The sequence below is a fragment of the Triticum aestivum genome, chromosome 6A, assembly GCF_018294505.1.
Source record: "Triticum aestivum cultivar Chinese Spring chromosome 6A, IWGSC CS RefSeq v2.1, whole genome shotgun sequence".
Lineage (NCBI taxonomy): Eukaryota > Viridiplantae > Streptophyta > Magnoliopsida > Poales > Poaceae > Triticum > Triticum aestivum.
The window spans coordinates 274,072,286-274,216,464 of NC_057809.1; positions in this window are offsets into that span (position 1 = coordinate 274,072,286).

A 144,179-nucleotide genomic window follows, 5' to 3' on the forward strand; every position below is an offset into this window, starting at 1 on the left:
GCTACTTGGTTCTCCTACTGGTTCGATAACCTTGGTCTCATCACCAAGGGAAATACCTACCTTCTATGTGCTGCATCATCCCTTCCTCTTTGGGGAAATACCGACGTAGTCCTAGCCAACATCAGGCCTCTGTTGGGCCCTGCTATGTGTCAACGTATCATAGTCATGTCTGCTCCATTGGACGGACGACATTTGTCCCACCGAGGAGCAGACACGTCTTTCCTCCAGCCAATGATGATTTTACATGTGGAAAATACCCATTGGTCCGGGCTGTTAATGGGTTATCGGATCGAAACCGGAACCCGATAGCTTAATGGCGACCCGTTACGGTGGATGCCATGTGTCGGTTACCATTGACGAAAGCACATCCATGACGCGCCATTTATCATCATGGAAGTGGACACTTCCATGATGATAATTTTTGTATTTTCATGGAACACTTCTACGACAGCACAGGTATAACTATCTTGATTCTATCATGAAATCGTCATGGATGTACATGCATGACAAAAAACGCGACCTAGTGTGACAAACATGTATCATCACGGATGTGTATTTTTTTGTAGTGCCATCTCTTGCATAAGGATTAGTTAGCAGTTTCTCTATCATACCCAAAGGAATTTCATAATAAATATTTTCAGTAGGTTGAGGAGCAACTCTTTTGCTCTTCCGGTCAAGGTGAAGATACCCAAAACAAGCTCCTCAAAGGATTATTTTCCATAGGAACAAGTGATAGTAAATTTTAGCACACTATATAAATGTTTCCTTACCAAATTCCACTTACCAAAGGCGCTTCACTCCTCGGCAACTGCGCCAGAAAAGAGTCTTGATGACCCACAAGTGTAGGGGATCTATCGTAGTCATTTCGATAAGTAAGAGTGTCGAACCCAACGAGGAGCAGAAGGAAATGACAAGCGGGTTTCAGCAAGGTATTCTCTGCAAGCACTTAAATTATCGGTAACAGATAGTTGTGTGATAAGATAATTCGTAACGGGTAACAAGTAACAAAAGTAACTAAGGTGCAGCAAGGGGCCCAATCCTTTTTGTAGCAAAGGTGATGTAGGGTAGAACCCTAATCGGCCGATCATTCATGAAAGGAGCGGAATCCCGCGAAGAACACGAGGAACACAAAGGGGAAAGCGAGAGAAACACAAGGGGAAATGAAGAGGAACACTCAAACCAACATGAATAAGTCATACATGTGCTAGATCCTCGGGTACATAAAGTAAGATACATGATCCACAATCAACTAGGGACGATACACGGTAACCGGTCTTCTCCGTGAGGAGGTCTTGATGTTCTTCCCTAAAGAGGGGTCTTGAATCCGCTTGGGGGATCTTCTCCGGTGGAGGCTCGAATCTCCGTGGAGAAGGTATCCAAGTGGATGAGAAAAGCGCTCACACAAATATGAGCTAATCCTTTTCTAACCCTAGAAAGTTGGGCGAGGTGGAGTATATATAGTCTAGGGGGAAGAAGGGATACACGGGCCTCGGCCCTTCACTGTGCGCATACAGGAGAGGCCGGATGTTCGGGCTGGTCGGGCCGGATGTCTGGGCTTTCAGGCGACGCCGAATGTTCGGGCTAGGGAGGCTGGATGTCCGGGCTGGAGTGGTGGCGTTTGTTGTTCTCGGGTTCGGAGGAGCCAGATTTCCGGGCTGGTGGCCGGATGTCCGGGGGCTCGGGAGAGGCCGGATGTCCGGGCTGTCGGGGCCGGATGTCTGGGGCCTGTAGCTTCTGGCGGCTATGCTGCTGTAGTGGATGACGCTCCAGGGGCCGGATGTCCGGGGCCTAGGAGATGTTCTTGGCTCCTTCTGTTGGTTCTCCTCATCCGTGGACTTGGGGACTTGTACATCTTCATGCGCATCTTCGGGAGGGTCCTCTTGGTGCCTAATCATGCACAACACCTCGGACTTAGGTAGTAGCTATGTCTCATGCATAGAAAGTGGACATTCGGAGAGGAGTGGGTTCACTTTATCTTCGATAGCCTTAGCTCGGACTCGTGTCATTGGTCCAAGTGGTGTCGTTGGAGGTGTAGGTGCGTCCATGGGGATGATCTTGGGATGCTCCGCATCATCTCCCCTCCCTTGGGGAAGATGCGTCCTCGGATCGAAATCCTCATCACCATGGTAGGGCGAGAGATCTTTGATGTTGAAGATGTCGCTCATGGAGTACTTGTCAAGAGGGAGGTCTATCTTGTATGCGTTGTTGTTGTAGCATGCAAGCACCTTGAATGGTCCATCCACGCGTGGTCGAAGTTTGGACTTGCGTTCTTGGGGAAAGCGGTCCTTGCAAAGGTGTAGCCACACGAGGTCTCCAATTTTGAATATCATAGGGTGTTTGTGGACATTGAGCTTGGTCGCAAGGCGTTGTACTAGGCACTCGATGGTGTTTCTTGTATCTTCATGCACCTTCTTGACATGGGTCGCTCGTGCACTTGCGTCCAAATTGATGCGCTCTTGGAGTGGTAGAGGGAGAATATCCAATGGTGACAAAGGGTTGAATCCGTAGACGACCTCAAAGGGGGACTTGCCGGTTGTTGAGTGTCTTGCTCGGTTGTAGGCGAACTCGGCGATAGGTAGGCACTCCTCCCACTCCATGATGTTCTTTTTGATGAGTACTCGAAGTAGAGCAGAGAGTGTGCGGTTTGTCACCTCCGTTTGGCCGTAGGTTTGAGGATGGTAAGCCGTGGAGAAGAGTAGCTTGATTCCGAGCTTGGCGCATAGGGTCTTCCAAAAGTAGCTAAGGAACTTGACGTCTCGGTCTGAGATGATAGTCTTTGGCACACCATGTAGACGCAATATTTCCCTACAAAAGAGATTAGCAACATGTGAAGCATCGTCTATCTTGTTGCAAGGAATGAAATGTGCCATTTTTGAGAAACAGTCCACGACGACAAATAATGAATCTTTCCCATTTCTGGTCCTAGGCAAACCAAGTACAAAGTCCATGCTAATGTCTTCCCATGGTTGGCATGGAATTGGTAGAGGCATATAGAGGCCATGAGATTGAGCTTTGGACTTAGCTTTGCGACATGTAGAGCATCGATTGGTGAAACGATTGACGTCCCGAAACATCTTGGGCCAAAAGTAGTTCTTTGAGAGCGTGGCGAACATCTTGTCACGTCCGAAATGTCCCATTAAGCCTCCTCCATGAGATTCCTGCAAAATCACACACGAAGAGAAGAGTCGGGGATGCAAAGTTTGTTAGCTCGCATAATATATCCATCTTTGATGTAATAGCGTTCCCAAGATGTATGCGACATACACTTGGCATAAGGAGTAGCAAAAGTTGCATCATGCTCATACAAGTCTTTGATATGCTCGAAGCCAATGACATCTAACTCAAGTTGTGTAACAAGCATGCATATGCGGGAAAGAGCATCCGCTATGATGTTTTCTTTACCCTTGATGTACTTGATGACATAAGGAAAAGACTCAATAAATTCACTCCATTTAGCATGACGCTTCTTCAACTTGGTTTGACCCTTAAGATACTTGAGAGTCTCATGATCGGTATGAATGATAAACTCATGGGGACAAAGGTAATGTTCTCATTCATGCAAAATGCGGACTAAAGCATATAGCTCTTTGTCATAGATGGGGTAATTGAGTTGCGCTCCGAAAAGTTTCTCACTAAAGTAAGCTATGGGGCGCTTCTCTTGCGTTAACACACCTCCTATGCCATTACCACTAGCATCGCAATGAATCTCAAAAGGCTTGTCAAAGTTGGGTAAAGCAAGCACGGGAGCATGAGTACGCAAATTCTTAAGCTCATTGAATGTGGTATCTTGGGATGGTCCCCATACAAAAGGCGCATTCTTCTTGCTCAAAGCATGTAAAGGAGATGCAATGGTGCTAACATCCTTCACAAATCGACAATAGAAACCCGAAAGGCGAAGAAAACTACGCACTTGATGCAAGTTGGTTGGTTGCGGCCAAGTCTTAATAGCATTGATCTTGGACTCATCAACATGAACACCCTTGGAAGAAACAACAAAACCCAAGAAAACGAGCTTATCAACACCAAAAAGGCATTTCTCCATATTAGCATAGAGGCGCTCTTTTCTAAGAGTTTGCAAAACGGTGCGGGCATGGGTGACATACTCTTTGATAGATTTGCTAAACACAAGAATGTCATCGAAGTAAACCACAACAAATATACCAATGTAAGGGCGAAAGACATGATTCATAAGGCGCATAAAAGTGCCCCGTGCCTCTGAGAGACCCATAGGCATGACTAACCACTCATACAAACCAAACTTGGTTTTGAAGGCGGTTTTTCATTCATCACCCTCTTGTATGCGGATTTGATAGTAACCACTCTTAAGATCAATTTTGGAAAAGATAGTGGCACAGATAAGCTCATCAAGCATATCATCTAGGCATGGAATGGGATACCTATAGAGAATGGTGATAGTGTTGATAGGTCTACAATCGGAGCACATGCGAAAGCTACCGTCACGTTTTGGCACAAGAATGACCGGGACGGCACATGGGCTCAAACTTTCACGCACATGTCCATGGTCTATGAGATGATTTACTTGCCTTTGTATTTCTTTGGTTTCTTCGGGGTTGATGCGGTATGGAGCTTTGTTCGGAAGAGGTGCTCCGGGGATGAGGTCGATTCGGTGCTCAATGCCTCGTAGAGGAGGTAGACCCGGAGGTAGCTCATCGGGGAAAACATCTTGAAATTCCTGCAGAAGAGAAGATAACACTAGGGGAAGAGTGTGAGAAGTGTTAATTTGTGGTGCATTGTCCTTGCACACGAGGATTTAGTGTAGGACACTAGATGGGTTCTCACACACTTCTCTTATCTCACGTTTGGTGGCAAATAGAACTAGGTTCTTGTTTTCGCTCATCGTGGAGGCACTCGATTTGGGCTTGTGGCGCTCACTCTCTTTTTGGTGGCTCGCTCTCTCACTATGATATCCATGATGGGTGGCTTGCTTGTCGGCGATCACTTGACTTGGCGACATTGGACGGAGGACGTACTCCTTGCCCTTCATCTTGAAGAAGTAGTGGTTCGTTCGGCTGTTATGGACGACTCCTCTATCGAATTGCCATGGCCGTCCAAGGAGAAGATGACAAACGGTCATTGGAACGACGTCGCACTCCAAGGTGTCTTCGTAGGCGCCGATTTTGAAGGAAACTTGTACTCGGTGCTCGACTTGGATGGTACCGGAGTCGCTAAGCCATTGCACTTTGTATGGATGTGGATGCTTCGTCTTGGGCAATTGGAGCTTGGAGCAAAGTTCTTCACTTGCGAGATTATGACAACTCCCTCCATCGATGGTGACCTTGATGGATCGTCCATTGATGTCGGCCTTGGTGTGGAATATGTGGCATCTTTGGTCTTCTTCTTGGTGATGTTGGAGAGTCAACACCTTGGAAACAACAAGGGCGGGACTTGACTCTTCATCGCAAAAGACTTGTTCTTCTTCATTGTTCACTTGGCGGTGCATGGAGACTTGCTCAAGGGCTTCCATTTCGCCGTCACTCATGGAGTCATAAGTGCCATCATCGTTGAGGACCATGGTCCGCTTGTTGGTGCACTCATAGGACTTGTGGCCTCGGCCTCCGCAAGTGAAACACTTGAAGGAACTCGTCTTAACGGTCTCATCGGTTGGGGTTGATGATGATGAAGCTCTCGGCTTGAAGTTGCTCGTAGTAGGATGGCTTGTAGTGGATGAAGCTTTCTTGGAACTCGACTTGTCGATGTTGGTAGTAGAAAGCTTTGCAGTCGGTGTTGGAGTCGTTGAAGCTTGGTTGTTGGAGAAGCCGTAGGACTTGGATGAGAACTTGGCATACTTGAAATCATCTTGCACTTGGCGTTCCGCTTTGGTAGCTTGGTGCACTAGCTCGATGAGATTTGAGTATGGTTGGAAGTCGGCGATCTTCTTGATGGGATGATTGAGTCCATTCAAGAAATGTGCCATTGTTTGCTCATCATCTTCCGTGACATTGGCTCGTATCATTGCAATCTCCATCTCCTTATAGTAATCTTCAACGCTCTTTGTTCCTTGCTTGAGTAGTTGGAGTTTCTTGAAGAGGTCGCGGTTGTAGTAGGTAGGTACGAAGCGTGCTCTCATGACATCCTTCATTTGCACCCAAGTAGTGATGGGTGGTTCACCTCTTTCCTCTCGGCGCTCTATGATTTGTTCCCACCAAATGAGGACATAGTCTTGGAACTCAAGGGATGCCATCGCGATCTTCTTCTCTTCTTCATAATTGTGCAAATGGAAGATCTTGTCAACTTTCAATGCCCATGAAAGGTACTCTTCAGGATCGTTGCTCCCGTTGATCTTGGGCATGGTAAACTTGAGCTTGCCATAGTGTTGCTCTTCATTGTGTTGGGGTCGAGGATGATGACGCCCATGTTGTTGATGATTGTTCAACTCGTGCTGCTCTTGGCGCGGAGGGTTGTCATCCTCATGTTGCTCTTATCGTGGAGGATCTCCATTGTCTTCATGCTCTGGATTAACTTGTTGTTCTTGGCGAGCTTGTGGAGGAGCTTGTCGAGCTCGAGGAGGAACTTGACGATGTACGCGAGCTTGAAATCTTCTTTCTTGAATTTCTTCACGAAATGCTTCCTCTTGTTCACGGGCTTGTCGGCCTTGGTCGGCTACGGCTCGACTTGAATCACGTAGAGCTTGTTGCGCCGCAAGTTCTTGAGCGTCACGGAGTTGTTGTTCTTGATGTTGTGCCTCGGCATCTTGAGCATTTTGGTGTAAACGCGTTCTCGTGGCGTTGTCATTGCCGTTCTCGTGCTAGCGCAAAGGCCTCTTGGGTTTGATGTTGTCGGTGCTCTAGCGAGTCGGTGTCGCATAGAGGATTGAGGCTTGCTTGACGCTCGTTGTGCGCGGCACGACGAAGAGTGTTCGATGTTGGTGTACTTGAGCTTAAGAGGGTGAAGTCAGAGCGGCGGCTTGAGCGGCTCCTTCTTGAAGTGGAAGAAGAGCGGTTGAGCAACAAAGCGTGAATCTCGTCCATCCTTTCGTCATTCTCTTGCTTGTGATCGTCGAGCTTGTGGTCAAAGTAGTCCCTTGTACGTTGTTCGGAAAGTCGCAAGTCGGTGGCAAGGTTGTTGATGCGTTCACTCATAGCTTGTTGCTCTTGATGCAAAGCACGTTGTGCACCAAAGAGGTGACTCTTGGTGACGAAGGAGTTCATGTCATCGTCTTTCTCCATGAAGAGTGGGTTGGTAGAAGTACTTGGCCTATCCATCATTTCAAGACAAATGTGAGTGGTAGAAAGAGAAGAACGAGTACCAAATGTACCTTGACCGAAGTTGAAAGTGGACCGAGGATCACTCCAATGTAGGACAAGGAAATAGCACAATTGGTACTAGCTCTTGTCGGTTTCTCACACCTACACAAGTAAGAGCTTTTGGTGGAGCTTGGTTAGGATGGTGGCACAAAATTTGATGCAATTGTAAGTGAGCTTCAATAATGTTGGAAAAGATTCGCAGGATGCAATGTAACAAGTAGACCAAGCATATAAGGTACACGGAAACACACACGCAAAAATATAAGTGGGTTCATGCAACCAAGGGTGAGCCAAAATGTGGAATCCACAAAATGCTCTTGTTGCACAACACTAGAGAGACGCTAGCACGATTGCACAATAGGCGGATACAAGAACTTGTGCACAACCTACTTAGCAAAAATGCAACGACTTCTATCCCAAGTATGCTCTATGCAAGGTGTTGCTATGGTATGATCCAAGATGACCGAGTATGACAATCTTAATGTTGTATGATGCTATGGTTCTTGCTTAAAAGCTCTTTGCTTATCTTTCCTCTTTGCTTAAAAGCTTGTTTGGCTCTTTGATGTTGGAGCTCTTTTCTCATGCAATGCTTGACAAACCGATATAGCAAGTGAGTATGCGATGACAACTTTGTGACACAAGAGATGATACCAATATATGCACCAATGATATATGGATGATATGAGGAGTATGATCACTAATGTGCACAAGTCTCGTTGCCGGCAATACTCAATGGCTAGTCTCGATGGGTAAGCAACACAAAGGAGTAAGGCTACGATGGCTATCAATGTAATGGCAAGAGTGATATGTCCAATACCAAGATGAGGTTACCGGTCTTGCTTCCGATATGGTGTCAAAATGGTGGCACGAATACCAAGGTGTAGTCGAGGTGGTCGTTGTTGATGACGACGTAAGATGGCGTCTGTGGGAAAGATGAGCGGCGGTGCTGTCGATGTCGAACCATACCTAGATGGCCGAAACACAAAAGGATACGGTACCGCAAGTCAAATTCTCAAACCTCGAAGTAGAAAATGTGTCGGAGAGCGAAACAGTCCAAAATGGTTGGGTTATGCGGAAGTGGTTGAGGTATGCGGAAGTATATGTGGGATATGGTGGGCACCGGAACAAAAGTTGGTCAAAAAAATGGACGGAAAACGGGGCAGTGGATGGAGATGTTGCTGCCAAGGGTCGGAAATCCGGGTGGAAGGCCGGATGTCCAGGCTTGACGGGACGGATGTCCGGGCTCTGGATCCGGGGATGAACGGGATGAACACCGCATGGAGAGGTCAAATCCGGGCGAAATTTGGAGGAATTTGTGGATGGAAATTGGGGGGGAATGGATGGGAAGCTAGATCCACTCAAAACAAAGCAAATCCACGGATCCAAACCAACAAAATCTCAACACACCATCAAATCAAAAAAAATTGGGGCTATTTTTGGTGGGGAATTTTCGAATTAGGACGAAAAACAACAAAACAAGGCTAGAAACACAACGGGGAGGCTCCGAAATCGTGATCAACGTGGCTCTGATAACAAGATGATGTAGGGTAGAATCCTAATCGGCCGATCATTCACGAATGGAGCGGAATCCCGCGAAGAACGCGAGGAACACAAAGGGGAAAACGAGAGAAACACAAGGGGAAACGAAGAGGAAGACTCAAACCAACATGAATAAGTCACACATGTGCTAGATCCTCGAGTACATAAAGTAAGATACATGATCCATGATCAACTAGGGACGATGGACGGTAACCGGTCTTCTCCGTGAGGAGGTCTTGATGTTCTTCCCTAAAGAGGGGTCTTGAATCCGCTTGGGGGATCTTCTCCGGTGGACGCTCGAATCTCTGTGGAGAAGGTATCCAAGTGGATGAGCAAAGCTCTCACACAAATATGAGCTAATCCTTTGCTAACCCTAGAAAGTTGGACGAGGTGGAGTATATATAGTCTAGGGGGAAGAAGGGATACACGGGCCTCAGCCCTTCACTGTGCGCAGACAGGGGAGGCCGGATGTCCGGGCTAGTCGGGCCGGATGTCCAGGCTTTCAGGCGACGCCGGATGTCCAGACTGGGGAGGCCAGATGTCCAGGATGGAGTGGTGGCGTTTGTTGCTCTCGGGTTCGGAGGAGCAGGATTTCTGGGCTGGTGGCCGGATGTCCAGGGGCTCGGGAGAGGACGGATGTCCGGACTATCGGGGCCGGATGTCCGGGGCCTGTAGCTTCTGGCGGCTGTGCTGCTGTTGTGGATGACGCTCCAGGGGCCGGATGTCCGGGGTCTTGGCCGGATGTCCGAGGCCTAGGAGATGTTCTTGGCTCCTTGTGGGGACCCTGACTCATAAGTTGTGATCAACGAATGCACGTGTACAGTGATCCCAGAGATCAATGCGCACTGAACACACAGAAGCTGAATAACAAGAGTCTTACATCCATACATACCGTCTTACATAAATTATGACCATTATGGTCCAGTCTTGAGTATAACTTTGCAGCGGAAATCTTCATCGATAACTTGGACCCATGCCATCTGCCTTAACCCTACAGGCATTCTGACTGGGAAGCGTCCTAGCTCGTATGTTCATCACCAAGGTACTCTTCATTATATCCTATTCTTTCATGCCTGGCCAATAAAATAACCAGTGGCAAGCCAATGAGTACTTTGAATGTACTCGCAAGCAACCCATGTTTTTGTTAAAGATACAACAATGCATGATATAGGTAAATTTTTGCGGAAAGCTAGTTTTTAGTGCAATGACATGTTCAACAACTTGTAAGACATGCATCAGGAGAATTCAATTAACCATGAGGACAGGTTACAGATATCAACATAAATAGAGTGGGCATCAACCCAACTCAATCATGTCAAGTCCTTTGACTTGACCCAAGTAGTTCTTCCCACACAGACACACTGGTTTGTAAACAAGTGGACGTAGCCCAAGAGCGGTTACCCATCTGTCCTTGACCATGGACACGGCTATTCGAATAGTTTTAGACTCTGCAGAGGTTGCACACTTTACCCACAAGATCCGGGGAACTTCTGTGTCATCCACGACCCGCGGTACCTCAAGTACCCGGGGTAAGCACCCGATCACTATCTTTCCCTAGACGAGACTAACATAGAGTCCACTCGATTGGCAGTAACCCCCGTGCCCAACATTTCACATCTTAAAATTGTGGAGCCTTGCTCCCATTTTCATCACATACCACAAGCACGGGGTACCAACGGTGTGTCCGGTGCCCTGTGAAGACAGTCATGTCCGCCCTACCTGGCATGACCCCGTCCCGAGAGAGAGCACCAACTCTCCCCCGTCACTAGTAATGCGGGCTCCAAGCTAGTATCGGCCTAGGTAATCAATAATGCCCTTTCCCATACAAGGGTAGAGTGGTTGCGCATGTAAGGTTGGAATAACGGTCGCAACTTAAACCAATCCGTTTTTTAAAACAACACACACACTTGCCTCAGTACACCACTTTGTCATCAAGTGGCTACCCAACTCATCATCTCCCTCGGGCATAAGTGGCACCCGACGGGGCTTTCGAAAAGTCCTTTGAAAATACTTTGCCTCCATCACCATGCATATACCCGTCCCTTTTTGCGTAGCACTACTTAGCATCCTATCTACTCCCACCGGCATAACCCTCATAAGGAGGTAGGGTCATGCACAATGCAAGTATCAACGAGGAAGTAATAGAGGCAACCCATTAAAGTGGTTACCATCTCATCATGATTCCGATGCAACACTAATAAAGTGCTATATGACATGCATAAAAAGGGTTTCATAGACATGGTCAAAGGGCTGCTTTCCTGTTTTAACAAAGTCTTCGAGGTCTTCAAATATCTCTGGTCCAATTCCGAGCATTTCGTCTACTTCGTCAACTATCGTCGAAAGCAACCATAATAAGCAACAACAAGGTAGAAAATAAAAGTGCTCTAAAAATGTGACTTGGACTTTTTGAGGATACCTCTAGTCATATGAGGAATGACCAAAGTGATTTCAATGGAATTGGATAAGTGAATATTTCTAAACGTTTTGATATGATGGAATCAAGGGGTTTATGGATTTGCAAGAAGTGTATAGAAACATATTTTTGAAAAATGAGCAAAGGCACCCATTTAACAAATCATGATTTTAGAAGCATCTGGGAGTTGGTTTCACTGGATTTGGAGTTCAAATGAATTTCCTATGAATTTGCAAAGTTGACAAATATGAAGAAATGGCTCATTATTTTATGTGGGATAGAAAGTATTAATAAAAATGTTCATAAGCTAAGTTATGAACTTAGAAGCATCTAGGAATTTTAATCATGGCATTTGGATCAAATTTGAGCCCTCTGTGATTTTCTAAAGTTTATCATAGAAATGGAAAATGGGATTTTATTTAATTTGTGTGAGGAAAATTGTTCTAGAAAAATGTGCATGCTGCACCAACAGGTATATCATTATTTATGGAGTCACCAGAAATTTGAATCATTCAATTTGGAGTTAATATGAATATTTGGGAGATTTTACAAATTTCTGGAAAAGGAAAAGCCAAAGGAAGTGGGGGGGGGAGTATACCTATACCGCGCACCGAGCACAGCATAGCGCCTCAGCGCACTGGGACGACCCAGTGGCTCGGCCATGCGGACGACAGGGTGACGCCGAAGGCGTATTAGGGGAGTACGCTTCCCTGCCGGGAAGGCGGTTCCCGCAGATCCCGCCTCCACTTAACCCGAGTGGGTCCGGCTGGACATGTCGGCAGAGGTTGACCGGTGGGGTCGCCGGTCCACCGGCCGGCCTTCTTCTTCCTCGCGCGGCCTACCGTGCCGCAGGAACAGAGGGGCGAGGCCGAGCTCGTCCCCGGCGACCAGGGGCGCTGCTGCGGGTGCCCGGCGCACCAGCGATCTCGGGGGACTCCGCCGCGCCCGCTCCCCCCTGTCAGCACGTCCAACGGAGGACGAAGGCGAGTGGGGCCACGGCCACGGCGGAGGGTGGTGTCGGCTATTGCCAGCTTCGAGCGTAGGGGCATCCCGATGAAGGATGGAGGCGATGGGGTTTCGTGGTGGTGGTGAGGGAGTACTGGACTGGGTAGGGAGAAGAGAGAGGGGCTGTGGTGCCCGAATCCGAGCGGCGGTCGGCGGCGGCACTCCGGCCATGGAGAGGGCAGGAGAGCACTAGGGGGAGAGGGATGTTGTCTAGGAGATTGCTTGGGAAGAGGGAGAGCGGGAAGAAGCCGTAGGAGAGCTCGGGAGGGCCTCTAAATAGAGGGGCCGTGGTGCACCGTGGACGCGGCCTACGGTGCACTCGGGCGGGCTCCATGGAGGAGAGAGGGGAGAGGTCTAGGAGGGGGCCGGCAGCTTGTCGTGTCCCATACGTCGAGGCGGCCTCGTGAGACATGGTGGGAAGGCCTGAGGTGGCCAGAGGCGGTTGGCAGGGGGCGGCTACAGTGCGGGAGCGCACTATAGCGCGCTCTAGAGCGTGCAAATGGCCGGCATGCCATTTTTTGGCAAAGTGGGCACGGAAAAGCATGTCTGGTAGCTCTAGGGAGGAGTAAAGAATGTGGGTAAAGCCTTGGATGCCTTGGGTGGCCACTGGAGTGAGGAGGGAGGTGAGGAAGAGGGGTGCAGGGGCTGTCCAGAGGGGTAAATGAGGTGGTTTCACCCCTCAATCATTGAGCTGAGATGCAACCATTGTTACTGGAGGTAGAGGAGGACTAGGAGGAGATGTGGTAAAAAGTTGAGCTCAAGGAGAATAGTGTAAGTGTTCAAAATGGTGATTTTTGAAAAGTGACAGCAGGTGTTTGATGCAAATTTGGGCAAGCAAATTAACTCCACTTGACATGAGAATTAACAGGATCAAGTGTCACACATAATTGAGGTTGACCACCAAGTTTGAGTCCATTTGGAGAAAGTTGCCCATGTAACTTTGGTAAACCCTAGAAATCAATAGAAATGGCTTTACCAAGATTTAGTCATTCAAATCTATTCTCCTTGATGCACCACTTTGTGTAGTGTCATCATTTGAGGTTATGAACATGTCCACAAAAGTTGAGATCAAAAGGAGAAAGTTGCCAATGTAGAGTTGTTCAAATTTGGTTCTGAACAGGAAGGGTTTTGGGGTACTTTGATCAAGATAACATTCTCTCCAACTTGTGCCATTTGGTCTAGATGAATAATTAGACCATTTGAGCATGTTCACAAGGTTTGAGAACATTTGGACATGTTTGGCAATGTAAAGTTGCTCAAACTTCAAAATGGACAGAAATGGATTTGAGGAGATTTCATGGGGTTATACTATTCTCCATGACATGATACTTGGCAAGATCATGAAACATGTCATATGTGACATGTTAGAATTTTCTTGGAATTGCTGGGGAATATTTCCTGTAGAAATATTTCAAATCCTTGGAATGGGCAGAAATGGTTTTTGAGGGATTTGACCAATATTTTGAACATGACCATGTGTTGGAACTCTTATATATGGACAATATATGTCCATTGAGTTTCCCTGATTTTTGTTAAATATTTTTGAAACAATAAAATAATTTTTCCCTATTAAAGACCATTTCTGGCCTTAAGAAAAGGCTTTTAAATAAAATAGGAAAATAACTTTTAAAATTATATTTTTGTGGTTTCTGGGTATCCTATATCTAATAGGAGTCAAATATATTTTTGGAAAGATTTTTACTGCCCTTAATTAAGTACTTGCAGTGCAAGCCTTAACTCAGGGGTTTTTGGAAAACCAATTTTTGAAAATACTGTTGGGCCAAATTATTTTGCAAGAAATTATTTTTATGTCCTATACACATGGCATGATCATTGCTTCAAGAGTTTGGAGCAAGGAGATGAAGTATAGGAGTTGAAGGATTTATTTGATTTTTAGAGCACTTGCAAACAATAGAAAAAAATCCAATCAAGGCAAGGTCCAAAACACTCAAAAGTTTTTGTCAAACCACATTTTATCATGATTGTTAGCTTAAGTGTTGTGGCATGAAAATCAGGGTGTGACACTCCTTCCGTTGGTTCTCCTCATCCGTGGACTTGGGGACTTGTACATCTTCATGCGCATCTTCGGGAGGGTCCTCTTGGTGCCTAATCATGTAGAACACCTCGGACTTAGGTAGTAGCCATGTCTCATGCATAGAAAGTGGAAGTTCGAAGAGGAGCGAGTTCACCTTATCTTCGATAGCCTTGGCTCGAGCTCGTGTCATTGGTCCAAGTGGTGTCGTTGGAGGTGTAGGTGCGTCCATGGGGATGATCTTGGGATGCTCCGCATCAAAAGGACAAGCCTGGACGAACTCTTATATAAAGCAAAGCGCTCCCGAGGACACATGGGAATTGTTGTGAAGCTAGTTTTCATCAGGCTCATATGATTTACGTTCGTTACTTTGGTAACTTGATATGTGGGCGGACCGGTGCTTGGGTGCTGCCCTTCCTTGGACAAGCCTCCCACTTATGATTAAACCCTCTCGCAAGCATCCGCAACTATGAAAGAAGAATTAATATAAATCTAACCATAGCATGAAACATATGGATCCAAATCAGCCCCTTGTGAAGCAACACATAAACTTGGGTTTAAGCTTCTGTCAGTCTAGCAACCCATCATGTACTTATTACTTCCCAATGCCTCCCCCTAGGACCAAATCATGGTGAAGTGTCATGTAGTCGATGTTCACAGTACACCACTAGAGGAGAGACAACATACATCTCATCAAAATATTGAACGAATACCAAATTCAAATGATTACTTATAACAAGACTTCTACCATGTCCCCAGGAACAAACGTAACTACTCACAAAGCATATTCATGTTCATAATCAGAGGAGTATAAATTATAATTAAGGATCTTAACATATGATCTTCCACCGAATAAACCAACTAGCATCAACTACAAGGAGTAATCAACACTACTAGCAACCCATAGGTACCAATATGAGGTTTTGAGACAATGATCGGATACAAGAGATGAACTAGGGTTAGAGACGAGATGGTGCTGGTGAATATGTTGATGGAGATTGACCCCCTCTTGATGTGAGGATCGTTGGTGATGACGATGGCTCTGATTTCCCCCTCCAGGAGGGAAGTTTCCCTGGCATAACATCTCCGTCGGAGCCATAGAATGGTTCTGGCCAAGTTCCGTCTCAAGACGGCGGCACTTCGTCCCGAAAGCTTCCATCTGATTTTTTTCCTGGTCAAACACACCATATAGCAGAAGATGGGCATCGAGGGCCTGCCAGGTGGCCCACGAGGTAGGAGGGCGTGCCCAGGGGGGTAGGGCACGCCCTCCACCCTTGTGGATGGCAGGTGGCCCCTCGCTGGTGCTTTCTTCACCCAATATTTTTTATATTCCAAAATAATTCTCCGTGAAGTTTCAGGACTTTTGGAATTTTGCAGAATAGGTCTCTAATATTTGCTCCTTTCTAGTCCAGAATTCCAGCTGCCGGCATTCTCCCTCTTCATGTAAACCTTATAAAATAAGAGAGAAAAGGCATAAGTATTGTGATATAATGTGTAATAACAGCCCATAATACAATAAATATCTATATAAAAGAATGATGCAAAATGGACGTATGACGAAGCTGTCAGTCTTTTTTAGCATCTAATACAGAGGGATTGCCTTCTCACCAAGGTGGCTTACGAACCGGCTCAAAGCAGCTATATGATCCGCCATACGCTGAACATCGTTGATGTTGGCCCAGCTTGGAAAGGGAGGTCACCGCGTTGATTTTCTCTGGATTAGCTTTGATTCCTTGTTCAGACACCAGAAAAGCCAACAATTTGCCTACTGGAACAACAAAGACACACTTGGTCAGATTAAGCATCAACTTGTACCACCGAAGGTTGTCAAAGGTCTCCTTGAGATCATCCAGCAAAGTCTCCTTCTTCTGAGACTTGATGACGATATCCTCAACATAAGCATGAACATTGCGCCCAATCTGATTGTGAAAACAACTCTGCACGCAGCGCTGATAAGTCACCCCGGCACTCTTAAGCCCAAAAGGCATCGAAACATAACAGAAAGCCCCAAAAGGTGTGACGAAGGTCGTCTACTCCTAGTACTCAATAGCCATCTTAATTTGGCGATAGCCGGAGTAAGCATCCAGAAAGCATAAACTCTCACACCTGGCGGTGGAATCGATGATCTGATTAATGCGGGGAGGGTGAACGGGTCTTTGGGACAAGCATTGTTGAGATGTGTGTAATTAACACACATACGCCAAGTATCGTTCTTGTTTAGAACATGTACTGCATTGGCCAACAACTCAGGATGGAATACTTCCATGATGAACCCGGGAGCTAGGAGCCGGGCCATTTCTCCCTCAACAGCCTTGTGTCTCTCCTCGTTAAAACGATGGAGGTATTGCTGGACTGGTTTCATCTTTGGATCAACATTAAGGTGGTGCTCAACGAGTTATCTCGATACACCAGTCATGTCAGGACGTTCCATGCAAAGATGTCCCAATTCTCATGGATGAACTCGATGAGCGCGCTTTCCTATCTGGGATCCTTTCCAGTCCCAATAGTGAACTGCTGAGATCAGTCGCCCGGGGTGAAGTCAACCTATTTCATGTCCTTGGCTAACTGGAACTTGAGGGGCGGGTCAGATTCTGTGGTAGGCTTCTTCATATACATCATATCGGCTGGGTCAACATTAGATGTGTAAAATTTCAACTCCTCTGCTACGCAGGCCGACTCGGCATAAGCCACGTCCCCTCCTTCACACTCACGAGCAATATTTCTTTCCCCATTGACTGTGATAGTACCCTTAGGCCCAGGCATCTTAAGTTTGAGATACACATATCAGGGCCGAGCCATGAAGTAAGCATAAGCCGGCCGCTCTAACAAGGAATGATAAGTACTCTTGATCTTGACCACTTTAAATATTAGAAACTCTGTTCTATAGTTGTACTCTTGCTGAACGCAACCTCTAGCTTGATCCGCCTGAAGGTGAGAGTTGCTTTTCTGACAATTCATACACCTAAACGTGTCATAGTACAGGATGTTGATACTGCTTCTTCCATCCATCAGTACCTTTCTGAGCTTATATCCATCAACTTGAGGCACCGCTACCAAAGCCAGGCCATTGGAACTTTCGACCTGTGGTGGGTGATCAGCCCAACTCCAAGTGACTGGTTACTCTGACCAATTTATTTACTGAGGAATTGTCGGCTCAACCATATTAACAACATGTTTCTTAACCTTGTTGTCCCACTTGTAGGTACTAGTGGTAAAGACGTGATACTGCCCATTGTTTAACTACTTAGGATTTCTCTGAAAACCTGTCTGATTGTTCTGATGTTGATAGCCACCATGATTGCCCGACCCCTGATATCCAGATCTTGAGTCGCCCGAGCCCTAATAACCTTGGTTTTGATAGTTACCCGATGAGCCATCTCCTCGGAAATTTGAGCCGCCAATCCCTGATTGTCCAGGGATGCCACCACCACCACTTTGATGGTTCTGGTGGACTTGATTGTGATAAGCCTAGCCTGCATGATATGGCAGTTTTCTCAAGAGTGACTTGTCAATTTATCCGGGGTACTATGCTTAGGACAAGGCCCTTTGAGGGCTTCCTAGAAATTGCAAGCTTTATTTGCATTGAATGGCCTCCTAGAATTATTCCGGCTCTGGACCTTGAAACCAGTGTTGGTGTTAGCAACAAAAGCTAAGCCGCCCTCTGGATTTTTGCGCTTGCCATCATTTTCTTGACCACCATGGTTGCCCTTGAACCCCAGGCTACCCTGCTCCTGACGTTGTTGCCACCATTCTTCTTTCCTTTGCTGGTCTGATCATCGTCTGGGTTAGGATCCTTTCTGGTGTCTGACTGTCCATACCAGGTCAAGACATCCATGAGCTCACCCATGTCCGCAACTGTCCGCTTGAGTCAGTCGAGCTTCTGAACAAGGGGGTCAAAATGGAAGTTTTTCTCCAGGATCAAAATGGCTTGAGCTGGCAATATACCATCGGAGGACTGGATGATGTGTGCAACCCAGCGAGACCAATGATGAGCTGACTCGCCTTCACATTGGACATAGTGATGTAGATCAACAATGGTCATAGGACGCTTGCAAGTTCCCTGGAAGTGTTTGATTAAGCGCGCCTTCAACTCTTCCCAAGTGTTAATGGAGTTAGGTGGCAAGCTTTTCAACCAGGTACGAGCATGATGGTCAAATAGTTGGCACATACCGTGTCGCTGACATCCAGCATGTCCATAGCAATTTCATAACTCTCAATCCAAGCTGCCGGCTCAAGGTCGGGTGTGTAGTTGGAAACCTTTGAAGGGCCCTTGAAATCCTTGGGCATATGCTCGTTACGCAGAGCCAGCACCAGGCATGGAATCTCGATGGTTCGGGTGTTTGATCCGACACCTTGCGAAGCCAAGGGGGTCACAGGAGGCGATTGATAAGCCACAACATTGGCCGCCTATGCTTCCTGTCGTGCCCGGTTTGAGTCGACGATCTCCTGGGCATCCAAAGCCCCCTGCCGGGGCCGGTCATGTTGTTGCTCACATAGCCACCGGGAATTGTTAGAAACGGATGGCGACTCAGCGTGGCGACTCCGGCTGTGGCTTGGTGCCGAGTAGAGTGGAGTCGTTGCCCGACTATCAGAATAGTTTGCCTGTTGAGCAACCGAAATTTTTAATGGATCGATGGCATGCAAAGCCTCTCTCCCCATAGGGGTAGCGCACATGATTGGAAGTGCAACGAGGTTAGTAACTGCTACCACCAGGTTATCAACAGGGTTGGAAAAGTGACCCCCTGGCGTCACGAAGCGATATGGAGTCGTTCGAACAGGCGGCGGGTTCGGGGTTGGCTGGTGAGGCTAAGCCGGAGATGATCCGCATTGCCGTTTTGTGGCACGACCTGTCGTGGGTAACCACGACCACCTATGGGGCCAAAAAGGCCCTTTTGGTTTGGTGGGGGGATGGGCACGTTGCAAAAAGAGCGGAGAAGCGAAACACAACACGACAGAGATCACACGGGTAATTTTACCCAGGTTTAGGCCGCCGCAAGGCATAAAACCCTACTCCTGCTTTGGTGGATTAATGGTGGAAAAGCGCAGCGCTCTCGCCGCCTTAGGGCGAGAGTGGCTACGCGCATATGAGTGTGAGGGGGTCCGAATCCTTTCTACGGTTGCCATGGGCCTCCTTTTATAGATCAATGGGTCACCACAATGGCAAATCAGTCTTTACGTACTGATTAGATAGCAAACAGTGCTATCATACCTAAATCTGCAGGCTGATAGAGCGCATTAAATGCGTCGCTCAGTGTCACAACACAGCTCTCCTAGCAAGCCCTGCCGAGCTATTTCGCTAGCTTCGCGCCTGCTTGCTTAACACGTCTCAGGACGGGTGTTGCTTGGAGGTATTTTTTGTAGGAAGTGGCTGCCATGAGGCAGAGAGTAGCCACTTAGTCACTTAGGAGCTTGACACCACACTGATCGACGATGTGCGTCACTGTGGGGTGGTGGGGTGGAGTGGTTTGCCTCTTTGAGCCCCGACAGGCCTGCAGGGGCGATCTTTGGAGGCTCGCTTCCTAGGTAACCCCTGCCTTGCTAGGCTCGCCTGCCTGACAAGGGAGGTCTTTCTCGTAGTGGAATCTTGCCTCTCTAGCTAGTCTTGGTCTTCTTGATCTACACGATGGTCCTTCAAAGAACTGGTCTGTAACATCCCAAATTTTCAATTTGGATGTTATACATAGATCATTATATGCATATCGTATTTTATTTGCATTTTGGTTGTGATCCTAGAAATCTTAAGCAACTCAAGGACCCAAGGAGAGAGTTGGAGTTTTCGTTTATTTTCATATTTGAATTTTCTCAAATTTCAAAAGAGGATCATTTTGATTTTAATAATTTTTTTCTCTCCAAAATATTTCCAATATTAAAATAAATGAGTGGAGATGATATGACTTCTCCAAATCAGAGGGGGATATTGGAGGAAAGATTTGAAAATCAAATTAATATTTTATTTGGATTTTATTCGAGAGTTTATTTGACTTAGAAAAAATATGCATTTTTCAAAATTGCATTCTTAGGCCAGAAAAATGTTCACCTCGTTCTAAATATTTTATTTAGACAGTGAAAATTGTTTTTGGAATTTTTAGAATTTTTTATATTTTATTAGGATTTTTGTTTACGGTGGAATTAAAAGAAACGTTTCGCCCAACTCGGCCAAAGGCCTAGCCGAGCCGGGCCGCCGCCGTCCTTCCCGAGCGAGAACCGCCCCGTCACCGCTAGCCGTGTCCGGCTCGGGCACGCCTCCTGAGGCCGGTGCCCCCTCGCCCGAGCCACCGCGCCGCCGCCTCGCCCCCTCTTTATAAGGCCTCGCCCCGGCCCCCTCTCCTCCCCACATCGCCAGCCGCCCCCGCTGCCCGAAGCAGCAGCAGCAAGCGTTGCCGCCGTCCGAAGCAGCAGCAGTGCCGCCGCTGTCCGCTGGCCTCGCCCAACGCCCCGCCTCGCCGTTTCCGCGATGGAGCCGCCGCCCGCCGCCATTGGGATCAGCCGACGCAACCGGTTCTTTCGTCCGGTTTTCTTCGGTTTATTTCGGTAAACCCTAGATCTAACTAGGTTTTTTACGTAGATCGTTTTCTCGGTTTTTCTTCGGTTTAGCTAATTAGTGGACGTTCGCCCGAACGCCTCTGTTCGCGAACGCGTTCTTTCGTTTGTCCGAGCGGAAGAAAAATAAAAAGAAATACTAACCGGACTCCAAAAATTCTGAAATAAATTTTCATGGGCTTCTAAAATCAAGCCGCACAAGGTGAACATTTATTTGGGCCCTAAATGCAATTTTGAAAAACACACTTTTTTCCTAAATTCAAATAAAACACCGAAAAACTCCAAAATAAAATATTATTTGATTTTATTATTAAATCCTCAATATTTCTTTATTTCGGGAAAGTCATTTTATTCCCTCTCTCATATTTTTGTAATAGAAATAATTGACGATAAGATAATTAAAATCAAATGATCCTATTCTCAAAATTTGAGAAAACTCAAATATGAAAATAACGAAATCCCCAACTCTCTCCGTGGGTCATTGAGTTGCGTAGAATTTCTAGGATCAATCAAAATGCAAAAATAAAAAATGATATGCATTGATGATCTAATGTATAATATTCGAAATTGAAAATTTGGGATGTTACATTTCTGCTGAGCAATTCATAGAAAAGCGCAAAGTTATGATGATATCTAAGGCAATGATCACGAATATAGGTATCACGTCCGTGTCAAGTAGACCGAAACAATTTTGCATCTACTACTATTACTCCAAACATCGATCGACTCCTTCCTGCATCTAGAGTATTAAGTTCATGAAGAACAGAGTAACACATTAAGTAAGATGACATGATGTAGCGGGATTACCTCAAGCAATATGATGAAAACCCCATCTTGTTATCCTCGATGGCAACAATACAATACGTGTCGGTTCCACTTCTATCACTAGGATCGAGCACCGCAAGATTGAACCCAAACCTAAGCACTTCTCCCATTGCAAGAAAAACCAATCTAGTTGGCCAAACCAAATCAATAGTTCGAAGAGACTTACAAAGATAATAAATAATGCATAAAAGAATTCAGAGGATATTCAAATAATATTCGCAGATAAGATGATCATAAATCCACAATTCATCGGATCTCGGCAAACACACTGCGAAAGAGTATTACATCGAAAAGATCTCCAAGAACATCGAGGAGAACATGGTATTGAGTATGAAAAGAGAGAAAAAGCCATCTAGCTACTAGCGATGGACCCGTAGGTCCGCGGTAAACTACTCACGCTTCATCGGAGAGGCAATGGTGTTGATTTAGAAGCCCTCCGTGATCGAATCCCCCTCTGGCAGGATGTCGGAAAAGGCCCCAAGATGGGATCTGACGGGTACAGAAGGTTGCGGCGGTGGAAAAGTGGTTTTCTGGCTCCCCTGGAAGTTTTGGGGGTATAAGAGTATATATAGGAGGAAGATCTAGGTTAGGAGGCCACAGAGGGGGCCACAAGGTTGGGGGCGCGCCCCGCCACCATGGGCGCGCCCTCCACCCTTGTGGCTGCCTCATGGCTCTTCTGATGCGGAGCATCCTACGGACATCACCATGTCAAGAGTCCATTCGGCAAGTGACACGTGCGACATCTACTTCACATACACAAAGGTGAATCATCTCCTTTACACATGCACACTTGACCCCTTCGAGGATGGTATACTACGTGACACTCCACTCGTGTGCATGCATAGGTATTTTCGGAACACTACAGACAATGAGGAGGAGTGCAAGCGCCAAGGAACAACTACACCATCCACGAGGGAAGCATGGAAGCGGGGACGGAAGAAGATGGAGATAGCTCCCAGGACCCGGACATCCGGCCCCTGGACGTGTCACCAGCAGCAAGGAGCCAGCGGCCAAGTCTACACGGCCCGGACATCCGGCGCGTCCCGAGCCCCCGGACATCCGGCCTCCAGCCCGGAAATCCGGACCTCGCCATTCTAGAGAGCAACAAGGCTGGACCCTGCCAGCCCGGATATCTGGCCCTAGCGCTCGCACATCCGGCGTCTCGGGAAGGCCCGGACATCCGGCCCCCTACCCGCGTGCAGCGCATCTAGGCCGTGGCCCATGTACCCCTTCGCCCCTTAGACTATATATACTCCCCCTCCACCTACGTTTTAGGGCTAGCGTTGTGATAGCTCATTTGAGAGATAGAGCTACGTTCATCCATATCGGATCTACTCCTCGAGAGAGACTGCGGCCTCTACGGAGAAGATCCCTTTGGATTCAAGCCCCCATCTAAGGGAAGATCCCCTCGTGGATTCAAGACCTCCTCACGGAGAAGACCGGTTACCGTGTATCGTCCATTGTTGACTTTGGGTCGTGTATCGTTCCTATGTATCCGAGGATCTAGCATATGTGTGATCTATTCATGTTTGTTTGAGTGTTCCTCTTTGTCTCCCTTTGTGTTTCCCTCGTTTTCCCCTTTGAGTTCTTCATGTTCTTCGCGGGATTCTGCTCCTTCCGTGAAAGATGGGGCGATTAGGGTCTCTACCCTACATCATCTTGGTATCAAGAGCCACATTGATCATGATTTTGGAGCCCCCCTCTTTGTTTTCTAGCCTAATTTTGTTGTGTTCTTCCCCAATTTCGAAAATCCCCACCAAAAATAGCCCCAATTTTTTTTGTGATTTGTTGGTTTGACGAAGTTTTGTTGATTTTGATCCATGGATTTGCTTGGTTTTGAGTGTTTCTAGCATATCCCCAATTTTCCACACTTTCCATCCACGAAATCCATCAAATTTTACCCTTGGAATCATCAATTTCCGCCCCCAATTCAAAAATTTCCACCCCAAACGAGATCTGGTATCGTCGGGCCGGACATCCGGGCCTCAGGCTGGACATCCGGGCCATCGAGCCGGACATCCGGCTCCTGGAGCACAAATTCCGCACGGTTTTGGACATCAGGTCCTAGATTTCTGGCCCCGAGCCCAGATGTCCGGCCCCTGACATCTCAGCCATCCCCGTTTCACCGTTTTGTCCATAACTAATTCATCCGGAGTCCGATTTTCGCGTTTTTAGCTCGTTGAAAATCTCTTGACATGCCCTTTCCCACAAAAATACTACCATCACAATTTAACTCCATCAAATTTTTGGAACTTTGGCATCTTTGCCTGGGGCTTCCACCACAACCTCCGCATAACTACCACCGACCTCCGCAACCTAACCAATTTTGTTCCTTATAGCATTAGTGGTAGTTTAAGTTGTGATTTGAGTCTCCTAAGGTGTTTAGGCTACTTAGGGATGATTGCTTCTTCATCAACCACCACCACCACCATAACTCCCGCATAGGATTCATCACCATACACTTCCACCACCCCAACTTAACCCAATTTTATTCATGTTGTCAGTTGTGTCTCCTAAGGTGTTTCGGCTACTTAGGGACCGTTCTTCCAACTCCGACACCGTGTATAGTACACCACCTTACCCTCCATTCTGCATTGCGTACTCCGCAAACCATCATTGACATTTCATAGATACATTGAGCTTCCGCCACCACCACATCCCGCTACCACCATTTTTGACATTTGACGTTTGAGATTTTGAGTTCCTGGTTTTTCCGTTTCCTAATGTGTTTCGGGTACTTAGGAATGAGTCTCCATCATCTTGGTATCCCCATCAAGACACCGCCACTCATCATCGCCAAGGATGGTAACCTCTATATCAACTTGGTATCGTGGTATCCCTCCATTGTATATTCCCTTGCCATTGCATTGTTAACCCCTAGCCCATTTTGCATCACTTGCCTATCGAGACTAGCCATTTGAGTATTGCCGGCAACATTACTTGTGCACATTAGTGATCTACACCATACATTGCATACATACCATATCATATTGGTATCATATCATCTCGTGTGCCTCAAGTTTGTTCCCTCTTATACACAATTGCTATCTTGGTTTGTGAATTTCGCAAAGTGGCCATGTACAAAAAAAAGCTTTTAAGCAAAAGAAAAAGAGGAAGAGCAAAGAAGCTTGTAAGTAAGTGCCATAGCATCATATCACATTGCATATAAAATCATCTCGGATCATAACACCTGGAGCCATACATACATAGCATACTTGGGATAGAAAGTTCATACATTTTGCATCTTATAGGTTGTGCACAAGTGTCATATCCTCCTATAGAGAAATCGTGCTAGCGTCTCTCTTGAGTTGTGAAACACGAGCGTTTTCCGTGGATTCCACATTTTGTGCTCATCCTTGGTTGCACAACCCCATTTATCTATCCGTGTGTGCGTTTCCGTGTGCCATTCATTGCTATTGGTCTACTTGTTTCACTTGCGAATTTGTGAATCTCTTTCAACATTATTGAATCTTGCTAACATTTTGCATTAAATTTTTGTGCCACTATCCTCACCGAGCTCCACCATAAGCCTTATTTGTGTAGGTGTGAGAAACCGACAAGAATTGGTACCAATTGTGCTATTTCCTTGTCCACATTGGAGTGATCATTGATCCACTTTCAACTTCGGTCAAGGTACATTTGGTATTCATTCTTATATTTTCCCACTCATATTTGCTCGAGTCTTGTGATGGATAGGCAAGGCATTTCATCTTCGGTCTACAACAACAACGATGAGTTCGATGCCACACAAAACTCCACCGATGCCAAGATGCATGCTCAAATGGAGGAGATCAAAGCCCTCATCAAGTCCTTCAAGTGATCTTCCTCATCTTCGAGAAGACGCTCAAGTACACATGCTTCCAAGCTACCATCTCCAGCAAGGTCACATCGGCATCGACACCATCACCACCACGAACGTGAAGGTCAAGAGCTCAACACCAACAACCGCTCAACGACTTCACCATCTCCCTTGGCATCTTCACCAAGCGACTTCAAGGCATCTTCGCCTACGGACATACAGCATCTTCGCCCACAAGCACTTCAAGAGAAGCTCCCCAAGCTCAACTCCGTGACTTCCACGAGCTACTACAACCTCGACATCGACTATGAGATTCCTTTCTATGGGACTCTAGAACCCGAGGAGTATCTTGAGTGGGAGCATTTGATGGACGACTACCTCAAGCTACATCAAGTTCCTCCCGAAGATCAAGTGAAGTGATCCACAAGAAACTTCCACAACTATGCGTCCACATGGTGGCTTCATGCACCTTCGGAGACCTACGACATGAGTTGTCCCAAGAAGAGGAGAGCTTTGCGGCAAGAGTTCGTGCCTCCAACCTACATGTAACAACTTCTATGCCAATTGGAGAACACCACCCAAGGATCCAAGTCCATCGACGAGTACTTCAAGGAGATGAAGATGGCCTTGCGACGAGCCAGCGTGGACGACCCCATTTCAATGAAGTTCCACTTCATGATGGGAATGACATCTCCAAGACGATCTTCCTTGAGAACTACAAGTCCCTCGACGACAACTACATTGGTGCTCTCAAAGCGAAACAAGAACTCATGAAGGCCAAAGCTTCTCCACCCCAAGATCACTTCGCGACGACCAAGCTCCATGAGAACGAGCATGAGGCTAGTACCACCATGATGCCGAAGCCTGACGAGCTCCAAGACGATGCTCCCAAGTTCGAATTCACCGCAATCCCTCTTTGTGGCATTGATGATGCCAAGTCCTCCATGACTCTTTTTCAAGACGGTGCGGCGATGAGTACGACTACGGAGACCCTCAAGGAATAAGCTTTGGAGGCGAGAGACATGGTGACGAGCAAGGATGATGCTTCCATCTTAGGAGGTGAGAGTGATGATGTGCCATCTTCGGCCTTCACCCACAATGACGACAACGAGATGGTTGAGCATGGGATTTTCCCTTCGACCATGACGATGCATGATGACTTGAGTGACTTTTGCCACCATATTGAGAGTGAGAGTGACTTCACCACTAGCCCCATATATGATGTGTTGCCCCAATTCCCATGTGAGGAGAGCCACAACCCCCATCACCTTAGTGAGATGAGTGACTCCACCATACGTGAGATTGAGTGCACCTATTTTGTGGGAGTGAGTGAACCACCACATAGAGAGAGTGAGATAGTTGATAGGTCATGTGAGGCCACTTTCAACACTAACGACTTGACCTCTACCTCTATTGTGTCTTCTCATTTGGTGCTAGGTCCCATCTATGATGACGCGCCGATTCGCGATGACTTCGTCCTCCCTTTGGACAAGACGATGGCCATGGTGGAATATGATGCACCCCCACATGGTTCCATCAAGATGAAGATGACCACTATTTGGTCTTTCCCACCTCACCTACACCACTTGAGTGGAATCACAAAGGTAACATAGGTGAAGGTGATGCTCTAGTCCCACTAGTGGACATTCATGACATTGATTGCTTGCATGATGTTGATCCCCCTATTGACATGCTTCATGCTAGTATGATTTCCCCATGCGATGATTTACCCATTTATGATGATCGACCACATGTCATATTTGCGATCTCTTCATAGTGACTATGCATTTGCCATTAAGATTAACCCAATTTGCACTTATGGCATAGATGACAAGCCCATGGTTATTGGCATTTGTTTTTCTTGTGATGATATTGATACGCTCCCTTTGCATCATTCATCTCATATGCCATACCATGACCACCTAGCTTCGGATATGCATTGTTTTGGATGTTGTCCATTTTCTCCATATGATGTTTCCAATATTGTTCATGAGGAGACCCCCATAGTTTCCACATACATTTTAGGAGATTTTGATTCATCCCATTCATTGCATGATCCCGATACTTATGTGCACCATATGCTCCCCATGAATAATAATGATATTGTTGTGCCATATACTACTATGCTCAATTTGTGTCCCCATCGTGTTATACACAATAACTATTCTTTCATGATGGATGACATGTTCTTATACCATGCATCAAATTTCTTTAAGCGATGCTTATCTTGTGCTAAGTCTCACGTGCACATACACATCATGATGGATGATGTGTACATTTACCACACACACAATCTCTTTCATTTGTATCTCCTTTGTGTAGCTACCCACGAATTCTTGTCCACCTCGCAATCTCACGAGTTGACAAAACGAGCTCTAGAGAGCAATGATGACTTGGGATCCCATGGAGTGTCTTTCCCACCGCTCTCTTCGCGCAAAGACTTCACGCATTTCTTCTACATGACCCTCACTTGGCTATGGTTTATTGTCCACTACATATTCTATGCCCATCTTGCCATGTTCACTTTGCATGATATGCTCATTACTATGATTTTGCCATGCATTCGTGACCCATGCTTTGCATTACACATGATGATTGATTCTCATACTTGTATGTGTATTTGCAAGCTTGGTGGAGATATCACTTGTTAATGTCATATTTGCTTTGTGCCTCATGCCTATGATGATACTATGATCTTGCTTTGTGTTCGTGCTTGCGATATGTCATGTGCATTGCCTATGCCTATTATTTACTCACATGAAATCATTGCCATGATTTCCTCTAGTGTGTTGCATCTTTGCTCCACTAGTTGGCACGACATGATTGTTATTGCTTATTGTCATATATCTCCATATGTTGCCTCTCTCATGCTAGATGATTTACCATGTATTGTGAAGCATCCTTGTCCTCCTTCTTTTCACCATATATCTCGTGCCATGAATATTGCCATTGTTGCATCATATTGTTCATGCACTTGTGCTTCTAATGGTTATGTGCAAGAGAAGAGAACCATCATGATGGATGATGTGTTTATCTACCACGCGCATACGTTCTTTGTTTTTTTGTGTGCATGTGTAGGATACTTGGACTTCGTGTCAACTTCCATGTCACATGAGTTAACAATCCGAGCTCTTTAGAGCGAACCACTTTCTACCACGACGATTCTACATCGCACTTGCTTGTACTTCGGCATTGTGACAGACGCGCAAGAACATGCTTTCAAGGTGATATCCTTCTCTTTTGAGAACCCCCAAACCATGAGCATGCATATTGTGGATCACTACTTTTGTTGCTTGCACCATGAGACTTATTTGTCATCTTGGACCCCTTGCTTGCGCACATGATAGAGATCTTGCTTCAACTTGTCATTTTCACAATTCCATGCATCATGATATATACGCCTTGTGTGTTGCATCCAATTCTTGGATTACTTGCTCCTATCACATGTTTGGTTGCAACAATGTCATCACTTCACATATGCCATGTCCCATTGATTGCTACATGCTTGCCTTGATTGCCTCACACATGATGAACAATTGATCTTTCTTTTGTGTTGAGTGCCACACTATCTTCACTACACCCTATGCACGTATTGCTTGGATGGTCTTGCACTTGATCCATGTGTTTAGACATCTCACCTTCTTTGGTACTGTGAATGATTCATATGCCTACCATAGACCTTTCATTGAGCAATTTTCCCATGCTTTCTATGAACTTGAGGTAGATGCTTCTTCTCTTGTCACACATATGTGCATCACTACCTCACATTCACACGATTGTCCCCACGATTTCTTTGCTTGTGCTCGATTGATATGCTTACATGCCATGTCACAATCCTTTGTCACACCATACGCTTTGCATGATGACGACACTTGTTTGGTGAATCACCTCTTGTATGCTTGGTTTTGCACTAACGCTAACCACATTTGTTTTTCCAAGTGTTTGTTGTCTTTGCTCCATTTGAAGGAATCCCAAGATTGTGCGACATTGGAGAGTGCCCATTTTGAGCTTCAAGATGACGAGAACTTGGTGATTGACCACTCCTACACGGCGACACCATCTCTTTCCCATGGTGATTTGGATTTCGATCCGAGGTTGGATATTTTCCAAGGGAGGGGAGATGATGCGGAGCATCCTACGGACATCACCACGTCAAGAGTCCATTCGGCAAGTGACACATGTGACATCTACTTCACATACACAAAGGTGAATCATCTCCTTTACATGTGCTCACTTGACCCCTTCGAGGATGGTATACTACGTGACACTCCACTCGTGTGCATGCATAGGTATTTTCGGAACACTAAGAAGAGGAGGAGTGCGAACGCCAATGAACAACTACACCATCCGCAAGGGAAGCATGGAAGCGACAATGGAAGAAGATGGAGACAGCTCCCAGGACCCGGACATCCGGCCCCTGGACGAATCACCAGTAGCAAGGAGCCAACGGCCAAGTCTACAGGGCCTGGACATCCGGCGACCAGCCCGGACATCCGGCGCGTCCCGAGCACCCGGACATCCGGCCTCCAGCCCGGAAATCCGGACCTCGCCATTCCAGAGAGCAACAAGGCTAGACCTGCCAGCCTGGACATCCGGCCCCAGCGCTCGGACATCCGGCGTCTCGGGAAGGCCCGGACATCCGGCCCCCCTGCCTGCGTGCAGCGCATCTGGGCCGTGGCGCATGTACCCCTTCGACCCTTAGACTATATATACTCCCCCTCCACCTACGCTTTAGGGTTAGCGTTGTGATAGCTCATTTGAGAGATAGAGCTACGCTCATCCATATCGGATCTACTCCACGAGAGAGACCGCAGCCTCTACGGAGAAGATCCCTTTGGATTCAAGCCCCCTTCTAAGGGAAGATCCCCTCGTGGATTCAAGACCTCCTCACGGAGAAGACCGGTTACCGTGTATCGTCCGTTGTTGACTTTGGGTCGTGTATCGTTCCTATGTATCCGAGGATCTAGCACATGTGTGATCTATTCATGTTGGTTTGAGTGTTCCTCTTTGTGTTTCCCTCGTTTTCCCCTTTGTATTCTTCGTGTTCTTCGCGGGATTCCGCTCCTTTCGTGAAAGATCGGGCGATTAGGGTCCCTACCCTACGTCATCTTCCAACTTGCACTCCAAGTCTCCTGGGTGTCTTCTAGTCCAAGAAAGATCACCGCGAAAGTTTTATTCCATTTGGACTCTGTTTGGTATTCCTTTTCTATGAAACTATAAAACAAGGAAAAAACAAAAACTAGCACTAGGCTCTAGGTTAATAGGTTAGTCCCAAAAATCATATAAAATAGCATATTAATACATACAAAACATCCAAAACAGATAATATAATAGCATGGAACAATCACAAATAATAGATACGTTGGAGACATATCAAGCATCCCCAAGCTTAATTCCTGCTCGTCCTCGAGTAGGTAAATGATAAAAATGGAATTTTTATGTGGAATGCTACCTAACATATTTATCCATGTAATTCTCTTTATTGTGGCATGAATGTTCAGATCTGTAAGATTCAAAACAAAAGTTTAATATTGACATAAAAACTATAATACTTCAAGCATACTATCAAAATAATTATGTCTTCCCGAAATAACATGGACAAAGAAAGCTTATACCTACAAAATCATATAGTCTGGCTATGCTCCATCTTCATCACACAAATTATTTAAATCATGCAAAACCCTGATGTCAAGCCAAGCAATTGTTTCATCCTTTTGATGTTCTCAAACTTTTTCAACTTTCACGCAATACATGAGCATGAGCTATGGATGTAGCACTATAGGTGGAATAGATGGTAGTTGTGGAGAAGACAAAAAGAAGGAGATAGTCTCACATCAACTATGCATATCAACGGGCTATGGAGATGCCCATTAATAGATATCAATGTGAGTGAGTAAGGATTTGCATGCAACGGATGCACTAGATCTATAAGTTTATGAAAGCTCAAAAAAGAAAACTAAGTGGGTGTTCATCCAACTCGCTTGCTCACGAAGACCTAGGGCATTCTGAGGAAGCCCATCATTGGAATATACAATCCAAGTTCTATGATGAAAATTCCCACTAGTATTTGAAAGTGATATCATAGGAGACTCTCTATCCTGAAGATCATGGTGCTACTTTGAAGCACAAGTGTGGTAAAAAGGATAGTAACATTGCCTCTTCTCTCTTTTCTCTCATTTTTTGGCCTCTTTTTTTCGTATGGAGTCTCATCCCGACTTGTGGGGGAATCATAGTCTCCATCATCCTTTCCTTACATGGGACAATGCTCTAATAATGACGATCGTCACACTTTTGTTTACTTCCAACTCCATACTTCGAACAAAATATGACTCTATGTGAATGCCTCCGGCGGTGTACCGGGATGTGCAATGAATCAAGAGCAACATGTATAAAAAAATGATGAACAGTGGCTTTGCCACAAATACGATGTCAACTACATGATCATGAAAAGCAATATGACAAAGATGGAGAGTGTCATAATAAACAGAACGGTGGAAAGTTGCATGGAAATATATCTTGGAATGGCTATGGAAATGCCATAATAGGTAGGTGCATTGGCTGTGTTGAGGAAGGTACGTGGTGGTTTTATGGTAAAGGTGAAAGTTGTGCGGTACTAGAGAGGCTAGAAATGGCGGAAAGGTGAGAGTGCGTAGAATCCATGGACTTAACATTAGTCATAAAGAACTCACATACTTATTGCAAAAATCTATTAGTCATCGAAACAAAGTACTATGCGCATGCTCCTAGGGGGATAGACTAGTTGGAAAAGACCATCGCTTGTCCCCGACCGCCACTCATAAGGAAGAAAATCAATAAATAAATCATGCTCCGACTTCATCACATAACGGTTCACAATACGTGCATGCTACGGGACTCACAAACTTTAACACAAGTATTTCTCAAATTCACAACTACTTACTAGCATTAATCTAATATCACCATATTCATATCTCAAAACAATCATAAGGAATCAAACTTCTCATAGTATTCAATGCACTTTATATGAATGTTTTTATTATATCCCTCTTGGATGCCTATCATATTAGGACTAATTTTATAACCAAAGAAAATTACTATGCTGTTCTAAAGACTCTCAAAATAATATAAGTGAAGTATGAGAGTTCATCAATTTCAATAAAATAAAACCACCGCCGTGCTCTAAAAAGATATAAGTGAAGCACTAGAGCAAAATTGCCTAGCTCAAAAGATATAAGTGAAGCACATGGAGTATTCTAATAAATCACGATTCATGCGTGTCTCTCCCAAAAGGTGTGTACAACAAGGATGATTGTGGCAAACTACAAAGCAAAGACTCAAATCATACAAGACGCTCCAAGCAAAACACATATCATGTGGTGAATAAAAATATAGCCTCAAGTAAAGTTACCGATAGACGAAGACGAAAGAGGGGATGCCTTCCCGGGGCATCCCCAAGCTTAGGCTTTTGACATCCTTGAATATTACCTTGGGGTGCCTTGGGCATCCCCAAGATTAGACTCTTGCCACTCCTTATTCCATAGTCCATCAAATCCTTACCCAAAACTTGAAAACTTCACAACACAAAACTCCAACAGAAAATCTCGTAAGCTCCGTTAGTATAAGAAAATAAATCACCACTTTTGGTACTATTGTGAACTCTTTCTTTATTTATATTGGTGTAATATCTACTGTATTCCAAAATTTCCATGGTTCATACCCCCTTATACTAGTCATAGATGCATCAAAATAAGGAAACAACACGCGAATAACATAATCTGTCAAAAACAGAATAGTTTGAAGCAATCTGGGTATTTCGAATACTTCTATAACTCCCAAAATCCTGATATATTAGGAAGTCCTAGACAATTTGTTTATAAATCCTCTTAAAAATATTCAGTATTTTATCGCGCTTATGTATAAAATGAAAACTAATCTCCTGGGCGCAAAAGTTTCTGTTTTTCAGCAGGATCAAATCAACTATCCCATAAGCTATCCCAAAGGTCTTACTTGGCACAAACACTAATTAAAACATAAAACCACATCTAACAAGAGGCTAGAAGAAATATTCATTGCAAAACAGGACCGAAAAAGCGAGAACAAAAATAAAATTGGGTTGCCTCCCAACAAGCGCTATTGTTTAACGCCCCTAGCTAGGAAAAACATGAATAGTTCTAGGTATAATTGTAATAATGATAAGGCAAATCTCGGAAACTCATCTCATACTCCCTTCTTTCAGCAGCAAGTTTTCTTTGAGGCAAGCAAAATTAATCAAAAGGGCTAAACTTAATGGGATAAGAATCCCCAAGATCGATCTCAGGAGGAATTTATTCCTCCTTCGGCCCCTCATATTGTATGATCAACTCATCATTATAAGCATTCTTTTGGGAAAAAGTCATGAGCTTGTGTCCAAGAGAGAAACCCAATCCATTGCTTTAGCAAAATCATCGTTAAGCTCAGAAATTTTACTGACGAAAACATCGGTAGGATCCCAAACCATTGCTTTGAATAACAAAATCATCATTAAGCTCAGACATCGTAAATGCATTATATCCTCTTGATTAAAGAGGATTCCCTCTAAGGGAGGACGACCACCATCTACTTTATAATGAGCGAAAATTTCACTAGCTTCTTTCATAATAAATCTAAACTCATGAGCTAGGAATATAGTGGTGGCGTGCTTAACAGAAGAATGCTCAATATTAGAAAACTCTAGAAAAATCCTTTGTATGGATGGATGCATGTGAACAAATTGTCTTTCAAGTTCAACAATTAGCAAAGATATAGCATCCGCAAGGATACTAGTTATATGGAGGATAGATCCACCCATAGTGGGGAATGCACGGGCACAAGTAAAGAAATCTTGAATAACCCCTTTTCCAATAATATTTTCGCTACCTATGCGGAATTTGTTAGCATGCAAGATAGTATTTCTTCATGAGGTTTAGAATTAAAAAAGTATAAAAGTTTCCCTCATCCTTACTACTATCCTTTTCAGCGATAACCTCCCCAGTTTTAGACATGGTGGTGAAAAAACGAGCAACGAAAGAGGGGCGAAGAAAAAGGCGAATCTTTTTGAAAATCGTTTTAGATGCGGGGGAGAGGAAAATGAGAGGCGAATGCCAAATAATGTGATGTGAGGGATGAGAGTTTATGATGGGTACTTGGTCTATCCTGGCTTGGCATAGATCTCCCCGGCAATGGCGCCAGAAATCCTTCTTGCTACCTCTTGAGCTTGCGTTGGTTTTTCCCTTGAAGAGGAAAGGGTGATGCAGCAAAGTAGCGTAAATATTTTCCTCAGTTTTGAGAACCAAGGTATCAATCCAGTAGGAGACAATGTGACAAGCCACCGAATACTTGCACAAGCAAATACCAACTTGCAACCAACGCGACAAAGGGGTTGTCAATCCCTCATGTTTATTCGCAAAGTGAGATCTGATAGAGATGGATAAACGGTAAAGTAATATTTTGGGTACTTTTGGTTTATGGAACAGAAAGGAAAAGATTGCAAAAGAAAGTAAAGAGGAAACTAGAATTGTAGATCGGAAACTTATATGATTTAACATAGACCCGGGGGCCATAGGTTTCACTGGAGGCATCTCTCAAGAAAGGAATTATTACGGTGGGTGAACAAATTACTGCCAAGCAATTGATAGAAAAGCGCAAAGTTCTGACGATCTCTAAGGCAATGATCATGAATGTAGCCATCACGTCTGTGTCAAGTAGATCGAAATGATTCTACATCTACTACTATTACTCCACACATCGACCGACTCCTGCCTGCATGTAGAGTATTAAGTTCATGAAGAACATAGTAACACATTAAGTAAGATGACATGAAGTAGCGGGATTAACTCAAGCAATATGATGAAAACTCCATCTTGTTATCCTCGATGGCAACAATACAATATGTGTCGGTTCCCTTTCTGTCACTAGGATCGAGCACCACAATATTGAACCCAAAGCTAAGCACTTCTCCCATTGCAAGAAAAACCAATCTAGTTGACCAGACCAAATCGATAGTTCGAAGAGACTTGCAAAGATATCAAATAATGGATAAAAGAATTCAGAGGAGATTCAAATAATATTCATAGATAAGCTGATCATAAATTCACAATTCATCGGCTCTCAGCAAACACACTGAAAACAGTATTAGATCGAATAGATCTCCAAGAACATCCAGGAGAACATGGTATTGAAAATCAAAGAGAGAGAAAAAGCCATCTAGCTACTAGCTATGGACCCATAGGTCTGTGGTAAACTACTCATGCTTCATCGGAGAGGCAATGGTGTTGATGTAGAAGCCCTCCGTGATCAAATCCCGCTCTGGTAGGATACCGAAAAAGGCCCTAAGATGGGATCTCATGGGTACAGAAGGTTGCGATGGTGGAAAAGTGGTTTTGTGGCTCCCATGGAAGTTTTTGGGTATAAGAGTATATATAGGAGGAAGATCTAGGTGAGGAGGCCCCGGGTCAACTTGCCCCTTGTGGTCTTTTTGCTTCTTCATTAACTTGACCCCGTGCCAGTTTACAACTTTCCCACACATCATGAAACGCCAATCGTGGTGGGGCCACTCTTGTAATGGCCCGTGAATGACTTTAACGCACAGGCGAGTAACTGCCAATTCACTCTTCCCACCATGCCCTTATCCTTAGCCACGTATGCTGCATGCACCAATTGTGGTAGGTAACGGAGGCGCGTGGTGCGGGAGAGCATCACGGTAGGGGCCCGATCTTCTCGGATTGGTGGAGGAGGGCAGTGGTTACTTGTCATGGGATTGGCTCCCTTCCCCGGCATGCCTATAAAAGGAGGGGCGGGGAGGAGCGGAGGCATTCATCCTCACATCCCTTCTCCTCCATCCTCTGCTTTCTGCTGGTCATCTCGAAGGGGAGAGCCCGGGGCTAGGCCCCGGGCCATACCTTGAATTCGGCAATGTCAAATGCTCATGCTGATGCTCGGGGAGTGGGTCTGGTCCAGGCCCAGAGGAGGCACGGCGGACAAGCCATACGTGGTGTGGGAGATACCAAGCTTTCCCATTGTGGTGAAATACTTGTCTCCTCTGCCTTGGTCGGCCGTCCGTTGGGGAGCGTGGCATCTTGCCATGATCCGATGCCGCTTGTTGGCCTAGCGACCATGTTCTTGGAGCCTTCGACGCCCGTCCGGGATGCGGGGCTAGGGGTTGCTGGTAATCCTAGCAATGCTCCTTCCAGCGGAACCGAGGCCGATGCTGAATAGAGGGGCGCCTTCTAGCCTGCCAAGGTGGGGAGCGGTGCGCCCCGAGCCCCCTGGCCGGCTTGGCCCTCGGTTGCTTCTCCGGGGAAGGTGCCAGACCGAGAGGTCAGCGCTTCCCTGGAGTCGTGTTGATGGAGATGAAGCCAGGGAAGACGGAGAAGGTGGGAGGCAGGCCACCAGGTCGGAGTACGATAGCACCAACGCGTTTGTCTCGTACCGGCAACCTGCCGCCTAGTCTTTCTGTCCTTCCCCTCCCTTCCCCGGCACCGTCATGACCGGCCTCCCGGTCGCCGGGGAGGGGGTTGCTCTCTTGGTGCCTTCGCCTCCTCCAATAGTCTTCCAGCTGTGCTCCGACAGCCTTCCCAGCGAGTGCTTGTGCTAGGGCTTCTGACTGGCCTTGGAGGTGGTGACCAGGGCACCGCTGAGCCGCTCCTTCAGCCCCTTCCTTAGCAGCCTTGCCACTCCCAATCTTGTCAGGCTGTGCCCGGTAGACCCTGACAAGATTGGGGTGGCGTCTGCTTAGGTACCCCTTTTGCCCCTTCTCTTCCCACCGCAATACTGGGATAAGAGGGACAGGGAGAGGAGTTTACGGGGCACTTATCTTTTTTCAATCTTAAATCTGTGGGCACTTGCCAAATTTTAGTTCAAATAATGTAATCTCTTGAATCCAAGTTCGTGTTCTGTAAGGTCTGTACTTGTTTGATCAGCATATTAATGAAAAAGATAAACCTTGTCGGGGACTCGTGCATGTATACGTCCATGCAGAGGTGGGGTGCCTCCATACTTTTAACTAAACAAGTTTCTGCCAATAGGATATCCTACCGGTACCCTCTATTTTGTTGTCGTCGAGTTAGGCCTATCGGGCACAAATCATGAAGAGGGACCAGACCCCCGCCAATATTTTTTCACCAAAGGCCACTACAACCATCCTGACCAGAGAAACGTTTGAGTCAAGGGATGGGAGCACCTAAGTTTCAAAAAGTGGCGAGGTTTCCTTATGCACAAGTCTCTACTTACAGAACACGTATGGATAATAGAAAGAACTTATCTGTTTGGCCTGCCGAAGATCACAGTATAAGCTCACCTTTCCATTTCCTTTTCGATAGCAAGTCTTCGGTAGGAGCCTGCAATTTATGCAGATGAAAATGATGACAGCTGGGATCTAATCTACGTGAACATGCGATGCTCATGAAATGCTAATGCATGCATGCAACTTGTCAGGGCCCCCTCAGTGCTTAGTTTATTTCTCTGTTGCTCAGGGTCAGTGTGACGACTCGATACCGACTCTCCAGATGCCTTTTATGTTTTGCGTGTCAGCTGTATTAGTTAATTGTTTGTTGCATTCATCATGTCATCATCTGCATTGCATCGGCACTCCATTGTCGACATTATTTTCAAAACTTGCATCCGCTCATAGTTGCCGCTGCTACCTTGTTTTGGTTGACCTCCTCTCAGGTCAACCGGACCGCTCTCTTCTCTCTCTTCTCTGAGCCCGTCAAACCCCCTTATCTTCATGGCCTTTTATCATACCACCTCGCGTGCGTGTCTGAAACTTCTCCCGAACCTGACCCGCTCAGTGATCACCGTGGGGTCTAGATCATCCCCAAACATCCCTAAAGTATCTTTAGTTTTTCATTTGGACTCCCTAGCCTATATTTTCTTCGTCCGTCTGATTTAGATCAAAGGGCTTCCATTAGTCTGCATTTAGATCCACCTGCTATATAAACCAACCTACCCTAATCGTAGTCTACACAGTCCCATCCGCGTCGCCGCCGCTATCTTTCTTCCCCTCAGGATCCATCCCCACCAACCGCAACCTCCAACCAGATCCCTGGTTTTCCACGCAGCCGCCCGAGCATCTCGATCCCGAGTGGATCGAGCGCTTCACCTCCAAGTCCAGCCTCCCCTGCTCATGCCCCGAGCCTCTCGTCGTCCAGGAGCATGAGCTCCCTCGCCTCACTGCCATGCCAACCGGAGAAGCAGCTCAGCCGACCATCCCCATCATTGCCGAACCTCGCCACCTCGCCGTAGCCCCAAGACCTCGCGTCAAGCCCCTCTATTGTGTCGCCCGCCTACGACCTCCTCTGCTTCGAGCTCGACCTCGCCCTGCCTCGACCTCCACAGCCACTTTGCTGGGCCTCCACATCTTCTCCCGTGCTCCCTCCGGTGAGATCCATGCCGCTGACCCTTCCCTTTCTTTCTCTGTCTCCCTCTCATCACACATGCCCCTCCCTCTCTCTCTTTCAAATGCATCCATGGCCACCCGTCCATGGAGCTCCACTTCCGAGAGAGATGAAGCTGCAGCCCTGGCCTGAGCAGGCCAGCGTCTCCACCAGCGACCACGCCACCCGGACCTCGCGGCCTCAGCCCCTCGCCGCCTCGCACCGGCCTCGCGTTGCCCTACCCGCAGCCAAGCTACCGCCGCTGGTGATGCCTCTGCTTTCCGCCTCTGCATCGAGCAGTACTGGAGCCAGTCGCGCCCGTTGACCGCATCGCCCTGCCTCTGCATCTCGTCGCGAGGAGGAGGATGAGCGCTAACCTCGCCGACTTGATCTCCTCCCTCCTTCACCCGCGCGTCGCCAAGGCCCAGTGCAGGCCGCCTCCGTCATCCTCTGTTCGGGAACGAACTCAGCCCATGCGTCCTCTGCATCGCAGCTGCGCCAAGGCCTCTGCTTCTTCTGTGTTGACTGTGTCTTCCCCCATGTGCCCGCTCAATCCTGCCAGCACCCTAACAGCCAGCCTCCTCCACCAACGGTCTGAATCCCATGGGTGAGCTACCCCTATTCCTATTCGGCCTGACGCATTTTTTCCCCTCTGGACGATTTTAGCTACTTATCCAGAGAGTGCAGTTTTACAGAAAAAACCCTAGTGTTCATGCATCTAATAACTAATTAACCGTGCATCATATGTAAATAATTAATATATGTAAAATGCTTAGAATTTCATCTAGTTTCATATATGCAACTTTCATCCATGTAAAAATGTTTAAACTTACTGTTTGCATTCTTTTGCATTAAAGTCATGTTAAAATGGTTTATTTGATAACTAATTAACTGTAGCTCCGAATTACATAAACTTTATATGTAAATGGGGTAGAAAAATGCGTAGATTAACATGGTGTCTTTAGTTTGCATGTTTAACAATTCTAAAATATGATTTAGGGAAGAACAGTACCAAATTCAAAATATGCATATGAGGTTTCCCCGGAATTGTTGTTCGTTGTTCCGGCCTCATTCAAACTTGCCTAGATAGGTAGTTTTATTATGCTCACCCTCTTGCCATGTTTGTTGGGTACATAAATGGGAGTGAACTAAATGATTGAATGTGGTGTTTCATCAATATGCAACTCATTGCATATTGAGCTCCACTTCATTTATAGTATTGTTTGTTTCACTTTGTCATGCCATGCCTCGTTAAACCTGACATGCATCATACTTGATTATGCATCATGCCATGTTTATGTGATGCGTGTTTACCATGTTGTTTGCTTCTTTCCGGTTGTGCTTCTTCTCCATAGTTCCAGTTTTGTTGCGATTGTGAGGATCCGTTCGACTACGCCCGTTCGTCTTCTTCACAGATTTGGTCTTCTTCCTAGCAGGATTCCAGGCAAGATGCTCGTTACCCTGGATACCACTACTATCTTTGTTTTGCTAGTTGTCTCGATGCTATCGCTATGTCGTGCTACGCACCACTTTTTTTATCAAGCCTCCCAAATTGTCATGATAGGCCTCTAACATTTCCACCATCCCAGCAAACCATTGTTTGGCTATGTTACCGCTTTGCTCAACCCCTCTTATAGCATTGCTAGTTGCAGGTTGTTCCATGTTGGGACATGGATATCATGGGATATCACAATATCTCTTATTTAATTAATGCACATATATACTTGGTAAAGGGTGGAAGGCTCGACCTTTGGCCTGGTGATTTGCTCCACTCTTGCTACCCTAGTTTCTGTCATACCGGTGTTATCTTCCTTGATTTTGCGTTCCTAACACGGTTGGGGTTTATGGGCCCCCTCAATAGTTCGCTTTGAATAAAACACTTCCAGCAAGGCCCAGCTTTGGTTTTACCATTTTCCCAATAACAACTAAAACTTGCATAGGGACTTCCCGGGCCCCGAGGATAATTAATCAACAACCCGGGCCAGTGCTCCTCATGAGTGTTTGCCCACCTACCTAGCAGTTGGTAGTGCCGCCTCGGGGCAACTCGATGGTATTTTGGCTATTGTACCTTGTCCTAAGAATGACATACGAGCGGCTCTTATATGGGTGTCGACACACCGAGTGGTCTTGCTGGACTTGTTTTACCATTGTTAAAATGTCTTGTGAGTCGGGATTCCGAGCTTGATCGGGCTGTTTCGGGAGGAGGATTTTCCTCCATTGATCATGAGAGCTTGTCGTGGGCTAAGTTGGGACACCCCTGCAGGGTTTAATTTTTCAAAGTCGTGCCTGCGGTTATGTGGCAGATGGGAGTTTTTAATATTCGGTTGTAGAGAACTTGACACCAGATCTGAATTAAAATACACCAACTGCGTGTATAACCATGATCATCTATTTTTGACGAAGTTTGGGAAGAGAACACGGTTGGGTTATGTTTGAACATAAGTAGTTCAGGATCACTTCTTGATCATTACTAGTTTGCGACCGTTTGCGTAGTTTCTCATCTTACTCTTGTACTCGTATGTTAGCCACCATACAATGCTTAGTCGCTTGTTGCAACCTCACCACTCATCCATTCCATACCCATTAAGTTTTTCTAGTCTTGATACTCATGGTAATCGGATTGCTGAGTCCTCGTGGCTCATAGATTACTACAATAACAGTTGCAGGTATAGGTAATGCGATGATCGATCTGACGTGAGAGCGATGCTTGATTGTTTTTGGAGTTCTCTGCTTCTTCTTCTTTGATCAAGGGATAGGTTCCGGGTTGGGAGCCTGGGATTAGCAGGGTGGATCTCGTTCTCCTTTTTTGTTTGATTTCATCCGTAGTCGGATCCTCTCTTCTGTATGATGATTGCTATGTATTGATGAACTATTGTACTCATGTTGTAGCTCGTGGCGAGTGTAAGCCTCTATCTTGTGTTCTCATCTATTCATTTCATGGTATGTTGTAATGATATCCACCTTGCTATGCGCTCAAAATGCGATTGTTCCCCGATCATGAATTCATCACGTGATTAGGATAGAATCGCATCTTGGGCGCTACAAGTTGGTATCAGAGCCTTACCGACCTTAGGAGCCCCTTGATTGATCGTACCACTGCCGTTGTTGAGTCTAAAAAAACAATTTGAGTTTAGTTATATATCGGAGAGTAGGATTTCTTTTTACTCCTCATCCCCTTCGTTGCTCTAGTGAGGACTCTTAACGTAGATGTTTTAACTTTACTCTCCTCTTTTTCACTCAATTTTTTTAGGATCACGCGGGTATCTTGGAATCGGTTCGATATCATTGTGACAGGAATTCTGTCTTGGTGCCTCCTGACATTTAGGGGTTATGGCAGTGTCCCGGGGAGTTGAGCTCCAAGGTGTTTTCATCACAGTGCTTATCGTTTCAATTCTGGAATACCAGAGGTCGCCGACATCGAAAACACTTCTATACTCTTTGTGGTGAGAGTAGTTTGGTGCCACCCAGTACTCGGAGCGCGATCAGATGTATTGCCACAGCTAGTATATCAGATATTTTCAAAGGTCTGAGGTACATGATTTCCGAGGTTTTCTTGGTTATGTGTTGACGAATGGATACAGTTGGATTGTATTATTTGTTAATTGTGTGAGATATTTGTGCCTCCCTATATCCCCAACACCAGATTGCATAACTAGAAAGTTTCAGGAGTTAATAGGTGGGAATTCAAGTAGTTACCCAGGATTTGTTTTTGACAGATGTATGATTTGAGATTGGGGTTCAATGTCTAGTGGTTCGTTTTTCACGATCGATTTACAGTGGTCGCGAGGCATCTTAAAGAATCCTTGGCTATGCTGATTCGGGGACGTCTCGTTTGTCATTTATGATGTCCGCTGTACGTCGTGCCCGCGGGGCCTCATCACGAACACTTTTGGTGAAATCTCTATCATATGTTTGTTTCCGGCTTATTTCCCAAGCCAAGGCAATCCTTTGTTTTGTTTTGAGTTATGGTATTCGAGTTGCTTCAAAGTCAAGCAAGAGCTTCAAGTTCATCATTCTTCGTTCTTTTTCTTCTCCCGGTGGATTCAATTCAAGCTTTCGGTGTTGACCGTATTCCTTTCCTTGTTTAAAATGCTTTCTCATGCCGGTGCACCTCTTAATCATTTACTTCTCGCTATTCATTTGCTCTGGAGTGTTGAAGATATCTTAGAAGGTTCACATTTCCATTCTCAATCTGTTCAAGCTATTCCGAGGGTGCAATCTTTCCTTAAATTTGTTTCAACGGTGTTTGTTTGAGTGGGCCCTAACCAACAAGACTTTTCCCAGCATCTTACCTGACTCTTCTAATTTTTCTGGAGTTATTCTCAACTCCTTTCAAGGTGTGATGTAAGAATGAATTTTCATCAGTTAGATGCCTTCTTGAGGACCGCTTTCAAATTATTTTCATCCTTCGCTCAACCTTTCTTTACTTATTATTCCGGAGTGCCTCAACAAGTCATGGTGGTGCTTCTCGTCGTCATTCTAGGATTTTGAAGACCGAAGAAGAGTTCGTCTTAAATCCTTACCTGTTCTTCCGAAGATTCATGGTTCTAGCTTCATGCCATCCTCATAATTACTCCGATCATCAAGGATTCTTTTCATACCCATCCGGAGCATTTTAGGAGTTGTTTCATTTCTTGATCATCCAAAGGCTATCATTTCAGAAGATTTACTCATTCTCATCTTTCAACTTCATTCCCGCAATTCTTCTCAATTCATGCCTCTTCATTCATCTCCATATTGTTTCGGTGCTTTGCTCAATATTCTCTAGTCAGCTTGTGGTCTCTTCGTGCTCTTGTATCTAAATTCCCTCAAGTTTCTTCGTTCGTTCTCTAATTCTTCCCGGTGTTTTGTTCTCTTTTCTTCATTCGTTTCAGATGCTTATGGTGGTTGGTTGAAGAGTTCTCTTCCTTGGTTATCATATCAATTCATTCGTCCTTCCCAAATCATACCGGTGGTTAGTTGAAGATTTTCCCAAGTCTGCGCTATATCTCCCCTTAACCCCTTTCAACGAGAATAAGTAGTATGGCAAATCCGTTGCTTGTCATAAATTTAAATTGATGAAGGATAGGCATGACATAATTCTTATTCTTGTTTCTTCGAGATGATTTAATTCTTTCTACCGGATTTCGTTCGTGATATCAATTTCAAATCGTTACAAGGCTTCTACCGGAATTCTTTTCAACTTTCCTTTCGTTTGATCATTCTTTTATTACTGGAGTTCTCATGAGGGCTCAACATGGTGGTTCGTCAAGGATTCCTTTCATTCTACAATTGTTCTTCAAGATTTCTCTCGAAGTTATGATCCGCCAAGCTATACTCTACAATAAACATGGTGCTAAACACATGTTTTGTTTTGAGGAGTTCACGCATTCTTCATCTTGCATCTGAAGTGCACTTCCTTCTATCTCATCTTTTGAGGTGGTGTTATGTCATTCTTGATAATTTTCCCTTCGTGTTTCATGATTCACAAGTTTTCAAGAGTGACATATTTTAAACCATCATTTTCAATTCGTTCATGAGATCTTTGCAACCCAACAATTTCTTTGTTGGTGTCATCTTGGTATAGATTTCACTTAAAGCCTTCCCTAAGGAATGTTGCTAATTGTGGTGTCTATTGATAATCCAAGTTTCCTCCTATTCTCACGATGAAAGAATGTTTTCATCTCTTTGGTGCTCTCAATAAAATCAATGGTTTCCATTAGTGACCATTTGTCACCTCATAATGTTCAGATGTTTCCATAAGCCCACTACAAGCTTATTCTTTGCGTTGTTGGTTTTCCAACAACTCTGTTCTAACCTTCTTTGAAGGATGCTTTCCAAATAAATTATGGTAGAAGTTTTCATTTCCTTTTCCGTTCTCTTATTACGACGATCTAACTTCTATTCGTTCGTTCTGAAGGCATTGTGATGTTTTTCTCTCCATCCCATCATGTCATTTTGCCAAGATCATGTTCTTTTCTTTTCTTTGCTTATCCATTTAACGAGAGTGTTGTGTTCTCATTTAAGTTCCTTTCATCTTATCAAGTCTTGCCTCTCTTTTCAATCAGAGTGTTACCCAAATTCTATCCTTCCCATTCGTTGTCTACCTCGTTTAAACCTGAGTGGTTCTCAAATTCTTTCTTGTCCCTTCTGTTCTTTTCATGCCCTTGCAAACTTTAAGGTTCTTTGGTTTCACTCGTTTGTCAAAGAAGCAACTTTGTTTTACCTCTTCCTCTTCCGATTCTCTCCGGTGTCATCCTTAGATCTCGGGACAAGATCTCTTGTAAGTGGGGGAGTGTTGTGACGACTCGAGATCGACGCTCTAGATGCCTTTCATGTTTTGTGTGTCAGCTATGTTAATTAATTATTTGTCGCATTCATCATGTCATCATCTGCATTGCATCGGCACTCCGTTCCATCATTGTTTTCAAAACTTGCATCCACTCATAGTTGCCGCTTCTTCCTTGTCTTGGTTGACCTCCTCTAGGTCAATTGGACTGCTCTCTTCTCTCTCTTCTCTGAGCCCATCAAACCCCCCCTTATCTCCATGGCTTTCTCTTGGACCACCTCGCGTGCGCATCCAAAACTTCTCTCGAACCCTACCCACTCAGTGATCACCGTTGGGTCCGGATCATCCCCAAACATCCCTAAAGTATCTTCAGTTTTTCATTTGGACTCCCTAGACTATATTTTCTTCGTCCGTCCGATTTAGATCAAAGGGATTCCATTAGTCTAGATTTAGATCCACTTGCAATATAAACCAACCTACCCTAACCCTAGTCTACCCAGTTCCATCCACACTTCCATCGCTCTCTTTCTTCCCCTCAGGATCCATCCCCACCAACCGCAGCCTCCGACCAGATCCCTGGTTTTCCATGCAGCCGCCCGAGCATCTCGATCCCGTGTGGATCGAGCGCTTCAACTCTAAGCCCAACCTCCCCTGCTCATGCCCCGAGCCTCCCGTCATCCAAGAGCACGAGCTCCCTCGCCTCGCAGCCACGCCAACCGGAGCAACAACTCAGCCGGTCATCCCCGTCATTGCTGAACCTCGCCACCTCGCCGGAGCCCCATGACCCCACGTCAAGCCTCTCTACTGCATCACCCGCCTGCGACCTCCTCTGCTTCAAGCTCGACCTCGCCCCTGCCTCGACCTCCACAGCCACTTTGTCGGGCCTCCACCTCTCCTATCGTGTGCCCTCCGGTGAGATCCATGAAGCTAATCCTTCCCTTTCTTTCTCTATCTCTCTCTCCTCACACATGTCCCTCCTCTCTCTCTTTCAAATGCGGCCATTGCCGCCCGTCCATGGAGCTCCCCTTTCTAGAGAGTGGAAGGCGCAGCCCAGGCCTGAGCGGGCCAGTGCCTCCACCATCGCCAGCGACCACGCCACCCGGACCCCGCTGCCTCAGCCCCTCGTCGTCTCGCGATGGCCTTGCGTTGCCCTGCCCGCCGCCAAGCCGCCGTTGGTGATGCCTCTGCTTCTGGCCTCTGCATCGAGCAGTGCTCAAATCGATCACGCCCGTTGACAGCATTGCCCTTCCTCTGCATCACGTCGTGAAGAGGAGGATGAGCGCTGACCTCGCCAGCTCGATCTCCTGCCTCCTTCACCTGCGTGTCGCCATGGCCCAGTGCAGGCCGCCTCCGCTCCTCCTCACCTCATCCGCGTCGCCGGGATCACGTCAAGTCTGCCACCGTCATCCTCTGTTTTGGAACGAGCTCGACCCTTACATACTCTGCATCGCAGCCGCGCTAAGGCCTCTGCTTCTTCTGCATTGACTGTGCCTTCCCCCACGCGCCCGCTCGATCCAGCCAGCGCCCCGACAGCTAGCCTCCTCCACCAACAGGCTAAAGCCCATGGGTGAGCTGCCCCCTGTTCTTGTTGGGCCCGTGTTCAGATTCGACCAGATGCATTTTTTCCTCTGGACGATTTTAGCTATTTATCTAGAGAGTGCGGTTTTACAGAAAAACCCCTAGTGTTCATGCATCTAATAACTAATTAACCGTGCATCATATGTAAATAGTTTATATATGTAAAATGCTTAGAATTTCATTTAGTTTCATAATATGCAACTTTCTTCCATGTTAAAAATGTTTAAACTTGCTGTTTGCATTCTTTTGCATTAATGTCATGTTAAAATGATATATTTCACAACTAATTAACCATAGCTCCGAATTAAATAAACTTTATATGTAAATGGGGTAGAAAAATGTATAGATTAACATGGTGGCTTTAGTTTGCATGTTTAACTACTCTAAAATATGATTTAGGGCAGAACAGTACCAAATTCAAAATATGCATATGAGGTTTTCCTCGAATTGTTGTTCGTTGTTCCGGCATCATTTAAACTTGTCTAGATAGGTAGTTTTGTTATGCTCACTCTCTTGCCATGTTTAAAAACATTTAATTATTGTTGGGTACATAAACGGGAGTGAACTAAATGATTGAATGTGGTGTTTCATCAATATGAAACTCACTGCATATTGAGCTCCACTTAATTTGTAGTATTGTTTGTTTCACTTTTCCATGCCATGCCTCATTAAACCGGACATGCATCATACTTGATTGGGCATCATGCCATGTTTATCTGATGTGTGTTTACCATGTTGTTTACTTCTTTCGGTTGTGCTTCTTCTCCATAGTTTTGGTTTAGTTGCTTTTGTGAGGATCCGTTCGACTACGCCCATTCATGTTCTTCACAGATTTGGTCTTCTTCCTAGCGGGATTCCAGGCAAGATGACCGTTACCCTGGATACCACTACTATCTTTGCTTTGCTAGTTGTCTCGATGCCATCGCTATGTCTTGCTACCCACCACTTGTTTATCAAGCCTCCCAAATTGCCATGATAGGTCTCTAACATTTCCACCATCCAAGCAAACCATTGTTTGGCTATGTTACAACTTTGCTCAGCCCCTCTTATAGCATTGCTAGATGCAGGTGCAGTTTCAGGTTGTTCCGTTTTGGGACATGGATATCATGGGATATCACAATATCTCTTATTTAATTAATGCACATATATACTTGGTAAGGGGTCGAATGCTCGGCCTTTTGCCAGCTGATTTGTTCCACTCTTGCTGCCCTAGTTTCCGTCATACTGGTGTTATGTTCCTTGATTTTGCGTTCCTAACACGGTCGGGGTTTATGGGCCCCCTCGATAGTTCGCTTTGAACAAAACACTTCCAGCAAGGCCCAACATTGGTTTTACCATTTTCCTAATAACAACTAAAACATGCATAGGGACTTCCCGGGCCCCGAGGATAATTAATCAACAACCCGGGCCAGTGCTCCTCATGAGTGTTGGTCCACCTACCTAGCAGTCAGTGGTGCCGCCTCGGGGCAACTCGATGGTATTTTTGCTATCGTCCACTTTGCATAGATGGTGTTGTCCTGAGAACGAGATACGCGCGGCTCTTGTCGGGGTGTCGACACACCAGGTGGTCTTGCTGGACTTGTTTTACCATTATCGAAATGTCTTGTGAACCGGGATTCCAAGCTTGATTGGGCGGTTCCGGGAGGAGGATTTTCCTCCGTTGATCGTGAGATCTTGTCGTGGGATAAGTTGGGACACTCCTACAGGTTTTATTCTTTCAAAAGTCGTGCCTATGATTACGTGGCAGATGGGAGTTTTTAATATCTAGTTGTAGAGAACTTGACACCAGATCTGAATTAAAAAACACCAACCGATGTGTAACCGTGATCGTCTCTTTTTGACGAAGTTCGAGAAGAGAACACGGTTGGGTTATGCTTGAACATAAGTAGTTCAGGATCACTTCTTGATCATTACTAGTTTGCGACCGTTTGCGTAGTTTCTCATCTTACTCTTGTACTCGTAAGTTAGACACAATACAATGCTTAGTCGCTTGCTGCAACCTCACTACTTATAAATTCCATACCCATTAAGCTTAGCTAGTCTTGATACCCATGGTAATGTGATTGCTGAGTCCTCGTCGCTCACAGGTTACTATAACAACAGTTGCAGGTACAGGTAATGCGATGATCTGGCGTAAGAGCGATGCTTGATTGTTTTTGGATTTCTCTGCTTCTTCTTCTTCTTCTTCGATCAAGGGATAGGTTGATGAGGACATGACTACCTTGGATACGACCAAAAATATTGCATACATGCATATTTGTCAGGTGCTTTCTAGTGCAAACTATTTAATAATCTATTTATGTTATCCAAAACAAAAATACTTCACACACTTTTGTGTTTTGTGTAATTGCAGGTGTATGGGACAATGGTACAATCCACATATGAAGATAAGGGAAAAGGAGAAGTTTAGGTTCTGTTGAAAAAGTCCTCTCACGTCACTTTTGGAACAAAGAGAAGATAGAGTCCAAGTCTCTCATGTTCTGGATTCAGATTCGGACTGCACGGACATACCTGACTCAAAACGTCAACAACTTTTTCATACGGACTCGGAATTGGGTGATTTTTTTGTTGGAAAGTAGATTTCGTGCTCTTTCCAACACAATTGGAATCACCTTCAAATTCGTCCGGAGCATTGAGATATTGACCAAACAATCTGACGCTGCAGCAGAATCCGAGTCAAACAACAAGTCCAAAGGTGTTGCACCACCTCCACTTGGGCCCATGAGGCTTGTACGACCTAGGGTTAGTTTTAGGCTTCCTTGGGACGTCCTTCCACCTCCTTGGCCGCCACCCATTGCTCCTATATAAGTAGATCCATCTAGTAGCTTTTTCCTGGGGATTTGTTTAGTTAAAATTTAGCCTTTGCAACTTCGTGTACTTCCTTTGTGTCCAACAACTAGACCAAGACCGCTTACAGATCCCCACCATTATCAATACTTCATATATATCTGCAATGTTCAGATTGCTTTATCATATTCTTGCTCATTCTTCGATTGCTTGCAGGAATAGACCTTCGTGGTCAGGCTGACCGTGCTTCCGGCATCGTCAGTAACCTCAGGAGATTGGTTTAGCGATTGCTAAGGCGCAACGTCTTGCATGTTTGTAGTCAGATTGTCAAAGTCGACTCCACCAAATCGATGGTTATCATCTCATCGAAAAATCGGGACCCTCGCCTCTAATTCGAGTTCTGTTCTATCAAGTGGTATAAGTTTTCAGGTTGCTCGGTGAGAATTTCCAGTTTTTCCGAGATTAGATTTATTTTCCTACCTATTGTCCAAGAAAAAGTTAGATCTATTCATCCTTTGTCCAAGCCAGTCCGAGCCTTTGCAATTTTCTTTTCATTGCTTACATAGTTGAATTATCGGTTGCATCGTCGTGTTGAGTTGCTGGTCTTAGTGTCTAGTTCGTTTAGAGTTTCGAGTTCTGTTCACATTAGTCATGCCGCCGATGCATCGTTATCCCTTCCGTTTTCCACCACCCATCCATCAATTTCCTCCACATGCTACCCACCGTTCATTTTCATAATCATAGTTGAGATCATTCCCATCTTCGCTTGATCCAATCTACATCTTATCTAGTTTGTTTTGGGAAGAGGGAGACGGAGAAAAAAAGACAGAGAAAAAAACAAGAGAAAAAAAAGTAAAAAAAGTCAGAAAAAAAGAGGAAGAAAAAGAAAAAAAGTGTGAGGAAAAAAAGAGAGAAGAAAAAAACCGAAATTCGGATCTATCTAGACTCAATCTCGTAGTTGAATTCGGATTGGAATCTGTTTTGTGCACTGTTCAGTAAAACATTCATAACTTCCTCATATGAAGTTCATTTTGGCTCCGCAAGTACTCAAATGAAAGCTAGCGACGAGCCTCACCTAAATAGTTGCAGAAGCTAGTTAAATATTTGGCATGTAACATCCCAAATTTTCAATTTGGAATGTTATACATTAGATCATCAATGCATATCATATTTCTTTTGCATTTTGGTTGATCCTAGAAATTCTACGCAACTCAATGACCCACGGAGAGAGTTGGGGATTTCCATATTTTTATATTTGAGTTCTGTCAAATTTTGAGAATAGGATCATTTGATTTTATTTATTTTATCATCAATTATTTCTAATACAAAAATATGAGAGAGGGAATAAAATGACTTTCCCAAAATAAAGAAATATTGAGGAATTAATAATAAAATCAAATAAGATTTTATTTCGGAGTTTTTCGGTGTTTTATTTGAAATTAGGAAGAAAAAAATGTGTTTTTCAAAATTGCATTTAGGTCCCCAATAAATGTTCACCTTGTGAGGCTTGATTTTAGAAGCCCGTGAAAATTTATTTCGGAAATTTTGGAGTCCGTTTAGTATTTTTTTTTCTTTTCTTCCGAGTGGAATACATATATATAAAAAAACGCGTCGCGCGCCGACTGGGCCATGGCCCAGCCGACGGCCCACCCCGCCGCCTGCTTCTCCCTCCAAGAGACCGGAGCCGCGCCGCCGCCCGAGTCCGGCTCGGGGCCGCCGCCGTGCCCCCTCCCCCAAGGCAGCACCCCCTCCCTCTCTTAAATACCGAGCCGCCCCGCCGCCCTCACCTCACCCCGCCCCGCTGCCTGCGCTGCTGCCGCCGCCGCCGCGCGCCGCACGCCGCCGCCGCCGCTGCCGCTGCTGCGCCGCCCCGCCGCCCCGCATAGCCGCCGCCGCCGCCGGAGCCCCGCCCCGCCCACCGGAGTACCTCGCCGGAGGTATAGCCGCCGCAGTTCGCCGTTCGGGTTTTTTTTTTAAATAAATAATAATGACCGCCTTGGTTTTTTTCGAAACCCTAGATCGGTTTATTTCTCTGGTTTATTTAATTAGTGAACGTTCACTGACTCGTTCGTTTTAACGAACGCGTTCATCGTTTAGTTTCAGATAACGAACGTTCGTTCGTTAATCTGTTCTTCGTTTTTCTTTTCTCGGATTAAATCCGTGATTTTTCTGATCGCGATTCCTGATCCGATTTTCGTTTTAGTTTAACTTTTTGCTCATTTATCGGAATCAGGCGATTCAAGCACCTAGGGATTCGTCTCGAAACCCTCTATCCGTTTAACCAACCTAAACAAGATTTTGCTACTGTAAAATTTGCCCTAGATCCAGATTGCTAGAACGAAGTTGTTTTCTTTCGCCGTTTGTCTTTCGTTGCTTCGTTCGATTTGATTCTTTTGCCAACCGGAGTTCTTTAGTTGAACCTTCTGGTTAGATCTCTTATTTGAGTTTTACCTGTGCATTAGATGAGAACTTATTGTATGCTCGTTTGTTTGTTTGCGATAGAGTATCCAGAGTGCGCCGCCTGTTACTTCGAATCGCTAGGTTTCCCGGATCATCAGCAAGGCAAGTAACACTTTGATCATACCTTCTCTACTACCCAGTTTTATTGCATTAGATCAATCCACACACATTGCATGATTAGGATCTAATTAAATTGTGGGATGGGAAGTAGATGAGGTAGTACCTATTACCAGTTTATTTTTTAAACCTTTGGGAGTTACTTCTACGTTTGCTTATCATGCCATGCTATGCTAGTAGACGTGGATTGGGTGAGTGAAAGCCATTGACAGATGTGAGATTGTTAATTAATGGTTTATCTAAGGTGGCAACTTAAACACACATCTGGGTGGATTGAGGCACCTGGGTATTCCAGGACTTGCCTGTTTTCTTTTGGACCGCCACCCAGGCTCAAAGGGATCATAAGACTATTCATACTAGAAACTTCCGTGTGCAGCCACAAGCTATTATGGGCTCTAGCATAGTTGACTAAGTTGTGCGAACTCTTACAGTGGTAGACTAGCAGATGTAGGGGATGTAGGTGGTACGGTCTACCCGATCGTAAGGTGCTAGTGCTTCTGAAATACTATGTCTCGGTCATCCGTCTTCTCAAACACCCTGTAGTGCGAGGAACCAAATGGTGGCGATCGAGTCTTGTGGGGAAAAGTGCGCAAACCTCTACAGAGTGTAACAAACTAATCATGATTAGCCGTGTCCCCGGTTATGGACATCTTGAGTATCTAGTACTTGGATTATCATGTGAATCTCAACATGTTACTCTAAATTAATTTTGCTGGGTTATGTTTAATGATGATGCTTAATTGGGATTGAGAATGCTGTCAACCATTCTCAATGTTTAACAACTACCATGATAGTTAAATAGAATTATTCCTTTGAAGTAGGGAAAATTTGGCTTTACGCAAAAACTGTAACCATAGAGCTTTCCACCAGCCAAATATGCATATAGTATAGCTGTTTCATTCCATTACTCTCTATGTGTTACCTTGCTAGCATATTCCATGTGCTGACCCGTTTTCGGGCTGCAACGTTAATGTTGCAGACTTTCCAGACGACGATTAAGGAGTTTTTAGGTCGTGGTTCTATGCTCAGTGATGCTGTTGGAGTTGATGGACTCACTTATCTTCCAAGCCATCCGCTGTTATCGTTATTAGATGGCCTTAAGCCATATTTATTGTAATAAGTTCTCTTCTGAGACACTCGATGTAATAAGTGTGTGATTGCTACTCTGCTATAAATCCCCCGAGTACTGTGTGGTGTCAGCATTACTGATCCAGGGATGACACCGGAGCACAGAGATCAGACTGTTTGAGGTCTGGTCGCTACAGAGATGGTATCAGAGCACACGCTAACTATAGGACACGGCCACTAAGCTAAAAGACCTAGACCACTATTCACTCTCTTCTCTTCTGACTCCTCATCTTTTCTACTCTTTAGGATGGCGGATGCAAGGAACAAGTTCACACAGCCGGATGAAGATACACCCTTTGGATGACACTTGAAGGAAGTCACTAGATACCTGAACATACGAGTACCAAGCTTCACGGGAACCTACAACGCCACTTTACCTGAAGAAGAGAGCTGGATGATTCAAGTTCAACTTCCAGGAAGCACGTTCATGCCAGTCACTGAGCCCATAGAGTTTTCTTTTGATGCACCAACTTGGAGTCTAGGAAAGAGCATGGCAGCTCACATCGCCATGGGACGCATTGGAGAAGTCTACCGCAAGGATCTCAAGGATACTATCTACCAGATTTGTGGGCGCCGAGATGAACACCGGGAGATGATCAGCACCAGGAAGGATAGATCAATCGCAGCTTTCATCCAGGAATTAAACCAGCACATTCGATGCCAGGAGAACCAGATGTGTGCTAACATGATAGATCTGAAGAAGGCTAAGACTAGAATCAAGGAACTGGAGGAAGAACTCAAGGCTACACGTGAAGATTATGAAGAAGAAATTGAAGTATTGGTGGAGAAAAATGACGACCTGATCAAGAAGATTGGGATATTTATGGGAGGCCCGACACCAGTAGCTGAAGACGAAGAACCCAAGGAAATTAACCCAGAAGACTACATCATCATCGACGGCACCGACTCGGAACCAGACAGTAGCGATGATGACTATGTTGAGGAAGCTGGAGCAGATATCATGGAGTCAACGACCGAAGAATATTTCTAGTAGACCACCTCCTCAGTAGTAGTAGTCCACCATGTAAATATAGTAGCCCGAGCACTTTTGCGATAGTTAGATCAATTGTATGCCCTTGTTTGATTGAATAAAGTGAATTGTTTGCTTTTGCCTCATGTGCATATGGGTAGTGTTTTCTCTTTAGACCCCCTCTATTCTTATATCTCATCTTTTCTAAACCCTCAGATGCCTCCAAGACGTGACCCCGGATTTGCCTTCCCACCGGAGCTCACCCAGTTGATCCAGCAGCAGAACACATTGATGCAGTTGCTAGTCCAGAATCAGAATCAGGGGAACAACAACAACAACCCACCACCACCACCACCACCTGTTGACCACTTAGCCCGTTTTCTTTGGCTGAATCCGCCGGTGTTTTCCAGTAGCACCGAGCCGATAGTAGCAGATGATTGGCTCCGCAAGACAGCTAGGGAGTTGACCACAGCAGGATGCACAGATGCGGAGAAGGTGAAGTTTGCCGCACGTCAGTTAGAAGGACCCGCAGCATCATGGTGGGAGAATTTCACAGCCACTTTCCCAGTAGACACTGTCACATGGGACCAGTTTCAGCAGGCTTTCCGTACTGCCCATGTTTCAACAGGAGCTATGGCCATGAAGAAGCGTGAGTTTCGTAACTTGCACCAAGGAGGACGGACAGTTGGCCAGTATGTGGAGGAATTTAGTAAGTTAGCACGTTATGCCCCAGATGACGTCGCTACGGATGCAGCTAAGCAAGAGAAATTTCTGGAAGGACTGAATGATGAGTTGAGCATGCAATTGATAGTAGCCACCTCCAACAACTACCAGGAGTTGGTAGATCGTGCTCTTATGATTGAAGGGAAGCAGCAGCAAATTGAGAATCGCAAGAGGAAGTATGGACAAGGAAAGTACAATTCAGGAGCTCAGCAGAAGCCACGTTTTACCCCTAGACCAGGAGGACATTTTCAGCATACCCATGGAGGAGGTAGCTCACACAATCACAATGGCACCAAGAATGGTAATGGCAATGGAGGAAGCAACGGCCAGAACCGCACCAACCCCTCAACCCCAGCCAAGAAGGACTTGAGCCAAGTCACTTGCTATAAGTGTTCGAAGACCGGACATTATGCCAATGAATGTCCTAAAGGCCAAAATGGCAATGGAAGTTCTGGGACGAAGCCGAACCCTTTCAACAGGGGACAAGTGAACCACGTTAGCGTGGAGGAGGTTGAAGCTCAGCCCGATGTAGTAATAGGTAAGTTTTTGGTTAAGTCATTTACTGCACTAGTTCTTTTTGATACTGGTGCATCGCATTCATACATCTCAAGGGGATTTGTGGATAAGTATAACCTACCAACCCAAGCCCTTAGGTCACCCATGTTAGTAACCTCGCCCGGAGCAGAATATGTGGCTAGTCTATGGTGTGATCGGTTACCATTAAGGATTGGTAACTATGTTTTTCCCTCAGACCTAATAGTATTGGAATCTCAAGGATTGGATGTGATATTAGGCATGGATTGGTTATCAAAGTATGAAGGAAATATTGAATGTGCTAGTAAGTCAATTTTGCTTACTACCCCAGAAGGGAGAAGGATCAAGTATGTATCCCGGCATGTGCCAAAGAGGGCCCAGGTAAATTGCCTAACAGGAGTTGTGCAGGAGGAAGTACCAGTGGTAAGGGATTTCCCTGATGTATTCCCAGAAGAGTTGCCAGGCATGCCACCGGATAGAGATATTGAGTTTTTGATTGAGCTATTGCCAGGCACAGGGCCAATATCAAAGAGACCATATAGGATGCCAGCAAAGGATTTGGTGGAAATTAAGAAGCAGATTAAGGAGTTACTGGATAAGGGATATATTCGCCCAAGTTCTTCACCTTGGGGATCGCCAGTACTTCTAGTGGAGAAGAAGGATGGATTGTTAAGGATGGTTGTTGATTATCGAGGATTGAATGAAGTAACGATCCAAGAAAAAGTACCCACTACCAAGGATCAACGATCTGTTTGATCGATTGCAAGGAGCTAAGGTATTTTCCAAGATCGATCTGCGATCAGGATACCACCAGTTGAAGATTTGAGAATAGGATATTCCGAAGACAGCTTTTACTACCAGATATGGGCTGTATGAGTATACCGTTATGTCATTTGGTCTGACTAACACACCTGCCTATTTTATGAACATGATGAACAAAGTTTTTATGGAGTTCTTGGATAAGTTCATCATAGTGTTCATTGATGATATCCTGGTTTAATTCAAAGAATGAAGAGGAACACAAGGAGCATTTGCGTTTGGTACTTGGAAAACTCAGAGAACATCAATTATATGCCAAGTTCAGCAAATGTGAGTTTTGGTTGAAGGAAGTAGGGTTCCTTGGACATGTTATATCTGGAGAAGGTATAGCAGTAGATCCCGCTAAAGTTGAAACCGTGACCATGTGGGAAGCCCCAACAACAGTTGGAGAGATCCGGAGTTTTCCTGGACTCACATGATACTACCGGAGATTTATTGAGAATTTCTCAAAGATTGCGAAGCCTGTGACTGAGTTGTTGAAGAAGGATACCAAGTTCATATGGATAGAGGAGTGTGAGGCTAGTTTCCAGGAGTTGAAGAAACGTTTGGTTACCTCACCAGTGGTGATTTTGCTAGACCAGACCAAAGATTATGAGGTGTACTGCGACGCTTCACGTCGAGGACTTGGAGCAGTGCTTATGCAGGAAGGGAGAGTTGTTTCATATGCCTCAAGACAACTGAAGCCTCATGAGTTGAATTATGCCACGCATGATTTGGAGTTAGCAGCCGTAGTGCATGCGTTGAAAACATGGAGACATTTTCTCATTGGTAATCATTGTGAGGTGTACACAGATCATAAGAGTTTGAAGTACATTTTCACCTAAAAGGAGTTGAATCTCAGAAAAAGGAGATGGTTGGAGCTTATCAAGGATTATGATATGAAATTGCATTATCACCCCGGAAAGGCTAATGAAGTAGCTGACGCATTAAGCCACAAGAGCCATGTCAATACATTAATGACGGGAGAAATACCCAAGGAGTTAGCAGAAAATCTTCGTGAACTATGTTTGGAAATAGTTCCGAGAGGCTATGTAGTAGCATTGGAGATTCAGTCAACTTTGATGGATAGAATCAGAGAAGCTCAGAAAGCTGACAAAGAGATTGCCGCTATAAAGGAGAAACTGAGCAAAGGAAAAGCTAAAGGATTTCATGAGGATGAACACGACACCCTATGGTTTGAAGACCGTGTTTACGTGCCCAATGACCCGGAGATTAAGAAGTTGATACTGCAAGAGGCATGCGACTCACCATATTCGATTCACCCAGGAAACACCAAGATGTATTTGGATTTGAAGGATATTTTCTGGTGGACCGGAATGAAGAAGGATATTGCGGAGTATGTAGCAGTTTGTGATGTATGCCAGTGAGTAAAGGCAGAGCATCAGAAGCCAGCAGGATTGTTACAACCATTGCCGATACACGAATGGAAGTGGGATAAGCTAGGCATGGATTTTATCACGGGATTGCCCAGGACTCGTTCAGGCTATGACTCAATTTGGGTTGTAGTCGATCGATTGACGAAAGTAGCTCATTTCATCCCAGTAAAGACCACTTACACCAGTGCTAAGTTGGCAAAGATATACATGACCAGGATCGTATGTCTGCATGGAGTTCCAAGGAGTATCGTATCAGATAGAGGAACCCAGTTTACCTCAAAGTTCTGGAAGCAGTTGCACGAAACTTTGGGAACCAGGCTAGAATTCAGTACAGCTTTTCATCCACAGACAGATGGACAGACCGAGAGAGTCAATCAAATTTTGGAGGATATGCTGAGAGCTTGTGCGCTAGATTATGGATCTAGTTGGGACGACAATTTGCCATATGCAGAGTTCTCTTACAACAACAGTTACCAAACCAGTTTAAAGATGGCCCCTTTCGAAGCCTTGTACGGAAGGAGGTGCAGGACACCGTTGTCATGGGACGAAGTTGGAGACTGTCAGTTGTTTGGTCCTGACTTGATTAAAGAGTCTGAACAGAAGGTGAAGTTGATTTGCGATAGGCTCAAGGTAGCCCAGTCCAGACAGAAGAGTTATGCGGATTCTAAACGCAAGGACACAGTTTACGAAGTTGGAGATAGATCTTATCTTCGAGTATCACCACTTCGGGGAACAAAGCGTTTTGGAGTTAAAGGGAAGTTAGCACCACAATTTGTAGGACCATATCGAGTACTGGAACGTATGGGGGAAGTAGCCTACAAGTTGGAATTGCCCAAAGGATTGTCAGGAGTTCATGATGTGTTCCACGTTTCTCAGCTGAAGAAGTGTCACACAGAGATGGCTGACATACCGTTGAGAGATACAGTGCCTTTGGAAACTATTCAGTTGGATAACGATTTGACCTACGAGGAGAAGCCAGTTAAGATCCTCGAGTTTGCCAACCGAGTTACTCGCAGCAAGGTTATCAAGTTTTGCAAACTTCAGTGGAGCCACCACTCAGAGGATGAAGCCACCTGGGAGCGAGAGGAAGATTTGTTCAAGGACCACCCTCACCTATTTTCTACCCAACCCGAATCTCGAGGGCGAGATTCATCTTAAGGGGGTAGGTTTGTAACATCCCAAATTTTCAATTTGGAAGATTATACATTAGATCATCAATGCATATCATATTTCTTTTGCATTTTGGTTGATCCTAGAAATTTTACACAACTCAATGACCCACAGAGAGAGTTGGGGATTTCGATATTTTCATATTTGAGTTCTCTCAAATTTTGAGAATAGGATCATTTGATTTTATTTATTTTATCATCAATTATTTCTAATACAGAAATATGAGAGAGGGAATAAAATGACTTTCCCAAAATAAAGAAATATTGAGGATTTATAAATAAACTCAAATAAGATTTTATTTCGGAGTTTTTCGGTGTTTTATTTGAAATTAGGAAAAAAAATGCATTTTTCAAAATTGCATTTAGGTCCCAAATAAATGTTCACCTTGTGAGGCTTGATTTTAGAAGCCCGTGAAAATTTATTTCGGAAATTTTGGAGTCCGTTTAGTATTTCTTTTTTTCTTTTCTTCCGAGCGGAATATATTAAAAAAAACGCGCTGCGCGCCGACTGGGCCAAGGCCCAGCTGACGACCTACCCCGCCGCCTGCGTCTCCCTCCAGGAGACCAGAGCCGCGCCGCCGCCCGAGTCCGGCTCGGGGCCGCCGCCGTGCCCCCTCCCCCAAGGCAGCACCCCCTCCCTCTCTTAAATACCGAGCCACCCCGCCGCCCTCACCTCACCCCGCCCCGCCGCCTGCGCTGCTGCCGCCGCCGCCGCTGCCGCTGCTGCGCCACCCTGCCGCCCCGCATAGCCGCCGCCGCTGCCGGAGCCCCGCCCCGCCCGCCAGAGTACCTCACCGGAGGTATAGCCGCCGTCGTTCGCCATTCGTTTTTTTTTTTAAAATAACCGCCTCGATTTTTTTTGAAACCCTAGATCAGTTTATTTAATTAGTGAATGTTCACCGATTCATTCGTTTTAACAAACGCGTTCATCGTTTAGTTTCAGATAACGAACGTTCGTTCGTTAATCTATTCTTCGTTTTTCTTTTCTCGAATTAAATCCGCGATTTTTCTGATCGCGATTCCTGATCCGATTTTCGTTTTAGTTTAACTTTTCGCTCGTTTATCGGAATCATGCGATTCAAGCACTAGGGATTCGTCTCGAAACCCTCTATCCGTTTAACCAACCTAAACAAGATTTTGCTACTGTAAAATTTGCCCTAGATACAGATTGCTAGAACGAAGTTGTTTTCTTTTGCTGTTTGTCTTTCGTTGCTTCGTTCGATTTGATTCTTTTGCCAACCGGAGTTCTTAAGTTGAACCTTCTGGTTAGATCTCTTATTTGAGTTTTACTTGTGCATTAGATGAGAACTTATTGTATGCTCGTTTGTTTGTTTGTGATAGAGTATCCGGAGTGCGCCGCCTGTTACTTCGAATCGCTAGGTTTCCCGGATCATCAGCAAGGCAAGTAACTCTTTGATCATACCTTCTCTACTACCCAGTTTTATTGCATTAGATCAATCCACACACATTGCATGATTAGGATCTAATTAAATTGTGGGATGGGAAGTAGATGAGGTAGTACCTATTACCAGTTCATTTTTTAAACCTTTGGAGTTACTTCTACGTTTGCTTATCATGCCATGCTATGCTAGTAGACGTGGATTGGGTGAGTGAAATCCATTGACAGATGTGAGATTGTTAATTAATGGTTTATCTAAGGTGGCAACTTAAACACACATCTGGGTGGATTGAGGCACCTGGGTATTCCAGGACTTGCCTGTTTTCTTTTGGACCGCCAATCAGGCTCAAAGGGATCATAAGACTATTCATACTAGAAACTTCCGTGTGCAGCCACAAGCTATTATGGGCTCTAGCATAGTTGACTAAGTTGTGCGAACTCTTACAGTGGTAGACTAGCAGATGTAGGGGATGTAGGTGGTACGGTCTACCCGATCGTAAGGTGCTAGTGCTTCTGAAAGACTATGTCTCGGTCATCCGTCTTCTCAAACACCCTGTAGTGCGAGAAACCAAACGGAGGTGATCGAGTCTTGTGGTGAAAAGTGCACAAACCTCTGCAGAGTGTAACAAACTAATCATGATTAGCCGTGTCCCCGGTTATGGACATCTTGAGTATCTAGTACTTGGATTATCATGTGAATCTCAACATGTTACTCTAAATTAATTTTGCTGGGTTATGTTTAATGATGATGCTTAATTGGGATTGAGAATGTTGTCAACCATTCTCAATGTTTAACAACTACCATGATAGTTAAATAAAATTATCCCTTTGAGGTAGGGAAAAATTGGCTTTACGCAAAAACTGTAACCATAGAGTTTTCCACCAGCCAAATATGCATATAGTGTGTTACCTTGCCTGCATATTCCATGTGCTGACCTATTTTTGGGCTGCAACGTTAATGTTGCATACTTTTCAGACGATGATTAAGGAGTTTTTAGGTCGTGGTTCTATACTCAGTGATGCCGTTGGAGTTGATGGACTCACTTATCTTCCAAGCCTTCCGCTGTTATCGTTATTAGATGGCCTGAAGCCATATTTATTGTAATAAGTTCTCTTCTGAGACACTCGATGTAATAAGTGTGTGATTACTACTCTGCTATAAATCCTCTGAGTACTGTGTGGTGTCAGCATTACTGATCTAGGGATGACACTAGAGCACAGAGATCAGACTGTATGAGGTCTGGTCGCTACATGGCACCTCAAAATCGGCTTCTAAATAGGTCTTTTTGCCCACCGAAGTTCACGAACACAGCTTATTCTAGTTTTCACGTCAGTTTTAGAATTTTTTGACTCCTCATATCAACTCGGAATTTAGTGATTCCTTTTGCGTTTGAAACCTTGGGTCAGTACCATTCTTGAAAAAAATTATCAAAAAATTGGCACAAACTTTTCTAGAGGAAAGTTGGAGAGAAAGTTGTTGATATATCCTGCTTGGTTGTTGTTTCACATCATTATCTTTACTGCTATTGTGATCTTCACCTATATTGTGCTGTCCAGAGCTACTTCATATCCTTTATTAATGCTAGTCGTGCTATGGCGTGACCTCATTAGTGTTCTAGGCTCGCGTCTCTAGTCCGGTCTAGCCTAGGACCAGCACAATGCCATCGTTGAGCGTTTATTCAACATTGCATCTCTAAATTGATTATTGCTAATCTTTTGCTACCATATATAGCCAACCCAGCTCCACATAGTTCTACACCGTGTATATGTACATTCCCCAGGTAATCGCTTTACACAATCTTCGAAGTTATTTGACACCGCCGGTTGCCTGTCACCACCTGCCGCATGGTAAGAACTTGTAAGATATTGATATTTGCTTTACTGTGAGCACTTTACAACCACATCCTAGTAGTTCATAGGAACATTATTCTTGAATTTTGTTTCTTGTTTCTACTAATCATGACAGGTTCCAGAGATAGTAGTTCTTGGGCCACGCACACATTTTCACCATCACAAGAGTTGGGACAACACACACATGCACATGGTCAGGTTATCTCTTTACCGTCATTTGTGGGTAGATTTAATCCTGCTATTTATCTAGCTTTGGAGCTTGAAGTAGAACAAGTTTTTACTCACCATGATTTTCCTGAACTTGAGAGAGTACGAGCACCAACTAGAGCATTTACTGGTTTTGCTTCTGTTTGGTGGAGTGTACATTGTAAGAAAAACATTGATAACCAACCCACAACTTGGAAAGTTTTGAAAGCTGTAGTGAGACAACAATTTTTTCCTCCTTACTATCGTCGGGAATTGCTTCGCAAATGGGAACAATTAAAACAAGGCAGTAACACTGTTCATGCTTACTACCAAGAGTTCAAATCTTATATGCATCATTGTGACATGGAAGAATCTGAGGATGATACAATGAATAGATTTTTTGGTGGTTTGAACCATGATATCCGTGCAAGGTTTCAGTATATTCCTTGTTGCATTACTGGTATGTATGTTCGCGCTTGTACCTTTGAGAGACAGATATAGGAGGATGCATTGGGTGACTACAACAACTACTATTCCAGTTCATGCTCACCACCGCCAGTTGGTTCCTCCACCGTTGCACCTAGTAGAGTAGCCCCACCTTGGATTGTGAGCGCGACATCATCTCAAGAGTATGGTACATTGTCAACGTCCTTACCTACATAAGCTACGTCTTTGCGACAAGGTAACAATAAAGGTATTGATGATATAACTTCACATGAGAATGATGCATGCCTAGTTAACTTGAATGCATCATGTGTTGAGTTACCTATTGATTTGAGCACACCACCTATTTTTTAGAGAATCTTGTTACTGTCATGAATGCATCATGTGATCAAATAACTGAAATACAAACAATTTTGGGTGCACCTATCGAATTAACTGTTGATGCAAAAGAACCAATGTTTAATCATTTTGATATGACCTCTAATCTTGTTACTGTTATGAACGCAATATTTTCATGCCTTCTACTTCTTGTGATAATTTTTTGGCTTTAGATTTTATGAACTATGAAAGTTACTCATGTATACATGTGTCATATGTGCAAAAATCAAGGGAAGTAAAAATGGATGACATATACATATACAACATGTACACCTTGTCTCTTTTGTTAGCCACATTTCAGATTAAGCAACACCGAGGACGGCTTAGTTTTCAAGAAGGGGAGGATGATGAGGACATGACTACCTTGGATACGACCAAAAATATTGCATACATGCATATTTGTTAGGTGATTTCTAGTGCAAACTATTCAATAATCTATTTATGTTATCCAGAACAAAAGTACTTCACACACTTATGTGTTTTATCTAATTGCAGGTGTATGGGACATTGGTACAATCCACATATGAAGATAAGGAAAAAAGAGAAGTTTAGGTTCTGTTCAAAAAGTCCTCTCACGTCACTTTTGGGTCACAAGAAGATAGAGCCCAAGTCTCTCACGTTCTGGATTCAGATTCGAACTGCACAGACATACCTGACTCAAAACGTCAACAACTTTTTCATACGGACTCCGAATTGGGTGATTCTTTTCTGTTGGAAAGTAGATTTCATGCTCTTTCCAACCTGATTGGAATCACCTTCAAATTCGTCCGGAGCATTGAGATATTGACCAAACAATCTGACGCTACAGCAGAATCCGAGTCAAACAACAAGTCCAAAGGTGTTGCAACACCTCCACTTGGGCCCATGAGCCTTGTACAACCTAGGGTTAGTTTTAGGCTGCCTTGGGACGTCCTTCCACCTCCTTGGCCGCCACCTCTTGCTCCTATATAAGTAGATCCATCTAGTAACTTTTTTCTGAGGATTTGTTTAGTTAAAAGTTAGCCATTGCAACTTCCTGTACTTCGTTTGTGTCCAACGACCAGACCAGGACCGCTTACGGATCCCCACCATTATCAATACTTCATATATATTCGCAATATTCAGATTGCTTTATCATATTCTTGCTCGTTCTTCGATTGCTTGCAGGAATAGACCTTCGTGGTCAGGCTGACCCTGCTTCCGGCATCGTCAGTAACCTCAGGAGACTGGTTTAGCGATTGCTAAGGCAACGTCTTGCACGTTTGTAGTCAGATCGTCAAAGTCGACTCCACCAAATCGATGGTTATCATCTCATTGAAAGATCGGGACCCTCGCCTCTAATCCGAGTTCTGTTCTATCATAGGTTCTGGGTCAGGGGCCTGGGATTAGCAGGGTGGATGTCGTTCTTATTTTTTTTGTTCGATTTCATCCGTAGTCGAATCCTACTCTTTTGTATGATGATTGTTATATATTGATGAATTGTTGTACTCATGGTGTAGCTTGTGGCGAGTGTAAGCCTCTATCTTGTATTCTCATCTATTCAGTACATGGTATGTTGTAATGATATCCACCTTGCTATGGACTCAAAATGCGGTTGTGCAGCCATCATGAATTCATCACGTGATTGGGATAGAATAGCATGTTGGCGCTACAGCCTGTGCCTGGCTTTGTACAAGGGGTTACATGCAACTGAGGCAAGGCCTGTACAAATGGGTGGCTGCCGGGCAGGGCCCGACATCCGCGCCTTACGGGCAGAACTTGCGAAGATGCTCAATATTCCATGAGTTTTGCAATTGAATGCCATCTCTAGTCTACAGACGGACTGCGCCAGGTCTGGTGACTCATATTACCCGGTAAGGGTCTTCCCACTTTGGCGTCATCTGATTTGCACCTTTGGCGGACTGAACATGCCTAAGGACAAGGGCGCCTTCTCCAAAACACCGGGCATGAACCCTGCGGCTGTGATAGCGATGCAGGGCCTGCTGGTAGCATGCAGCGCACGTAGCAGCCCGGAGACGGTTCTCCTCGAGAAGCACATCGTCGTCACGCTGATGCAGAACCTATGCTACTTCATCATAGGCGAGCACTCAAGGTGACCCGTAAATGAGTTTCGTGGGTATAACTGCTTCTGTCCCATAGACTAGGGAGAAGGGAGTCTGCCCGGTAGCTCGATTTGCTGTCGCTCTGAGGGACCAAAGAACCACTAGCAGCTCATCGATCCATCGCCTGCAGCACTTCTGAAGCTTATCAAATGTTCTTGTCTTGAGACCTCACAACACTTCAATGTTAACCCTCTCAGCTTGTCTACTGCTTTTGGGATGTGCAACAAAGGCAAATGAGACCGTGCTTCTGAGGGCATGCACATATTGCATGAAGGCTTGGCTTGTGAACTGGGTGCTGTTGTTGGTGATGACCCGGGCAGGGACCTTGAAGCGGCACACCAATCCTTTCAAGAACTTGATAGCTGACTGAGAAGTCACCTTTATCACGGCTTATACTTTCATCCACTTTGTAAGCTTGTCGATGGCAACAAACAAGAATTCAAAGCCCTCGGAAGCTCGGGGGAAAGGGTCGAGGATATCGAGCCCCCAGACCGAAAAAGGCCATGACAAAGGGATTGTCTGAAGAGCTTGGGCAGGCAGATGGATGTTCTTGGAATGGAACTGGCAGGCTTCACATTTAGTGACTAGCTCGACCACATCTTGGAGGGTTGTGGGCCAATAGAATCCTTGCCGGAATGCTTTCCCAACTAATGCCCTTGATCCAATGTGGGAGCCGCACATGCCTTTATGTATTTCTGCTAGCAGTTCCTTTCCTTCTTCCTGAAAAATGCACTTCAATTTCATACCATTGGGTGTCCTTCTCTATAGTGTGTCATCGACAAACTGATACATACTGGCCCTCCAGGCTACTCTTGCTCTCCGGGAAGTTCTCCGGTTTGCAGGAAGTGGACAATGTGCCTTGCCCAAGTGGGAGAATAGGGCTCGGTAACAAGCACTAGCGGCACCTCCTCATTCACGGGGGCATATTCCTCAAACACGGGGACCAGTGGCCCGGTAGGAGGGTGCAGCCCGACAATCGAAGGGGAGTTGTTTCTGGTAGGGTCCCTGCCAGGAGCCCCAAGAGGCTCTATCGGGAGAGGCTTACCGGAGTCCATTTTCCTCCTGTTTTGGCCCATTATTGCTAGGGATACGGTGGGCTGAGTAAGATGGAGAACAAAAGTTCCTGGTTCCACATGAAGCCTCTACGTAGCACACTTTGACAGATGAATAGCAATGTTGTTTTCTGCATGGGGTACGTGCTTCGTTTGCAATCCGTCAAAGTTCTCCTCTAGTCTTCTCACTTCCACAACGTATGCCTCCATCAATAGACTTTAGTAATCCTTGTTGACTTGTCTCACCACAAGTTGTGAATCTCCTCGAACGATCAGCTTCTTGATTCCCAATTCAGTGGCAATCCTTAGCTCAGCAAGGAGCCCTTCATACTCTGTTGTATTGTTGGTTGCCTCCTCCCAGGGAAAATGCATGTGGACGACGTGCTTCAGGTGCTCTCCAATGGGAGCAACGAGAAGCACGCCAGCCCCTGCACCTTGTAGGGAGAAGGCACCATCAAAATACATAATCCATTCTTGGGGCACTTCCTTGCCGGGATAACTGTTTCCAGCACTTCTTCATCAGGGGTTGGCGTCCATTCTGCAATAAACTCTGCCAATACCCACCTCTGAACTGTTGATGTGCTTTCAAACTTCAGGCCAAAGCTGGATAACTCCAATGCCCACTCCACTATTCTTCCAGTAGCCTCAGGGTTTCTGAGTATCCTTTGCAAAGGAAAGCGGGTGACCACCTTGATCTCATGGGCTTGGAAGTAGTGGCGCAGTTTCCTTGAGGCCATGACAAGGCCAAAAATAAATTTTTGCACAACAGGGTTCCTAGATCTAGCCCCCTGCAATAAGGAGAAGACGAAGTATACTGGGCGCCGCACCACTTTCTTCCTTGCCGCATCCTTGGCGTAGCCTCCGCTGCCGTGCTCTTCTTTGTCCTGATCCACATCTGTACATGTCGGGTTGTTCTCACTCCCTGTCTCTTCTACTTCCCGCTGCGCCACTAGGGCTGCGCTAGCCACTTGATTAGTTATCGCCAAGTATAGCAGCAACAGCTCTTGTGGTTTGGGAGCAACCAAACTAGGCATAGAGGACAAGTAGGTCTCCAAATCTTGCAAGGTTGTTTCTGCTTCCGGGGTCCACTTCATTGGTCTTTCCTTCTTCAAGATCTTGAAGAACGGCAAGGCGTGCTCGACAGACTTAGAGATGAATCTACTAAGCACGGCAATGCATCATGTCAAATGCCTCACATCCTTAACTGTCTTGGGTGCCTGAATCTGCTCGATAGACTTGATCTTGTTGAGGTTGGCCTCTATCACGCGATGGGACACAAAGAAACCCAGTAGCTTGCCGGGGGGAATGCCAAACATGCACTACTCCGGGTTTAGCTTGAAGTTGATCTCGCGTAGATTAGCAACTGTCTCTTCCAAATCCTGGATGAGGGTTGATCTTTCCTTGGTCTTGACCACAATATCATCCATATATGCTTCAATGTTCCTATGCAACTGTGATTCAAAACCAATTTGGACTGCTCTTGCAAAAGTGGAGCCAGCACCCTTCAACCCGAAAGGCATGCGCACGAAGCACTATGTGCCACATGGGGTGATGAATGAAGTCCTCTCTTCGTCTTCCTTAGACATAAAAATCTAATGATATCCAGAGTATGCATCCAAAAAAGAGAGAAACTCACATCCTGAAGTGGAATCCACAATTTGGTCGATGTGCGACAAGGGAAGTGGATCTTTCAGGCAGGCCTTGTTAAGATCTGTGAAATCCATGCACAACCTCCATTTTCCGTTAGCCTTGCGTAAGACCACCAAATTTGCCAACCATGTTGGATGTAGTACTCCTCTGACCAGACTAGCTGCATCAAGTTTCTTGATCTCTTCTGCAATGAATTGCTACCGCTCCAAGGCTTGCTTTTGGACCTTCTGCTTGACGGGTCGGGCATGTGGACAGATGGCAAGATGGTGCTCGATTACCTCCCGGGAACACCGGGGATATCAAATGGTTGCCAAGAAAACACACCGATATTCGCCCGCAGGAAGGCAACAAGCACGCTTTCCTATTTTTCATCAATGGTGGCACTGATAGTGAAGGTACCATCAGCACCAGCCAGCCCTCCCGGGACCTTTTTCAAAGGAGGTGCGGTGGCCTTGGATCTTTTGCTGTTGGAACTTTCTCGCAACTCATCGACAGGCGCAGCATACTCTGAAGAGGTATGCTTCCCGAAATCCTTGCTAGTGTCCCTGCTAGCCTTCTTGTTACCTTTGATATCCTTGGCGGGAACTGTGGCTTCCGCGGCCTCTACCGCGACTGCGTCTCGGTACATCTTATGCACACAAATAATTGCGTCCTTCTCATCCGATGGAATGGAAGTGACTCCCAATGGCCCTGGCATCTTCAAGGTGTTGTAGACATAGTGGGATACCGCCATGAATTTTCCCAGAGCTAGGCGTCCAAGTATTCCATAGTACAACAAGGGGAGGTCGACCACATCAATCACAACCTTCTCTGTCCGGTAGTTCAACTCTCCTCCGAATGTCACTGGCAATGTGATCTTTCCCTTAGGATGACTCCTACTGGGGTTGATTCCTTGAAATGTGTCTGTGACCTTTAGTTCCCCGTCTGCTATCTGAAGTTTTCTGATGACCTTTGGGAAATCAGATTCAACCAGGCCCTGCCATCAACCAACAACTTTGTGACTTTGATGTTGTGGATCATTGGTGAGGCAAACAATGGCAAGCATCCTACCGTAGTGGTGCAGTCAGGATGGTCCTCTTCGTCAAAGATGATGTGCGTGAGTGACCACTTGAGAGGCTTCCGAGACTCTGCCACTGACTCCATGGCATTGACCTCACGCGCCCACTATTTAAGTTGGCGGTGAGAGAAGTGTAGGGATGCACCTCCGTCAATGCACATGGCTTTAGTGGCCTTCTGGAATCCCTGCTCGCTGGTTTCCTCTTCATCCCCTCCATCACTGCCATCATCACAATCTTCCTTCTTTCTGCCCCTGGCGGGTTTTCCTTGGTTCCGAATCGCCTTGCTGTGGTGATTTGCTTCACTGCCTCGGCCCTTCCCACCAGCGCCATTCTGACCTTTTTCCTTATCACGCTTCTCATGTTCAGCCCTCTGCTTCTTCATGAGCCGCTCAACCTGATGGCAATCCAAGAGATTGTGGACCTTGGTCCGATGAATCTTGCAATACAGACCTTCACCTTTCGCATCTTTCTCAGCAGCCGCAACATCCTGGTAGTCAGTGCATGTGGCAACTTCCTTGCGGGGGGCTTCGGCCTTAGCCATCTTGCCGGTACTAGGCTGTCACACCCTAGTTTTCATGCCACAACACTTAAGCTAATAAATCATGAAAAAAATTGTGGTTTGACAAAAACTTTTGAGTGTTTAGGGCTTTGCTTGATTTGATTTTTGTGTGTTGGTTGCAAGTGCTCTAAAAATCAAATAAATCCTCCAACTCTTATACTCCTTCTCCTTGATCCAAAACCTTTCCCAATAATCATGCCATGTGTGCAGGACATAAAAATAATTTCTTGCAAAAATATTTTGGCCAAAAAGTATTTTCTAAATTAGGATTTCCAATACCCCCTCACTTGAGACTTGAACTACAAGTACTTAATGAAGGGTGTGAAAAATCTTTCAAAAATTATTTTTGACTCCTATTAGACATAGGACACCCAGAAACCACCAAAATATAATTTTAAAAGTTATTCATATTTTATTTAAAGGCTTTTTCTTAAGGATAGAAATGGTCTTTAATAGGTTAAAATTATTTTAAAGCTCCAAAAAAATATTTGAGAAAAATCAGCGAAACTCAGTGGACATATATTTTCAATATATAAGAGTTTCAGCACATGGTCATGTTCAAATTATTGGCCAAACCCCTCAAAAACCCTTTCTGGATATTTCAAGCTTTTGAAATATTTACAAAGGAAATTTTCTTCATTAATTCCAAGAAAATTCTAGCATGTCACATATGACATATTTGATGTTCTTGCAAAGCCTCATGCCTTGAAGATCAAGAAAACAACATCAAACCCCCCTCAAAACCATTTCTGTCCTTTTCCAAGTTTGAACAACTTTCCACTACCAAACATGTTCAAATGATCTCAAAATTTGTACACATGCTCAGATGGTCTAATAATTCACCTAGGCCAAGTGACACAAGTTGGAGAATATTATAACTTGATCATAGTGTTCTAAAACCCTTTCTGTCCAGAACCAAATTTGAACAACTCTCCATTGCCAAGTGTGTCCTTTTGATCTGAATATTTGTGGACATGCTCAAATCCTCAAATTATGACACTATACCAAGTCGTGCATCAAGGAGAATAGATTTGCATGACTAAATCTTGGTAAAGCCATTTCTGCTGATTTCTAGGGTTTACAAAAGTTGCATTGGCCACTTTCTCCATTTGACCACAAAACTGGTGGTCACTACTATTATGTGATGCCACTCACTCCTGGTAAACATGATGGCCAGGAGAATGCATTTGCTTGCCCAAACCACCATCAAACACCTTCTGACAAAATTTAAAACTCCATGTTTCAACCGCTTCCACTAATCTCCATAATCTGAAACTCTTCCCATCACCTCTCCTAGTCACCCTCTACCTCTGGTGTGCTTCCCCGCCCGAGAGGCAATGATGAATGGGGGCAGGGATCCACTTTTTTTCTCTGGACAGCAGCATTTTCACTCTCTCTCCACCCTGCCTCTCCTCTGCTGGCTCCCCAAGGCATCCAATGCCCTTGCACATTGTTTACTCCCCTGCAGCCACTAGACACAAGTGGACACGCGAGTGCATGCGGAAAAGCCACAGATGCCGGCCACTTGCACGCTCTGGAGTGCCTGGCAAAGCACCCGACCGTTGACGCCGTGCTCCCCCACCACCTCGGGCTGCCCCTACGCGGCAATCGAGGCCCTCGATGTCCGCACCACGACAGTCGTGCTGGCCCCCTCCTCTCTCCCTCTCTCGCACCTCCAGCAGCGCGTTCCCAGAGCCGCCTGGCTCGGCCTATGCATGCGCGAGCTCGTGGCTCCACCCGGAGCTCCCCCCGCTCTCTCCCTTTCCCTTCCCTACACCAACACCACCCTCACGAGCGCTGCAGACAGCCCTGAGCCTCCTCCCGTGGCCACCCCGGCCATTTCCGCGGGTGTCTGTAGGCCGTGTCCACGGTAAGCCGTGGCCTCGCCACATAAGGCCGCCCAGGCCTCCCTATGGATCCCCTTTGCCCTCTCTCCCTCCCGTACATCCCCTAGACTCGGCCATCCCTCTCCTTGTGCCCTCTAACCACCTCCATGGCCAGAGCCATGTCGTCGGCCTCCTCCTAAATTCGTGCCCCGTCGCCTCTCCCCTCCCCTTTAGACTCCACTAGAGCGCCTCCATCATCACCGCGGTCCTCCCCCTTGCTCCTTGACCTTCTCCCGGTGACCGTAGCGCCGTGCCCACAATCGCCATCGACCTCGCCCACCACGGCCGATGGTGTGTTCGCGCCCGGCGTCCCCTGCGGTCATGGTGTATCTCGACGGGTGCGTAGTGACCTCCTAAGCCCGCAAGTATGCTGGGCACCGCCGAGGGTGGTCAGTGCTGTCGGGGAGAGCACCAGCGCCGCTCGGCCTCGCCTCCCCTGCCTCTGCTCTGTTAGAGCGGGAGGAAGGAGACGGCCTGAGCACTAGGCCCCGCACGTCAGCAACATAGCAGGCGAGCCCTGCCCGTTTAAGTGGAAACGGCTTCGGGCGGGCTCGCTTTCCTCGAGCGAACGCGCACCACCATAAACACGCCTTCGACGTGGCCGCCTGCGCGCGTGTAGTCGAGCTGCTAGGCCGGCCGAGTGCCCCGCGGCGCTATGCTGCACCCAGTGCGAAGTATAGGTATAAATCCCCCTTCCTTTGTCTTTTTCTTTTTTTCCAGAAACTTGTAAAATCTCCCAAATATTCATAGTACTTCCAAATTTGGTGATTCAAATTTCTAGTAGTTTATAAATTCATTATCTATCACATGGTGCTATTTGAACATTTTTTCAGAAACATTTCCTTCAGAAATGTTTATGAAATCCTACTTTTCCATTTCTCTCATAAACTTGAGAAAATCACAGAGGGCTCAGATTTGATCCAAATGCCATGATTAAAATTCCTAGATGCTTCTAAGTTCATAACTTAGTTTATGAACATTTTTCTTAATACTTTATATACCACACAAAATAATGTGCCATTTCTTCATATTTGTCAGCTTTGCAAATTCATAGGAAAATCATTTGAACTCCAAATCCAGTGAAACCAACTCCTAGATGCTTCTAAAATCATTCTTTGTTCAATGGGTGCCTTTGCTCATTTTTCAAAATAATATTTCTGGGCATTTCTTGCAAATCCACAAATCCCTTGATTCCATGATGTTGAAATGTTCAGAGATATCCATTGATCAAATCCCAATGAATCCACTTTGGTCATTCCTCATATGACCAAAGGTATCCTAGAAAAGTCAAATTAATATTTTTAGAGCACTTTTATTTCCTGCCTTGTTGTGTTGCTTACTATGATTATTTCCGACGTTAGTTGATGAAGTAGAGGAAATACTCGGAGATGGACCAGAAAATTTGAAGAATCTGATGAACTAGGCAAGCAGCCCTTTGACCATGTCTATGAAACCCTTTTTATGCATGTCAAATAGCACTTTATTATTGTTGCATCGGGATCATGATGAGATGGTAACCACTTTGGTGGGTTGCCTTCATTACTTCCTTGTTGATACTTGCATTGTGCATGACCCTACCTTCCTATGAGGGTTATGCCGGTGGGAGTGGATAGGATGCTAAAGTAGATGCTACGCAAATGGGACGGGTATATGCATGGTGATGGAGACAAAGAATTTTTCGAAAAACCCCGTTGGGTGCCACTTATGCCCGAAGGAGATAATGAGTTGGGTAACCACTTGATGATGAAGTGGTGTACCGAGGCAAGTGTGTGTGATGTTTTCAAAACGGATTGGTTTAAGTTGCGGCCATTATTCCAACCTTACATGTGCAACCACTCTACCCTTATATGGGAAAGGGCTTTATTGATTACCTAGGCCGATACTAGCTTGGAGCCCACATTATTAGTGACGGGAGAGTCGTTGTTGCGCTCTCTCGGGATGGGGTCGTGCCAGGTAGGGCGGCCATGACTGTTTTTACAGGGCACCGGACACACCGTTGGTACCCCGTGCCAGTGGTATGTGATGAATATGGGAGCAAGGCTCCACAATTTTATGACGTGAAATGTTGGGCACGGGGGTTAGTACCAATTGAGTGGACTCTATGTTAGTGTCCTCTAGGGAAAGATAGTGATCCGGTGCTTACCCCGGGTACTTGAGGTACCGCGGGTCGTGGATGACACGGAATTTCCCCAAATCTTGTGGGTAAAGTTGCAACCTCTGCATAGTGTAAAACTATTCGAATGGCCATGTCCACGGTCAAGGACAGTTGGGTAGCCTCTCTTGGGCTACGTTCACGTGTTTACAGACCACTGTGTGTGTTTGGATAAGTGGGGAGAACTACTTGGGTCAAGTCAAAGGACTTGACATGATAGAGTTGGGTTGATGCCCACTCCATTTATGTTGATATCTATAACCAGTCCCTATGGTTACTTGAATTTCATATGATGCATGTTCTACCAGTTGTTGAACATGTCATAGCACAATAAAATTTGCCTTCTGCAAAATTTACCTATATCATGCATTGTTGTATCTTGAACCAAAACATGGGTTGCTTGCGAGTACATTCAAAGTACTCATTGGCTTGCCACTGGTTATTTTATTGGCAAGGCATGAAAGGATAGGATATGATGAAGAATACTTCGGTGACGAACATGCGAGCTAGGATGCTTCCCAGTCAGAGTGCCTGTAGGGTTTAGGCAAATGGCATGGGTCCAAGTTATCCACGAAGATTTTCGCTACGAAGTTATACACAAGATTTGACCATAATGGTCATAATTTGTGTAAGATGATATGTATGGATGTAAGACTCTTGTTATTCAGCTTCTATGTGTTCAGTGAGCATTGATCTCTGGGATCAGTGTACACGTGCATTCGGTGATCACGACTTATGAGTCGGGGTCCCCACATAGGCCTGCCCGATCCCTCAATGGTCAATACTTCCTTATCCTTGCGCATCTTGTTGCGCTTCTTGTTCTTCTTCGTCTGACTGGTGGCCTCATCGTCATCTTCTGAGTCGACGCCGATGCCATCCTCTTCTCCAGGGAGTTTGCTCCCCTCCTCCACCCGAGCACACTTCTCCACCAAGGTGTAAAGTTCCTTTACAGTCTTGGGTAACCGGATGTTCATCTTGGATCGTATTCGATCGTTGCATACGTTGGACTAGAACATAGCTATCACAGTTGTCGGGTGCATATCTGGAATATTCTTGTGAACTTGGCTGAACCTCTGCATGTACTTTCGCAGAGTCTCTCCTTCCTTCTGTGGGAGAAGCTGCGAATTGTTGGGCCGCCCTTGTTCTTGGTGGCCGCCCGTGAAGGCACCAACAAACTCATGGCACAGGTCAGCCCAGGTTGAGGTGGAGTTCTCCGGCACATGCATCAGCCAATACCTCACGTTTGCCTTGAGCGCCAAAGGGAAGTAGTTGGCAAAAACCTTCTCATCTCTTCCCATCGTACTTCCATCGTACTTCTCTAGAATCTCTGGCTTGAACGTGCGAGCGGATGGCCAACGGACTTCTTGCAGCTCACGAGTGAAGGCATGACACCCAACCTCGAAAGGTAGGTAACCGCCTCTACCAAGCGCGCTTATCGATGTTGAGGCCATCGCGCCCATTGGGCTGGCGGTTGTCGTCGCGGCGTCACTCGATGGTAACGTGCGTGCCCTCCACCTGCTTGTCCTCTGGGGCTCGCCGTCGGCCTTGATGTGCTCGAGGATCGGACGAAGCCATCAAGACGTCGTCAAGCTCTTGATTTAGTGCCCCTCGTGTTGGTTGCTGTTGTGGGGATTACACCATAGGGGTGGCCCCTTCCGCACGGCCAGCAACATGGGCTGCCATCGTCGTCCGGGGAGGCCATGGCGGTCCAGCTCGTTCTGAGCCTCCAGCCTCGGCAAAGCCAATTAGACTTTGAATGGTGGCTCTCCACTCATCCATCTGGTCGGCTTCCGGTGGAAACCTCAACATCAGCTGGGCCCGCGCCATGGCCTCTGAAGTAGTGCTTAGCATCGGAGATGCTGATGTAGACCGTAGCGTCCCCCGGCTCCTGACGGTGCCGGTGGTGGCTGCGCCGGGCTCCGTTGTCGGGAGCCAATCACTGGGATAGCGTGGTGACGAGGTGATGACGCGCGTGGGCCAACGACTCCGTTCAGAGCATTGGCTGGGCCAGTTTGTTCCAAGGGCGGTGCGTGTCTTGCGACCGCACCCACGGCGGGGGCGGCCGTAGGATTGCGATTTGCCTCGGGACGAATGTCACCACTGTGGATATGCCCCTCGGTCAGGCCGGGAGGGACAGAAGGAATAATCTCTCTACCCATACCTTGTGGTGCATGGTCGCCGGGATGTTATTGATTTTGTCCTTCTCCGGTGCCTCCCGCTCCTGATTCGGCCAAGGGGGAAGTGGTGACAACGCCGCCTGCACCGACCACGTCCCCCGCAGCGCCCATATCCTCCCACGTCTCCGTGTACCCGCGACGTCGGCGGTCGCGGTTGGTGAGGCCTTCTAGGTGGATAGGTGAGCGGCGGCACCGGGCTTCTTCTTGGGCGCTAAATTCGATGGAGCCGTCGATGATGAAAATGGCGATGAAGATGACGCGCTGCTCACGCTCTCGTGGTTTGCGCAAGTGATCCCCCTACCTAGTGCGCCAAAGATGTCATGGGAAACCATGGCCACCTATGGGGCCACAAAGCCCCTTTTGGTTCGGCGGGGGATGGGCAGATTGCGCAAAGAGCGGAGAAGTGCAACACATCACGGCAGAGATCACATGGGCAGTTTTATCCAGGTTCGGGCCGCCGTGAGGCATAAAACCTTACTCCTGCTTTGGTACATTGATGGTGGAAAGGCGCAGCGCTCTCCCCCAACATGGTTGCCTCGGGGCAAGAGTGGATAAGCGCGTATGAGTGTGAGGGGGTCCGAATCCTTTCTATGGTTGTAATGGGCCTCCTTTTATAGATCAAGGGGTCACCACAATGGCAAATTAGTCTTTACATACTGATTAGATAGCAAATAGTGCTATCATACCTAACTTAGCAGGCTAACAGAGCACATTAAATGCGCGGCTCAGTGTCACATCATAGCTCGCCCCGTAGGTCCTACTGGGCTATTTTTCCACTTTCGTGCCTGCTTGCTTAACACGTCCCAGGACAGGTGTCGCTTGGAGGTATTATCTGTAGGAAGTGGCTGCCATGTGACAGAGAGCAGCGACTTAGTCACTTAGGATCTTGACAACGCACTAATCGATGGCGTGCGTCGCTGTGAGGTGGTGAGGTGGAGTGCTTTGCCTCCTTGAGCCCCAGCAGGCCTGTCGGGGCGATCTTTGGAGGCTCGCTTCTAGGGTAACCCATGCCTTGCCAGGATTGCCTGCCTGGCAAGCGTGGTCCTTCTCGTAGTGGAATCTTGCCTCTCTGACTAGTCTTGGTCTTCTTGATCTGCACGATGGTCCTTCAAACAACTGGTCCCTCGTGTCTTGATCTAATCTTGGTGTTGAAGTATTGCTCTTTGGCATGTGCATAGTCTGGGAAATGGACCCAGGGTTTGTTGCATCGACACGACTCGGTTCAGTTGGGGTATAACCAGTGTCATGGGGGTGCTCAGCCCATCGCTCGGTGTAGGCATGTTGAACAGATGTGTTCCCTCAAAACCAGGGGCAGGCAAGTCTCATGCCGTCTCCTGTAGAACGCCTCAAAAGTGTGCTGCCAGAGGTCCATGCGCTAGGCTTCTATCCTTTAGGCCCTTTGTCTCCTGTTGAATATGGATTCAGAACTATATCATGCGAGCGTTCACGGCGTTGACATCCTCCTCAGCCTTAGTCATCTGCTCGCAGATTTTAGCGACCTCCGCATTGCGCTCTTTGTGATTTTTTGCTTTTAGGGGCGACTCGAGAAGAATTGTCAACGAGGCGACCAGCTCTGAGAGAACTTAACCTGGCGGCTTGACAATGCTAGCCACGTTCAGGTTAGTCACCGATGCACCGAAGCCTCCCATAGTGCCTGCCGCAATGGAGTCAAGGGCCGGGGTGGTGCCTGCCCTATAGACCGCTGTCCAACAAGGCAGCTCATGGTCAACCGGGGCCGACTCGTCATCGGAACTGCCCCCAAGCGTGCCGTTGTACAAGGGGCGGACTGACTCTGTCTCCGCAGCCGATGACTCGTTGTCGGAGTAGACCAGGGTGTCACCGCCTGATGCTGAATAGTCAGCGAGATCAACCCCCTGGGTAAAGCCAATGAAGATGTGGTTCCGACCGACTTGAGACCGGGCGGGTTTCGTGCGCCGAGCCGGCTCAACAATGTCAGTGCAGATGTCCGGCTCGGGTCTTGATTTGTCAATCTTGCCGATGAAGATGTGGATCTTGCCAAAGGGGACCTTGTATCTGTACTCGATCGATTCGGCCTCGGGGCCCCAGGCTGAGTCGTCGATGTAGAGCTTGCCATGATGACTCTTGCTCATGTGGCCGATCGCGTATCCCTTGATCCGTGGGAGAGCTCCCTCCAAGAACTCGACACCACCGAGCGATAGCCCCATGGTGGGCGCCAACTATCATGGTTTTGTCACGGCAAATGTCCTCATGAAAGGACTTAGTCATGAGGCCGTCGTAGCTAGGTGATTGCTTGAACGGGGTTGATCGAAATTGAGAGACAAGGGTTTACCCAGGTTCGGCCCATCACGGTGGAGGTGAAAGCCTACTCCTGCTTGATTAATATTGATGACAATGATCTCGATTACAAGGGTGCATCTAAGCTAAACTAGTCCTCGAGAGATTGTAACTTGGTCTTTCCGCCTCAGGGGCTCCAAGGCCCTAAGCAACCCGACAACGACATTGATGTGTACCTAAGGCCATTAGTTGAAGAACTTTTATAGCTGTGGAATGCAAACGGTGTACGTGCGTGGGATGAGCGCAAACAACAGGAATTTAACCTGCATGCGTTACTGTTTGTAACCATCAACATTGGCGCGCTCTCAGTAACCTTTCAGGACAGACAAACAAGGGATACCATGCATGCACGCACTGTTTAGCTGACACCGAAAGTATATAACTGGACAAATGCGGGAATAATGTGTACCTGGGCTATCATCGATTTCTTCCGACCAACCATCAATGTCAAAAGATAGGCAAGCATTTCAAAGGCGAGGCAGATCACCGAAAGAAGCCCGCTATATGTACCGGTGATCACGTACTTGTTATGGTCAATGATTTACACGTAATATTTGGAAAGGGTCCCGACAAACTAGCTGTTCCGAATGACGCTGAGGGACACGCACCCATGTGGAAGAAGAAATCTATATTTTGGGACCTACCCTACAAGAAAGACCTAGAGGTCCACTCTTCGATCGACATGATGCACGTGACGAAGAACCTTTGCATGAACCTGCTAGGCTTCTTGGGCGTGTATGGGAAAACAAAAGATACAGCTGAGGCACGGGAGGACCTGCAACGTTTGCACGAAAAAGACGGCATGCCTCCAAAGCAGTATGAAGGTCCTGCTAGCTACGCTCTTACCAAAGAAGAGAAGGAAATCTTCTTTGAATGCCTGCTTAGTATGAAGGTCCCGAGTAGCTTCTCATCGAATATAAAGGGAATAATAAATATGCTAGAGAAAAAGTTCCAGAACCTAAAGTCTCATGACTGCCACGTGATTATGACGCAACTGCTCCTTGTTGCATTGAGGGGGCTTCTACCGGAAAACGTCCGATTAGCCATTGTGAAGCTATGTGCATTCCTCAATGCAATCTCTCACATGTGATCGATCCAGAAATCATACCAAGGCTAAGGAGTGATGTGGTGCAATGTCTTGTCAGTTTCGAGCTGGTGTTCCCACCATCCTTCTTCAATATCATGACGCACGTCCTAGTTCATCTAGTTGACAAGATTGTCATTCTGGGCCCCGTATTTCTACACAATATGTACCCCTTTGAGAGGTTCATGGGAGTCCTAAAGAAATATTATCCATAACCGCGCTAGGCCAGAAGGAAGCATCTCCATGGGCCATCGAACAGAGGATGTCATTGGGTTTTGTGTTGACTTCATTCCTGACCTTAAGAAGATAGGTCTCCCTAAATCGCAGTATGAGGGGAGACTGACTGGAAAAGGCACGCTTGGAGGAGACTCAATAGTATGTAGGGATGGATATTCTTGGTCTCAAGCACACTACACAGTTCTACAAAACTCTACCTTAGTGACCTCGTATGTCGATGAACACAAGAACAGTCTGCGCTCCAAACACCCGGAGCAGTGCGACGACTGGATTACATGTGAACACATCAGGACTTTCAACAGTTGGTTGGAAACACGTCTCAAAGGTGACAACACTGTTTGTGATGAGCTGTACTCATTGTCCAGGGGACCATCTTCGACTGTATTGACTTACAAAGGATACGAGATAAATGGGAATACATTTTACATGATCGCCCAATATTAAAAGAGCACCAACCAAAACAGCGGTGTCCGCCTTGATGCAGCAACCGAGAGGGGAAAGGACATATATTATGGTTACATAGTGGACATATGGGAACTTGACTACGGACATGATTTTAAGGTCCCTTTGTTTAACTGCAAATGGGTCAATCTGTCAGGAGGCGGGGTACAGGTAGACCCACGGTACGGAATGACAACAGTGGATCTGAACAATCTTGGGTACACTGACAAACCGTTCGTCCTAGCCAATGATGTGGCACGGGTTATCTATGTGAAGGACATGTCTACCAGACCGAAAAAAGAAAAGTTAAGGAAGAGAATACATCATACGATGAGCCAAAGCGCCACATAGTTCTTTCAGGAAAAAGGGACATCGTGGGAGTGGAGGGCAAGACAGACATGTCTGAAGATTATGAAAAGTTTCATGAAATTCCTCCCTTCAGAGTCAAGGCTGACCCAAGCATCCTAATAAACGATGAAGATTATCCATGGTTACGGCACAATAAGCAAACGACACAAGTGAAGAAAAAGTGAAGACTTTCTCTCCACAACTATTATGATGATACCATGCCAACTTTCAACCTTTTCGTAGTTGTAACAGACGAGTTTCCGTATGAAATCCTGATACTTCGAAAGAGATTGTCCATTTTGTACACGAAGTGCATCCAGTTTTTGCCGTAACCCTCTCAACTTTCTTGCACATGCTATGTGGATGAAATGATGATACCATGCCAACTTTTAACATTTTCAGAGTTCATTTGAAATGCTTTTCAATTTCAGGGTCTTATAGCTCAAAATAATCAGTAAATGCGTGAAAAATAACAAATGAAGTTAGAAAGTGTTGAAAATTGATGATGTGGATTTGAATGGTGCATTTTGAACACACAAAAAGTCAGGAGTTCAAATAAGTTCTAAAAAATGAAATCCCTTTGTAACAAATGAGTTTCCGTATGAAATCCTGATACTTCGAAAGAGATTGTCCGTTTTGTACACGAAGTGCATCCAGTTTTTACCGTAACTCTCTCAACTTTCTTGCACATGCTATGTGGATGAAATGATGATACCATGCCAACTTTCAACCTTTTCAAAGTTCATTTGAAATGCTTTTCAATTTTTATTAAGTAGAAACAAAATAAAATAAAATATATAAGTAGAAACAAAATAAAATAAAATAAACTTTAATAACATAAATAAAATCAGTAAATGCATGAAAAATAAATAAATAAACTTTAATAAAATAAATAAAACAAAAAAGAAAGCAAAAATCTGGAAAAAAATTAACGACACTAACAGAAAGTTTATAATTTTTATTACCTAAAACCAAAAAGAATAACTTAAAAACTAGTAAGTATTTTGATGTAAGTAGAAACAAAATAAAATAAATAAAACAAAAAATAAAGGAAAAATTGGATTTTTTTTAAAAAAGTGCCACCTACTGGGCCACCACAGCCTGCATACGACTAGAAACCCACTACTAGGGCCAGGATGTAGGCCCGCAGTAGGCCCAATAGGCTCACAAGCACAAAGACTAGATTTAGGCCCATAAGCATGCAGTAGAGAGGAGCTCGAAGTGGTCGGCTCGGCAAGGCTTATAAACCACTCCGAGCCCCTCTTGGCTAGCGAGGTGGGACTAAACATAGCACTGCACCGTGCCAGTTCCAGCACACAACCTTTGGTCCCGATTTGTGCCACCAACCGGGACTAATGGGTGGCATTGGTACCGGTTCTTAGCACCAACCGAGACCAATGACCCTCTTTGGTACCGGTTTGTGGCACCAACCAGGACCAAAGGTCTTTGTTTACCGCCCTTTGGGCTGCTGAAAAGAGGCCTCTGGTCCCGGTCGGTGGCACCAACCGGTTCCAAATGGGTTCATTGGTCCCGGTTGGTGCTAAGAACCGGTTCTAAAGCTTCATGTATATAAGGCAGACTTGTGAAAATTTTGGATTGCATCTTGCAGTTCACCCCCGATGATGCGCGCAGACAGGACGCCGCCAGGCTGCCAGACGCCATCGCCCTGCCCTGAGCTTGCCATCGACACGCCACTGTCACCCCCTGCCAGTGCGCGCCGTCGACGCCCTCGCCGCTGGCCTGCCCCGAGCTCGCCGTGTCGGCGTCGCCGCCGCGCCCCTGCGCGCCCTGCCCCGAGCTCGTCGTCGCCATGCCGCCCCACGCCCCTGCCCTGCCCCGAGATCGCCGTCAACGCGCCGCCCCACACCTATTCCTACCCCGACGGTGTGCACCGCCCCCTCCCCGTTCGGTCCGGCGGCCGGCCCCCTTTTCATCTCTGTTTTGTTCATACAAGTTTTTTTGTTCATATTATGCTTTTTTTGTTCATAGATGAGATATATATGATGTTTTTTTGTTCATATGTATGCATGGATGTACATAATGAGATGAATGATGAATTGTTTTGTTCATATATGTATTATTTAAGTTGTAATTAGCAGATATCGATTTTAGGTTAGTGCATTTTAGGTTAGTTGATTTAGTGCATTTTAGGTTTGTTCTACTTTTAGGAAGAAGATAGAAGGAAGAAGAAGAAAAAGAAGGAGAGGAAAAAAATAAGGGTCAGACATGTGATAAGGGGGGACGTCGGACATGACATGAGGGGGGGATGTCGAAAAAACTAATTAAGAAGAAGAAAAAATAGAAAATATTTTCTATTTGTTCTTCTTCTCATCTATTCCTTTCTTCTTCTCCTCTTTTTTTCTTATTTTTTTCTTCGATCGCCGAGCGGTCGAGGGTCACCAAGGGGTCGAGCAAGGGTTATCGAGGGGTCGAGGGCCAAGGGTTCGAGGGTCGAGGGGTTCAAGGGTTGAGGGGTCGAGGGTCATTAAGGGGTCGAGGGTTCGAGGGTCGTCGAGGGGTCGAGGGTCGAGGGGCTTAGTAGTTGAACTAGTTGGTTTAATAAAACTACTTTATTTGACTATATATAGAAGCAGTTTATTTTTAGTAAGTACTACTTTATTTTATTTATAGTAAGTGCTTAGTAGTTGAACTAGTTGATTTAATAAAACTACTTTATTTTACTATATATAGAAGTAGTTTATTTTTAGTAAGTACTACTTTATTTTATTTATAGTAAGTGCTAAGTAGTTGAACTAGTTGATTTAATAAAACTACTTTATTTTACTATAGAAGTAGTTTATTTTTAGTAAGTACTACTTTATTTTATTTATAGTAAGTGCTTAGTAGTTGAACTAGTTGATTTAATAAAACTACTTTATTTTACTATATATAGAAGTGGTTTATTTTTAGCAAGAAAATTAATAGAACTAGTTTATTTTTTTAGTTCAAGCAATTATTCCCGCATCGACGTCGATGATGCCTATCCTGGATCCTCGTCGTCGACTCGGCGGAGGAGGCCGGCTTGATCAGAGGGGCCATGCCCGGGACTGCGCTCCGCCGGCTGGTATTGGGAGGTGCTACCTTCCGGGGGGCGTAGGTTGGTGAGGAGCCAGCCCGTCATTGACCTGATCCTTTTTTGGTGGCGGTCGCGTGGGCCAGTGACGGTGGCGAGGCTTCCGGACACCGGGGAGGTGGTACGTCACCGTGTCAGCGAGGAGGACGAGCACGTCCGTCGCTACTTGGTTGCATTGGAGGGAAGGTTCGAAAATACCTGGCAGGTTCTTCAGGGATCTCACTGGAGTGATCCTGTGATGGTTCCTTCTCTTTGGGTGTCCACCGCCCGCGCCGATACCCGTCGGGCGCTACAGTTCTAGCTGTATTAGCGATGCTATATGTATGATAGTATTCGAGGTGTATTAGTGATAATATTCGACGATGTACGGACGCAAGAGATGATGTAGTTTTGCTTATAATTGAATGCATGCTAATTTTAATACTACTTTCTTTTACGATTTGGTTTTGCTTATTGAATGCTCAAATTGGACAAGTACTCCTACTTTGAATGCTAAATTGCAGAGCACTATGCAAGGCGTATGCATTTGATTAGTTGATAGCTTATAGGGTTTATGTTTTTGCAGAAATCTAGGAGCCCCTCCATCATCCCCGCCATCGTCCCCGTCACCGACCCCCTCCGATCTCGAGGTGAGACCAGCCAAATCTCCATGTCACTATGAGTCCTATATATGATAGGACGATATGTCCTTTTTTAGAAAGATAATTAAATGATATTTTGGGTTGACTTTAAGTCTGTCGAGTCTCCACCATATATGAGAGGACGAAGAATCCCGATTGTTGTCGTGGGGGTAGCTTCTCCTTCGTTCCCGTGTGCTAGACAATTTGGTGTAATGCACTCGGGAACAAAAGGAGGAGCTACCATCACCGAGGTCGCAAATGTCAGGGAGGAATCAGTGAGGGAGAGTTCCACCATATATATATGAGAGGACGAAGAATCCTGACTGTTGTCGTGGGGGTCGCTTCTCCTTCATTCCCGTGTGCTAGACATTTTGGTGTAATGCACTCGGGGACGAAGGGAGGAGCGACCATCATCGAGAGTCGAATATATACACCACGTGAGCTAAGAGTTTTCAAGGAAAGACTCGACAGACCGATAGTCAACCCGTGATGTATAATAATGATCTAATTTAGTTTTTGTTATACATATATTTAATTGTACAAGTTTAATATTTGAATTATGAACGTAGGAAATGTCGTCATCAGATGACGAAAGTCTCCCGGGGGAGTGCAGATGGTGCCACGACGATCGAGGTTTGTGCGACAGGCCTCACTTGGATGATGATCGGCGCTTCAGCATTAAGCTCGAGGAGACCTTCGATGTTGAAACGGTACACAACAACGACAAGTGTTTTTTCGTAATTAAGCATGACTTCAACTATTTCAACATGTAATTTTTCATCTTTTACAATTCGAGTGGCTTATCCCATGCCATGCAAGACGCTATGTCTTGGAGAGGATGGATTTTGAAGACCATGAAAATTATGAAACAAAGAAAATTCACCTAAGGACTTATCATGATGTGGATTTTGAAGTAAATCTGTATAATTCTGAGAGTGTAACCCATTTTGGTTGCAAAAATTGGGAAGCACTTTGCAAGATGTATGGTTTTCATGAGGGTATGCTTATCACCATGGATCTTGGTGATCCTGACATCGACCAAGACAATATGGACATTTGGGTCCTTGTTGATACGCTTCCAGTTCTACCGCTATGTGAGTTTCTCAAACATAGTTATTAACTAATTTATATTGTTTATTTCAAAATAATTGACAGCTTATTTCCGTTGACAGCTTATTTCCATTGACAGCTTATTTTCATTCTTCAGAGAATGTGCGCAAGATGGTAAACAAAACCCACTACACCGATGGCTCCGAATTGACATATCAGGAGAAAAATCATCTGGTCGAATTTTGTACTGATATTGAGAATTACAATATCTACAATCAACCTCCTCAATATTATGGTCAATACGTGCCACTAGTGCACGTGTTGAACTACGGTAACTACCATGGAGATACCCTGGTAAGATTTTTTACTATTACGACATCCGTGCATCTTTTGCATACTTCTAAAAGTAGTACATCATTGCTGACTATGAAATTATTACTATGTTTTTCAACAGATAATCCCAGAGAATTGTTTGCCTCATTTGATGTATCAGAAAGGTAGCCTTAATGTTTTGAACATACAGCCATGTCATCCTACGAATCTCAGCTGTCCATACTAGATTTCTAAAAGAAATGGAGACATGCAAATCAAATGATGGAAAAAATGGATGGACAGTCGTAAGGAGGTTCTTGGAAGCAAAAGGAAGCGAAGCGCAAGAATTGGAGACAGGATGATCTCCATTCTCCATAATGGAGAGTCAGGGTCTATATTGTTTTATGTTATTTTACCTTAAAGAGGGTATTTAGGTCCTACCTAACACTGATGATCATGTGCTAAGAACAATTAAGTAGGGTTGGTTTGATGACTATGAGGATGATGATCGTATGACTTGTTATTAATAATGAGTAGAAGTTGTATGATGATGATTAGTAGACTTGTTATTATATATGATGATGCATGATGCGAGCATGAAGAGTTATTATATATCAGCGGGTGAAATGAACATGGATTGGATTGAAGTGAAGGCAACATGCATGTGGTGCATGTCGAAAGTAGTACAATCCAAACTTGATCAAGTTAGGATTAGTATTACTTTTGACATGCACCACATGTTGCCTTCACTTCAATCTAAGCCATATTTAGGCATATCAGTAGCGTTGGTAAACCAAGCACGGAGATATAAGAGAGGACACTTCACTCTATTAGCTAGCTAATAAAAACCTAAATTAACAACCAAAACCCCTAAACCAGCCCCTTTCAAAAAAAACCTCAGCTCGCCTTTTGGTCCCGGTTGGTGTCACCAACCGGGACCAAAGTCCCCCCTGTCTGGGCTGGCCTCAGCGGCCACATGGAGGCCCATCTGTCCCGGTTCGTGTAAGAACCGGGACTAAAGGCCAAAGGTATTAGTAATGACCTTTTAGTCCAGGTTCGAAAACCGGGACAGAAGGCCCTTACGAACCGGGAAAAATGGCCCTTTTCTACTAGTGATAGTGCTATATCCACGGCTCACACTCATGTATTGCGTGAAAGTTGAAAAGCCTTGAGAACATTAAAAGTATGAAACAATTGCTTGGCTTGTCATCGGGGTTGTGCATGATGAAATACTTTGTGTGATGAAGATCGAGCATAGCGAGACTATATGATTTTGTAGGGATAACTTTCTTTGGCCATGTTATTTTGGGAAGACATAATTGATTTATTAGTATGCTTGAAGTATTATTGTCTTAATGTCAAATGATAGACTATTTCTTTGAATCACTCGTTTCTTAATATTCATGCCATGATTAGATTATGTGATCAATATTATGCTAGGTAGCATTCCACATCAAAAATTATCTTTTTTATCATTTACCTACTCGAGGACGAGCATGAATTAAGCTTGGGGATGCTGATACGTCTCCATCGTATCTATCATTTTTGATTGTTCCATGCCAATATTCTACAACTTTTACATACTTTTGGCAACAATTTATATGATTTTCTTGGACTAACATATTAATCCAGTGCCTAGTGCCAGTTCCTGTTTGTTGCATGTTTTTTGTATCGCAAAAAATCCATATCAAATGGAGTCCAAACGGGATAAAAACATACGGAGATTTTTTGGAATATATGTGAATTTTGGGAAGTGGAATCAACACGAGACGATGCCCGAGGTGGCAGCAAGGCAGGGTGCGTGCCCCAGGGGGTACTGCGTGCCCTGCGCCATTGTGGCCACCCCGTAAGGCAGTTGGTGCCCTTCTTCTGCCGAAAGAAAGCTAATATCCGGATAAAAATTGTGTTAAAATTTCAACCCAATCGGAGTTGTGGATCTCCGGGAATTTAAGAAATGATGAAAGACCAGAAACTGGGAATGCAGAAACAGAAGGGGGGGACCCTTATCCCATCTAGGGGGAGGTCAAGGAAGATGAAGAAGGAGGGGGGCTCTCCCGGTGGCACCAGAACACCGCCAGGGCCATCATCGTGACCAACAACTTTGCCGCTGTCATCACTAACTCTCTTCCCCTCTATGCAGCGGTTTAACACCCCTTCTCCCTGTTGTAATCTCTACTTAAACATGGTGCTCAATGCTATATATTATTTCCCAATGATGTATGGCTATCCTATGATGTTTGAGTAGATCTGTTTTGTCCTATGGGTTGATTGATGATCATGATTGGTTTGAGTTGCATGTTTTATTGTTTGTGCTGTCCTATGGTGCTCTCCATGTCGCGCAAGCGTGAGGGATCCCCGCTGTAGGGTTTGCAATATGCTCATCATTTTCTTACGGTGGGTGCCGTGAGTGATAGAAACACAGACCCGAGTAAGTAGGTTGTTTGCGTATGGGACTAAAGAGGACTTGATACCTTATAATGCTATGGTTGGGTTTTACCATAATGATCTTTAGTAGTTACAGATGTTTGCTAGAGTTCTAATCATAAGTGCATATTATCCAAGCAGAGAAAGTATGTTAGCTTATGCCTCTCACTCATATAAAATTTCCATAATGATTATCGGTCTGATTATCGATTGCCTAGGGACAGATAACTTTCTTGTGACAAAAAGCTCTGTAATAAAACTAACTTAGTTGTTTCTTTATCTAAACAGCCCATAGCTTTTATTTACGTGCTCTTTATTATCTTGCAAACCTATCCTACAACACCTACAAAGTACTTCTAGTTTCATACTTGTTCTAGGTAAAGCGAACATTAAGCGTCCGTAGAGTTGTATCGGTGGTTGATAGAACTTGAGGAATTATTTGTTCTACCTTTAGCTTCTCGTTGGGTTCAACACTCTTTCTTATCGAAAATGGCTACAACTAATCCCCTATACTTGTGGGTTATCACTAGACAGAGCCATCGCTACTGACGCAGCTGCCTCCCTTGTCCCCGTCGTTCTCGGAGGATGAGGGTAGGAAGAAACATGCCCATGCATTACAATGGGAGAAAAATTCAATTTGTGCTCACTAACCTGGAACTTTTTGTATAAGCATGTCGCCTGACCCTGTTTTTGATTGTATACCATTAGAAATATGATGGATTTCATCCCAATGGTAGTGACCTTTTTCTATTATACAACAAATGCCACTACTAGGGAAAACCTTATACACAGAACTTTAGCAGTAGCACTTGTTAAAAAGGGCGCTAGAGCTATATAGCAGTAGCACGCGCATGTTAACCGCGCTACAGATTTGAATGTAGTAGTAGCGCGTCACCATAGAAAAGTGCTATGACTAAAATTCCCACTACTAAATCGATAGGCTACACATAGTAGTAGGAGTCTTAGAAAAACCGCGCTACTGCTAGGATATTGTAGCAGTGCGTTTACGGTGAAAAGTGTGATACGTCTCCAACGTATCTACTTTTCCCAACGCTTTTCCTCTTGTTTTGGACTCGAACTTGCATGATTTGAATGAAACTAACCCCAGACTGACGATGTTTTCAGCAGAACTACCATGGTTTTGTGTTTGTGCAGAAATAAAAGTTCTCGGAATGGAATGAAACTTTGCGAGGAATTTTTATATAATATATAAGAATTTCTGGAGCCAAGACCTACCGGAGAGGGGCCCTTGGGTGGGCACAACCAACCAGGGCGGGCCCCCCCTCTCCTAAGGCAACCAGGTGGGTTGTCCCCAGCTGGTGGCCCCGCAGACCGTGAAACCAATGCTATAAAATCCTATTTTCGGAGAAAAAGATCATGGAGAAAGAATTATCGTGATCCACGAGAGGGAGCCGCCGCCAAGCCCCGTTCTTCCTCGGGAGGGCAGATCTGGAGTCTGTTTGGGTCTCTGGAGAGGGGGATCTTCGTTCTTCGTCATCACCAACCGTTCTCCGTCGCCAATTCCATGATGATCCCCACCAGGAGTGAGTAATTCCTTCGTAGGCTCGCTGGTCGGTGAGGAGTTGGATGAGATTTATTTTTGGGTCATTTTTTATTGCACGGGAAATTCCGAAAACAAACAAAACATGGCATTTTATTTTATTTAACTAATAAAAATAGCGAATAAAAAGTAGGGACATAAAGTAGTGCTTACTAAATTCATCAACTTCATACCGTTCAAAAATGATCCATTAATAAGGTTGATCAAGTCTTATTAATAACCACTTTCGATTTGCATGAAACCGAAGAAATTTCGTAAATCACTAAGTTATCTCAATGGGGATATGTATGTCCCGAACAATAAGCATCTCATATTTCTTTTTGACAGTAGGTAGAGGTATTTGAAAACTTCTAATAGTGATTGTCGGAGATTTTTCAATAACATTAATACCATTCACTTGGAACTGTTTCTTTAGAAAGTGCAATGTGTGCTCATTACCATTTATATGAAAAGTGACTTTACTTTTATTGCAATCAAGAATAGCCTGTGCAGTATTCAATAAGGGTCTACCAAGGATAATCGATATGTTGTCGTCCTCGGGCATCTCAAGTATAACAAAGTCAGTCAAAATAGTAACATTAGCAACAACAACGGGCACATCCCCACAGATACTGATAGGTATGGCAGTTGATTTATCAGCCATTTGCAAAGATATTTCAGTAGGTGTGAGTTTATTCAAATCAAGTCTTTTATATAAAGAGAAAGTCATAACACTAACATCAGCTCCTAAATCACACAATGCAGTTTTCACATAATTCTTTTTGATAGAGAAAAGTATAGTTGGTATTCCCGGATCTCCAAGTTTTTGGGGCACTCCATCTTTAAAAGTATAATTAGCAAGCATAGTGGAGATTTCAGCTTCCGGTATTTTTCTTTTATTTGTGATGATGTCTTTCATATACTTTGCATGAGGCATTTTCAGGATATCAGTCAAGCGAGTACGTAAAAAGACTGGCCTCAACATTTCAGCAAAGCGTTTAAATTCTTCATCATCATTCTTTTTAGTTAGCTTAGGTGAAAAATGCATAGATTTTGGAACCCACGATTCTCTTTCTTTACTGTGTTTTCTAGCAACAAAGTCTCTTTTATCATATGTTTTATTCTTAGGTTGTGGGTTATCAACATCAACAGGTGGTTCTATCTCAACATCATTGTCTGGTTCTTTATTATATGGTTGAGAGTCTTCATGAACATCAGCATTATCTTTTTCATTATCACTAGGTGAGTGTTCATTACCAGACTGAGTTTCAGCATCAGAGATAGAAACTTCATTATCTATGCAAGGAGGTTTCTCTATTTCAGGTTCACTAGGAGCATGTGAACTCCTATCATTCTTCCTTTTCTTTTTCTTTTTAGAAGAACTAGGTGCACTAGTGTTAGCTCTTTGTGAATCTTGTTCAATTCTTTTAGGGTGTCCCTCAGGATAAAGTGGTTCATGAGTCATTTTACCTCCTCTAGTTGCAACTCTAACAGCAAAGTCATGCATATTATTATTCATTTCATCCAACAGTTCTCTTTGAGATTTAGCAACTTGTTCTAACTGATTTTGAACCATAGAAGCATGTTTTCCAACACCTCTAACATAATTTGATGTTCTAAATAACAAGTCACTCAGGTGAGCGATCATATCATAATTGTATTTCAATTGTTTCATAACATTTTGCATTGAAGTGATCTTGTTTTCTAATATAATTTTCAAACTCATAAAGGCATTGACTAGGATGCATATTGTGAGGATTGTCATTATCATTGAATGTCATAAGAGAATTTACCTCTACCACCTTAGGAGGTGGTGGCATATTAAGCCCATGTATTTCTTCAATAGGAGGTAAATTTTTAACATCCTCAGCTTTAATACCCTTTTCCTTCATAAATTTCTCTGCCTCTTGCATATCTTCCAGACTGAGATATAATATACCCCTCTTCTTCGGAGTGGGTTTAGGAGGTGGTTCAGGAAGAGTCCAATCGTCATAGTTTTTCAATATATTATTCAATAATTCTTTAGCTTGTCCAACACTTCGTTTGCTGAAAACACAACCAGCACAACTATCTAGGAAGTCCCTAGAAGCATCGGTTAGTCCATTATAGAAGATATCAAGTATTTCATTTTTCTTAAGTGGATGATTAGGCAAAGCATTAAGTAATTGGCAAAGCCTCCCCCAAGCTTGTGGGAGACTCTCTTCTTTGATTTGCACAAAGTTAAATGTTTCCTGTAAGGCTGCTTGTTTCTTATGAGCAGGAAAATATTTTTCAGAGAAGTAAGAAATCATATCCTGGGAACTACGCACACAACCAGGAGCAAGAGTATTGTACCAAGCTTTAGCATCACCCTTTAATGAGAACGAAAATAATTTGAGAATAAAGTAATAGCGAGTTTTCTCATCATGAGTAAAAAGGGTGGCTATGTCATTCAACTTAGTAAGATGTGCCACAACAGTTTCAGTTTCATAACCATCGAAAGGATCAGATTCAACCAAAGTAATTTACTCTAGGTCAACAGAAAATTCATAATCCATATCATTAATAAAGATAGGTGAAGTAGCAAACTTAGGATCAAATTTCATTCTAGCATTCAGAGATTTTTCTTTATACTTGCATAATAATTTATCTAGATCATCTCTATCATTGCAAGCAAGAATATCTCTAGTTGTTTCTTCACTCATAACATAACCTTCCGGTACCTTAGGCAATTCATTTATAGGAAGGCTAGTTCTAGTAGGTGTTTCAAGAGATTCAATTTCAAGCTCATCATCAGATTCAACAACATCATGTTGTATAACTCTAGCAATTTTTTTATCAAGAAATTCACCAAGTGGCACATCATCATTATCAAGAAAGGTACTAGCATCATCATAAGCATTATCCATAGAAAAAGTAGCATCATCAATAACTTGTGACATATCAGAATTAATAGCATGTGGTGGTGTTGCAAGTTTACTTATAATAGAAGGTGAATCTAAAGCAGAACTGGATGGCAGTTCCTTACCTCCCCTCGTCTTTGAGGGAAAAATCTTAGTCTTAGCATCCTTCAGATTCTTCATAGTGATAATATGATAATAATCCCAAGTGACTCAACAAATATAGCTATGCTCCCCGACAACGGCGCCAGAAAAAGGTCTTGATAACCCACAAGTATAGGGGATTGCAACAGTTTTCGAGGGTAGAGTATTCAACCCAAATGTATAGATTCGACACAAGGGGAGCCAAAGAATATTTGAAGGTATTAGAAGCTGAGTTGTCAATTCAACCACACCCGGAAATTAATTATCTACAGCAAAGTGATCAGTAGAAAAGTAGTTTGATAGTTTTGATAGTAGTGACAACAGCAATTGTAACGGTAACAGTGATAGCAGTAATTTTGTAGCAAGTGTAACAATAATGATAGTAGTAGTAACTTAGTAGAAACAACATAGGATAAATTCGTAGGCATTGGATCGGTGACTTGTTGGATGATATCCGTAATGAGACGGTTATAACCTAGGGCGATATGGCACTAGCTCACCTGTTGCTAGCATGCCCGTTGTCTCAGTTAAAATAGGAGATCACTGTTATCATGGTTTATGTGACATAGATGCTAGTGTGAGTGCTATTCGTTACACCTTATATCAAGAAACTATGAATGACATAGCACCCGCAGGGATAGAAGACATAGATGTTACTATTAAACTTGCTAATAGAGACACTATATAACCAAGTGGGATTGTTAGAGATGTTGATCTCTTGTGTGGGAAAATAAAGTACCCTACTGATTTTCTTGTTCTTGGTTCCCCACAAGATGACTTTTGTCCCATTATCTTTGGTAGACCTTTCTTGAACATCATTAATGCTAAAATAGATTGTAAGAAACAAACTGTCAGTGATAGTTTTGGTGATGAGTCTCATGAGTTTATTTTTCCAAGTTTAGTAGAAAGCTTCATGAAAAGAATTGCCTGGTAAAGATGAATTAATTGGTCTTGCTCCTATTACTGTGCCTCCTATTGATCCACTAGAATTTTTTTTGCTAGACCATGAAAATGATTTACATATGCATGAAAGAAATGAAATAGATAAGATTTTCTTTGAACAATGTCCTATGCTTAAACACAATTTGCCAATTGAAACTCTACGAGGTGCTCCTCCACCTAAAGGTGATCCTATGTTTGAATTGAAACAATTGCCAAACACTTTGAAATATTCTTATCTTGATGAAAAGAAGATATATCCTGTTATTATCAGTGCTAACCTTTCAGAACATGAAGAGGAAAGATTAGTGAAAGTTCTAAGGAAGCACCGAGCTGCTATTGGATATACTCTTGATGATTTAAAAGGCATTAGTCCCACTCTATGTCAGCACAAAATTAATATGGAACCTGATGCTAAACCCGTTGTTGATCACCAACATCGGTTAAATACAAAAATGAAGGAAGTGGTAAGAACGGAAATCTTAAAACTTCTGGAAGCACATATAATCTATCCTATAGCTGATAGTAGATGGGTAAGTCCTATTCATTGTGTCCTTAAGAAAGGAGGCATAATTGTTGTTCCTAATGATAAGAATGAACTTATTCCACAAAGAATTGTTACAGGCTATAGAATGGTAATTGATTTTAGAAAATTACACAAAGCAACTAGAAAAGATCTATACCCTCTCCCTTTTATTGATCAAATGCTTGAAAAATTATCTAAGCACACACATTTTTGCTTCCTAGGTGGATATTCTCTTTTTTCACAAATACCTGTTTCTCAACCTAATCAAGAAAAGACCACTTTTACTTGTCCCTTTGGAACCTATGCTTATAGACGTATGCCTTTCGGTTTATGTAATGCACCTGCTACCTTTCAAACATGTATGAGTGCTATATTGTCTGACTTTTGTGAAAAGATTTTTGAGGTTTCCATGGACGATTTCTCTGTTTATGGGAATTATTTTGATGATTGTTTAAGCAATATTGATCGGGTTTTGCAGGGATGTGAACAAACAAATCTTGTCTTGAATTGGGAGAAGTGCCACTTTATGGTTAATGAAGGCATTGTCTTGGGTCATAAAATTTCTGAAAGAGGTATTGAAGTGGACAAAGCTAAGGTTGATGCAATTGAGAAAATGCCATGTCATAAAGATATAAAAGGTATTCATAGTTTCTTAGGTCGTGCTGGTTTCTATAGGACATTTATCAAAGACTTCTCTAAAATTTCTAGGCCTCTTACGAATCTTTTGCAAAAGGATATTCCTTTTGTTTTTGATGATGATTGTTTAAAAGCCTTTGAAACACTCAAGAAAGCCTTAATTTATACACCTATTGTTCAACCACCTGATTGGAACTTGCCTTTTGAAATTATGTGTCATGCTAGTGATTATGCTATTGGTGTTATTCTAGGACAAAGAGTTGATAAGAAACTGAATGGTATTCATTATGCTAGTAAAACTGTAGACAGTGCTCAACTAAACTATGCTACTACTGAAAAAGAATTCTTAGCATTGGTGTTTGCTTGTGTTAAATTTGGACCTTATATTGTTGATTCCAAAGTAATTGTTCACACCGATCATGCTGCTATTAAATATCTTATGTAAAAGAAAGATGCTAAACCTAGATTTTTTTTGATGGGTTCTCTTGTTACAAGAATTTGATTTACATATCATTGATAGAAAAGGAGCTGAGAACCCTGTAGCTGATAATTTATGTAGGCTTGAAAATGTGCCTAATGACCCACTACCTATTGATGATAGTTTTCCCGATGAGCAGTTAGCTGCAATAAATGCTGCTCATAATACTCCTTGGTATGCTGATTATGCTAATTACATTGTTGCTAAATATTTACCACCTAGCTTTACTTATCAACAAAAGAAAAAAATTCATCTATGATTTAAGACAATACTTTTGGGATGACCCACATCTTTTATAGAGAAGAAGTAGATGGTATTATTAGACGTTGTGTACCTGAGCATGAACATGGACAAATCCTATGGAAATGTCACACTGAAGCTTATGGAGGACATCATGCCGGAGATAGAACTACTCATAAGGTATTGTAATCTGGATTTTATTGGCCTACACTCTTGATGCCCGTAAGTTCGTCTTATCTTGTGATGAATGTCAAAGAATAGGTAACATCTGTAAGCGTCAAGAAATGCCAATGAACTATCCACTTGCTGTTGAACCATTTGATGTTTGGGGATTTGATTACATGGGACCTTTTCCTTCCTCTAATGGGTATGCACATATTTTGGTTGTTGTTGATTATGTTACTAAATGGGTACAAGCCATTCTAACTGGTAGTGCTGATCACAACACCTCAATTAAAATGCTTGAGGAAGTTATTTTCCCAAGGTTTGGAGTCCCTAGATATTTAACGACTGATGGTGGTTCACACTTTATTCATGGTGCTTTCCGCAAAATGCTTGCCAAGTATGATGTTAACCATAGAATTGCATCACCTTATCATCCTCAGTCTAGTGGTCAAGTTGAACTTAGCAATAGAGAAATAAAACTAATTTTGCAAAAGAATGTCAATAGGTCCAGGAAGAATTGGTCTAAGAAATTAGATGATGCACTTTGGGCCTATAGAACAACATATAAAAAATCCTATGGGTATGTCCCCTTATAAAATGGTCTATGGAAAAGCTTGTCATTTGCCTCTTGAGTTAGAACATAAAGCATATTGGGCCATCAAATAACTCAAATATGATTTCAAACTTGCTGGTGAAAACAGGTTATTTCATATTAGCTCATTAGATGAATGGAGAGCCCAAGCTTAGGAAAATGCAAAATTATTCAAAGAAAAAGTTAAAAGATGGCATGACAAAAGAATCCAAAAGCGTGAGTTTAAAGTCGGAGAATATGTTCTTCTGTACAACTCTTGTGTCAGATTCTTTGCAGGAAAACTCCTCTCAAAATGGGAAGGCCCCTATGTTATCGAGGAGGTTTATCGGTCTGGAGCCATCAAAATAAATAATGCCGAAAGTACTAACTCGAAGGTTGTCAATGGACAACGAATAAAACATTATATCTCAGGTACACCCATTAATGTTGAAAGTAATATTATCCAAACTATGACACTGGAAGAGCACATAAAAGTGTCCTTCCGGAACACTCCAGAATCGTGAAAATAAGGACTCCGAAAAATCCGCAAAAATATTTTTTGCCAGTTTTCGAATATTTAGAAAAATAGGAAAATAAGAAACTTCCAGGAAGCATACCTTGGTGGGCACAAGACACCAGGGCGCGCCTAGGTGGGTTGTGCCCATCTTTGACACCTTCCGGACACCGTTTTTCTTCCGTTTGCTTCTACCCCAAGATAAAAACTCTATACACACTTCCCAAACTTGTTAACCACCATATCATGGAGAAATACTTTGTTCTCTTTCCTTGCTATTTTCTGTCAGATCCCATCTACCATGGCCACCTCAAGCTCCTCCAAGGACAAGTTCTTCAAGAATGTCATCGACCCATATATGCGGGAGGTGGTGCGGCACCGTTAGGTCATCCAGATGCATGAAGGGGTGCTTCACCTTCGCGATGTGCCATGTCCCAAGGGGACGGGAACCGTGAAGGCCAGACTTGAGGCTATGGAACAAGATGTCTTTCGGTTTAAGGGGATGGTGGAGCGTCGACTCAATGCCAATCACCTCATGATCACGGACCTCTCCCTTGATCTAAAGTGGATGGCCAACCCATGAAGGACATCGTCTTCACCCTCAACAAGCAAATCAACTTCCTCCAAGGCTAAGTCTTGGAATATGAGACGAGGTTTAAAGGTATGACTTTGGCTACTAGTTGCAGGACCCATGAGACTCACTCCTGTTCTTATGATGGTGGACCACTGCCATGGAAATTCGAGGACAAGATCTCTTCACCACCACCTTCTTCTTCATCACCAAAGGAGAATTGAGTATTGGGTATGGGCACTCCCCTTGGCTTCCGCCAAGCTTGGGGGAGGTGCCCCGGTATCATATCATCCCACTATATTTTTGCCTTTACACATTTTAGTTCGATCTTTTGCTTTAGATGAATAAAAGTTTAGTTCGATCCTTTCCTTTCGAGAGTTTGCTTAGTGATTTATCCTTTTAATCGTGTGCAAGATATACAATAAAGTTTAGTTTGAGGTTTTGCTTTCTTTAATTTCATGTTGCAAATAAAAGAAAAGAAATAAGGAAGAAAAAGATAAAGGAAATAACTAAAAAGAAAGGAAATAAATCAAAAAATCATATACTAATCTTATGGTAGGTGATGACACCACATAAGGAAAAGTATAAGTAGAAAATATTATTAGAGATTGACAAACATAGCATTAGTCAATGATGCAACTCATGAAAGAATTAATAAGGGAGGAGAAGATTCATGTATAAATATACGATCCTAGAAATCTTTTGTGATTGTGAGCCCTCATCAAAATATTATATGCCCAAATTGTTGACGTTGGACAAGGAAGACAACTTAATGGTTTATGTTTGTTTATATTCACATACAAGTCATATTGTCATGGATCCTTTAACATGTGGTGCTTGCCCCTATCTTTGCTAGCCAAAAAATTCCACACTAAGAAGAGATACTACTTGTGCATCCAAAAACCCTTAAACCCAAATCTTATTTTAAAGTGCCCACCTTACCTACCTAGGGATTGAGCAAGATCCCCCAAGTAATTGTCATGGGCGCAAAAAGGCAATAAAAATTGCTTCTAAAAGTGTGAGATCATTTAGTGTAAGAGAAAATTGAGCGATTCACGGACTTGTCATGGTGGAGAATAAAAGCGACAGACTGCATAATAAAGGTCGCTATCAAAAGGGGCAATGCAACATGACGTTCTTTTGTGCTAAGGGGTTGAGCATACAAAAAATAAGCGCATGGAAACATCTGCTTCCCTCTGCGAAGGGCCTATCTTTTACTTTTATGTATTTACTTTTATGCAAAGAGTCAAAGTTTTCCTTCTATTCCTTTTTATTTTTCTCCTTTGGCAAGCATCATGTGGTGAGGAGAGATCTAGGCACTATGTCCAGTTGGATATACATAGCATGAGTTATTATTGTTGACATCACCCTTGAGGTGAATACGTTGGGAGGCGATACCGTAAGCCCCTATCTTTCTATGTGTCCGGTTGAAACGTTTTGCTCATGCGTACCCGGTGAGTGTTAGCAATCATAGAAGACTATATGATGGTCGAGTATGTGGACTTGCCTAAAGGATCCGATACGTGACCCTTTCAGAAAAGATGATGAATTGTAGTTGCAAAGTTGACTAAGAACATAGTTTGTTGGTTTTTAATAGAGTTTTTGCTTTATACTTCAACAGTGTGGTGAATTATCACTTATTCAAGACAAGTCTATGATAAGAGCTTTATGATAAAAGTTTTATGTTTAAGTTTGTTGTTCTTATAATAATGAACATGATGCTTCTACGTCTGTATTTTGTTTTTATCGACACCTCTATCTCTAAGCATGTGGACTTGTTTTTCTATTTCGGTTTTCGCTTGAGGACAAGCGAGGTCTAAGCTTGGGGCAGTTGATACGTCCATTTTGCATCATGTTTTCTTACTGTTATTTATGATGTTTTTATCCATAATAATGCTTTTTGGAGTAATTCTAATGCCTTTTCTCTCGTAAAATGCAAGGTATACACAAAGAGAGAATTTCGAAAGCTGAAAATCTGGAGCTGGAAAAGCTACGTTAGGCCACCTTTTCTGCACGACGCCAAAGAAGCTGAAACTTTACGGAGATTTTTGTATCAAATATATGATGAATATTGGAGCAACTAACTACCAGAGGGGGCCCACCAGGTGGGCACAACCCACTTGGGCGCGCCAGGGAGCCCAGGCGCGCACTGGTGGGTTGTGCTCACCCAGATCCACCTCTGGTGCCCATCTTCTGGTATATAGGTCATTTAAGCTAGAAAAAATTAGGAGAGGACTTTCGGGACGGCGCGCCGCCGTCTCGAGGTGGAACTCGGGCAGGAGCACTTTTGCCCTCCGGCGGAGCGATTTTGCCAGGGGAACATCCTTCCCAGAGGGGGAAATCGTCGTCATCATCATCACCAACAACTCTCCCATCTTGGGAGGGAATCTCCATCAACATCTTCAACAACACCATCTCATCTCAAACCCTAGTTCATCTCTTGTGTTCAATCTTGATACCGGAACTATAGATTGGTGCTTGTGGGCGACTAGTAGTGTTGATTACATCTTGTAGTTGATTACTATATGGTTTATTTGATGAAAGATTATATGTTCAGATCCAATATGCTATTTAATACCTCTCTGATCTTGAGCATTATTATCATTTGTGAGTAGTTAGTTTTGTTCTTAAGGTCATCGGAGAAACCATGTTGCAAGTAATCATGTGAAATTGATATGTGTTCGATATTTTGATAGTATGTATGCTGTGATTTCCTTAGCGGTGTCATGTGAACATCGACTACATGACACTTAACCATATTTGGGCCTAAGGGAATGCATTGTGGAGTAGCAATTATATGATGGGTTGCGAGAGTGACAGAAGCTTAAACCCTAGTTTGTGCGCTATTTCGCAAGGGATCGATTGGATCCAAAAGTTTAATGCTATGGTTAGAATTTATTCTTAATACTTTTCTCATAGTTGCGGATGCTTGCGGGAGGGTTAATCATAAGTAGGAGGTTTGTTCAAGTAAGAACAATACCTAAGAACAGGTCCACCCACATATCAAATTATCAAAGTACCGAACACAAATCAAACCAACATGGTGAAAGAGACTAGATGAAATTCCCGTGTACCCTCAAGAACGCATTTCTTATAATAAGAAACCGTTTTGGCCTGTCCTTTGCCTCAAAAGGATTGGGCTATCTTGCTACACTTTTGTTACTACTATCGTTACTTGCTCGTTACAAATTATCTTGCTATCAAACTACTCTGCAACTTACAATTCCAGCACTTGCAGACATTACCTTGCTGGAAACCACTTGTCATTTCCTTCTACTCCTCGTTGGGTTCGACACTCTTACTTATCGAAAAGGACTACAATTGATCCCCTATAGTTGTGGGTCATCAGCCACCGGAGTCACGTGGCCTCATCAACGCCAACGGAGCTGCCCTCGGCGCCACCGGAGCCACCCTCAACACCCCTACATCCCTCGCCAGAACTGCCTCCTCGCCGTCACCGAGACGCCCCTACCTCCTTCGCCACCACTTGAGCCATCCTCTGTAAGCCCACACCCCTCCTCTCTCTCATGCATAGCATAAACATTGGACAGAGAACTAGCTAACTAGGTTAACTTGTTTAATTAGGTTAATTATCTAGGTTAGTGCAAAAATTTAGTTAGGGCTTTGACAAAGAACTAGTTATGTTAACTAGTTTAATTAGGTTAGTTATCTAGGTTAGTGCAAAAATTTATTTAGGGCTTTGATAGAGAACTATCTAGGTTAACTAGTTTAATTAGGTTAATTATCTAGGTAAACTAGGTTAACTAGCTAGGTTAATTAGGTTCATTAGTGTAGCGACCCGACCTCAGACGGTCAAGTCTCTGTGCTTAAGTGTCATCCCTGGATTGGTATGCTGACACACACAGTACTCGAGGATTTATAACAGAACTAAATCACATGTATAAATTAATCCATATAGCGGAAGTAACAAAGGTTGTGGATTCCCATCAACACCAATGGCAAAGTTGAGTGTAGAAATCGTAACCCTAACGCATCACTTACTCGTCGTAAGAATCCTGCAACATGAGACATTGCAGCCACAAAGGGTCGGTACATGGAATATGCTGGCAATATAACACAGTAGAGCAATGAACAGATAAATGTTATCACTACATGCATATATGGCTGGTGGAGGCTCTATGGTTATAATGTTTTGCGAAAAGCCAGCTTTTCCCTACAACAAAGGAATAAATTTTATTTAACTATCATGGTGGTTGAAACATCATTGAGAAGGTTCCTCCAACTCAATCCCAATTAAAGTAGTCATTAACATCCCAAAAAATTAATTTAGAGTGATGAGATCAAACCAATAATTCAAGTACTAGATACTCAAGATGTCCATAACCGGGGACACGGCTAACCATGATTAGTTTGTACACTCCACAGAGGTTTGCGCACTTTTCCCCACCATACTCGATCTCCTCCGTTGGATTTCTCGCACTACATGGTGTTTGAGAAACGGATGACTGAGACACAGTCTTTCAGAAGCAGTAACTCTTTACTATGGGTAGACAGTTACACCTACTTTCCCTCTACATCTGCTAGCCTACCACTGAAAGAGGTCACACAATATACTCAACTATGCCAGAGCCCATAATGGCTTGTGGCTGCACACAGAAGTTTCTAGCATGAATAATCTTATGATCCCTTTGAGCCTGGGTGGCGGACCGTAGGATGATCACACGGGTACTCCGGGATATCCTAGGACAACACTGGATTCTCCAGGTGCCCACAAGCAATCCACCCAGATGTGTGTTAAAGTTGCCACCTTAAGTTGAACCATTAATTAACAACTCACATATGTCATGGATACTCTAAAACCCAATCCATGTCTACGAGCATAGCATGGCAATATAAGCATAACGTAGAAGTAACTCCCAAGGGTTTGATAATAAAACAGGTAATAGGTTCTACCTCATCATCTACTTCCCATTACCCACAAGTTAATCACATCCTAATCATGCAGTGTTTGAGGATTGTAACTAATGCATAAAAACTGGGTATGAAAAGAGTATGATCAATGTGTTACTTGCCTTGGTGACGATCTACAAATCCTAAAGACTCGTAGTAGCATGCTTCGCACTCCGGGAATTCTATCACAAACAAACAATAACATACATAAGCAATCAAGCAAATATGCACGGGTAAAACTCAAATAAGAAGATCTAACCAGAAGGTTCAACTGAAGAACTCCGGTTTGTAAAAAGAATCAAATCAAACGGAGCAATGAAACTCAAACCACGAAAGAAACAAGATCTGTTTACTAATCTGGACTAAAGTCAAATTTTACAGTACCAAAATCTTATTCAAGTTGGTTAAACAGAAAGATGGCTTCGAGACAAAGATCTAGGCGCTTGTTTCACCTGATTTGGATAAATGAGCGGAAAGATAAACGAAAACGAAGACCAGGGCAGAAATCGCGATCGAAAATAATCGCGGAAAAACCCTAGAAAATAAAACGAGATGAACAGGCTAACGAACGAACGTTAGCTGTCTACGGCTAGCTGACGATGCGTTAGGGTTACGATTTCTACACTCAACTTTGCCGTTGGTGTTGATGGGAATCCACAACCTTTGTTACTTCCGCTATATGGATTGAGGTAATAGTATTTACGTTACTTTATACATGTGATTTACCTCTATTACAATCCTCAAGTACTATGTGTGTTAGCATACCGATCTAGGGATGGCACTTAAGCATAGAGACTTGACCGTCTGAGGTCGGGTCGCTACAGTTAGGTTAACAAGCTAGGTTAACTAGGTTGGCTAGGTTAGAGCAAAAATTTATTTAGAGCATTAGGTCAGAAGGGTTAGAGAAAATGGAGTTCCTTTGCAATTTAATTGGGTTCTGTCCTAGGCAGAGAAGGGTTAGAGAAAATAATGTGTGTGTGTGTGAGGAATAGCTAGAACAAAATTTGGGTTCTGTCCTAGGTAGAGAAGTGTTTAGTGAGGTCATTTTGCAAAGGTTTTTGATTTTTGAAAAGACCACTATTTTTCAAGGAAAAGAATTTAGGCAAGTTTATTTTAAAGATGATCCCTTCCTAGACTTTTATTGCTGATTATATCTTTTCATTGAAGTGGTCATGTTATATCTTTTCATTGAAGTGGTCATGTTATATCTTTTCATTGAAGTGGATCGATTGTGCCCAAGTGGCCTTTTGTTGTTTCCAGGGAATATGAAGCCGAGTGGCCTATGTTTTGCCAGAATGTTGGTTCAGTTCCGTTCTGGCAAATTTTAGGTGCTCGATATGTCCACTTTTTAGCAAAGGTCATGCCGAAATTTTCCGTGAATATCGGCATGACTTGTGCTACAAACTATGACATATCGAGTGCCCGGGATTTGCCACACCGGGAAGGAATAAACGTTCCTGCAAAACATAGGCCTTTTATGTCATTATTCACTTTATTAGGTCGAGAATTAATTGACTAGATTTAATCATAGGAAACATGGCTAGCTACAATGAATGCAGGGTTCTGGTGATTGAGACGATGCCTACCTGGCGGCAGACGAATTTTTAAGCCTTGTCGATGATCAATGGTTGTTGTTGCTGGGCCCACCTGTCACATCCAAGACCGGCGCCAAGACTAGCGTTGAGACAAGACCGGCACCAAGACTGGGGGAGCCGGTATAGATCCGAAACCAAAGAGGGGACGTCGACGCCCAAACCAGCTCAGCACTACTAGAGTGGTGGTCATGTAGGTGGACGACATCAATTTTGAGCCAAAAGAGCCCGTGGAAGTGCGAGCGTGCTACGACAACCAAATAGGATGTATCGTACAGAAAACCGCCACCATTAATGATGAGAAACTAGGGAAGATAGAAAATATGAGGCGCTCCCTCCTAACGAAGCCGCACCAGGTATTCTTGTTCCCGGGCCGGGATGAAAAGAAATATACTGATCCAGATAAAGACCCGACAATGAAGAAGATAAACAAATGCGCCATGAGCAAGTTTAGCAATGCGTTGGCCACTTGGAAAGTAAGGGTGAAAGCAAGGATCATCGACAAAAAGGAACCCTACTCCATGATTGTAAAGGATAATTCGACAATTACAGAACAACATTTGAAATACTCAAGGCGGCTTTCGATGCCGAAGCTGCCAAAGAAATGTCGAAGTACATGAAGGGGCTTCAAGAGAGGAACATGGGGTGCCAGCACCTTGGAAGTTGTGGTTACGCGGGGAAGAGGTCCATATGGGAGAAGGAGGACACAGAACGTGAAAGTATGGGCATCCCAGACCCCATGGCAGAGTTCACCGTCCCGCAGGAGCATGACTTCCTCAGGGCCCGGTATCGTTGGGACCCAGTGAAGAAGGTTTTTGAGACAGACGCGGTCATGCCGGAGTTCATGAGACTGCTAGTAATTTTAGTCAAATTTGTAAACGATCCTTGTTCCTTTTTGCAGAGAGAGCAGCATAGGATTGCGGCCGAAAGCAACTCGCCGTCTGAGGCGTTGGTGAGGCCCAAGTGGGACACCCCATTCAACCAGGCCTTGAACATATTGAAATGACTCCCGGTGTACACTCGGCCATCGTATGGACGCGTGCATGGCGTCGTAGATGGCACCATGTGGAAGAGGTACTACTTGAGGCCACGATGGAGAGAAAGGAAAGACAGAGGTTAACTGAAGAAAACATCGACAAGAAGGTTGAGATTGCGGTTGAGAAGAAATCAGGTGAGACAATCAAAATAGTGGTAGTTGCCGCAAAACAGGAGATGGAAGCTACGTGTGGTTTCTTAGTTTAGGCTATCGTCAGTTGGAGCAGGCAAAATCCAAATAAAGATGCAGCAAACTTTCCCCTTGCCGACTTCTTCGGGAGCGGCTCGACTAGCATTGCACCAACACCTGCTCTGGCTCCCGCACCTGCTCGTAGGAGCCCATCCTCCATCTCAGACATGCTCGGCAGTGCTTCATCTTTGGCTAAGCTTGACGCCCTCACAGTACCTATCACACCGACCCTCTTCAATAAATGTATAATCTCTCCTTTCCATTGCCTTTCGGATGTCTCACGTCACAGACATGTCTTTGCAGGCCGACGAGACCCCATGCACCATACTGTACACTATCAGCGGCCAGAAGATGGATGTGGGGAAGGCAGCAATAGTGAAGCCGAAGGAACCATTGTTCCACAGCCGGCCGATCCCCCTGATTTCTTCAAGGTTTCCGTGGCCAGTGTCAAACCGGGGCACGAGAATTTGGCTCCTCTGGTACTAGGGGGGATGAGGATGAGACCCCGCGGCGGCTTGGCAATTGCAATACCTAGGTCCTTTTGTGGCCAAAGAGTCTGCTTCGTCTGGACGCGGTCGGGACACCCATCACGACTATGCAGCCTCAGCAAGGTATGAACATCAACAGTCCACATCCACAATTAGCGTTGCCTATCGTACCGGGTGATAATGGACGGGGTGAGGAAGAGGCTCCGCTAGTCGCTAATGACGTCGCTGCCATCGAAGAAGCAATTCATGATGCCATTGCTGAGGATGATGATGACACTCTACGATATCTTAATACCGGCGCCTATGATGAGGGAGGATTGATGGCTCAGTAGTATGAGTACCCAGGGTTTGAGCGTCATGAGTTGGTGCCTGAATATCCGGAGGATGAACGTATTATAAATGACCTTCCGGTAGCAAAGAACCATAGGGAGAGACCGAGGAAAGGCAACAAAGCTACTTTTATGATCTAGCCGCCCCAGCAGCCTCGGGTTCAAGACCATATACCTATCCGTGGTGTGGCAAAATGGCATGTCCCCGGTGAACCAATCCTACCTAAGGCATCGACAGAGGCCATATACGGTGATTTGAGGAGACTTCATGACGATGTGCTACGGAGAGAGAAAAGCCTCATCCCCTCAGAAAATCTAGGATACCCACTCTACGTGGTTAACGTGCCGCGGAAAAGGTCGTACGTCCACACATTCCTCACGGAGAAGTTCTTCCTTATATTCGATTACATCTTTGACATGTTTCACTTGAAGAAGCTGGATTTTACGTTTGTCCGCCTTTATGCCTTGTACATGAACTAAATCATCGGGATTGAGCAGATACTTATATCTGTGTCGCTAACCCGTACTTCATGCACGAGGGCTTCTTTGTAGTCTACGCAGAGCACCATGAATACATGAGGGACTACATCATCGATTTCATCCCCTCTAGGACAAGGAGACGATTCTCATGCCTTATCATCCCATGTAATTCATCCACACAGATATCCTTTGTAAGTGCATCTAGTGCCACCCCTAGTTGGTTTTGGAGTATTGACGACAAACTTGGTTGAGGGACTAATGTGTTTGTGAGAATTGCAGGATAACACAGGTAGTAGTCCCTCATTGATTCGGTTTACCTACCAGACATGACCCCTAAAAATGTGTGAAGACATTGAAGACAATGGTGGTCTATGAAGATATTCACATTGAAGACTATGACATGAGAAGACAACACATGAAGACTATGGGTTGCAAAGACATAGTTGTTTTGTAGTTTCCTTTTCTTCTTTGTTGAGTCATAAGAACCACCATACTGTTAAGTGGGGTCCAAGTGAACAAAGTCAGAGTGAGTGAAGTGATGCTCAACCAAATCCTATGTCTTCGAGCGAAGACAATGAGAGAAAACCTTATCCAGAGCTGGATAAGTCAGCTTTACTTGTAGCCCAAGTAAAGCTGTCGCATGTGTTTGAAATCTGACCATTGGACACGTGTCAGTTCCTTAGTAACCCAGGGTCATTTCGGAAAAATTAGGTCGGATTGCCTCCTGGCTATAAATAGCCCACCCCTACACCATAAATTAGTGGCTACTCAGAGTTAGTGCACGGCTTTTTTCGTCTGAGAGCAACCCACCTCCGAAGCCTTTGAGAGAGAAATCCTTGCGAGGACAAAGCCCTAAACACCCAGAGCCAAAGAGTGTTAGGCATCACTGAAGTCTTTCTGTCTGCGTGATCTAAAGACTTGTTACACTTAAGGATTGTGAATCCTCCAGCCGGTTAGGTGTCATGTTCTGAGCATCCAAGAGTCATTGTGGGTCGCCGGTGAACGAAGTCTGTGAAGGTTTGGAAGTCTCCCTTGAAGACTTACCATAGTGATTGGGTGAGGACTGTGTGTCCTTAGCTCAAGGGGAATAAGGTGAAGACACGGTCTTCTGAGTTGAATCTCAGCCTCCCTAACCAGACGTACAGTTGTCACAGCAACTGGAACTGGTCCAACAAATGCCTGTCCTCACCAAGAAACTGTTTCTATCCTCTACCTCTCTTTACTTATAGTTTGTCTTCGTGAAGTCATTGCCTGCTTGCGTGATCTGATTGACTTCACTGTGTGAAGACTATTGTTGTTTGGCTTCATACTACCTTCCATCTTGATCTATACTACCTAGCTGCTGATAGTATTCATGCTTTCACTTCATTGCTTACTTGACTATGGCTTGTCTAGTTTAGTCTACCTTCTGCTGCTTATCAATAGGTTCTTTTCTATTGTTTGTCTTCCAAGCCCCCGTGTTTTGAAGACTTTCATAAAAATCACCTATTCACCCCCTCTAGTCGATAACTAGCACTTTCAATTGGTATTAGAGCAAGATTCTCCCTTGTTCTGTGTGATTCAGTTTAACCACCTGGAGTTTTAGCTATGTTGACTGCAGGGATAATCAAAGTCTCCGCTGCGTGCCCTATCTTCGATGGCACTGATTACCCCTACTGGAAGAATAAGATGTGCATGCATCTTGAATCCATTGATGTCGATCTCTGGTATGTCGTCAAGAACGACATTCCCAAGGCCGGTGAAGGTGTCACCCCTGCTGATGTCAAGAAGTTCATTCAATTGGATTCTACTGCCAAGAACATCATCTGTGGTCACCTGACCAAAGGACAGTATGGTCATGTGAGTGCTCTGGAAACTGCAAAGCTAGTCTGGGACTAGCTCTCCAAGGCCAACGAAGGCGTCTCAACCCAGAGAGACTCAAGGATCAGTGTTCTTCGCAAACTCTTCAACCGCTTCAAGAGAAATGACAATGAGAATGTTCAGTCGACGTTTGATCGCCTCACTAACATCACAAATGAGCTTCATGCACTCGGCACCACTGAGATCACCAAGCATGAAATCATCAAGACACTCTTAAGATCACTCGATAGCTCATTTGACACCCTTTCCCTGATGATTCAAGAACCCCTGACTTCAAGACTCTCGATCCGTCTGACATACTTGAGAGGCTCAACACACATGAGTTCCAATTATCTGAGAAAAGAGATATCTATGGTCCCAACTATGGCCGAACTTGTGCTTTGAAGGCAAAGGCTGTTTCCTCATCTGAAGAAGAATCTGACTGCAGTTCTGAGGATCCTGAAGACATTGGAAAGGAAATTGCCATCCTAGTGAAGAAGTTCTAGAGGTTAACCAAGAAGAAAGGCTCCAGACAGTCTTCAAGATCTGGCTCAAGAAATGATGAAGCTTCCTCCCGTGACTACAAGAAGAGAACGTGCCACAAGTGCAAGAAACCTGGTCACTACATCTCTGAATGTCCTCAGTGGGACAATGAGAAGAAGAAGAAGAAGAAGAGAAAGAAGAGCAAGGAATATGATTCTTATGACAAGAAGAAGAAGAAGAAGAAATCCTCAAAGTCTTCTTCCAAGTCCTTGTCGAAGTCTTCATCACACAAGAAGATCTCATCCAGCAAGGCTCGTGCATTTGTTGGCAAGGAGATGGATTCAGAGGAGGAGTCTGCATCTGAGGACGTGGAAATGGAGTCTGAAGAGGAATCTGATCCAGGCGTGGCAAGCCTGGCTCTAGCTTCAGCATATGTTGCCAAGTCCATCTTCAACACCGAAGACAATGGCCTTGTCACCAACGCTGATGCTAAGGATGAGGATGACTCTGCACCCACCTATTGCTTCATGGAACGTGGTGCCAAGGTAAAATCACACGATGCTTACTATCAAACATCAAGTGAAGATGACTCTGAATGTGAATCTAAACCTAGCTACAAAACCATTGCTAAAATTGCAACACAGCAACAGAATGGTACGGAACATATTCAAAAATTGCTAGACAAAAGTGATGACCTGTTGAACGCGGAAATGACTAGATCTCAGTCCTTAATTGAAGACATTAAAAATCTTCATGTTAAGTACGAGGAACTTGAAAGTCGTCATGAAACGCTCTCCACAACTCATGAAAAGCTTTCCTATGATTATCTTCAAAGGAAGCAAGAACTTGAGAACTTGAGAGCGGCTCATGAAGATCTTTAAAAAGAGAATGAGTCACTCCGCACTCAACAGATCAATTCTTCTCAGGAAGGATTTGAACCACCTTGTCTAAAATTCCTTGAGCGTGATAACCCTACTTCTGTTGTTGGATGTTCTACTGCCACTACTGTTGCAATATCTTCAACTGCTGATGTGGTAGCTAACCCCTCTGCTGAGGATACCAGTACTATTGCTGATGATAATGCCAGGTTGAAGACATTGCTTGAGACAGGAATGTACAAAAGTCTCAAAGGGCATCAGACACTATGTGATGTCCTCAAGAAACAGATTCTGAACCGAAACCCTAGGAAAGAGGAAAATTAATGTTGATGGTTCTTACTGGAAGCCTGAGCAGTGTTTGCCAGGTATATTGGTACTAACTACAGGACTTTCAGTGGATCCATATACCTTATCTGGCTTAACTTGTGCTAACCCGATCATCATTAACGAATCATTTGATGCAAACTATAAACTGTTTAAGAATCAAAATGGTGAAGTGTTTGCCAGGTATATTGGTACTAACTACAGGAATGGACCACCTTTGAAGAAGATCTGGGTGCCCAAAAGTTGTCTTGAAAATCTTCGAGTGAATGTCATCATGACACCACCTAGGAAGAAGACAAACCCCAGAGCTAAGGCTTCACATGGTCCAAAGGCTTCATAGAGACACAGGACTCACTAGAGTCCACTGGCACTAATGTTTTGCAGGGAAACCATACTCAGGCCTATGAATATGAGCGTGTTTCATCAAACCGCCATGTTCATAAGACCAAGAACTATTCCGCCTATTCTTATGAGTATTATTCACCTTCTGCAAGATTATTTGCTAGGGCTCCAAAGCCAAAGTTCTCAGATGCTGCACTTAGACTCATTGCTTCGAAGCCACCCCTGAAAATGTTAACTCTCTTTTGAAGGGATGGGTCTCCAGCCAGAAATCAAAGGCGTCAGATGCTATTGCTGGGACCTCAAGCATCTTGTGGGGCGCAAGATAAAATGCCTAAATGGTCTTACTATGTATTTTTTTCCTAAATCGCTTGCCAATCATCCTATTAGTCCTAACCTGGATCTGAGCTTTCATAATCCACTTGCTCGTCAAATGTTTATGCTTCACAATACCCTTGGTGAAGCCTATCCCCCTAACTGCACTATAGCGTATGACACCAAAGGCTTCAGAATGGATTATTTACAATGGATGCACTAACCACATGACTGGTGATCGAAGTCTTCTCATGGACTCAACCTTATGTCCATCTGACAAGAGTCACATCACATTTGCTGACACTGGTAAAAGCAAGGTATTGGGTCTAGGTAGAGTTGCAGTCTCAAAAGATCAGCACATGGATAAAGTGATGCTTGTTGAATCCCTCGGTTTCAACTTAATGTCTGTCTCAATGCTTTCTGACTTGAACATGATTGTGATATTTGGAAAATATCGTTGCCTTGTTCTAATGGAATCTGACAAGTCTCTAGTCTTTGAAGGGTACCGAAAAGATGATCTATACATTGTAGATTTCTCAGCAGGACCACAGTTGGCAGTATGTCTTCTAGCAAAAGCTTCAGAGTGCTGGCTCTGGCATTGGAGGCTAGGGTATGCTGGCATGAGGAACTTGTACACTCGCAAAGAAGAAGCATGTCGTAGGCATCGAGGGAGTTAAGATCAAAAAGGATCATCTGTGTGGTGCCTGCGAAGCTGGGAAGATGACTAGGGCCAAGCATCCCTCGAGGACAATCATGACGACATCACGTCCTTTCAAGCTGCTTCACATGGACCTATTCGGCCCTACTCATTACTCCACTCTTACTACCACTGCTTGTCTCTATGGTTTCGTTATTGTTGATGATTACTCTAGATATACCTAGGTGCATATAATTCTCTACAAGACTGAAGTGCAGGATGTCTTCAGACGATTTGCCAATCGTGCCATGATAAACTATGGCATCAAGATCAAGCACATCAGAAGTGACAACGGCACAAAGTTCTAGAACACAGGCATGGACACCTATCTTGATACATTGGGCATCACTCATGAGTTCCTTGTTCCATACACACCTCAGCAGAATGGCATCATGGAGTGCAAGAACTGGACACTCATTGAGATGGCTCGGACAATGCTTGATGAGTACAAGACTCCAAGGAAGTTCTGGCCTGAAGCTATTGATACTGCATGCCATGTCATCAACCGTGTTTATCTTCACAAGCTTCTAAAGAAGACATCATATGAGCTACTAACTGGTAAGAAGCCAAACGTAAGCTACTTCAGAGTATTTGGTTCTAGGTGCTGGATCAAAGATCCGCATTACACTTCAAATTTTGCACCGAAAGCACATGAAGGTTTTATGCTTGGTTACGGAAAGGATTCACACTCCTATAGAGTCTTTGATACGTCTCCAATGTATCTATAATTTTTTATTGCTTCATGCTATTATATTATCTATTTTGGATGTTAATGGGCTTTATTTTACACTTTTATATTATTTTTGGGACTAACCTATTAACCGGAGGCCTAGCCCAAATTGCTGTTTTTTGCCTATTTCAGTGTTTTGCAGAAAAGTAATATCAAACGAAGTCCAAACGGAATGAAACCTTTGGGAACATGATTTTCTCAGCAAACATGATCCAGGAGACTTGGAGTAGGCGTGAAGAAACAATCAAGGAGGCCACGAGGCAGGGGGCGCGCCTACCCCCTGGGTGCGCCCTCCACCCTCGTGGGCCCCTCGTTGCTCCATCGACCTACTTCTTCCTCCTATATAAGTCCACGTACCCCCAAACATCCAGGAGCACCACGAAAACCCAATTCCACTGCCGCAACCTTCTGTACCTGAGAGATCCCATCTTGGGGCCTTTTCCGGAGCTCCACCGGAGGGGGCATTGATCATGGAGGGCCTCTACATCAACTCCATGGCCTCTCCGGCGATGTGTGAGTAGTTTACTTCAGACCTTCGGGTCCATAGTTATTTGCTAGATGGCTTCTTCTCTCTCTCTAGATCTCAATACAAAGTTATCATCAATCTTCTTGGAGATCTATTCAATGTAATCTTCTTTTGCGGTGTGTTTGTCGAGATCCGATGAATTGTGGGTTAATGATCCAGATTATCTTTGAAAAATATTTGATTCTTCTCTGAATTCTTTTATGTATGATTGGTTTATCTTTGCATGTCTCTTCGAATTATAAGTTTGGTTTGGCCTACTAGATTGATCTTTCTTACAACGGGAGAAGTGCTTAGCTTTGGGTTCAATCTTGCTGTGTCCTTTCCCAGTGATAGCAGGGGCAACAAGGCACGTATTGTATTGTTGCCATCGAGGATAAAAAGATGGGGTTTATATCATATTGCATAACTTTATCCCTCTACATCATGTCATCTTACTTAAATCATTACTCTGTTCTTATGAACTTAATACTCTAGATGCATGCTGGATAGCGGTCGATGTGTGGAGTAATAGTAGTAGATGCAGAATCGTTTCAGTCTACTTGTCGCAGATGTGATGCCTATATACATGATCATACCTAGATATTCTCATAACTATGCTCAATTCTATCAATTGCTCGATGGTAATTCATTTACCCACCATAAGCTCTTGAGAGAAGCCACTAGTGAAACATATGGCCCCGGGGTCTATCTTCCATCATATTAATCTTCCAACACTTAGATATTTCTATTGCCCTTTATTTTACTTTGCATCTTTATTCCTCTTTGTCATAAAAATACCAAAAATATTATCTTATCATATCTATCAGATCTCACTCTCGTAAGTGACCATGAAGGGATTGACAACCCCTTTATTGCGTTGGTTGTGAGGTTCTTATTTGTTTATGCAGGTGCGTGGGAATCGAGCGTGATCTCCTAGTGGATTGATACCATGGTTCTCAAAAAATGAGGGAAATACTTACGCTACTTTACTGCATCACCCTTTCCTCTTCAATGGAAAACCAACATAGTGCTCAAGAGGTAGCAAGAAGGATTTCTGGCGCTGTTGCCGGGGAGATTCGCGCCAAGTCAATTCAAGATTTGACTCCCGACAACGAGCCATATCAGGCACCGCTGCTGGAGTCTACGCACAAGTCAAGACATACCAAGTACCCATCACAAACTCTTATCCCTCGCATTACATTATTTACCATTTGCCTCTCATTTTCCTCTCCCCCACTTCACCCTTACCGTTTTATTTGCCCTCTCTTTTTCCGCTCGCCTCTTTTTCGCTTGCTTCTTGTTTGCTCGTGTGTTGATTGCTTGCTTGTCATGATGGCTCAAGACAATACTAAATTGTGTGAGTTTGCCAATACCAACAACAATGATTTTCTTAGCACTCCGATTGCTCCTCTTACCGATGCCAAATCTTGTGAAATTAATGCTGCTTTGTTGAATCTTGTCATGAAAGATCAATTCGCCGACCTTCCTAGTGAAGAGGCCGCTACCCATCTAAACAAATTTGTTGATTTGTGTGATATGCAAAAGAAGAAAGATGTGGACAATGATATTGTTAAATTGAAGCTATTTCCTTTTTCCCTTAGAGATCGTGCTAAAGCTTGGTTTTTGTCTTTGCTGATATGATATGGAAAAGAAGAAAAATAGTATTGATTCATGGAATAAGTGCAAAGATGCTTTTATCTCTAAGTATTTTCCTCCCGCTAAGATCATCTCTCTTAGAAACGATATTATGAATTTTAAGCAACTTGATCATGAACATGTTGCACAAGCTTGGGAGAGGTTGAAATTAATGATACGTAATTGCCCTACACATGATTTGAATCCTTGGATGATTATACAATTTTTTTATGCTGGATTGAATTTTGCTTCTAGAAATCTTTTAGATTCGACCGCGGGAGGCACTTTTATGGAAATCACTTTAGGAGAAGCTACTAAACTCCTAGATAATATTATGGTTAATTATTCTCAATGGCACACTGAAAGATCTACTAATAAAAAAGTGCATACAGTAGAAGAAATTAATGTTTTGAGTGGAAAGAAGGATGAACTTATGCAACTGTTTCCTAATAAGAGTGTTTCCTCTGATCCTAATGACGTGCCTTTGTCTACCTTGATTGAGAATAATAATGAATCTATGGATGTGAATTTTGTTGGTAGGAACAATTTTGGTAATAATGCGTATAGAGGTAATTTTAATTCTAGACCATTTCCTAGTAATTCCTCTAATACTTATGGTAATTCCTACAACAATTCTTATGGAAATTTTAATAAGATGCCCTCCGAATTTGAGACTAGTGTTAAGGAGTTTATGAATTCGCAAAAGAATTTCAATGCTTTGCTTGAACAAAAATTGCTTAAAGTTGATGAGTTGGCTAGGAACATTGATAGAATATCTCTTGATGTTGATTCTTTGAAACATAGATCTATTCCACCTAAGCATGATAGCAATGAGTCTCTCAAAGCCATGAGAATTTCCATTGATGAGTGCAAAGAAAGAACCGCTAGGATGCGGGCTAAGAAAGATTGCTTTGTGAAAGCGTGTTCTTCTAGTTTCTATGAAAATAAAGATGAAGATCTAAAAGTTATTGATGTGTCTCCTATTAAAACTTTGTTTTGCAATATGAATCTTGATAATGATGGGACTGAAGATGAGCCACCTTTACCTAGAAGGCGTTCCAAAAATTCCGAGTTTTTAGATCTTGATGCAAAAATTGGTAAAAGTGGGATTGAAGAGATCAAAACTTTAGATATCAATGAACCCACTATTTTGGATTTCAAGGAATTTAATTATGATAATTGCTCTTTGATAGATTGTATTTCCTTGTTGCAATCCGTGCTAAATTCTCCTCATGCTTATAGTCAAAATAAAGCTTTTACTAAACATATCGTTGATGCTTTGATGCAATCTTATGAAGAAAAACTTGAGTTGGAAGTTTCTATCCCTAGAAAACTTTATGATGAGTGGGAACCAACAATAAAAATTAAAATTAAAGATCATGAGTGCTATTCTTTATGTGATTTGGGTGCTAGTGTTTCCACGATTCCAAAAACTTTGTGTGATTTGCTAGGTTTCCGTGATTTTGATGATTCTTCTTTAAACTTGCACATTGCGGATTACACTATTAAGAAACCTATGGGAAGAATTAATGATTTTCTTATTGTTGCAAATAGGAACTATGTGCCCGTAGATTTCATTTTCCTTGATATAGATTGCAATCCTTCATGTCCTATTATTCTTGGTAGACCTTTCCTTAGAACAATCGGTGCAATTATTGATATGAAGGAAGGGAATATTAGATTCCAATTTCCGTTAAGGAAAGGCATGGAAAACTTCCCTAGAAATAAAATTAAATTACCATATGAATCTATTATGAGAGCCACTTATGGATTGCCTACCAAAGATGGCAATACCTAGATCTATCCTTGCTTTTATGCCTAGCTAGGGGCGTTAAACGATAGCGCTTGTTGGGAGGCAACCCAATTTTATTTTTATTTCTTGCTTTCCGCTCCAGTTTAGTAATAAATAATTTATCTATCCTCGGTTTTGGTTGTGTTTTTTGTGTTTAATTAGTGTTTGTGCCAAGTAGAAACGTTGGGAAGACTTGGGGAAAGTCTTTTTGATCTTGCTGTAAAAAACAGAAACTTTAGCGCTCACGAGAATTGCTGCCATTTTTATTTGGAAAGCTATATTTAGTTAATTCGTTTTGAAGATGATTAATAGATAAATTCCTCACGTCCAGAAATTTATTTTATAATTTTTGGGGTTCCATAAGTATTCTAAACCTACAGATTACTACATACTGTTCTGTTTTTGACAGATTCTGTTTTTCGTGTGTTGTTTGCTTATTTTGATGAATCTATGGGTAGTAAAAGAGTTTATAAACCATAGATAAGTTGGAATAGAGTGGGTTTAACACCAATGTAAATAAAGAATGAGTTCATTACAGTACCTTGAAGTGGTGGTTTGTTTTCTTTTACTAACGGAGCTCACGAAGATTTTCTTTTATGTTTTGTGTTGTGAAGTTTTCAAGTTTTGGGTAAAGATTTGATGGATTAAGGAACAAGGAGTGACAAGAGACTAATATTGGGGGTTCCCATGGCACCCCAAGGTAAAATTCAAGGACACCAAAAAGCCTAAGCTTGGGGATGCCCCGGAAGGCATCGCCTCTTTCGTCTTCGTCTATCGGTAACTTTACTTGGAGCTATATTTTTATTCGCCACATGATATGTGTTTTTCTTGGAGCATCTTGTATGATTTGAGTCTTTGCTTTTTAGTTTACCACAATCATACTTACTGTACACACCTTTTGAGAGAGAATCACATGATTTGAAATTTATTAGAATACTCTATGTGCTTCACTTGTATCTTTTGAGCTATATAGTTTTTGCTCTACTGCTTCACTTATATCTTTTAGAGCACGGCGGTGGTTTTATTTTATAGAAATAATTGATCTCTCATGCTTCACTTATATTATTTTGAGAGTCCTTTAGAACAACATGGCAATTTGATTTTAGGCATAATAAAAACTTTCATATAAGTGCATTGAATACTAAGAGAAGTTTGATACTTGATGATTGTTTTGAGATATGGAGATTGTGATATCAAAGTTGTGCTAGTTGAGTAGTTGTGAATTTGAGAAGTACTTCTGTTGAAGTTTGCAAGTCCCGTAGCATGCACGTATGGTAAACGTTGTGTAACAAATTTTAAACATGAGGTGTTATTTGATTATCTTCCTTATGAGTGGCGGTCGGGGATGAGCGATGGTCTTTTCCTACCAATCTATGCCCCTAGGAGCATGTGTGTAATACTTGGTTTTTGATGACTTGTAGATTTTGCAATAAGTATGTGAGTTCTTTATGACTAATGTAGAGTCCATGGATTATACGCACTCTCACCCTTCCATCATTGCTAGCCTCTTCGGTACCATGAATTGCCCTTTCTCACCTTGAGAGTTGGTGCAAACTTCGCCGGTGCATCCAAATCCCATGATACGATATGCTCTATCACACATAAACCTCCTTATATCTTCCTCAAAACAGCCACCATACCTACCTATTATGGCATTTCCATAGCCATTCCGAGATATATTGCCATGCAACTTTCCACCGTTCCGCTTATTATGACACGCATCATCATTGTCATATTGCCTTGCATGATCATGTAGTTGACATCGTATTTGTGGCAAGGAAACCATTCGTAATTTTTCATACATGTCACTCATGAGTCATTGCACATCCCGGTACACCGCCGGAGGCATTCATATAGAGTCATATCTGTTCTGGTATCGAGTTGTAATCATTGAGTTGTAAATAAATAGAAGTGTGATGATCATCATTAATAGAGCATTGTCCCAAAAAAGAGAGAAAGGCCAAAAAAGAAAAAAAAAGAAGGCCCAAAAAAGGGAATAAAAGGGGGCAATGCTACTATCCTTTTTCCACACTTGTTCTTCAAAGTAGCACCATGATCTTTATGATAGAGAGTCTCTTGTTTTGTCATTTTCATATACTAGTGGGAACTTTTCATTATAGAACTTGGCTTGTATATTCCAACAATGGGCCTCCTCAAGTGCCCTGGGTCTTCGTGAGCAAGCAAGTTGGATGCACACCCACTTAGTTTCTTTTGTTGAGCTTTCATACATTTATAGCTCCAGTGCATCCGTTGCATGGCAATCCCTACTCCTTGCATTGACATCAATTGATGGGCATCTCCCTAGCCCATTGATTAGCCGCGTCGATGTGAGACTTTCTCCTTTTTTGCCTTCTCCACATAACCCCCTTCATTATATTCTATTCCACTCATAGTGCTATATCCATGGCTCACGCTCATGTATTGCGTGAAAGTTGAAAAAAGTTTGATATTACTAAAGTGTGAAACAATTGCTTGGCTTGTCATCGGGGTTATGCATGATGAGAGCATTCTTGTGTGACAAAAATGGAGCATGACCAAACTATATGATTTTGTAGGGATGAACTTTCTTTGGCCATGTTATTTTGAGAAGACATGATTGCTTAGTTAGTATGCTTGAAGTATTATTATTTTTATGTCAATATTGAAATTTTATCTTGAATCTTTTGGATCTAAACATTCATGCCCCAATAAAGAAAAATTACATTGAGAAATATGTTAGGAAGCATTCCACATCAAAAATTCTTTTTTCATCATTTACCTACTCGATGACAAGCAGGAATTAAGCTTGGGGATGCTTCATACGCCTCCAACGTATCTATAATTTTTGATTGATCCATGCTATTATATTATCTGTTTTGGATGTTAATGTGATTTATTTTACACATTTATATTATTTTTGGGGCTAACCTATTAACCGGAGGCCCAACCCAAATTGTTGTTTTTGCCTATTTTGGTGTTTCGTAGAAAAGGAATATCAAACGAAGTCCAAACAGAATGACACCTTCGGGAAGGTTATTTTCTCAACAAACGTGATCCAGGAGACTTGGAGTGGGCGTCAAGAAACAATCGAGGAGGCCACGAGGCAGGGGGCGTGCCTAGCCCCTAGGCGTGCCCTCCACCCTTATGGGGCCCTCATTGCTCCACCGACCTACTTCTTCCTCCTATATAAGTCCATGTACCCCCCAAACATCCAGGAGCACCACGAAAACCTAATTCCACCGCCGCAACCTTCTGTACCCGAGAGATCCCATCTTGGGGCCTTTTCCGAAGCTCCTCCAGAGGGGGCATTGATCACGAAGGGCCTCTACATCAACTCAATGGCCTCTCTGGTGATGTGTGAGTAGTTTGCTTCAGACCTTCGGGTCCATAGTTATTAGCTAGATGGTTGCTTCTCTCTCTTTGGATCTCAATACAAAGTTCTCCTCGATCTTCTTGGAGATCTATTCAATGTAATCTTCTTTTGCGTTGTGTTTGTCGAGATCCGATGAATTGTGGGTTTATGATCCAGATTATCTATGAATAATATTTTATTCTTCTCTGAATTCTTTTATGTATGATTGGTTTATCTTTGCAAGTCTCTTCGAATTATCAGTTTGGTTTGGCCTACTAGATTGATCTTTCTTGCAATGGGAGAAGTGCTAAGCTTTGGGTTCAATCTTGCGGTGTCCTTTCCCAGTGACAACAGGGGCAGCAAGGCATGTATTGTATTGTTGCCATTGAGGATAAAAAGATGGGGTTTATATCATATTGCATGAGTTTATCCCTCTACATCATGTCATCTTACTTAAAGCATTACTCTATTCGTATGAACTTAATACTCTAGATTCATGCTGGATAGCGGTCGATGTGTCGAGTAATAGTAGTAGATGAAGAATAGTTTCGGTCTACTTGTCGCAGACGTGATGCCTATGTACATGATCATACCTAGATATTCTCATAACTATGCTCAACTCTATCAATTGCTCGACAGTAATTCATTTACCCACCGTAATACTTATGCTCTTGAGAGAAGCCACTAGTGAAACCTATGGCCCCGGGTCTATCGTCCATCATATTAATCTTCCAACACCTAGCTATTTCTATTGCCATTTATTTTACTTTGCAGCTTTATTTCTCTTTATCATAAAAATACCAAAAATATTATCTGATCATATCTATCAGATCTCACTCTCGTAAGTGACCGTGAAGGGATTGACAACCCCTTTATCGCGTTGGTTGCGAGGTTCTTATTTGTTTGTGTGGGTGCGTGGGACTCGAGCATGATCTCCTACTGGATTGATACCTTGGTTCTCAAAAACTAAGGGAAATACTTACGCTACTTTACTGCATCACCCTTTCCTCTTCAAGGGAAAACCAATGCAGTGCTCAGTCTTCAACCTCTTTCACTATAAGTGTTCGAAACTGTGGATGTGTGGTTCGATGAAACTAACGGCTCACAAAGAGAGCACCTGGCAAATGTGCTAGATGAAGTCTCACCAAGTGAATCCATCAAGCTTATGGGTACTGGAGAAATCATACCTATAGAGGCACATGACGAATAGAAACTTATCATTTCTGCACCAAATCAACCTGAAGACTCTGCTCAGCCTGAAGCCAATGCTAAAGATGAAGACAATGATTAGCAAGGGAAAAGTCTTCGTCGAATTCATCCTCGTGTTGCAAATAAAGTACAAATTGAGAAGATAATTGATAGCATCAATGCACCTGGTCCACTCACTCGTTCAAGAGCAACTCATCTAGCAAATTCCTGTGGGCACTTTGCATTTGTCTCTATATCTGAACCCAAGAAAGTTGTTCATGGATCCTGAGTGGATTCAAGCCATGCAAGAAGAGCTTCAACAGTTCGAGCTGAACAATGTGTCGGAATTGGTCAAGCGTCCTGACCCATGGAAGCAGAATATCATTGGCACCAAATGGATCTTTCGCAACAAACAAGATGAGCATGGTCAAGTTGTCAGAAACAAGGCTCGTCTCGTTGCTTAAGGATACACTCAAGTTGAAGGGATTGACTTCGATGAAACATTTGCTCCAGTGTCTAGGCCTGAAGCCATTCACATTCTTCTAGCCTATGCCAACCATGACAACATCCTCCTGTATCAAATGGATGTGAAGAGTGCCTTTCTCAGTGGCGGGATTGAAGAAGAAGTGTATGTTGCACAACCACCTGGCTTTTAAGATCCAAAACATCCTGATATGGTTTACAAGCTCAACAAGGCACTGTCTGGGCTCAAACAAGACCCTCGTGCTTGGTATGACACACTCAAAGACTTCTTGAAGAGCAAAGGCTTCAAACTTGGTTCCCTGGATCCCACTCTCTTCACGAAGACAAACGATGGTGAACTATTTGTGTGCCAGATCTATGTGGATGACATTATGTTTGGCTGCACTGACAAAAGATACAGTGATGAGTTTGGACACATGATGCAAGAGCAATATCAGATTTCCATGATGGGTGAGCTGAAGTTCTTCCTTGGTCTTCAAATCCGTCAGCAAAGCAATGACATCTTCATATCTCAAGAGAAATACCTCAAAGATTGCCTGAAGAAGTTTGGAATGCAAGACTGCAAGGGATACACGTCGCCAATGCCAACCAAAAATCATCTGGGCCCCGACAACAATGGTAAAGAGTTCGATCAAAAGGTATACCGCTCCATGATTGGTTCTTTACTCTATTTATGTGCATCTAGGCCAGATATCATGCTTAGCGTTTGCATGTGTGCCTGATTCCAAGCGGCACCAAAGGAGTCGCATCACCTAGCTGTGAAGCAAATTCTTCGATATTTGGCTTACACCGCAACACTAGGATTATGGTATCCAAAGGGCTCAGAGTTTGATCTAGTTGGATTCTTAGATGCTGATTATGCTGGTGACAAGGTTGATCGCAAGTCTACATCAGGCACATGTCACTTTCTTGGACAATCTCTTGTCTGTTGGTCTTCAAAGAAGCAGAACTGTGTGTCTCTCTCCACTGCTGAATCTGAATACATTGCTGCTGGATCTTGCTGCGCTCAGCTTCTATGGATGAAGCAAACTCTCAAGGACTATGGCATCCATCTGAAGCAAGTACCACTCTACTGCGACAATGAAAGCACCATCAAGATCGCCAACAACCCAGCTCAGCACTCGAAGACAAAGCACATTGAAATTCGTCATCACTTTCTCGGAGATCATGTCATGAAGGAAGATATTGATATCGTTCACGTCAGCACTGAAGAGCAATTGGCAGATATCTTCACAAAGTCCTTGGATGAGAAAAGGTTTTGCAAGTTGCGGTATGAGCTAAATATCTTAGAATCCTCGAATGTCCTGTAATTGGACACACATCCTAACGCTTATGCATGTGATGACTTAGATGTGCAACACACGAAGTAACGTATATCTTCAAACAATGAAGACATACACTCTAAGTGTGAATACATTAATGCAGAATTTTACTTCGGAGCGCCACGATAATTGTGCATCGTGTCTAGGTCTTAGACTTCCTATACGATGGGTAACGGCACCACCAAACTCTTTTTATTGATGTCAAATCTGCATAGTCTTCACATTTGGTTTGCCTTCAACACTGATTTGATGTCATGTTTATCTTCACAGTGTTGATTTGGTCTCATATTGATATATATACATTTGTGTTCTGTCCTCTACAACATTGACTTATAGCTTATGCATGTGCTGACTCAGATTCTATCTATCCAAATCATATGCATTCTATTGAAACTGTCGATTGTCTTCTCCGAGTCCTTGCCAGCAGAAGACACAGAGGCAAAAATTGAATATGTCTTAATGCTATATCCTTATTGCCCGAAACCCAGAGAAGCCGGAACGACCACCCAACAATCTAGGCATGCGTGGGAACATGGAACAACTTCCAATGTGTTGCATGCATGCCACGTGTCCTTCAGATGTGAACCGCTAGGGGCACCTGCGTAATAACGCTTTGCCGTCTATGTCCTTATAAATACACACCTCACCGTGGTCATTATCTCCTCTTCCACCTCCTCTCCTCGCACCAAAACCCTAGCGCCTCTGCTAGCTCGCGATGACGCCGGAGATGAAGCGCTTAGCTGCCGTGACATCTTCGACGCCGTCCTCACGCCGGCCACAGACCTCGTCCTCTCCACCGCCGCCCTAGGTGTCTTCCGCCGCCAAGTTAGGGCGCAAGAGATTGAACTGCTCGGCCTCCCTCTCAACCTTGTCTAGCATCTCTTCGTGTGGTAATTAAATCTCACATTTACTGCCCTTTTGATTCGTCAGATCCATCCACTTCAACCAGAAGTGGATTCTAAGCTTGCAAATCTGGATCTATCTTGTTCTGCATCTCATATCAGGCCAAGTATATTCACTTATGCTTCACTACTAGTTAGATTCCTCACTTGTACTTATTCTTGGATTCGTACAAATCTGGAACCAACTCTCATCAAATAAGTGAATGTCTTCGCACTATGAGGTCAATTTCTTCAAACTAATTTATCTTAAAAATCTTCTAAGAATGCATATGACCTCTTCCCATTCCCTCGCACCTCTAATGCTGTCGTAGGTACATGTCCGTGGGAGAATCCCTTGGTTCTCATAGTCTGCATTCATTTACAGAATTCTTACAGTGACACATCAATTCTCCTGAAGCCAGTTCCTATTTGACCAGCAGACGGAAGCCATTCATAGTCTTGAAGCCTTTCAGCTTGAATACTATGGCCACTGAGAAATCAGCTAGAAAGGGCGACAGGCAGCGCCGTGGGGATACAACCAAGGACCTGCCACCAGATCTCGTTGAAATGTACAAGTTAGATCATGAAGGAACCTGTGGTGAGCGCAAGACCCGAATCCAATGGATTCGAAGATACTGGGCCGAAGAATGGTTCAAGTACAGATTTGTGACTACTGAATACGCTGAAAAGAATGCTATCAAGTGTCCATGGGGAGATATTTTGTACCGAAATCTGCAGCCCAAGTCCAAGCCCGAAGCCATTGCTCAAGGCTTCTATCCTTGCATGGTCCGAGGACCACAGCCTGAAAATGCTGACCCATCTAGTTTGCTATGGTGTCGTGACGAAAATCTCTTCAAACGCAACTTTCAGTTTGCCAAAGAGTCTGCCAAGAAGAACAAGAAGCAGTTTGGCCTTGACTTCAACCCTGGTCCAACTGCTCCAAGGGCTGATGGCACACGTGATGCCAATCCCAATGAAATCGGCCCCTTCTACAACCTTGAAGGCCTCATCACTCATATTGCTATACGGGGGGCTACGGTGGACCACTCAGCTGACGACGCAGATTCTGAAGATGCGCCAGCCCGACCAAAGCATAAGCAGAAGAAATCAAAGGCTTCAAAGCCCTCTGCTGCACCGAAAGTTTCACGTGCGAAGCCATTGGCCACTGCACCTCCTGAACCTAGTGTACAATCTGAAGATCTTTCTCGCGTCTCCAAGAAGAAGGAGAAGCCCAAGAAGAAGCCCAAGAAGATTTCTGGGCATGAACTCACTCAAGCTACCATTCTGAGGAACGAAGATGAAACCATTGACCTGTGAAGCGACGAAGACTTTGGTGATGATGCTCTTGAGCTTCTAATCAAGAGCAAGCAAGAGGTGGAGATCTTCAATGATTCACCCCTCTTTGATGTGTATATTCTGAACAACTTCATTGATGAGTGGTTCAACGACCAGAGCATAAGCATCGATGATCTTCAGCTGCCAGTGGACATTAGTGTCACCTTCCATGGAGCCATTGCAAATGAGTTGGCATTGGCTCAGAAGATCATCGATCTGAAGAACAAAATTGATTTTGAGAAGGCACAGTTCAAGAAGCACATGGCAAAGCTCAGCGTGGCTAATGTTCAAAGCTTCAAGCAGATGCTGCATAACCTCAAGGAGCAGTTTCACAAGAAACACCAGGAAGCCAAAGGCTCAAGAGAGCGGATGAAATACTTCGCAGAGAAATGTGTTCAAGCACACAATGAGGCTGAGAAGCGCAAGGCACTGGGGCGCCCTGGTATCGACCCTAGAATGGCTGCCAAAAAGAAGAAGTCTACTGCGACACGCACTGAAGCACCAAGGCAGGAAGCACCTAGCATTATCTTCCCTGCCAGCATGACAGGCTCGAAGCCTAAGGTCCCCTTTGCAGCTTCAGAGCTAAAGAAAACCAGGGCAGCTGAAGCTGATGCTAGGAAGCGCAAGCACAAGGATGCCTCTTATGGTGCTCCATCAACCAAGAAGCCGAAGACAAAGTCTTCGCGGAAAGAGCGTGATGCTGCCACAGAGCCACTTGTTGTTGAGCCCATCTCAGTTGCACGTCCTGCCTCCTCCAACCAAGAGCGTCAACTTGTAGTTCACGAGCCTGCTACCATAGAGGCTCCTAAAGACGAAGAAGTACCAGCTATTGACCCCATCACAGCTGAAGACATTGATCGTGAATGCAATGTAGAAGATGATGAAGTCCTTCCTTAGATCGAGCGCCAACCGGTATCATCGCCTATTCTCACGAACAGCAAACTCATCAGCATTGCTCGTCCTTTGATGCCAATTGCACAAGATGCTTCGTGGGCTGATCGCCCACAACAAGAGACCCCAAGTAATGACGACACACCCAGTAATCAACCACCTCAAGTCACCACTCCGGTGCTTGACGATGACTACATGGTCCAGACCACTCTGTCACCACAGGCGTTGCCCGCAGTCCGTAGGCTTCGCAAAGGCCCTAGGACACAGGTCACCATGTCGGGCATTCCAGAGGGAGAAGTGCAACAAAGCTCAGTAGCACACGACGTGTTTCCTGAAGCCACTCCTACTGTGATGTCTCTGAGTCTGAAGCCAAAGCTGCTGAAGACATTCTGGTTGCATCAGCCAAAGATAATCAAGAACCAAGACAAGAAGAAGAAAGAGTTGCCATAGCCACTGTCACTCAAGAAGTCGTTCTCGAGGAGAACGTGTCAGTGCCCGACCCTCCTGCTACGGAAGAGGAGGTTGAAAATATTGAGGCGGCCACAACCAACACTGTTGAATCCAATGACATTGTCATGGCTGACAATACTGTGGCACCTGAAGCTAATGATGCACCTGAAGCTAGTGTGCAACCTGATGCTACCGTCAATGCCGAAGCTGCAATTCCACCCCCAAGGCCTCACACTGTTGAGCAGGCATATGATCGCGGCCAACTTTTCACTATCAAATTGCCTGTTCTGGTTCCTCCCACTGCTCCCGGACCACAATATGAATACCATGTGGAGCACATGCCTCAGGTTCAGAAGCCAAAGCCCGGACTGCCAAGGTTTCCCAGTGCTGCAACATCGCCAGGCTCATTCAGTGTAAATAGCTTCAGGGCACACAACACATTTGTCGGATTTCGGGTTCCGGCAGACCCTTGAGGTTCGAACACTGGGGTGCGCGCGGAGATCTCTCCCCTACCAATCTACGTCCAATCTCCTCGCGTGATCTAAGCTGGAAACAATGAACAACACAAGGGACACGAGGTTTATACTGGTTCGGGCCACCCTTGTGCTGTAATACCCTACTCCAGTGTGTGGCATGGTGGATTGCCTCAGGGGCTGATGATGAACAGTACAAGGGAAGAATAGCCCCGCGAGAAGTGTTCTTGAGCTGATGCGATGAACTGCTTTGGTGAGTTCAGTCGCCTCTCTCTCTCTCTCTCTGCTAGAGCTCTACCAGATCTCTAGATGTCTAGGTGTGTCCCTCCTCCTACTCTGTGGTGGCTAGCTCTATTTATAGAGGCCCTGGGCCTCTCCCCAAATAATGAGCGGGAAGGGCGCCAACAATTGGCCATTTTGAAGGGGAACATCTAGTACAAGTTATCCTGACCAAAGGTGGTCTTCGGCTGCCAAAAGCACTGGTGATGATGCCGTCTTGGGCTCCACGGTGACCTCCATCCTGCCGCTCTGTTGGTCTTGGTCTCGTTGCACCGGAATGGTAACCTTTGCCCGATGCCTTGGCCTGTGCTTGCCCCCTTTGCACCAAAGGGGAAACAAGGACACTGCACAGGCCGACACCTACCTGGCGCCCGCCTGGTCTCGATCGTCATGGCTTGCGTCATGGGCTCCTCGTGAGGTACCCCTACCTTGATCTCTCCGCCTCCTTGCGAGCCTGCCTGATGAGGCTGCCTCTGAGGAAGTTTTCTGTCGTCCGCCCCATGAGGCTTGGCCCCACGCGAGGGTCTTGAGCTTGAGCTGATGAAGATGGGCCACGCTGGGCCCCCACTTGAGCCACGCCGCAGGCAGGCAAGTCTGGGGACCCCCGTTCCCAGAACGCCGACAGTAGCCCCCATGCCCAAGGCGCGCCCGGGCTTGGCCTGGCAGGGAATCGAAGGTGCAAGCACGAAGCGCCGTGGGCCGCAACAGCCTGCGGCTTTGGGCGCCGCGTGGCGATTGATTGGACGTGGGCGTCTGCGCTTCCCCACGGCGCCTCGGCGGCCGCATGACTTGACAAGTCCCTGCATGCAGAGAGACCGGTCATGATTACCTGCGATCGTGGTGCTTGGCGGTTGGCCTCCTCCGGCTATAAGTACGGGGCTACGTGAGCCCCTTCAGCCCATCCCTTCTTGCTGCTCCTTTTCTTCTTCTTGGCTACTCGCCGTTCCCATGGCTCCAAAGCGATTCTCGACCGCGGAGAAAGGAAAGGCCCGCCAGGCAGGGCCTGACTCCCCTCGACCAAGCGCGTCCGAGGCCGCCCTCACAAGTACTCCACGGTCCCCGTAGTGGCCTCCCGCGGCCATGGAGGCGGTTCCTGTCACATCCCTAGCTTCTGGTAATGCTCTAGGCTAGCTTCATGTGTGCATCATGTCTATATTCCGAAAGTTGAAATGAGGAAATTGAAAGCCTCGGAAATCATTTTAATAAAGGGGCAAGAAACCCTAAAATTGCAATCAGTAAATCCAAAATGCCCTAGAAATAGCTCTGACAATTTTGGCAAGAGTTATAAATCAAACCAAAATTTTGGGACATTTCTAAGGAATTATTTGGGCTCTGATTTTAAATCAATATTTTATTTGAATTTGGAGTTATATTCATAATATATAATGAATATATTTTCAAATGCCCTGAGATATTTTATGTTTATGAGGAGTAGACCTTAAGTGACATAAAATTATCCAGGGGAGTTTTGGCACTGTTTTCAAATTTGTTTGAATTTGAATTCAGTGGCAATTAAATAGAAAACAGAACAGAAATATAAATAAAAGAGAGAAGCCCAGCCACTTACCTGGCGCCTACCTGTGCGGCCTGCTGCAGAAACCGGCCCAGCCCATCTCCACTCCCCCCCCCCTGTCGTCTTCCTCCTCGCAAGAAGGACCGAGGCGTGGCGTGCGCCCGAGAGCACCGGCCACCTCCTGCTTACCTGCTCGCCGCTGGAGGCACCCGAGGGTGCCACGCACTCCCCTCGACCCCTTGCACCCCTCGCCACTCTCCCGTGTCTCTCCTTCCGTCCCTATCCCCCTCTGCCCCCTCTCTCTCCCACGACCGAACGGAGCTCGTCGCCGCCGCTCGCCGTAGCCACGCCTACCGGCCACCCCACGCCTCACCGATGCCCCAAGAAGCTCCGCCTCGCCTCCCTCTTCATCCTCACCCAGACGGCAGGCACCGGAAGCCCCTGGATGCCGCTAGCTCCGCCGTTCCCCTCCTCGGCCACCGAGGACCGCCGCCGTCGATTTGCCGCCGTCGCCGCCTCCCCGAGCTCGCCGTCTGCTCCAACCGACCCCCCGTGAGCTCCTCCACCGTTTCCCCCTCTTCCCCGCTTCATTTGATCATCGTAGCCGTCGCCCCCTTTATGGCCGAAACGCGCCGCAGCCTGAGCTCAACGTCGGCGTTGGTCCGGTGACCATTTGGTCACCCTGGCGTGCCTAACTCGCTCCCCGCATCGCGTAGCGCTCTGCTAGCCCTTCACCTCGCTCATTTGCACACCGTAGCACTAACCCGCCCCAACCCCGAGCTCCGGCCGCCGCCTCGGGCTCCACTCCGGCGAACCCCGGCCACCCCCGCACCTCCCGTTGGTTCCCCTAGATGCACACGGGCACGGGCTACCTCCTGGTGCCCTTGGCGCGTCGATCCGTCGTCTCTGGCGCAACTCCGGCGAGCCACCGCCGCTCTGGGTCGTCGCCGTCGTCCAACCGCCGGCGAATCTGACGTGGACGGTCATTAGGGCCTAACCACCCCCGCTAACCCAGGCCTAGGGCCACTGACCGGTGGGCCCTACCGTTTAATTAACCCGGCTAACAATTTAGTTAAGTTAATTAAACTCTGTTAAATCACCGTGCAGCTGACATGTGGGTCCCGAACATCAGGTTTGACCCGGACCAGCCCCTGTTGACCTGCTGTCACACTGATGTCAGGCTGACGCATTAATGAATAACTGGAATTATTAATATTCAGGAAATTTCAGAAAATGCCCTAAACTTCAATAAATCATAGAAATTCAACGGTAACTCCAAATTAAATAATTTATATATGAAAAATTATCAGAAAAATTCAAGGAATCCATCTGTACCATTTTCATGCATGTTAGAACAACTTATAGCTGCTGTTTAGCACAAATCAATTAAATGGCTTTTGAATAATCATATATGGAGTTTGAATTTGAATCTTGTATTCAAAACAACTTCATTTAATCTGTTGCTAGATGCATTAGCCCAAAACACATTCATTTTGCCATGTCATGAGCATGCATCATATTGTGCATTGCATTGATTGTATTTCTTCCTTGTTGCCGGTATCTGTTCCCTCCCGATAGACGATGTTCTGACATTGTGATCGTTGACACTGATGAAGACTCAATGCTATCTTCAGAAGTGCCAGGCAAGCAAAACCCCCTTGTTCATTCCGATACAATCCTACTCTCTCGCTCCTGCTCTCTTTTAATGCATTAGGACAACACCGATTCATCTGTTACTTGCTGCGGTAGCTGAACCCCTTTATCCTCTGCATGACCTGTCATTGCCACAGTAAATAGATGAAACCCACTAGCATGAGTAGGAGTTGTTTGAGCCCTTTTGTGCCTACTCATTCATGTTTGTTTGTCATGCCTACTACTGCTTAGAGTTGAGTCAGGTCTGATTCATCGGGGATGAATCAGAGGTGTGTGAACATGTCCTACTGTGTGTGAGCTAAGTGTGTGAATACGATTTGGTAAAGGTAGCGGTGAGAGGCCATGTAGGAGTACATGGTGGGTTGTCTCATTGCAGCCATCCTCAGGAACTGAGTTCTGTGTTTGTGATCCATGATTCAGCTACTACCACGCATTGGGCCCGAAACCAATGGACCCTCTCGGCTTCTTGATCACCCTTGTCCTCTGTCCAGGAGTTGCAAGTAGTTTCTGGTGTTTGTAGTATGCTGGAGGCCGTGGACAGCGCTGACCGTAGGGGTGGGCTGTGATGCGGTAGGCATGTGGCATGGTGTACCGGGCGCCCGTTTGGTGTCTCGGGAACCCTGTTCACATCGTTTGGGGCTGTGAGCGAAACTCCGGCCGGATCTCCTCATTGATGGAACCCGAATAGGCGATAAACCTGGACTAGAGACTCGAGTGTTTAGGCAGGCCGTGGCCGACACCCACGTTGGGCTTCCGCTTGAAGGTTGCCGAGTACATGTCGTGTAAACGGCGGTAAGTGGTGAGAGCGTGTGTGAAGAAGTACACCCCTGCAGGGTTAACGTCATCTATTCGAATAGCCGTGTCCGCGGTAAAGGACTTCTGGGTTGCTTATATCAGTTCATAGACAAGTGAAAGTGGATACTCTAAAATACGCAAGATAAGCGTGAGTGCTATGGATGGCGTTCTCGTAGGGAGACGGGAGCGGATCCATAGTGGTGTATTGATATGGTGAATATGTGGACTCGTGTGCGCCACCTCAAAAGAGTTACTTGCAGTCGTAGTTCAGGATAGCCACCGAGTCAAAGCTGGCTTGCTGCAGTTAAACCCCACCATCCCCTTGTTGATAATGATGCATATGTAGTTAGTTCTGATGTAAGTCTTGCTGGGTACATTTGTACTCACGTTTGCCTATTTTATGTTTTTGCAGAGAGACTTCAGTCTCGCTAGTAGTTCCGCGTGGACTTCGACGTTTAGCTTGTTACCTCAGCTACGATCTTGTGCCCTCGGCAGGATCTGGTAGATAGTCAGGCTTCTCAGCCTTTTTCATTTATAGATGTCTGTACTCAGACATGATAGCTTCCGCTTGTGCTTTGACTTGTATGCTCTGATTGTTGGGTCATGAGACCCATGTTTGTAATATCTCGCTCCTCGGAGCCTATTGAATAAATACTTGAGTCGTAGAGTCATGTTGTGATGCCATGTTGTATTTGCACATATCGAGCATATTGTGTGTATGTTATTGAAATGCTTGGTATGTGTGGGATCTGACTATCTAGTTGTTTATCCTTAGTAGCCTCTCTTACCGGGAAATGTCTCCTAGTGTTTCCACTGAGCCATGGTAGCTTGCTACTGCTCCGGAACACTTAGGCTGGCCGGCATGTGTCCTTCTTCGTTCCTGTGTCTGTCCCTTCGGGGAAATGTCACGCGATGAATACCGGAGTCCTGTTAGCCCGCTACAGCCCGGTTCACCGGAGTCCTGCTAGCCCAGTGCTACAGCCTGGATTCACTCGCTGATGACCGACACGTTCGATGCTGGGTCATGGATGCCTGTCCCTGTAAGTTTGTGCCACTTTGGGTTTACGACTAGCCATGTCAGCCCGGGCTCCTTATCATATGGATGCTAGCGACACTATCATATACGTGTGCCAAAAGGCGCAAACGGTCCCGGGCAAAGGTAAGGCGACACCCGTGGGAATACCGTGCGTGAGGCCGCAAAGTGATATGAGGTGTTACATGCTAGATCGATGTGGCATTGAGTCGGGGTCCTGACAGCGTTGGTATCAGAGCTTGACTGCCTGTAGGATTACCAAGCCAAACTGGTCGAAGTTGAGTCTAGAAATGCTTTAGTTATATAAGGGAATTGATTGTGGGATGGAACGTAAGGCTCTTTTTACTCCTTATACCTTATGCCCTTCTGATCTGAGTCATCTTATCTTTCCTGCGGGGTTAAGGAACTAGGCTATCTCTTCTTTCTATCAGGATCACGTGTTACTAATCCGTAGACTTATAAGATTGTTGGATTTAAGCTTGAGTTCAGTTCCTACACTTCTGTATGTTAACTGTTGATCTCGAAACCTTGATATTGTGCTTCTGAGTGGTTATGCCACCATTTTTGTGAATGTCTCAAATCTTTTCTGAGCATTTACAGCCGTTATGCTGTCCGAGTCATCCCAGGTTTCTAAATAGTCTGAAGCATTTGCAAAATCCCTTCCTCCCGTTCCGATGTTCCTTTGGGCTATATTAACCACACTAATCGGTGAGTTGAGGTACTCTGTTGCCTCGACATATATGTTGGAGTTAATAATTATGACCCTAAGTGCCTAGAGGATTATCTAGTGGTGTAGCCATGATCTGTGTTTCCAGTGTGATGATTCTGGTCGTCATTATTGAAAGCATCCCGTGATGCCATTTAGTAGTAGGTATTCTATTCCTGGGTTTTTGAACCCGAGATTCACCCTACTTACTTCATGTTGATAGTAATTGCTAGCTCCCTTAGGTTATTAGTAACCTTTGCGATAGTCCTTGAAGTCCGTGGTATCTTCTTCTTCCAAATACCATGAACTACTTATGGCAGAAGTTCCTCGTTGAACTGAACGATCACAACCAGAGTGCTCTTGATGAGTTCTCCATTATATATTGTGGCTCTGCCAGTTCTACCTTTTTCCGCATGGGTTATCCGGAAGAAATGTTGAGCTTCGTTCGACATGCTAAACCATGCATCCACAACTCAGAAAATCGTATGTTCCTTTGAGTTGTCCCTCTTTAGTTGTCTTCTGACCCTTGTTTATCAATTGATAGTCAAGAGTATGCGTGCAATCGTTCATCGATACCTATTACTCTTGTGGTCCGTCAAGCCATTCTATTCCGGAATGACTAGGAGAAACAAACTTCAGTACCTCATCCATATCTAGGATTGGGTCAAAACAATTGTACTCCGCAGATCAAAATGCCAATCCAGCTTTTGCTCTGTTCTACCTTGGAGTATTACCATCTTTATATCGGGATTATTGTAGGAATTGCATACCATCCTATGAACTCTTGGTACAGTGATACTTCTTGCCATCATTGTTCATTCCTCGGTTCCTGTGTTATTGTAACCGGAATGCCGACAAGTGAATCGTGGTGTGTGAAATCAATACTGCTAGCAACTCTGTTGCTTGGTAGTTAAATGGACAATAACCTCATTCTTAACGTGTTGGTTCTTGAATCATCATTCTAAGATTGATCGTGCTACCTTGTCCATCTTCCTGGTGCACATTTCGATTGATGAGTTAGGAATTATTTCAAGTCCTCACTCATTTGATCATGTCGTCTTGCCCTCAAAAGAAAGATTGTTCTCAAGCGTAGTAACATACCGGTGGTTCGTGACTTTCCAAATATCTTCTTGGAAGTGTTACCGGGTTGTTTCCTGACTGTTATGTTGAGCTCGTGATCAAGTTGGTTTCTTGTGAACCACCCTTTCTCCAAGAATCTGTGTTGGATATCCCTGAGCTAGTTGGTTAAGCTAGACAACAACTTGGAGAATTGGAAGATAAAAGCTTGCCTAACTTAGTTCGTTCCAAAGGGATATTCTTGTGTAGTGTGTGTTGAAGAAAGATGATATCTTCATCGATTGGTCCCTGTGATCAGTTGCTGGACCTATTGTCTTATCAATCCTTTGATTTGAGTGTGGGCTATCGTCAAATCAAATCAGTACCAATGATGCTCGTAATGTTGTCTTATTCGTGGTTGATCCCTCGAGCATACACCATTACATCTTTGGTCTGACCAATGCTATCACCGTGTTCACTTAACTATGGAATTCCTTTTAAAAGGAAACCTAGATGAATTGTTGTTGAGCCCATTGACAACATCCTTATCTCCTCCATGATTTTGTTGAACATTAAGCTAGTGTTGGAAATTTTTGAAAGCATTTGTTCATGCTAGCTCATGAAGCATATGTTTGGATGAAGGTAGTGACTTCCTTTAATTCATGTGCATCTGATGCAAGTTGCCGCCGTGGATTCGAGAAAGTCAATGTTGCTTTCTTTGGAATCATTCCAAATCAGTCATGCACACGTGCGAAGAATTCTGTGGTTTGAAGACTTGCAACCTTCAATCTATATGTATCCCTAGCACACCACGCCACTGATTGATTTGTTCAAGGAGAAGGAGTTCATTCATAAGAGCTAATCCGGACTTATGTAAGGACTTCGATACCCTCGTTGATGGTTCCCAACCTGAACTCGGTAGTGTTTTATTATAAGACTACTATGTGGTCATGCTTGTCTGGACAACGTGTTCACATGTTTGTAGCAGAACCAGCTCATGTTTTGGAGTTTGCTATCGTAGTTCATTTCCCGAGAATCTCGCAACGTTATCTCGTCGAATTGTGTTGCAAACTTTCATTTATCTTCCTAGACTCGATGAGTCTGGAATATCCTGACACCAACCAGATCTGAATCTCAGGCAGATATGATGGTTTGGAACATTTCCCAAGAACTATAATATTGGTCCCTCGATAACTGATAAAGTGGATGTCGTGGCCAGCACCTCCCAGCCGAAAGACCTATTATTGCAGTATCTTGATTGAAGAAGTTGGCCACCTCCCCATAAGGATTTCGTAGGATTTACCTCCCTAGTTGTCCCTTATGATTTTTGTGTTCCGAAGTCCGACCTTTTACTTGATGTTCTAGATATCAAACCATATCTATGAATGGGTTACGCTAGCACATCAAGGAGAACATTAGAAGCGGAGTGCTAAATGTCTCTCGGTCGATCATCCAGATTTTATTTCCTTGGCCCCGCTAAGGGTGAAATCTGAGAAAGTGTTATCTTCCTTTGCATCTGCATCATCCATCGTATTCATCATGGTAGTAAGTTGTGTTGCCAGGATCCTTGACACGGATGTTGGTAAAACCTTGATGATTGTGGAAATGCTCAAGTTCTTGAGAGCACGCACAAGCGCTACGTGTTATCATCGGCACTAACTGGGATTGCTCTCAGTTTCCTCGGCAATGCTATGACCTTTTCAAACAGTGAATTCACTCTCTATTGTTGGGTTCTTCCCCAGTTACCAGAATCATTCCCAGCATTTGCATTTTGTTCCCAGCTTGCACCGCCAATGTGCCATTCTACCATGGGTCTCTCCATTTCCGGTGATAAGCAAATCCATCCATTATGTTGTCTTCAACAAGGTAATCCACATCATTCAAGTCTGAGTATGCCATTCTACCGACCCCCTCCAAACGATCGCTTGAGAATTGCCTTAGGCTAGTTTAAAGAGTTTCAATGATCTCTGAATCAAAGGTAATTCTTTTTGCCACTTAAGGGGATGATTCTACGAGTCACCTTCCCTAAGGTGCATCATTATGGTATCATGGCAACTCAACTCCTCGCTACGTTGACAACCATTCACCACCCTTTTAAGCGTGGAATTGTAGTCTACCTGGTAAACCTCGTCATCTGCTCCACTCTATCCCTCTAGAGGTGTGCTTCGTCTCTCAGCTCGAGAGATGTTGCTATGTCTCATTCCGAGAGTTAATCCTGAGTTGTTCGACCTTCGAGAAGATTGATCCTTCTAGAGTTCCCTTCTCCTCTCGTTGTCATGTTGGTTGGAGTTCTCGGAGCAAGACATCAAGATAATGATGGTGATCAAATCAACACTCTTATGGAATGCACCCTGGATCGTGAAGATTATACTAGTTTGCGTTTCCCCTTCGTCTTACCCTACACTTGAATCTCGGGTCGAGATTCTTGTTTAGTGGGGGTGAGTTGTCACATCCCTAGCTTCTGGTAATGCTCTAGGCTAGCTTCATGTGTGCATCATGTCTATATTCCGAAAGTTGAAATGAGGAAATTGAAAGCCTCGGAAATCATTTTAATAAAGGGGCAAGAAACCCTAAAATTGCAATCAGTAAATCCAAAATGCCCTAGAAATAGCTCTGACAATTTTGGCAAGAGTTATAAATCAAACCAAAATTGTGGGACATTTCTAAGGAATTATTTGGGCTCTGATTTTAAATCAATATTTTATTTGAATTTGGAGTTATATTCATAATATATAATGAATATATTTTCAAATGCCCTGAGATATTTTATGTTTATGAGGAGTAGACCTTAAGTGACATAAAATTATCCAGGGGAGTTTTGGCACTGTTTTCAAATTTGTTTGAATTTGAATTCAGTGGCAATTAAATAGAAAACAGAACAGAAATATAAATAAAAGAGAGAAGCCCAGCCACTTACCTGGCGCCTACCTGTGCGGCCTGCTGCACAAACCGGCCCAGCCCATCTCCACTCCCCCCCTGTCGTCTTCCTCCTCGCCAGAAGGACCGAGGTGTGGCGCGCGCCCGAGAGCACCGGCCACCTCCTGCTTACCTGCTCGCCGCTGGAGGCACCCGAGGGTGCCACGCACTCCCCTCGACCCCTTGCACCCCTCGCCACTCTCCCGTGTCTCTCATTCCGTCCCTATCCCCCTCTGCCCCCTCTCTCTCCCGCGACCGAACGGAGCTCGTCGCCGCCGCTCGCCGTAGCCACGCCTACCGGCCACCCCACGCCTCACCGACGCCCCAGGAAGCTCCGTCTCGCCTCCCTCTTCATCCTCACCCAGACGGCAGGCACCAGAAGCCCCTGGATGCCGCTAGCTCCGCCGTTCCCCTCCTCGGCCACCGAGGACCGCCGCCATCGATTTGCCGCCGTTGCCGCCTCCCCGAGCTCGCCGTCTGCTCCAACCGACCCCCCGTGAGCTCCTCCACCATTTCCCCCTCTTCCCCGCTTCATTTGATCACCATAGCCGTCGCCCCCTTTATGGCCAAAACGCGCCGCCGCCTGAGCTCAACGTCGGCGTTGCTCCGGTGACCATTTGGTCACCCTGGCGTGCCTAACTCGCTCACCGCATCGCGTAGCGCTCTGCTAGCCCTTCACCTCGCTCGTTTGCACACCGTAGCACTAACCCGCCCCAACCCCGAGCTCCGGCCACCGCCTCGGGCTCCACTCCGGCGAACCCCGGCCACCCCCGCACCTCCCATTGGTTCCCCTAGATGCGCACGAGCACGGGCTACCTCCTGGTGCCCTTGGCGCGTCGATCCGTCGTCTCTGGCGCAACTCCGGCGAGCCACCGCCGCTCTGGGTCGTCGCCGTCGTCCAACCGCCGGCGAATCCGACGTGGCCGATCATTAGGGCCTAACCACCCCCGCTAACCCAGGCCTAGGGCCACTGACCGGTGGGCCCTACCGTTTAATTAACCCGGCTAACAATTTAGTTAAGTTAATTAAACTCTGTTAAATCACCGTGCAGCTGACATGTGGGTCCCGAACGTCAGGTTTGACCCGGACCAGCCCCTGTTGACCTGCTGACGTCACACTGACGTCAGGCTGACGCATTAATGAATTACTGGAATTATTAATATTCAGGAAATTTCAGAAAATGCCCTAAACTTCAATAAATCATAGAAATTCAACGATAACTCCAAATTAAATAATTTATATATGAAAAATTATCAGAAAAATTCAAGGAATCCATCTGTACCATTTTCATGCATGTTAGAACAACTTATAGCTGCTGTTTAGCACAAATCAATTAAATGGCTTTTGAATAATCACATATGGAGTTTGAATTTGAATCTTGTATTCAAACCAACTTCATTTAATCTGTTGCTAGATGCATTAGCCCAAAACACATTCAGTTTGCCATGTCTTTGAATAATCACATATGGAGTTTGAATTTGAATCTTGTATTCAAACCAACTTCATTTAATCTGTTGCTAGATGCATTAGCCCAAAACACATTCAGTTTGCCATGTCATGAGCATGCATCATATTGTGCATTGCATTGATTGTATTTCTTCCTTGTTGCCGGTATCTGTTACCTCCTGATAGACGATGTTCTGACGTTGTGATCGTTGACACTGATGAAGACTCAATGCTATCTTTAGAAGTGCCAGGCAAGCAAAACCCCCTTGTTCATTCCGATACAATCCTACTCTCTCGCTCCTGCTCTCTTTTAATGCATTAGGACAACACCGATTCATCTGTTACTTGCTGCGGTAGCTGAACCCCTTTATCCTCTGCATGACCTGTCATTGCCACAGTAAATAGATGAAACCCACTAGCATGAGTAGGAGTTGTTTGAGCCCTGTTGTGCCTACTCATTCATGTTTGTTTGTCATGCCTGCTACTGCTTAGAGTTGAGTCAGGTCTGATTCATCGGGGATGAATCAGAGGTGTGTGAACATGTCCTACTGTGTGTGAGCTAAGTGTGTGAATACGATTTGGTAAAGGTAGCGGTGAGAGGCCATGTAGGAGTACATGGTGGGTTGTCTCATTGCAGCCGTCCTCAGGAACTGAGTTCTGTGTTTGTGATCCATGATTCAGCTACTACCACGCATTGGGCCCGAAACCAATGGACCCTCTCGGCTTCTTGATCACCCTTGTCCTCTGTCCAGGAGTTGCAAGTAGTTTCTGGTGTTTGTAGTATGCTGGAGGCCGTGGCAGCGCTGACCGTAGGGGTGGGCTGTGATGCGGTAGGCACGTGGCACGGTGTACCGGGCGCCCGTTTGGTGTCTCGGGAACCCTGTTCACATCGTTTGGGGCTGTGAGCGAAACTCCGGCCGGATCTCCTCATGGATGGAACCCGAATAGGCGATAAACCTGGACTAGAGACTCGAGTGTTTAGGCAGGCCGTGGCCGACACCCACGTTGGGCTTCCGCTTGAAGGTTGCCGAGTACATGTCGTGTAAACGGCGGTAAGTGGTGAGAGCGTGTGTGAAGAAGTACACCCCTGCAGGGTTAACATCATCTATTCGAATAGCCGTGTCCGCGGTAAAGGACTTCTGGGTTGCTTATATCAGTTCATAGACAAGTGAAAGTGGATACTCTAAAATACGCAAGATAAGCGTGAGTGCTATGGATGGCGTTCTCGTAGGGAGACGGGAGCGGATCCATAGTGGTGTATTGATATGGTGAATATGTGGACTCGTGTGCGCCACCTCAAAAGAGTTACTTGCAGTCGTAGTTCAGGATAGCCACCGAGTCAAAGCTGGCTTGCTGCAGTTAAACCCCACCATCCCCTTGTTGATAATGATGCATATGTAGTTAGTTCTGATGTAAGTCTTGTTGGGTACATTTGTACTCACGTTTGCCTATTTTATGTTTTTGCAGAGAGACTTCGGTCTCGCTAGTAGTTCCGCGTGGACTTCGACGTTTAGCTTGTTACCTCAGCTACGATCTTGTGCCCTCGGCAGGATCTGGTAGATAGTCAGGCTTCTCAGCCTTTTTCATTTATAGATGTCTGTACTCAGACATGTTAAGCTTCCGCTTGTGCTTTGACTTGTATGCTCTGATTGTTGGGTCATGAGACCCATGTTTGTAATATCTCGCTCCTCGGAGCCTATTGAATAAATACTTGAGTCGTAGAGTCATGTTGTGATGCCATGTTGTATTTGCACATATCGAGCATATTGTGTGTATGTTATTGAAATGCTTGGTATGTGTGGGATCTGACATCTAGTTGTTTATCCTTAGTAGCCTCTCTTACCGGGAAATGTCTCCTAGTGTTTCCACTGAGCCATGGTAGCTTGCTACTGCTCCGGAACACTTAGGCTGGCCGGCATGTGTCCTTCTTCGTTCCTGTGTCTGTCCCTTCGGGGAAATGTCACGCGATGAATACCGGAGTCCTGTTAGCCCGCTACAGCTCGGTTCACCGGAGTCCTGCTAGCCCAGTGCTACAGCCTGGATTCACTCGCTGATGACCGACACGTTCGATGCTGGGTCATGGATGCCTGTCCCTGTAAGTTTGTGCCACTTTGGGTTTACGACTAGCCATGTCAGCCCGGGCTCCTTATCATATGGATGCTAGCGACACTATGATATACCTTAGCCAAAAGGCGCAAACGGTCCCGGGCAAAGGTAAGGCGACACCCGTGGGAATACCGTGCGTGAGGCCGCAAAGTGATATGAGGTGTTACATGCTAGATCGATATGGCATTGAGTCGGGGTCCTGACAGTTCCCTGCGTGGTGGTGAGCGCCAGGCCGCCGATGGGGGGCACGCCGTGGCTGCGCGCCCCCCTAGGCCACGCTTTCGCTCTGCGGAGGTGCTGCCGAAGTTCGTCGTGTGGTCAGCGGACCCAACCAGCACCTGGCTCCAGCTCCCTCATTTCTTCGTAGGTGATCTGCCGGCCAGTGCCCGGTGCGGCTTCTGGCTCCAGGCAGACGGCTGCTGCAGCAGGGCCTCCTGGGCTTCACTGGAGGTCTCCGTTTCTGGGAATGGGGCCCTGACCCGCGTCTAGCAAACGTTTGCCCGCGCGCGCGGCCTGGGCCGATGGTGCACCCTACACTTCAAGTTCGATGGCGACGCCACCCTCTACATGAGGGTGTTCGGGGAAGACGGTCGTCGTGCTGGGTGCTGCCCCGAAGACGACGACCGCGGTCGCCTGCCCAGCCCCGGTACTGACCAGGACGAAGACGGCGACAGGCGTACAGGCGGCGGTGCTCGGGGTTCGCTGAGCTTCGGCGACTCCCTCTCAGGCAGCAGCTCCTCCAGCGTTGGCCGTGACCAGCCCCCGCGTCGTCGCGCTCGCCTGGGTGAAGGTAGCGGGTCAGCCTGCCGTCGTGCCCCGGCGAAGCGAGAGGAGGGATCCGCCTGAGCCCCAGGAGCAGCTCGAACCTTCGCTGTGGGTTGGTGCACGACGAATCGTGCCCATTTTGTTTTCCTTCTTTTCCTGCGCAGAAATAAAAGGTAGTATAGGGCTCCGCGGGGGCGTGTTAGAACTACTGCTGTTAACCATCGTGCTGCTTCCGCTATTTCTGCGTTGTGTTCCCGCGCCGTGCACCCATGTGCGGGAATTATTTTAGCTCGGTGGGGCTTGACACGGTCCTCGCCTCCCGAGGCAGTGGCCTCGCCATGCGCTTTGTGCCCAGCAAGGATCAGTTGGAGGGGTAACTTTCGGTCTTGGTTGTTGGGGCGATCGGCCCAGGTCCTGCGCTCTTGTCGCGATGCCCGTGAGGCACGAACTGGGAGGGGTGCTCCCGCAGAGGACTTGGATAGGAAAGCTCCAAACGGTCGGGGAAGAAAACACTCGCGATGGCGCCCGCGAACCTCCCTCGCGAGACTTGTGCGAGAGAAAATGAGGCAAGTGAGTGAAAAAGACAAAAGAGTCACAAGCCAGGAACGTCAAACAGCTTCAATAAAACTTCAAACGGGAATAAACAAGCCAACTGCAGAAAGCAAATGAAAAAGCCGCGTCCGGCACCTATTCTAGTCTTCGACGTCTTCTCACCAGCGCGGAGCTAAGTGCTGCCACTGGGTGTGGGCGGGAGCCCCCGAGGCCTGAGGGCGGCACTCCGGAGACAACGGGGCGTGTACAGCCCCACTCATTATTACGTGAGAGTGTCATGGGCAGCGAGCTTCACAGGCATTGGCCTTCTTCACAGGCACCGGGCCTTTCCCGAAATGCGGCAGCTTCACAGGCATTTGCCTTGTTCACAGGCACCGGGCCTTTGTCAAAACACGGCAGCTTCACAGGCATTTGCCTTCTTCACAGGCACCGGGCCTTTCCTAGGTGCTAGGCCTCGCTCAGGGATAGAACCTCCGGAGATGTTGAATGTTCCACGCGTTCTGGATGGGTACCCCCTCCGTGGTCTCCAAGAGCGCGGAGCCAGGCCTGGAGACATGAACAACCTTGAATGGGCCCTCCCACATGGGAGAGAGCTTGTGCAGCCCCTCCCTAGAGAGAACCTCTCTAGGTACGAGATCCCCTACCTCAAGAGTTCTGGGGCGGATGTTGCGGCAGTGGTATCGTCGCAACGCCTGTTGATACCTTGCCGCTCGCAGCGCGGCTTCTCGGCGGTGCTCCTCCCCCAGCACGAGATCCATCCCCCGTGTGGCGTCCTGCTGCGTCTCATCGAACGCCAGGACCCATGCGGAGTGACGCCTGACCTCGTGAGGGAGAACGGCCTATGCTCCGTAGACGAGGAAGAACGGGGTCTCGCCAGTCGGCTTGGTCACAGTTGTGTGGATTGACCACAACACGGACTGGAGCTCGTCGTACCAGCCCCTGCCACAGGCCTCCAAATTCTTCTTAAAGGTCCTGGCTTTGAGGCCCCTCAGGACCTCCGTGTTGGCTCGCTCGGCCTGGCCGTTGCTCCGGGGGTGTGCTACCGAAGCATAGCATATCTGCGTTCCAAGGTTAGCACAGTATGTTTTGAAGAGATTACTGGTGAATTGCGAACCGTTGTCGGTGATGATGCGGTTGAGCACCCCAAATCGGCTCTCGAGGCCCTTGATGAACTTGACCGTGGAGCCTGCCGGGATTGTGCGGACAGCTTCCACCTCAGCCCACTTGGTGAACTTGTCCACAACGACGTAGAGTTAGCGATAGCCCCCTGGAGCCCGAGGAAACGGGCCCAGAATGTCCAGCCCCCAAACTGCGAATGGCCATGATAGGGGTATAGTCTGTAGACCCCCCGCAGGCTGATGGATCTGCTTAGCGTGAAACTGGCAGGCCTCGCAAGCCTTCACCAGCTCAACGGCGTCGATGAGCACTGTGGGCCAGTAGAATCCACTACGGAACGCCTTGCCAATGAGGGATCGTGACGACGAGTGGTGCCCGTAGTCTCCGCCGTGTATGTCCACCAGTAGCTCCTTCCCTTGCTCTCGGGAGATGCAACGTAGGGACACGTCATTTATTTGGTCGTTTCATGTAGAGCTCTCCATCCTTGATGCAATAAGCTGTGGCCTGCCGCACCACACGCTCTGCTTCCTCCTCGTTCTCCGGCAGACTCCCTTGCATCAGGTAGTTCTTGAGCTCCGGGATCCAACACCCTTCCCGAGGCTCTAACGCTAGGAGCAGGCGTGCCCCTGAGGCCGGGCCGCAGACCGGGGCTCCTGAGGCAGGCGGCTGAGGGAGCTCCTCCCTTGGTTGCACCGTGCTCGACAGTGACGGCACCGCCGAGGGTTTGAAGAGCCGCTCCTCGAAGACGCCAGGCTCCTGAGGCAGCCGCCGAGATGCCCTCTTGGCAATGTCATCAGCTTCCTGATTGGTGCCCCGGGGCACGTGTTGCAACTCCACCCCCCAGAACTGTTTCTCCATCTTGCGAACCTCAGCGAGGTAGGCTTCCATGTGCTCGTCCTTTGGCTCGTATATCTTGTTGGAGAAGTTGACGAGGAGCTGTGAATTGCCCTTGATGATAAGGCGCTTTACCCCTAAGGCAATTGCGGCCTTCATGCCTGCTATTAGGCCTTCGTACTCTGCTATGTTGTTGCAGACCTTTTCTCTGTGCTGGAAGCAGAGTTGTACGGCATAGTAGAGTTTGTCCTGGGTAGGGGATACGAGCACTGCGCCAGCTCCCGCACCATGCCGGGAGAATGCCCCATCGAAGTACATGACCCAGCCATTCGGTGCTTCACTTCCTGGGGAAAGTGATTAGTCTTCGCCTGCCTCGAGACCCGAAGCTTTTGCCCATTCTGCCACGAAATCCGCAAGTGCGGCTCCCTTGATGACTCTAGTCATACTGAATTCTAGCTGAAATGCCTGTAGTTCAATGTTCCACTCAGCGACCCTCCCAGCTGAGTTGGGGCTCCTGAGTACTCTTTCCAATGGGTATGCTGAGACGACTTTGATGGGATGGCCTTGGAAGTAGTGGCGCAGCTTGCGTGAGGCCACTAGTAGCGCGCGGAGGAGTTTTTGAGGCATGGGGTACCGCGCCCTTGCGTCCCGTAGCACCGTGATGACGAAGTACATGGGATGCTCGACGAGGTTGAGGGTGCTGGCACAGCTTGCGTCCTCCAGAGGTCGAGGCGTCTCTTGAGACGACGGAGCCCCCAGTGCTTGGTCGCCTGAAGAGGCCCCTCCTGCTTCGGGTGCGTTCTCCTGCTGCGGCTGTTCCTTTCCGGCTGTGGTTGCGGCCTTCGTGAGGCCCTCCCGGCTCTGCTTTGCTTCAGTTCGGACGATGGATGCGGCCTTGGCACAGCGCTCCTCCTTGACCGCCACCAGGGCTGCGCTAGCGGAGTAGGGGGTGGCCGCAAGGTAGAGCACTAGGGGTTCCCGAGGACGCGGAGCTACCATCACTGGTGGGCTGGTAAGGTACCTCTTGATGTCTTGGAATGCCTTGTCAGCCTCTTCAGTCCATTCGAAGGGGCCCTTTTTCTTCATTAGCTTGAAGAAGGGCAGCACTCGTTCCCCCAGCTTGGGATGAAGCGCCCTAGCACAGTTACACGCCTGGTGAGCTTCTGCATTTCTCTGAGGGTCCTTGGCGGGCTCATGTCTTCGACTGCCTTGACCTTCTTCGGGTTGGCCTTGATGCCCCTGTGGGACATGAGGAAACCCAGGAGCTTGCCCGAGGGGACTCCAAACACGCACTTCTCTTGGTTGAGCCGTAGGTCCACTTCGTTGAGGCTCGCAAAGGTTTCTTCCAGGTCCTGTATCAGGGTTCTTGCCTCACGAGACTTCACCACAATGTCATCGACGTAAGCTTCAGCATTCGTCCCGAGCTGCCGGCCTAAGGCGATGTGCATCAGCCGCTGAAAGGTCACGCCTGTGTTGCGCGACCCAAATGGCATGCAGGTATAGCAGTACACTCCACACGGGGTCAGGAAAGCCGTCTTCTCCACGTCTTCTACCGCCATCTTGATCTGGTGATAGCCCGAGAAGGCATCTAGGAAGCACAATAGGTCACACTCTGCGGTGGAGTCGACTATCTGGTCAATGCGGGGGAGCGGAAATGGATCCTGCGGGCAGGCCTTGTTGCGGTCGGTGAAGTCGACACACATGCGCTCCTTTCCTCCCTTTTTTGGCACAACGACCGGATTAGCCAGCCAATCAGGGTAGTGGACCTCGCGGATAACTCCTGCCGCCTCTAGCT